At 41.0% G+C, this 102,173-nt stretch overlaps 1 protein-coding gene across 2 annotated transcripts; it reads left to right on the top strand.

The window, feature by feature from the left end:
* The first annotated feature begins 15,960 nt into the window (after window positions 1–15,960).
* SHLD1 (shieldin complex subunit 1) lies at window positions 15,961–87,732 on the top strand. 2 transcript variants are annotated; one of them, XM_087716882.1, is made up of 3 exons: window positions 15,961–16,071; window positions 45,511–45,669; window positions 86,174–87,732. In XM_087716882.1, exons 2-3 carry the CDS (start codon window positions 45,513–45,515, stop codon window positions 86,680–86,682), a joined length of 666 nt encoding a protein of 221 aa, XP_087573008.1. In that variant the 5' UTR covers window positions 15,961–16,071; window positions 45,511–45,512; the 3' UTR covers window positions 86,683–87,732. The 2 variants fall into 2 exon arrangements, with proteins under 2 accessions (XP_087573008.1, XP_013911941.2); XM_014056466.2 differs by lacking the exon at window positions 15,961–16,071 and adding an exon at window positions 24,702–24,802.
* The last annotated feature ends 14,441 nt before the right edge of the window (window positions 87,733–102,173 follow it).

The following is a 102,173-nucleotide window of genomic DNA, read 5'->3' as shown; positions in this document are numbered from 1 at the left end:
CCCCACACGCATGCACACATGGTTTTCTTTGAGCCTGGGGAGGGTGAAAACGCCCCCCCTTCCCCCAGGCCCTCTGGAGACCGGAAACAGCATGTTCCCCGACTTCCAGTGCGCCTGTTTTTCGCCCTCCCCAGGCTCCAGAGGCTTTCCTGAATCCTGGAAAGGGCAAAAACAGCCACCCCACGCCCTCCGCAAGGCCAAAAATTAGCTGGCCAGCGTGCACATGCATGCCCTCAGATATGCCTCCATGTGCCACCTATGGCATGCGTGTTGCAGGTTCGCCATCATGGATTTAGTGGATCAGAAACACACAAATATTTGAAGCTGGCAATATTAATGAAGGATAAAAGGAGTGGGATCTTAAAATAGCTCTGAAATCCCAGTGTAAAAGTTAGAGCACCAGTATAATAGACATCACCTTTGACATGAGCTGGGCTATCTGACTTTATAAGATTTCTGTATTGTTTTACAAAGCCATCATAAAACGGAAAGCTAGTGTACTGCAAAACAGAGTACCACTCTTCAGGGTAGTATTTATTTCTAAGAAGACCTTTTGGCCCCCAAATCAACTCTTTAGGTTTTTGTAGGAAATAAAAATGATGGGTGGCCAAAGCTTAGTGGTTTCTTGCGTTCTCTGTGTAACTTAGCCCAGAGAAAGGAATAAATATGGAGAATCTCATAAGCTAGACAAGATGAAGTAAACTGGTGCTTTATTCCCCTATCCCTGAATAGCATTAATTTTGTGAATGGGTATATTTCCCTAAACCAAACCAAACCAAACCAAACTAAACCAGCTAAAAAGTACTCACAACATAAGTTCTACATACGAAATTCCTTCACTAAATCTAAAAAAGAATATGGAACTCTTAACATTATTGAATTGAATTGAATTGAATTTATTATATTTCTATGCTGCCCTATTCCCAGAAGGGACTCAGGGCGGCTCACAAACCAAGTCAGGGTGGGGAGGGAATACAAATAGGAAAAAAAAAGACATAGACAAAACAATACCACAATTTAAAAACAATCAACAGCCACACCATTCGAGCGGGGGCAAGAACTCATCAGCCCCAGGCCTGTCGGAACAGCCAGGTTTTAAGGGCTTTGCGGAAAGCCTGGAGGGTGGTGAGGGTCCGAATCTCCATGGGGAGCTCGTTCCAGAGGGCCGGAGCAGCCACAGAGAAGGCTCTCCTCCGGGTGGTCGCCAGTCGGCATTGGCCGGCTGATGGAATTCGGAGGAGGCCTAATCTGTGGGATCTAATCGGTTTGTTGGAGGTAATTGGCAGCAGGCGGTCTCTCAAGTACCCAGGTCCAATACCATGAAGGGCTTTATAAGTGACGACTAGCACCTTGAAGTGTATCCGAAGACCAATAGGCAGCCAGTGCAGCTCGCGGAGGATAGGTGTAACGTGGGTGTACCGAGGTGCACCCACGATCGCTCGCGCGGCTGCATTCTGGACAAGCTGAAGTCTCCGAATGCTCTTCAAGGGCTGCCCCTTATTGACAGCCATAAACCCCTTGGGCACCAAAAATAAAATAAAATCAACGGTCTTAAATCATCTTTGGAATCTTTGCTGTTATTTTTATCCTAAACCATCGTTCTTTAGCATTTTATTAGAATTGATCAGCATTTGATGAAACTGATTTTAATTCAGGAAGATTTGTCCTATAGTCGATTTATAAGATTCCACAAGCTGCTTCTTTTAACAAGGTTTTTTACTTGCTTTTTTCTCACCCACTTGTGCTCACATAAGCGGGTGGCTACTATCACACATTAAGCCAAAACCTAAGAACTATGGCTGAGTAAACCTATAATTGAACCTCTGCGTCACAAAATCTTTAGATTTTTTTTTCCTTTGGGTGGGTATAAGTAGGAATATGAATCATGAAATCAAGAGTTCTTACTGAAAGTACTAACAACCAGACCCTAATTATCACATTTTGGATACACTATGTACAGATTAGCTCTCTTGTGAAGTTTATGATAGACATAGTCCCTGGTTTACAGCCATTTGTTTAGAGACCATTTGAAATTACAATTGCAATGAAAAAAGTGACTTATAGGCCCTTGCACCTTCAACTGTTGCAGCATCCCCATGGCCACATGATCAAAATTTGGCTACTTGGCAACCAGCACGTATTTCTGATGGTTATGGCATCCCAGGCAATGGTGGGGTTCAATTTTTTTTACTACTGGTATGCATGGCTTGGTGGGTGTGGCAGGGGAAGGGTACGGTAAAATCTCCATTCTCTCCCCACTCCAGGGGAAGGTTACTGCAAAATCCCCATTCCCTCCCGATCAGCTGGGACTCGGGAGGCAGAGAATAGATGGAGGCAGGGCAAGTCAGAGGGGGTATTTACCGTTTCTCTGAACTACTCAACGTTTCCGCTACCGATTCTCCAAAACTGGTCAGAACCTGCTGAATACCACCTCTGATCCCAGGGTCACATGATTGCCATTTGTCATCTTTCTGGCTTCCAATAAGAAGTCAATGGAGAAAATTGGATTTGCTTAATGATTGTGTGATTCACTTAACAATTATGGCAAAGAAAAGTCATAACATCAGGAACGTTGATTAGCAATGTCTGGTCCAAAGTCTGGTCCTAAGTTATGAATTATCTGTACTAGGAGAGAGAAAACAACAGCCAGCAGTAAGATGAATGAAGTCAATTATAGAAAGGATGGCTTCACTGTTGGAAGATCTAAAGGGGCAGATTGAGGACAGACCTTAGAGAAGGTCTATTTATATTATAACTAAGTCAACAGTGACTTGGTGGGACATAATCGTAAAATAGGAGTAGTTGTGGTTTGCATGAGTGCAAAAAGATGCAGTCAAATCCAGGGCAAAGAAAGGAACACGAATACATGAGGCATTTCCAAGATCAGAAGTGTTGTCTGCTGGCAGTTCTTGAAATATTGTTGGCAGAGGAACTTCTCTGCTCTGACGCAAATGTTATGCTTTAGGCAGTTTTTGGCTTGGCTTGCATAAACTGCCAATGACCTTGCTCCAACTTGGATTTGGCAAGTGTCTTTGCTGAATTACAGCTAGCAATTTGAAAGAGTCTGTTTGCTTCTACAAGATGTACACCTCTTGTTTGTTTAACCTGGCACTGCCTATCTTTTTCAATTTGGTCAGGGTGAGAGAGAGATTAATCAACTCAGAATATATTTTGCCTAGTTCTGGGCAGAGAAACGTTACTGCATACACACATCTTAAGCTAGTTTTAATCAAAATGTGTAAACTAAATTTGTAGTTTTGAAAAAAAATCTCAACCCTTCCAGGTCAGCGAACACTCGTGCCGCTGTAAATCCACATTTACAGAGGCACATCAGGCCATCCAAAAGCTCTTGTCAAGACTATATTTAAGATGGAATACTATGGGATATTCTGCTGTGATGGGAGGAAACTAGGTAGAAAAAATGCATTGCTTGGAAAAGGGATAAAGAATGGGATTCAGTAGGGAAATAGCTCACTTTTAGGAGAGCATATCTCATATGATTAACAGGAAATGCAATGCCATATTACAACTCTATAATTAATACAGGTGATTTATTTGGAGTTTATGTAAACCTGGAGCGGTTTTCATTTCTGATTAGTGTTAAATGCTTTCTAGTAGAACAAGAGAGGCAATAAACAGTAAGCAGATGTTTAATAAACATCATAGTAAACTCTGTGTCCTCCAAAACTATTAAAAAAGAGAGTAAAGGTAATCTTTATTGTTCATTTTTTGATTGAAAAAAAAAGCTCCCTTGGGAAAAACAATTGGGCAATTTGGCATGTGTAAAACATTTTCTTCTGCTAATAAGCGTCAGTGTAAATTTAAGTCATTCTGGATTTTAAATCTGGCAATTTCTCAAGTTAGAACTGGACACAAATAATACTACTGTTAAGATTTTTTGTTAGCCATGTATAATAACATTAAGAAATGGGATTACACAAATCTTCCATGGAATAAAGATGAAGAAAATGTAACCCTTTGACCCTTTATTGAAGACAATGACCTTATTGTCATGCTGGATAGTTTTAACTAATCAAAATTCCAGTTGACTTAAACGCTAGTACGTTTTTACAATGTGTATGTTGGCACCATTCATATATGTTGCGATAAAATTCCCAGAATTACCAGGCAGTAAGGCTATCATATTTTTGGAGCCCAACACACTGGGCAGGTGCCAAGTTGAAGTGACTTTTGAATTTAATTTACTGTTTCACCTAGGAACAGTTTGCAAAATTGTGTCTAAAGCCAGTAGCACAGATTGACCAATGGAAATTATATGCTACTTGAAAGATGGAAGCACACATTCAGTTTTGGATTCATGTTGAAAAACCTTTAGTTGTAGGCAAGGTTGTGGCTATTGAGATGTTGCTAAATCCTAACTTTGAAGTAGACTAGGGGCAGTGCTGAAGGTTAAAGGGAGTTATATCTCCATAAACATATGCATTGCTCCCATTCTCAAGATGTTCAGGGTCTAAAAACCTGGTTTTGCTCCCAGGTCTGGGAGTAGGATGGTTGCTTAGCCTCTCTCTGTTTTGTGTTTGTATGTGTGTGTACAAATAATCCTTGACTTACAACCATTTGTTTAGCAACTGTTTGAAATTCCAATGGCATTGAAAAAGTGACTTATGACCAGTTCTTGCATTTAAGCCCTTTACAGTAGTCCTGTGGTCTCTGATCAAAATTTGGGATGACTTGCAGCATCTTGGGATCATGTGTCCATCCTTTGAGACCTTCCCTTGTAACCAGCAAAATTTGGGGAGCCAGATTCACTTAACTACTGTATGAATCATTTAACTGCAGCAGAAAAGGTAGCCCAACCCACTTAACAACTACTTTGTTTGGCAAAGGAAATTCTGGGCCCAGTTGTTGTCATAAGTCAAGGACTTACCTGTATGAATTGAGTTTTTGACTTTCAGAACTTATGGCATGCGCGCCAGAGGTGGGCACACAGAGCCCTCTCTGCTGGCATGTGCGCAGTTGTCCCAGGTCAGCTCTGCGTGGTGTTTGTGAGCTTCTGTTTCCCTGCAAACGACGACGAAACAGAAACTCATGAAAGGAAAAGATCTTACCTCTTGCCACACTGCTGGTGTTGGGATGCCCCGACTCCCACTGGCCAGCTGGTCTTCAGGTCTCTGCTACGCATGTGTGTGCATGTCCACAGATGTCAGTACATGTGCATATCCATACATGTGCGCATGCACCTTTCGTTTTGGGCATGTCTGGATGTGCAGTTTGGGAATTCGGTATCTAAAAGGTTTACCATCACTGTTCTATACCATCTTTATAAAAGGTATTTTCAATAGATTCATGAGATCTTTTTTTCTCAATCTTTTGCAAAGAATTCCAATTGCCCATTCTTGGTATGATTCATGGCTACACGTTACACCCACAGTGTCACAGTTGTGCCTTGCTTGTGTGTAAGTCTTCATGCTGCTGTACTTGATTTTGTCTTAATTTGGTTCTGTCTGGTACAACTGGTTTTACCTGAAAGCTTAAAGTGTTTTCAGAAGCTATCTTCCTGATCAATTACTTCAGTGGGCTGATGAACAATTGCAAAAATTCCATAGTCTTGTTGACTGTAGAATCACAAATCCGAGATTAGAACAATCATTTAGGTAGAAAAAGACTATAGGATTGAAGATCATTCATAAAACAACAGCAACTTAATGGTTAGTTCTTAACATTCATTCTGTGCCACGTCAGCTGAAAATTAAAATGGAAATCCATTCAGGACATAATCACATGTTTTTCCCTTACTAATAACACAGTTCTTGACTAATCTCCCAGACCTGTGTGTGTGAGAGAAGAAAGGGAGAAACTAAATTCAGCTTGCTTTTTAAGAAAAGAAGGAAAAAAGTAAACCTAGCTTCCATAGCAGAAGAAAAGAAAGTAACAGAAGTTAATATCTCAGTCATTTTTCCATTTGGCAGTTTAGTTTATAGTTCCTTGAGTTCTATGGTATTGTAAGATGATATTAGTAATAACAAAACAGCAAAATTTGAAGCATCAGACCTTCCCTCTGTATTGTGGGTCTTTGCATATCCTTCATAGGATAGTTTGCAGCAGCTCCTAAAGAGCCTCAATCAGCAGATAAGAGAGGCAGATGAGTGGGAAGAGAAGCTGTTGCACTGGCCTTTGTCAACATTAAATCAAAAAGAGCCTCTTGATGTGGATGAAGAAGGAGAGTGTAAAAGTTGGCTTTAAACTCAACATTAAGAAAACCAAGACCATGGCATCTGGCACTCTCAATTCCTGGCAAACAGATGGGGAAGAAATGAAGGTAGTGACAGATTTTACTTTCCTAGGCTCCAAGATCATCACAGATGGGGATTGCAGCCAAGAATTAAAAGATGCTTGCCTCTGGGGAAGAAAGCTATGGCAAATCTAGACAGTATACTAAAAAGCAGAGACATCACCCTGCTAACAAAAGTGCTCATAGTCAAGGCTATGGTTTTCCCAGTTGTAATGTATGGCTGTGAAATTTGGACCATAAGATAGGCTTAGCACCAAAGAATTGAGACCTTTGAACTATGGTGCTGGAGAAGACTCCTGTGAGTCCCTTGGACTGCAAGGCAATCAAACCAGCCAGTCCTAGAGATCAACTCTGACTGCTCTTTAGAAGGCCAGATCCTGAAGATGAAACTCAAATACTTTGGCCACCTAATGAGAAGGAAGGACTCACTGGAGAAGAGCCTAATGGTAGGAAAGATTGAGGGCAAAAGAAGAAAGGGCGACAGAGAATGAGGTGGCTGGATGAAGTCACTGAAGCAACAGGCGTGAGCTTAAATGGACTCTAGAGGATGGTAGAGGACAGGAAGGCCTGGAGGAACGTTGTCCATGGGGTTGCGATGGGTTGGATACGACTTTGCAACTAACAACAACAAAAAATCAAAATCATTGCTATCACTATAAATTAGTACACAGTATATAGCCTATGGAGGCTAGGCTTATATTTTGTTGCCTTTAAAAAAAAAAAAAGCAAGCTAGATTAAAAATCCCTACAGTTCCTCCCTTCTTTATCTCTACTGCCAGAGAACAGCAGTCCTAGGCTGTTTATAGAGCTCAATATCAGGTATACGTGTGATCTGCAGGTGAAATTTCGGTAAAGGGTTCTTTAAAAAGAAATAATCATGCTAGAGGCAACTGATACAATTAATGGCAAAGAGTACACCTTGCTGTGTTGCACACATTAAACCCTTCTATTACAGACTGTTTCGTTAGAACAGCAAGTATTGTTCTGTTTCAAATTGCCCTAAAGAGCTATGAGAAAAACTAACAATCCAGTCCATACATAATACAATAATCTTCTACATCATTAAAGGAAACAAACTGGCTGTTTTTCTTATTACAGAGAATCAGTTGCATAACTAATCCTGGGAGTGGCAGCTGCCCTCAAAAACTTATGTGACAATGTATGTGTAGCAAGGGCAAACAACTAATTCCATCATCATTGCTGATTATCTCCTTTTTTCATGGTACCCATAACAGTTGTGTAAATATATCTTCTCCTTGGCACTCCGGTCTTATTGAATATTAGGATTAGGATTAGGATTTATTTCATTTATATGCCGCCCTTTTCCCCGAAGGGGACTCAGGGCGGCTCACAATTCGGTCAGGGAAGGCGGTACAGACAGGGGATAAAAAGACGAACATAACAAGACACAATTTAAAACACACAACAACCATACCATTCGAGGAGGGGGGCAAAAGCTCTTTAGCCCCAGGCCTGTCGGAACAGCCAGGTTTTAAGGGCTTTGCGGAAGGCCTGGAGGGTGGTGAGGGTTCGAATCTCCACGGGGAGCTCGTTCCAGAGGGTCGGAGCAGCCACAGAGAAGGCCCTCCTTCATCTTTGGTTCATCTTTGGATCTGGCAGAAACGGAGAGATAGATAATAATTGTGTGGGTTTGCATTTAGCAGTCAATGAAAACACAAAATGTGCAAAACAGCTCAAAATATAGTTTTAAGCTTGAAACACTTGTGATTAGTTAGTCTTCTGAATAGAGATATTCCAAGTTTCCAATATCTGGGTTTCAAGTTCAGAATAGTTACTGAATGGTTGAAAGAAACCGCCTATTTTGACTCAAAAAAAGTATTTTGATCACAAAGGGTTCTTTCAAATTGAATATGTTTTACACACTAGTGTATGGAATTCTGTGTTCCAGATCAGAACCACCTGGAAAACAGCAGAAGTCTGTTTTTCTTGTCTGTGACAAGAAAGTTACCTCTTGTTTTTCCCTACTCCCAGCTCTAGAAATCTTCACAAGGGAGCAAAAAGGATCCCTTCCTTTTATTTTGATGCAGGTGAGAAATTTTAGGGTGACTTTTAAATATAAACTATTCTGCTTGTCCTGGGGATTGTGTTGATATAATTGATACCGAGGTGGCGCAGTGGTTAAATGCAGCACTGCAGGCTACTTCAGCTGACTGCAGTTCTGCAGTTCGGCTGTTCAAATCTCACCGGCTCAGGGTTGACTCAGCCTTCCATCCTTCCGAGGTGGGTAAAATGAGGACCCGGATTGTTGTTGGGGGCAATATGCTGACTCTGTAAACCGCTTAGAGAGGGCTGAAAGCCCTATGAAGTGGTATATAAGTCTAACTGCTATTGCTACTGGATTATTAACTTGTTCATTGGCTACTTACCGTTCATGCACTAGTAATACTGTGAAGTGTTACAACAATTGTGTCTGAGTTTCATTGTGAATCAACATGTGATTTGTTGAAACATTAATATGCAAATAAATGGATTACATTTATGAAGGGAAGGAAGGTAGTCTGAGTCATAAAAATATAATAGGGTGGATTCAAAGATCCCAGGCTTTGCTTGGTGCAAAGGAAAGCCCACAACCATGAAAACACTGTTTTTTAGTCACGCCCCTGCTCAGCGGGGCCATTTTCCAATTTTGGCCATATTTGGAGTAAATTTCAACTCTCAATAATACCCAGCTACATGGTATTAGCTTTTGCAGACATTTCTGAGAGGACTGCCATAATTTGGGATGTTCCAATTCCGCCCAATTTTATAAAACTATAGAACAAGGGAAAAAAACTCCTGTTTGAATGTTGTACTTTAGTAATTTTTCTCCATGGCTGCATAAAGGGATCCTTTTCAATGAGAAGAGTTAGTTTTCCCATGGCTGCCCTAGACAGATATTGCATATACTTCAAATCCAGCAGTTTCTGGACTTGACTCATTGTGAAATATCTAGGGAGTTTTCTTAGCAACAATATGAAAGTAGATGTCACAGTCGTTAAAGCAGATTGTCTCCCCCCCCACCACTTTATTTTCAGGGTACCCTGTTATAACAATAGCAATAGCGCTTAGACTTATATGCTGCTTCACGGGTTTATAGAGTCAGCATATTCCCCTCAACAATCTGGGTCACCTCATTTTACCAACCTTGAAAGGATGGAAGGCTGAGTCAACCTTGAGCCGGTCAGGATGGAATTTCCGGCTGTGGGCAGAGTTAGACTGCAATAGTGCATTTTAACCACGGCTCTTAATGTAAGAGCCATTGACTAAGCATAATATTTTGACTGTATTCTCATGGTTATTTAATTTATGTCTGGGTACAGTGCCACTGTTATTAATTTAATCTTTGCTTGCAAAGTTCTTACAGTACAAACTTTGCATAGGATACTATAAATGGTTTTTAGCAAACAAATTACTGGGATAATTTTGAAGGATTTCCAAATGAAGACGAGCCTATTTTAATCTGAAATGATTTGTGCACAAAGTACACCCTTTGTCCAACAGTTTTAGCTGAGTATGGAGGGATGCCTTGCAAATGGGAGCATTGCCTGCCCTGATTCAGCATTCTTAGAACCTTTCAATTCACAATTATATATCCAGAACAACTCGGATTAGTGGCTTTATTATGATGCATAAAACTGGAGGTTTCGTGATCCATCCTTTTTGCTTTATCCATTAAAATATGTTGGTGATCTACATATCCAAGAGCACACATATTAACAGTCTTCATAACACTGTATGTTTGTGACACTGTGACAGGATGAGGTATCTCCTCATTCTTCAAGACCTGCATGGTCAGCCATTCCAGTCCATGTACCTCTAGTGGTTTCACTGGATATCCTTTAGCACAGTGTTTCTCAACCTTAGCAACTTGAAGATGTCTGGACTTCAACTCTCAGAATTCCCCAGCCAGCGAATGCTGGCTGGGGAATTCTGGGAGTTGAAGTCCGGACATCTTCAAGTTGCCAAGGTTGAGAAACACTGCTTTAGCAGCTAAGGATATAAATCACAGATCTCATCAAATGCTGCAAATTTTTAAATAACTTTTCTGTTATTTAGAAAAAAATAACTTTTTAAAAATAACTTTATGAAATTTTTTATAACCAAAAGAACTAACGGGATTTCAAATGTTAGGCAGGTCATTTTCAGTCGGGTTTTACATACTCCATCTTTACAGATACACAAAACACGCTATGGCTCAGGATATCGGAATGTTTTCTGCAATAACTCCAAGACATTTAACAGAATGAACCTTGGTAAATGGGTCATTGAAGTGCATTATGATTCAAATCAAGTATAAAGGATTCATAGTTGAGAAAGTAACTTCATTTACATACTGTATCAGTGCCCACAAGATCAGTTTTCAAGTCTGAGGAAATATTATTTTCCACTGCATGGCTACAGATCTTCAGAGAATCCTAGTGCTCATTTTAATCTAAAAGTGATAATAGTCACTCTTGTGGAGGTCTATGACACCCCATCCTATTTAATAACTAAATATAAGTGACAAACATTATTCAGGAAAAAAGGCCTTGGACACTGTTGAAATAGTTAGGCAGTAGCTTGATACTATATAAGGAAAATATACCTTCATGGTATTGGATCTGGGTACTTGAGAGACCGCTTGCTGCCAATTACCTCCCACAGACCCATTAGATCTCACAGGGTTGGCCTCCTCCGAGTGCCATCTACCAGCCAATGCCACCTGGCTATTACCCGGGGGAGGGCCTTCTCTGTGGCAGCTCCGGCACTGTTCCCTCTAAGGTGCGCGGCCGCGCGGCCGCGCACATGGCAAGAAACCCCCGCGCAGAGGTTTTTAACTCCCGCGCAGAGGTTTCTTTCAAAGCAAACGTGGGGGAGTCCTTTGCAGGCGGCTAGAACTGGCCGCCCGCAAAGGACCTTCCCAAACTTGTTTCAGCGGCAGCTCTCAGCCTGGCGGCAGCGTCACTCAGACTGTGGAAGGAGGGGGAGGAGGAGGGAACTAAAGAGAGCTTTTACCGAGTCTGCGCCCCACAGCCAGGACTGTCCTTGCGCCCCTCAAGCCGCGTTTCTTCCCCGCAAAGCCCTTCGGGCAACCCGAGAGTTCCGCTTGACGCCAGAAGGGCTTTGCAGGAAGAAACGCGGCGTTTCTTCCTGCAAAGCCCTTCTGGCGCCAAAAGGAACTCTCGGGTTGCCCGAAGGGCTTTGCGGGGAAGAAACGCGGCTTGAGGGGCGCAAGGACAGTCCTGGCTGTGGGGCGCAGACTCGGTAAAAGCCTCTCTTTGGTTCCCTCCTCCTCCTCCTCCTCCTCCTCCTCCTTCTTTCTGGAGCCCCTTCCTCAAAGATTTGGTACCAAAGCAATGGCGGTGAGGAAGTTGTGTCTTTTGGATTTTGCACTGTTGTCTTTTCAATGGTTCTCAGACTGGTTGAACCTTTAGCAGCTGGGGTGATATTCTTTACTGTTAAGGTTACAATTGGATGTGTTGGACAAATCTTAAAAGATGAAACTTTTATTAAAACGTTTGACTTAACTAAAAACGTCTTCCTTTTTCTTCTTCTTAAATATGATTTATTTATTTATTTTTACTTCAGAAGTTTGATGACCATTGTACAAACTAATCCAACCTAAATGTAGAGGAGGAGGAGAAGGGGGGGGGATTTAAAAAGAGCAGAGGAAAAAGAAAAGAAAGCATGAAGAAAACATAAAGAAAGGGATGGGAGGGAGGGAAGGAAGGAAGGCACTTTATGTTGAAACAGAAAATATTATATAAGGAAGAAAATGGAAATAACTTAGGAAGGAAGGAAGGAAGGAAGGAATTGCACTTAATATTGAAGGAAAAGAGAATGAAGGAAAAAGTATTGGAAGGATTGAAAGAAGGAAGGAGGAACAAAGAATTACACTTAATATTGAAATGGAAAAGAAAATATAATGAATGAAAGAAGAAGTATAGGAAGGGAAGGAAGGAAGAAAGAAAGAAACAAAGACTGTTGAAACAGAAAAGATAATATAAGGAAGAAAATGGAAAGACGTATAGGAAGGAAGGAAGGAAAAAAGGAAGACAATGTTGAAATGGAAAAGAATATAAGGAAGAAAATGGAAAAAAGTATAGGAAGAAAGGAAGAAATGTACTTAATATTGAAACAGACAAGGGAATGAAGGAAAAAATATTGGAAGGATTGAAAGAAGGAAGAAAGAATGGAAGGAACAAAGACAATGTTGAAATGGAAAAGAATATAAGGGAAAAAATGGAAAAATGTTAGGAAGGAAGAATTACACTTAATATTGAAACAATTGAATATAATGAAGGAAAAGGAAACAGGAATAAGGGAGGGCTGAAGAATTCTGGGAACTGAAGTCCACCCCTCGTAAAGTGACCAAGGCTGGGAAAAGAATCCGCACTAGGGACAATGCAAGCTATGCTTCACCCCGTCAGTCCATCTTAGCGTGCAAGAAAGACATCAGACAACGCCATAGTTGCTATGGTAGCATTTGGCTATGCGCAGCGATGCTCTCCTGGTCTTTATGGGTGGGAGGGGGGCAGTTGAGCTATGATGCTAATCCCCTCGTGGGAACACAGAGGGTGGGAGAAGAGAACCAAAGAACTTCAAACTCCAAGGTTCTGGAGTGGAGAATAAGGGGATCAACTTTGTCTAAATGATATTGACATATAAAGAACGGTTGTAGGAACTGGGTATGTCCAGTTTGATGAAAAGAAGGACTAGGGGAGACATGATAGCAGTCTTCCAATATCTCAGGGCCCAGGGTTGCTCCAAAGAAGAGGGAGTCAAACTATTCTCCAAGGCACCTGAAGGCTGGACAAGAAGCAATGGATGGAAACTAATCAAGGAGAGAAGCAACCTAGAACTAAGGATAAATTTCCTGACAGTGAGAACAATTAACCAATGGACCAACTTGCCTCCAGAAGTTGGGAATGCTCCAACACTGGAAGTTTTAAAGAAGATTTTGGATAACCGTTTGTCTTAAGTAGTGTAGGGTTTCCTGCCTAGGCAGGGGGTTGGACTAGAAGACCTCCAAGGTCCCTTCCAATTCTATTTCTATTGTATTCTCTATATTCTATTCTTTCTCTGTTCTATTCTAATCTCTTCTGAACTAAATGTTTATCTAGAACTCAAATAAATAGCTGCTTTTTGGTTTTATTTTTTTTAATATTTATCAGTCTCTCTTTTATTCCATACTTCTGGTTGAAAGACTATTCTATGTCATGCTAAACAAATGCATATTCTAGTGGCGGCGGGAGCTCGTTGGCATCTTCAGCAGCAGCCCTGCCTCCTGTGAAAAAACCGAAGATGGAGCAGATCCACGCAGATGACGTTGCTGCAACATGACTGGAGGAGGAATTCTGGGAGTTGAAGTCCACAAGGCTTAAAGCTGTCAGGTTTGAAGACCCCTGGGTTTTTTTTCCTAAAGGGTTAGGGGTGCGAGGGTCTTGTAACTTGACAGCTTTAAGACTTGCACGCTTCAATGCCAGAGTTTCTGAGCCAACATTTTGGTTGCTAAGCAGGACCGTTGTTAAGTGATACTGATATTATATAACACTTTTAATTAAGTGGGTACCTTGAATAAACATAACTTTGAGTTTCAAATAATACTGATTTCGTTGTTGTCTTAGGTGACATCTGTGAAAAAAATTAAGGTGCTCAGGCATGAAAATGTGCCGCTCAAACACTATACTTTTCCGCTCACACTGAAAAAAAATTAGAGGGAACATTGAGCTCCGGCCCTCTGGAATGAACTCCCCGCAGGGATTCGGACCCTCACCTCTCTCCAGGCCTTCCGAAAAGCCGTCAAAACCTGGCTTTGCCGGCAGGCCTGAGGGTGATGAGTTCCCTCCCCTCTCGACATGTATGGTTGTGCAACTGTTGTTTACTTTTATTATTTGTATTTTGTTTTTTTATGTTCCCCTTTTTCCCCCTTGAATTGTTCGCCGCCCTGAGTCCTCCCGGAGAAGGGCGGCATACAAATAATAAAATTCTATTCTATTCTATTCTATTCTAAAATAGGTTTTTCTGGCGAGTGAACTGTATAGCTGCCAGGAGACCTCTGTTTCTCTGGAATCAGCTTATTCATTGACAAGCCTCAGTCATTCAGCTGACTTTAGGACAGAAGAATGAGTTGTGTTATTTGATAATAAATATACTTGGCTAATAAACACCTAGTGTCCCAAATGATACCCCACCCAGATGCCCAGTTACATAATTTGATTTCCACAATTCTTTATTATCTTAAAAGGGTCAGTCTTGTTTCAATTACCTTTGCTGGAATATAAACAACCATCCAAGTTCATTCAACCATTTGGGCAAAGCATGTTTTGAACACACACATCTGTAAAAATATAACAGCTGTTTCAAAGATTGCAACCAACCAGTGAGATTGTATTGTGACTGCCACCTAGCCTTTAAGCTAGCATGCAGACTATTTATTTTACACAACATAGAGGCTGCTTTCAATAAAGATCTACATTTCTAAAAGGAAACAATATATAACAAACCAAAAAAAGTCACCCATTGTATTCCAAGGCCTGGGAAAATAACCAGGTTTTCAGTGATTTTATTAACATCATCGGGCTGGGAAACCTACAGATCTCTGTGAGGGTGTTATTCCAGATGGCAGGCCCTGCACTACAGTTCCTTCCTAAGTTGTGATAAACACCACTGTTTGAGAAGAGCAACTAAGATGATCAAAGGCCTGGAGACTAAACCATATGAAGAATAAGTGCAGGTTTGGTTTCTGGCTTGTCTAAAAAAAAAAAAAAGAATAATTCGGGTTGACAAGATAGTATTTCAGTATTTGAGGGGCTGCCACAAAAAATAGAGGGTCAAAATATTCTCCAAAGCACCGGAGGGCAGCACAAGAAATAATAGTTGGAAACTGATAAAAAAGAGAAAAAAACTGGAATTAAGGAGAAACTTCCTAAGGATAATTAACCACTGGAACAAGTTTGCATTCAGAAATCGTGGGTGCTTCATCACTGGAGGTTTTTAAAAAGAGACTGTGAAGTCCCTTGTCTGAGATTCCCCCTTCCCTTGTCTATTGTGAGCCGCCCGGAGTCCTTTGGGAGTGGGCGGCATACAAGACAAATAAATATACAAGACAAATAAATAGATTGTATAGGTTCTCCTGCTTGAGCAGGGGGCTCGATTAGAAGACTTCCAAGGTCACTTTCAGCTCTATTATATTCATTCATTTGTTTGATCAAAAGAACTTTGAATGCACCCAGTCTCTCTGGTTTTACAGGCCAGGTAGAAGTTGTCAGGAGATACCGGTAGGTGTTCCTTCTAATAGCCAGGTCTTATGACACAAGGACTTTATAGATGATATAACCTGTACTTTGAATTGTATCTGGAAGCCTACTGGTATCATCTGGACATACCTCTGCATGGCCATTACTTCTGCTGCTGCCACATTCTAGGCTCATTCAGGGTGGTCTTCAAGATCAGCCCAATGTAGGACACATTGCAAGAGTCCAATTGTGACATCTTTAAGGCACGAGTGACCACCAAGAGATGCAATTGGCAGATCAGATGAATTTGTTCAAAGGTCCTCTTTGCCACAGTTGCCACTTGTTCTTCAAATAGGGGCTATGAATCCAAGGAGACTATTAGGTTGCACAGCATTCTCAAATGAGATAGTACTATCTTATTAGATATTAGACATGGAAAGACCACAGGAAGGGAAGAACCAAATATTCACAACTTCTTGGTCTTATCAGGATTGTCCAAGTCGGTCCCTATCCAACTAGATATACAGAAGTTCCAGAATCCAGATACTGGACAAGACTTTCAAGCCCAGGTCAATTACAATGATCCCAAACTGGTTTCAGGTAATGATTGTTTTCTTTATTTACAATTTGATTACATTGTTGTATGCCATCTAGAATCACTTTCTGTGAGATGGGCAACATTTGATTAATAAATAAACCAGCAGGTGATCTTTTACAGTGGTTTCATGTAGCTATTAAACAAAAAGGGCAAGGATATTAAGCTCTACATCACCCCATAAGGAGCCACAGATCTCTTCCCCATCAACACTGACTGGAATCAACCACCAAGAAAAAACTACTAACACAACATTTCTGCCAACTCCCAGTGCTTGTAGTTGATCCAGAAAGCTATTGTGATTAATATTATCAAAAGCCCACTTGAGAGATCAAGGCAGTTCTTCTCCTGTTACACTGATCTAGCTTATTTTATTTATTTTTATTATATTTTTTGTTTCAAGACTGTTTCTATTTATTTGGCCTTACTCATGTTTCACTTTGATCTACTTCCTGCTTGTTCACCCTAAAATTACTGCCCCAGTTTTCAATACAAATAATGGTTGATGTTGTTTAGATTTTGTAATCAGGGTAGAAGCTCTGTTTACAGCAAAGGGCATTTAGAATTCAGATTTCACACATTTTCACAATATGTGCCTGAAACAGGAAGCACTTGAGCAGATTACTGTAAATGTTTAAAGTGTTGTAGTCTCACAGTGCCAGCTCAAACAGACAGGAAGATAATTATGGCTGATTCCTGGAGATCTGTTTATTTAGCCATGATTGTTACTCTGTGATTAACTGCTTCATTCAAAGTTAAACTTTGATTAGAAATATTATTTAATATATAAGTGAAAGCAAAGTGGGAAGAACCAAGGACAACTGAAATATTTATTTTTGGCACAACAAGGTTAAATTTCACACTGGCAGGAATTTATAGCATTAAGAGCTTTGTGCCAAGCTGTCATTCAATCTAAATTCTTTTCTAGGATAGTTGGAAAAGGAAAACAGGGCAGCAAAAGATGACAAACATGACTTGTAGTACAATGGCAAATGCCTTATTTGTATGGATTGATTTTCAACTTGCCTCAAATAGCCTTGAATAAGCAATTCATTCAACACAAAATAAACAATACGGCCCTTTATATTTTACTACAATGAACTCCTACATAATGCCATTGTCTCAGAGGTCTACTTAATTTACTCTTGTTAGATATTTTGGAATACCACTACTCCTGTAGAAGGTGGCATAGTGGCTCAGCAGTTAAGAAGCTGGGCTTGTTGGATGGAAAGCTGGTAGTTCAGGTTTGAGACCCAAGCACCACGCAACAGGGTGAGCATCCGTTACTTGCCCCAGCTCCTACCAACCTAACAGTTCAAAAGCATATAAATGCAAGTAGATTAACAGGTACTACTTGTGGGAAAGTAACAGCATTCCATGATATCATGCAACAACTAACGGAGTAAAATCTGCAGGGACACCTTTACTTTTACTGCTTCTGTAGAGGTTCGCCACTAAAACAAGCTAATTTCAAAACAGGAAGAAGTACTGAAGGTACTTCAGCATATATTTTATATTGCTGCAGTGAACATAACATATCATTTTAATAATCCCAGAACAACTTGCATAGCAATATTTTAAAAACTTTTCAGGAGAGGGAGACCAAATTATGCTATACAAGTTATTTACTTTGTTCAACTATTTTAATTAAGAGATATAATGATTCATTTGTAAGGTTTGGGCCTGCTAGCTATCATATGCAACTAAAATACCTGAAGCCACTTATATCAATTCTCTACAGCATTTCCCACTGACTCATCACTGATACATTATAGCACATGCTAGCCCAATAATAACAATTAGTTTCTGGTTACTTTCAGACCAGCACCACCCTGTGGCTTTATCTGAGGTTCAAGGTCCACTATCATCAAGTGACTTCAAACTTCAAAAAAGTCCTTTTACCCACAGGAAGATAGCCAATCATACACAGCGAGCCGGTACACATTAAAATAACTGCGAAAAGGGATACAGTCAATGTGTAGAACATAAATCATTCTTATTTAGCTAAGAGGCATCTGCTAGTGCTAAGTTCTCGACTTATGACCAGCCACAAGTCCTCGACTTATGACTGACAGCCGGCAACAGCCTAGCCACACCTGATTGGTTAAGACGTGGCTGGCTGAGCGGGGGCTGCCAGAGGCTCTCCCATTGGCCGCCCTGCTTGACAGCTCCCGTATAAATAGCTATCAAGCAGGGCAAGGTCCTGATTCCTATCTGTACCTAGTTATCTGTTGGTGTTTTACAATAAATAGCTGTTCACTCACCTCAGCCGCCTCACGTCTCACTGAGCCTCTACACTGGCGACGAGGATGGGATGCTGAAGGTGCCTGCCTGAATAGCGCTAGAAAAGAGAACAAACAAGGGAGCGAAGGTTTTTTTTCCTGTCTCTGAAGAGAATGGCGATTACCTTACGCTTGGTCATGGCTTTGCTTCCACCTTTGCTCTGTTTGGTACCGCCGGCGAGTCTTGGGCCGGGTTCCTGGAGCATTTTGAATGTTTTTTAATCGCCAACAACAACCACAACCTGCCTGCGGACCGCAAGTGCAGTTTCTTTTTGAGCTCCTGTGGTCCAGAAATGTTCAATACGGCCAGGGCTATCGCTTCACCTCAGGCCGTATATGAGCTCAGCTGGGACACCCTCATATCGAAGCTTAGAAATCATTACGTTCCCACACCATCGAGGATCGCCTGCCGCTACACGTTCTGTCAGTGTGTCCAGAAAGAGTCCGAGACTGTAAGCCAGTTTTTACAGTCTCTCCGGACGGCGGCGATCCAGTGCGACTCGCTTGTGGAGCAGTTTGTGTGCGTGGTGCGAGACCTCCGTTTGAAGCGGAGACTGTTGGCAAGGGTAGAGATAACATTGCAGCAGGCGGTGGAGGAGGCGAGAGCCGCTGAACTATCAGAGCAGTCCACGGCTGAGATGCATTCACATCCAGCTGCTGCCTCCACCGCTCCACAGAACCTGCCTTATTGATAAGCTCATGCCCCTCGACGAGCTCGAAGAGGACCAAGTGGACCATTCGAGAACAGTGCCCAGATGCCTACTGCCACAGCAACCTAGTCGCTGAGCCACCACTGCTTGCCTGGGTTGCAGGGGCAACCACGCTCGCTCCCCATGCCTCTTCAAGGCAGCCGTTTGCCGTAGGTGCAACAAGAAGGGTCACCTGGCTCAGGTCTGCTGGGCTACATTGCCGCTTCCCCCGCAACCAGATGCCCAGCCAGTTTTATGGCCAGCAGGCGCAGCCGCGCCTACAGCAGCCCCAATGCCAGCAGCGGAGGAAAAACGACTGTTTTGCTGTCGACCGGGCCCTTCTGAACACCCTTGCAGAGTCGGTCAGCAAGGCGACGGCTGACTCTAAGAAAATTGTTGTGTCCCTGCTGCTGGAGGGATCGCCCTGCACCATGGAGGTTGACTCTGGCTCCTCCCGCTCCCTCCTGTCTTAGGCCACCTTTTCACAGCTGTGTCCCAACGTCACCCGTGACCAGTTGTCACCACCAGACACTACCCTGAAGGACTACCAGGGGACTCAAATTCCCACCCTGGGCTGTCATGCTGTGAAGGTAGATTATGGGGGGGGGGGTGTTCCACGGCAGCCTTCCTGTTCTAGTCATGAAGAAGCTGCTACCTGCCCTATTGGGGCTTGATTGGTTCCCCTCGCTGGGCCTGTCACTTGTGGGGGTGCATCAGACCGTGGCGGTCTCCCCTAGCATTGAAGACGTCATTGCGGAGTTCGCTGACGTCTTCGATGGTAATCTTGGGGAATACAAGGGGACCCCTATCTCCCTGAATTTAGACCCCCAGGTTGCCCCAATTAGGCTGAAGGCTCGCAGGGTACCCTTTGCCTTGAGGCCGAAGGTTGATGTGGAACTGGACAAATTGTTGGCGCAGGGCGTCCTGGAGACAACTCCAAATGGGGGACCCCCCATAGCGACGTCGCTCTACAGCTAACAATGAGCCTTAAAGGCACAATATCCTTCTGCCACAGACTTTTGTAATGGCCAAGGGGAAATAGGGAAAGTCCTGAGAAGATGGGAAGTTATAGGCTGGTTGAACCTATAGGCTCTTGCCATACTACAGTCATATTACATTATCCGCAGCATATCCAATTTGCTCACCTATCTTCCTCTGATTTTCAAACATCTTCCTTTCCTCTCTGATGTCCTTCTGAGGTAGAAAAAAAGGGGTTGGGAAGATTGGGAGGAGCAGGTTGGTGGGTGTCTCACGGATGAAGTTAAGTAAGGGAAGAAAGGCATTCAGGACACATGGGCGATAGAGGATCTAGGGACACCATATTTACCCTCCTTGTTTTATAAGACCTCTCTGGATTTGTTTTACCTGAAAACCGGAATATCTAAATCTATTTTGGAATAAACTTATATCAATTTGGATCACCTCTGATAAAGACATTTTTAAAAACTAATCTGATTTACCTCAAAATGCTACTTGGCAGATTATTCCAGCCATTTATTATTTGAACCACATTCTCCAACTGTTGGAGATTTTAGTGCAATTAACTAATTAATTCTAAACCATTAATCCCTTTTAACAGAAAGTTGAAGAAACTCATTATTTACTTGGCCTTTTCATAATGAACTAGGGCACCCTGTCCTGGTCAGCCAGTGGAGCTGTAGTTAAATAATGTGAAATTAGAAATCAGATTCCCATACTATTAAAATGAGTTTAACCCAGTAGGCCCCAAAAATGTACACCACAGAGAAGTCAGTTGAAAAAGTAATTAAAATGGCTTGGACATGTCCTATTAGAGCAAAAATTGGGGCCAAAATCAATGGGACTATAAACATGATTCTGTGTGTACTAGAGAGGCATGTGATGTTGATTTTATCACTACTATTTGGAATCTATTAGAGGGATTTTTCAAGTATTGTGTTTCATAAGAGAATTTATCAGGAGAACTCCTCCCCTAACCCCATTTACTAATGGAGTGTTAATATGTTATCTTTATCAACATACAAACTCATCTTTTGAGAAAGAAAAAAGACTTCTCAAACAAAATAGTAAACATCAAGAATTGTCAATTTTGAAATTACATACTTAATGTAGTTTTTTCTTCTTTTTTCCTACCTCTCAGTTTGACATAAATTACACAAAACATCAAACCTAATTTTTATTCCTCTACAGGGGAACCAGATGCCAAAAGGAAACCTACAAATGAAACAGACAAGCATACTGTTGTGTCTCCTATAATGAGCACAGGGAGATTTATCACTTCTTGAAATGAAGTCAATTTGGCTTTAATAATTTTAGGCAATAAATAAATGCCCAATCATATCCTGCCTTCTTAAGATAATTTAAAGCAAAGCAATAGTAATTCTACTTGCATGAAAATGTTTGTGTGACATTGAATTGAAAAAAAAAGATGATATATTGTTATATATGCTAAATATTAATATTCCTTGCTTGGTTTTAGACCTTTATATAAAGTCAATATTTATGTTAAAATAGTTCATAACCATTTTTTTTTATTCTTCAGAGCAGAACAATATTCAAAATTTCATTGGTTTATTCATCATTGCTGAATTTTATTTCCCTGTAGTGCATAATCTTGGTGATATTGTATAGTTTAGTTACCGTTGCTTCCACTGAGTATCTACAAAAACGCCTTAAAGATACAAGAAAGCCAAGTTACCTTGATCCAGGGGTGAGATACTACTGGTTCAGACCAGTTCGCCTGAACTGGTAGTAAAAAATGCTACGATAAGAAATTGCACGGAACAGCTAATTGTTGCACAGCTGATCGTCGGAACTATTGGTTTGCCTGAACCAATAGCATTTACTACCGGTTTGGGTGAACATGTGCACGCGAAGCAAACCAGTAGCAAACTTCAGAGCATTTCACGCCTGCCTTGATCTTTTAACTACTTTGTATATGATAGGATGTGGGAAGAGAGATGCATTAGTCTACAGCACCTTTTGGGCACCAGGGACCGGTTCTGTGGAGCGATTTTTCCATGGACTAAAGGGGCCACGGTGTGCTGCCTGCACCCTGTAGATGGGACTTTGCTTGTTTATTTGGCCCAGTTTCTGGCATGCCATGGACTAGTGCCGGTTCACAGACAGGGGTTTGGAGACTCTGGTCTGCAATAACCAAAAGACATAAGGAGTCTGATAGCACCTTTTCAGAATACCACATTTTGTTAAAAGACTTTTCAAAGAAAATTCATCAGTCTAAAAATGTGTTACCAAACTCCACCACCTTAATGTTATACATGTAAAGTAACTTTTTGACAAACAGCAGAGGAAATTTCTCTCTTTCCCTCTCTCTCTGTAATGGTTTGGCTATATGTTTCCTCTAATTATACTTAATATTTCTTCTAATTATACTTAATAATAGACTGAAGACACTGGATCAAAGAGGCTATTCCTCTTTAATTTTACAGTATTTGTGTAAACTTCCTAGAGCAGGGTTGTCAAACTTGATGTCATTGAGGGCCACATTAGGGTTGTGTTTGACCTGGGGGTGTGTGAATGGGCCAGGGGGCGTGGCCAGCTCTACATCACTTCTGTTGGGGGCACCTGTGGTGACCCGAGCACTCTGCCAGAGAAAACGAGCTCTGTTTTCACTGGCAGAGGGTTGCAGGAGGCTGTGGCAGCTAAAAACGGAGTTTGGGAACCCATTTTGATGGCAGAAGCACCGTGGGCCAGTCCTTTGCTGTTTCCAGGGAGGCCCCATGGCCAGATCTAAGTACCCCGCGGGCCAGATCCAGCCCCTTGAGTTTGACACCCCTGTCCTAGAGATACCAGATTTCCCTTTGTAGGATCATAGTACTAAAATAGTAGATTGTGGTTTTAATACATGACTTTTTTGGGGGGTCCTATGGGAAAAAATGGCAGGTTCATACTCTTCATGAAGTACTAAATGAACACCAAACCAAAACCTCATCTTTTAAAATGGGCATTCTACATATATTTGCTTCAAAGTGCCATCTGTCTTACTGTATCTTTGATTCCATATGGGATTTTAAAACCTTAGCAAAGTATTAAACAAATAGAAGCCAATATTGTGGATTTTCTCACCTGAATTGTTTTATAAAAGACTCAGGGTTCCTCCATATTTACTAACACTTCTCCTATGCACATTTTAGCTTCAGTCAGTGCATTCATCTATGTAAAATAAAATTGATGAAATTATAAAAAATAATGAGAGTGATTCCAAATACAGAAGACATAAATTACAGAAAAGAGGGGAACAAAGGGATATGGTAAGAGAAACATGTTTTTTATATTGGTGTTGGAAGAAATGTCCTTCTGGGTTCGGCTCCAAGTGGGGAAAAAGACACTGGAGACATGGAGGCTCCTTGGAAAGATAGTTTAATGGTGGACAGGACCACGTGGCTTGAGCCCTGAACAGAAAAGTTGATCACATGCTTCAATGTTGGGGAGAAGAAGAGAAGGAAGGGCTGAGATGCTGCAAGTCCTTGGTTTTATGCCCTTTCTGGCCTTTGATCTTGAGCTTGTAACCTGATTGGTTGTCAGACTCCCATGGGGCCATGCAGGGGGCAACACTCTAGGCTGTGTTTTGAATCCAGGTTCGGTTGAGTTCTCAGATGCCATGTGGTAAGTGGGTGAAGGCTAGTCATGCCTTAATCCCAACCCCCTGGAGCTGAAGGGTAGAATCTTTATTATGTAAAGGGACTGGCTTGGGCAATGGCCCATTGACAAAGGGGGATGAGCAGGAAGCTGCAGGGATTTATTCTGTCTTTAAAACAGGTTTCTTCCTTTTCACATCCAGGGAAATATTCTGCCTTTTCAATATTTCCTAGGATATTTCATTTTTCTGGGAGAGGGCTGGTTGATAACTTTCTACATTGGTATGTATTGAGAATATTTCAGTGTACTGCTGTAGTATTACAAAGAGATTGTATCACATGGCACAAGTCACTTGGCAGAATATAAACAGAAATATGTATTCAAGCAAGAAAGAATAAGCATGCCAGAAGAGCCCAAAGTCCCTGCTTATTTCTTCAAGCTGGCGTGCATTATCAGCACAGTGATCATATTTTCTTGGGGGTGGAAATAAAAGCCATACCTGAAAAAAGACAAATCTGAAAGAGGTTCATAAGGATTTTTTTAAAAAAATGTTTATGTTTGTAACTACAGTACAAAGAGAAATTCAAGAACCAAAACCAATACAAAAATACGTATTTTATTTATTTATTTAGTTTGTTACTCATGTACAAGATAACAGGAATAAGAGTAAACATGAATATATGTATTGTCATTCTAGCTTCCTCCCTTCCTTTTTGCCCACAACCAAGATGTCCGGAATAGGGTCTCTCCCCCCCCCATTTCCTCTATTTCCACCTTCAGAAATAAAGACCATTTCCTCCAGTTTCCTAAATACCTCAAGGAGGCATTATTACACACGTTTTAGTTGTTCTACATTTTAAAGCAGCATCTCGACCTTCTACACACCCCTCCTGCGACTGTTACATTTTTTTGGCTCGGCTTGGGGACTTACAAAAGGAATGGGGAGGGAGGATTTCATACAATGCTTACTGATACCAGAAGTAGGGGGAGGAGGGAAAGCACCTGGGTTCCCACAGACCCGAGTTTCTGTCTTGTTCTCACGTGCTTGTGGACTTGTGGCACTTCCGGTAAGCCAGACTTGCTTACAAGCGGAAGCGGCGCCTGGCTTTGAAATTGCTTGATGTGTCCCCCGTTTGTACGTGGTGCTGCGAATTCGCTTCGAGGCGGGGGCTGGAGGAGAAAGCGTGGTAGGGCTCCTCTAGCAGATGCTGGGAAAATGCCGTGAGCCGGTTTTTTTTGGGGGGGGGGGATATTTGCAAAAACCTCTCCATATTAATCCACTTTTGCATCCTTAAACGGCCGCCGTCCTTTTTGCCCTGTAATTCTTACCCATCCCAAGTGCCCCTTTAAAAAAAAAAAAAGCAATTCAGATTAGGAATGATGGAAATTGCAGGGATCGGGAAAACCTGGCGAAGATTAGCCCTAATTGAGTCTTAACGGGCTGGCCTGAAATAACTGCAGTTTCTTGCTCAGCTGTAGGGGAAGAAAGGCTGCACTGATCTTAGATTGCTCCCTGAGAGACATTTAGATAATTCATATTGATTTTAGATTGCCGGGTGTGGGAATGTGAAGTTGTTCTGCCTGGTTTCCTCAATATGCTAGGTCAGTGTTTTTGCCCCCCAACTTTTTTCACTCTAGAACCCTTCCCGCTTTAAAAAATTATGGAAGATACAAATACTGTGGGTTATGTTTATCAATACAGATAGTCCTTACAACAGTTTGTTTAGTGACCGTTTGGAGTTACAACGGCACTGAAAGAAATGACTTATGATCATTTTTCACACTTATGACCGTTGCAGCATCTCCATGGTCAAGTGATCAAAATTCAGACCTGATTTATATATGGATGGTTGCAGTAACCCCAGCTGACGTGATCCTCTTTTGCAACCTTCTGACAAGCAAAATCAATGGGGAAACCAGATTCACTTAACAACCGTATTACTAATTTAACAACTGCAGTGATTCACTTAAGAAATGTGGCAAGAAAAGTCACAAAATGGGGCAAAACTCACTTAACAACATAAATTTTGGGCTCAATTGTGGTCATAAGTTGAAAACTACCTGTACTTATGTTAACATTTAAAATGAATGCTTGCGTTGCTGCTACTGCTTCTCATGATTGTTTGATGGGATTTTAATATAGGTAGTCATTTAACAGGCTATCAGAATTGAGCCCAAAAATTTTGTTGCTATGGAAGACAGTTATTAAGTGAGTCATGTCTCATTTTACTACCTTTTTTGTCACACCTGTTAAGTGAATCACTGCAGTTGTTAAATGAATCATGCTGTCATTAAGGGGATCTGGCTTCCCCACGTTGACTTGGCTTGTCAGAAGCCAGCTGGGAAGGTTACAAATGGTGATTACATGACCATGGGACAGTGCAACTGTCATAAATACAGCCAGTTGCCAAGTGCCTGAATTTTGATCACATGATCATGAGGATGTGGCAATGGTGTGTGTAAACCAGTCATACGTCACTTTTTTCAATTATGTAACTGAACAGTCAATAAAATAGTTGTAAATCAAGAACTACTTATGTCATTAGTTTTCAGCATAGGCTGGCAAATAATTCTGATTTTGGAGACTTCTAGGAAAAGATCCTAGGACCATATTAAGCCAAATGGTTTGGTTTTGACATAACAATTTGCAGGAGCTTTCTAAAGCATGAATTGAGGTAGATGGGTGAATCTTGCTGATTATGGCTTATAGTATTTCATTGGCCATAATTTAATCATCCATGGTTAAATGTGATACATGAATATAGGTTTCTTTTCCTCCTGCAGCTTTGTAAAGCGTCTTAATTCTATAGTGTTCTAATTTATTTGTTAGGTGTTTATGCTCACTTTTGTTTGCGTTGTTTTTCTGGAGTCTGATTCCTTGAGTAATGTGTAAGCTGTCTCTAGTCACCGTGAGTTGGGCAGCCATATACGTTTTCTTGATAACGAAAACATTAGTGGTGGCCCACAGTACACATTATTCTAATGGGAGCAATTTGTTCTGTTTTGATTAGCCTTTCCTGAGGCTTTCTTGATGTGCCATATTTTAGTGAACATAATCAGGAAGTGTACTATAGTACATGGAAAATTTTAAGGGACTGGATATGCTTAGCCTGAGAAAGAAATCATGAAAGGCAATATGATAGCCAAACACATGATGGATTGATTGCAGATGAACTATGGAACAAATCTATTCCCTATTCCTGCTTTAGAATTATGACAGCCTTTCAGGGTTGAACTGCAACTAATATCATGCTTCATCATCGGCCACGAAGGCTAATGCTGAAGGGAATTCATGTTACTCAACTGTTCTAGAGCTTCAGGTCTAATTATCCAACTCAAATTACAAGATTAGGATTTCTATTAATTTAGAGAACCATTTTGGTGTAGTGGTTAAGGCAAAAAAATGAGAGGCCATGGGTTCTAGTCAAAGCCAGCTGAGCGATCTTGGGACACACTTTCTATCTTGGTCCTAGGAAAGAGACTGTGGAAAATCATTTCTGGAAAACCCTGCCAAGGAATTGCAGGTATTCATTCAGGAATTGCAGGAGCTGAGGTAGCACAGTGGTTAGAGTGCAGTCCTGCAGGCTACTTCTGCTGACTGCAATTTGGCAGATTGAATATCACCAGGCTCAAGGTTGACTCAGCCTTCCATCCTTCTGAGGTGGGTAAAATGAGGACCCAGATTGTTGGGGAAAATATGCTGACTCTGTAAACTGCTTTGAGAGGTCTGTAAAGCACTGTGAAGTGGTACCTAAGTCTTAAGTGTGATTGCGATTCATGCAGGCTGTCGCCCAGGAATCAACATTGACTCGAAAGCACAAAAAGTTTTTTTTTTTTTTAACTTCTGAAATTTTACAGAGAGATGCTGTAATGATTATCACATTTGGGAAACTGTGATGATCCTTTACATAGCAATAGAAATAACACTTAGACTTATATACCACTCTATAGTGCTTTACAGCCTTCTCTGAGCAGTTTACAGAGTCAGCCTATTGCCCCCAACAATCTGGGTCCTCATTTTACCAACCATGGAAGGATGGAAGACTGACTTAACCTCGAGTCCCATCAGGACTGAACTCCTGACTGTGTGTACAGTTTGCATGCAATATTGCATTCTAACCACTATGTCACCAGAGCGTCACATTGTGAATGCAGTTACCAATATCTGACTATTCTGGAGAAATGATGGTCCTAGCCCAAAAACAGCCTTGGATTAACCAATAAGTAAAACAAGCACCTGCTTAGGATACCAAGACAAGGGAATACCAAAGAATGTTTTCCCCTAGCTATCATGCCCCTTATTTTTTGACTGCTGTTTTGACTTTAATCTTTTTTTTTTTGTAATTATCCTTATCTGCCATGTTCAACTTTAATCTGTAATGTTAAAAACATTGGCATAGTAAGTGACTAAATTTTAAAAGTTTGGTTGGAAGATGTCATCTGATATCATATTTGTTTCATGGCATGAGACACCATTTTGGCCTGTATTTAGGACATCAATTGGCCATAATCTAGCCTTGCCTAAAATAATATTTATTAGCTTATGCATGCGTTCGTTCAAATATTTAGGTACTTATTAAGACCACGAGGAGCTTCCAAGAATTGGATTATATTTGTCTTAACACCTTTATCTTTAGCAGTGGAAAGAATAATGGCAACAAAATTGTCAACGTTTAAAACGCCAAATCAAACTCCATCTCAGTTATAAAAACCAGGCCTGAAGCTCACAATGAACTTATTCATCGGCTGCACTAAGCAAAATTTGAATTTTCTTAGCTTGATGGAGTTCTCTTACCCCATTTTTTTAAATTTAGAAGGAAGTTCAACAGAGTATGCATTTTTTATGACCAGACCAAATTAGATTCTGAGAAATGAATGCATCAGTGGTATTGTCTGCCCGGTTTCCTGAATGTAATTCTCTGAAAAAATAATTACAGTATTTTGACTGGCAATTGATAAGAACCCTTAAGCTTAACCCTATCTTCTTGAGCTACTTTTCTATCAAAATTGCTTTGGGGAAATACTGTTTTCTTTTGTGGAGAAACTCGTGTGGCTTCTTCTCATTTTTAGATTTAATTTTAATTTAAGTCCAGTACAGTGGATCTCATTGTGGAATGGTTTTAATAGCGATGGTCAAGTTGTGTAATAATATATGGGAATGACCTTGAGAAGAGCCACAGACTAGGCAATTGTTGCATAAGAAGCAGCTGAACCCACAGAAAGAGGTGTGTGTGTGTGTGTGTGTGTGTGTGTGTGTATCAAATGTCTCAGAAAGGATCATCTCTAGTTTCTTGGGCTGTAAAGCTGAGGAAGGAGAAATGTACTTTCAACTTTGTAAGACTTAGTTAATGTCACTTTACAATAGAGAGCGAACGAGAGCTAGTAGTTCTCCTGTGTGCTGCTCCGGGAATCCAATCATGGGTTAACTTAGCCTTCTAGCCTTGAGACTGAGTATGCAAATATCAAAGTTACGCCTCCTCTGACTGGACTTCCGCTTCCTCCCCAGTCCTTATTACTCAGTCAAGCCTACGAGACTTATTTTCAACGCTCTCTTGATTAATTGCTAATATTTCTAGGTTAAGGATGAAATTACTTGGTTTTTCACTGTGGATTTCTTGCTGGATTGGAGGTAAAGCGGCAGATTGCTGTCAGCAGATTCCTCCCTCGCTGTTTCCCTTAAAGGGATATCGGATCGCTGCAGCTGGAGTGGGGCTTCTCCGCCTGCCCTCCCTTATCATCAGCGCGCAAGGAAGCTGAGTCTCCCAGCGCTGCCACCCCTGCCGGATAGCACCCGCCCGCGGGCGCGGTCAGATCCGAGGCTTTGGCTTGTCGGAGCGGGTCTTCCCCCCCTTCCCCGCCTCCCTCCTTTGTGCCCTCGCTGGAGCGGCTGCCGGAGGATTACAAGGATCGGCTGTTTGGGAATTTCCCTTGCGGTTCCTTTGAATTTCGCGCCTTTGAAGCCGGTGACCTTATTTGGAAGCGCTTTTCACGCATGCGCTCTAACGCCTGGGATGAGAAGGCAAATTTTGTTCGCGCGCTTGAGTCTGCGCACTGCTTCCGCCCCTCCCTTTTCCCTCACTCGAGTTTGCTGACTCAGGGAGGAGGTCGCTTCTCTTAGTCTCTGCTTCCACGTGGCGTTCTTGGCGAAGTGCTTTCAATTGCATTCCTTTGTCTCGCTGATTGAGCTCTTTCAAACTCATATCATGGCTGATCAATTGCAAGGTACTGTCCGGCCAGTTTCTGAGCCCCGTTCCCCTGGCGAGGGAGGGGCCAGCCCTGGGCCCAACAGGGCCGCGACCAGGGCCTCTACTAGTAGGCCTCGAGCCTCATCTACTGTTCGGGATAAGTCGCACAAGCGCAAGGACAAGGCCAAAGTTCCCCCCAAGGCATCTGGGGCTCCCATTTCTTCCCCTCCGGTTTTGGTTCAGCAGCCTGTGTCTCCGGTGAGGGTTGTTGAGCAGGGTTGGTCTCCTGATATTCAGCTTCCCCAGGGCCCTATTCCCGAGGTAGGGGCTTTCGGGCCTCGTTCTCCCCCAATTATTTCGGAGGCTAGTGGGGCTTCTCTTCGTTCACCTCCACGCGCTGGGCCCTCTGCCACGTTCACCCCCACAGCTGCAGGCCTCAGGCCTCTGGAGGGCCAGGATTTGGGCCTTTCTGCTGAATTCTACAGCATGATCTCAGAGGCTATTTCCAGAGGGGTGGATGCGGAATTAGCACGTAGATCCCAGGTCTCCAGGCCTACTCTGGCCTACTCAGGCCTGGCTCCCCAAGCAGTACAAGGGGATTCTTCCATTCTGCAAACTGATCCTCCTTCCCCTTTACACTCTGTGTTTAGCGCACAATCTCCCTTAGTGGAAGAAGGTGAAATCCAGGATAGGGAACTCTCTGGTGACGAGGGCCTTCCTGTGGACCAGCCTCCGCCCCCTGGGCTTTTCAGGCACACTCTTTTCAAATCCCTGCTATATAAGGCCAAGACTACCACCCACATGGGGGAGGCAATTTCTGCAGAAAGTGCTGCTGTGGGCCTGGATGCCACCGAGCGGCTCTTTGCTGAGCAGGTGGCTCTGCAGGATTTTATCCCATCTCCCAAGCTTTTTCTTGATTTAATCCAAAAGCAGTGGGATGAGCCGACCGCGGTTAAGCCCCCTGGGTCTGGTGATAGGAAGCTTTTCACATCTTCCCCAGAGTTGGAGGCCCTCCTGCAGTTTCCCACAGTGGATGCTCCCATAGCGGCTCTTGCTTCACCGGCGTTAATTCCTTCTGAAATTTCGGAAGGATTGAAGGCCGAGGACCGCAAGGCCGAATCGGTCCTTCGCAAGACTCATCAGGCAGCAGCGTGGGCCTTGCGATCAGCCACTGCAGCTTCCTTCTTTAATAGGACTTCTTTAGTTTGGCTGAGACAGCTACAGGAAAGGCTGGATCCGGAGGAACTGCGCCTCCATCAGGATGTCACCAAACTGATAGCGGCCCTAGAGTTTTCTGCTGATGCCACTCTTAGCGCGGCAAAGTTTGCTTCCCGAGCCGTGGCTTCCAATGTGGCCTCTCGCCGTTTGCTCTGGCTCCGCCACTGGCAAGCTGATATCAAATCCAAGTGGCGTCTAGCATCCACGCCCTTTAAGGGCGGGGCCTTGTTTGGTTCAGTGCTGGATCCAATTCTTATTGAGACTCGGGACAGACGTAGGGTGCTTCCCTCCACAAGTGCCCGTGTGGCCAGAAGGCCACAGCCTTATGGTAGACGGCAGCCCTTTCGGTCTGGGGACTCGGGGTTTACCTCTGCCCCCTATGTCCCCAACTATACCAGGGGGTTCTCCCAGGCACAGGACCGTGGCCAGGACCGAGCCGGGGCCAGAGACAGGGGGCGCCAGCAGAGTCAGGCGCAGAGTAGACGGTCATTCCGAGGAGCGGGCAACCGATCCTTTCGCAGATACCGCTGACTCGCAGGAGGTAGGGCCCATAGGAGGACGTCTCTTGGCCTTCGCCCACCGGTGGGCGGAGCTCACGTCAGACGCCTGGGCCCTTCAAGTAGTGAGTTTGGGTCTCACGCTAGAATTTCTATCCATCCCCCCGAGGAGGTTCATCAGGTGCCCTGTGCCCAGGTGCCCGTCAAAGCGGCACCTTATGGACACCGAGATATCTCATCTTCTCACCATCAGGGCCATAGAACAAGTTCCCAAAGGGCAGGGAGGCCTAGGGTTTTATTCCATCTTGTTCCTAGTACCAAAGAACTCCGGGGGATGGAGGGCAATCCTAGATTTGAAACAGCTCAATCAGTATATCAAATACCAAAAATTCAAAATGCACTCTCTAAAGAGCATATTGGCTTCCATCCGCCAAGGCGACATGATGACTTCCATAGACATCAAAGAAGCGTACCTCCATGTGCCCATTCATCCGGCACATCGGAAGTTCCTGCGGTTTCACTTCAACGGCCGTCATTATCAATACCGGGCCTTGCCATTCGGCCTTTCCTCGGCCCCGCGCACGTTCACCAAGCTTCTGGCAGTATTGGCAGCCTCCCTTCGCTCAATTCCAATACGCATCAATTGTTATTTGGACGACGTGTTGGTGCTGTCGTCCTCTCGAGATCAGGCCCTCCGAGACCTACAGGTCACGATGGACGCATTGCGGGACCATGGCTTTGTCCTCAATCTGCCCAAGAGCCACCTGCGCCCAACCACGTCCCTCCTTCATCTGGGAACCACCATCAACTCGATGTCGTGCGAGGTTTTCCTGTCTCCGGAAAGAAGGCAGAGCATATACCGCCTAGCGCAGCATGCGCTATCCCATCGGCGAGTACCGCTGCTGTCGCTTTCCAAGCTGCTAGGGAAGATGATCTCCTGCATCAGCGTGGTGCCCTGGGCCAGGTTCCATGCGCGTCCTCTCCAGTGGTTCCTGCTGCCCTTCCAAAGAGCGCATACCAGTCATTCCCACATCAAGGTGCAGCTCCCGGGCAAGGCCAGGCGGTCCCTGCATTGGTGGATGTCGTCCAGGCTCCTCAGGGGATGTCCATTCAAGGAGCCGGACCGAGTTCAAGTTACAACGGACGCCAGCTTATTCGGATGGGGGGCCCATGCCCTGGACAAGGTGGCCCAAGGTCGATGGTCGGATCAGGAGCTGGCGAACAGCATAAACTGGCTGGAGTTGCGGGCCATCCGTCTGGCTCTCCTGGAATTTCGGGACATTGTATCTCATCACCATGTGTTAATCCTGACCGACAATGTGGCCTCCAAGGCTCACATCAACCGCCAAGGGGGAACGCAGTCCAGAGCTCTGATGCTGGAAGCGGAAAGGTTGTTCCATTGGGCGGAGCCCAGGCTCTCATCGATTCGGGCGGAGCACATCTCGGGCGAAGCCAACACTCAGGCGGACTGGCTGAGCAGAGCGACTGTGGATCAGGGGGAATGGCAGCTCCACCCCATTCTCTTCCAGGAGCTCTCTCGCCGCTTCGGCCTGCCCGAGGTGGATCTGTTCGCTCACCCGCACAACGCACAACTTCCCCGGTTTTACTCCCGATACCAGGCTCCGGGGGCGGAGGGGGTAGACGCTCTACGCAGCCGTTGGCCGGCCGGCCTTCTCTATGCCTTTCCTCCTCTCCCGATCCTTCCGTCGGTCATTCAGAAGATCTTGACAGAACAGGCGGAGGTGCTGCTGGTCGCTCCAATGTGGCCCAGACGTCCCTGGTACGCAGACCTCGTCCATCTGTCCGTTTCGCGTCCTTGGAGGATCCCGGACGACAAGATTCAGCTCCACCAAGGGACCCTCCGGCACCCGGGCCCTCAGCTGTTGCAGTTAGCCGTGTGGCACGTGAGCGGGAGATGCTAGCGGCCCTCCACTATTCAGAAGAAGTCATCTCTACAATTCAAGCGGCCCGTCGCCCGTCGACTACCCGTATTTACGAAGCTACCTGGCAGGCCTTCTGCCGCTGGTGCCGACGCACCGGGGTCGATCCCATCAAGGCCTCGGTGCCCCAGGTTCTGGATTTCTTGCAGTCCGGCCTCAACAAAGGGTTGGCACCAAACACACTTCGCCGGCAGGTCACAGCCTTGTCGACGGTGGTCGGGGGTGGCCAAGGCCGCTCCTTATCCCAGCACTTGCGAGTTCGAACCTTCCTTAAGGGTGCTTCCAACTTACGACCGCCGACGGTACATCGTTATCCCACGTGGGATTTGACCTTGGTTCTCAGGGCCCTTACAGCTGCCCCCTTTGAGCCCCTACATTCCATCAGCCTCCGCTTGCTGACACTCAAGACGGCCTTCCTGGTGGCCATAACATCGGCCAGGAGGGTGTCGGAGCTAGCAGCCCTTTCGGTTCGTGCAGATCTTTGCATCTTCCACCCGAACAAGGTAGTGCTTCGTTTGGATCCGACCTTTCTTCCAAAGATAAACTCGTTGTTTCACAGAACTCAAGAACTTGTCCTGCCGGACTTTTGTCCTCACCCGTCTCATCCGCGGGAACGTCAGTGGCACCATCTGGATGTGCGCAGGGCTCTTCGTCGCTATGTGAAGCGCACAGCGTCGTTCCGAAGATCGGAGGCCCTGTTCGTCTCCTTCCAGCCATCTTCAATGGGACAGAAGGTGTCCTCCCACACCATCGGCCGATGGTTGAAAGCTTGCATTGCGTTGGCGTATGACACCCACTCCAGACCGGTTCCAAGGCGAATCACTCCTCATTCCACCAGGAGTGCGGCCACCACAGCGGCCTGGGCGACGCAAGCGTCTGTGGAAGAGATTTGCAGGGCGGCCACTTGGGCATCTCCATCGCCTTTTATTCGCCACTACAAGATTGATGTCTTCGCCTCGGCCGAGGCGTCCTTTGGGCGGAGAGTGTTGCAAAGGGTCCTTCCGTCTGCGGAGGAGCCTGACCAGCCTAGCTCCCGCCCTGGGAGTTCATTGCTTTGATATATCCCATGATTGGATTCCCGGAGCAGCACACAGGAGAATGACCGTTGTCTTACCTGAACGGTCCTTCTATGGGTGCTGCGAAGGGAATCCAAACCCGCCCGCAGCTTCGGCTGGTCAGGGCTCCATTTTGACTGTGACTTGTTACTGACTGAACTTGACTCCGTAGTGCCGGATGACTTGCGGCTTGTTGAGGATTGACATAATGCTTCTTCGGTGGACTTCGTAATAAGAACTGGGGAGGAAGCGGAAGTCCAGTCAGAGGAGGCGTAACTTTGATATTTGCATACTCAGTCTCAAGGCTAGAAGGCTAAGTTAACCCATGATTGGATTCCCTTCGCAGCACCCATAGAAGGACCGTTCAGGTAAGACAACGGTCATTCTGGATGAAAAAGATTAATATTTCCATGCCTGTTATCAATATTTGTACTCATCTAGGGTTCAATATATGTGTGAACAAGACTGTATAGTACAAGGTCTCTTGAATGCCTAGAAGAGACTTTGGCTGAATTCAACCTTCATAGCCTATTTTAAAAAGTGCCTATTTTAAAAAGCCTCCAATTACTTTCAAGTAATTAAATAATTATCTTTTTTCCTTCCGTAGGAAGTGGTTATAAATTATATGGAAGTCAGATACATAGGATTTATAATCATTAAAGCTTGACTGAAAACTGTCATAAAAAAACCCAGAACTTTTTTTTCTAATATGAGTGATTCCTGCTTATAACATGTTCATAGCTATTAGCAGTGTCGAAGGTTTTAGAACTGATGTGGAAGCATTATTGTCTTCATTTTAATATACTTTTATTACTTGTTTCTTTTATCTCACCATGGAACGCAGGATATTGATTAAGGGGGGGGGGGAAATCTAGCTCTATCTTCTCATATCTTCCTATCTAGCCAAACTGATGAGCTGCTGTTATTGAACTGTGAGTTTTGGCTAGTTAGGCATATTATCTGTTATGGGGTTGGGCTTTTAAAATTGTGTTCTGCAGAACCCCAACATTCAATGAGAACTTAATGGGGTTCCGTGGGAAGGTAAAAATAACAAGAATTCACTTATGCAGCCAGTGGTTCTGGTACTTTTTATTTGTCGCCGGTTTTTTTTTTACTATCAGGTTTCATAGTCTAAAATGTTTTATACAGTATTATACAGGATAGTTCATTAATGTGATGAATAAACTCTCAGTTTTTGTATTGCTGCTGTGAGCCTGCTTCTTTCGAGCTGTAGCTGAAACAGTGGATCATTCTTTTCTTTGTAGGGGCTGTGGCAATGCATCTCTGTTTCTTTTAGAAAATAAGGATCATTTAAAAAAATTACCAATGCACTTATCTTTACTTGATAAACAGTACATTTGTTTTCATGGTTGTATTTTTGATGGATTTGTTTCTGTCGTATTTTGATGGGAGATTTGCAAATGCTTCAGAAAGGACAGTTGTGTTCATTCTCTTTATTTTGTTCTAATGAAGGTGACCACGTTTCTTAGAAGGGGTGTTTGTGTGACAGCTGTTAAAGCATGCAGCTAATATGTTTCTCCTTGGCTGTTGCCCAGAGAGATTGTTGAAATGTCAGAGTGATCTTTGCAATGTCAGACGAGGGGCCCTTTTAGATCATCAAATCTCACTTAGGCTTCTGCCAGCTCATCTGCTTGCTAACCCCAGATAAATATTTGGGCTAAGTTTTTTAAAAAATTGTTGCTTGTTTTGCTTCTTCTATTCCTGTTCCATTTACTTTAATGGCTAGAAATAATTGAAAGTGCAAATGGACAGGATGTAAACTAGTCTGTAGCTTATTGCATTTATTTACAAATGCTTTCAGCATTCAAACCTTGTAATGCATTTAAATTAAAAATGACAAACTAGGTAAGTACTGAAGCCGAAGGCTTAAAAATTGTTAAAATCTAGGATTCCTGATATTCCTTTGAGTCTCATTCTTGTGATAAGCTCACATTCTTTTTGGCCTGAATGAGCACAATTTATCAGTTGTTTTTCTCAGCACTATTGTGTCTCATTGAAAAATGAGACCTGGATCCCTTTTTGGAAGTTAATTTGCCATAACATAAAGAGTATTTTTCTTCATCCAGAAAGAACAATTTGGTTTTTCCTCTTCCAGGCTCTTTCATATGGAAGTTCAAGGATCTTAACCTTGCTTTTGCTATGTAGATCTGGTAACCAGATATGTAATATGAAAACAGATAATATGAAGCTAATTACTGAGTATCATGCAAAGAAGGGTAAGTCAGCAGCCTTCCATAAAAAGAGTAGGAAACAAATCAATGTCATAAAAGTTGTAAAAAAATGTAATTGGTGACAGAATAGATTTTGAGTACAATATTGGAATTGCTTATCACATTAACACATAATTTCAAGTTAAAAGTGCATTGAAATGTAAAGTCTCCTATATAAAGTTATATATAAAGATTTTCAAATATGTTCAGCGTTCAATTAATAAATTCAGTTCAGCTTTTGTTTTACCAAACAGCTTCAGATCATCTATGTACAAAATTTTCAGTCCTTTCTTTGCAAGTTTGTATCCATAGTTCATCTTCTTCAAAATGATTGTCAGTGGTAGCATTGAAAGTATAAAAAGTAGGGGTGAAAGGGAATCGCCCTGGAAAATGCCTCATTTAATTTCAGCTTCACCCAGTACTTCTTCATTAGCTATAAGCTTCATTTTCCAGAGGTTCATTGAAGTTTCCATGAATTTTTGTATGTTGCTGCTGATGCCAAAGATTTTCAGGCATTTTTTGATCCAGCTATGGGGAACTGAATCAAATGCTTTCTTATAGTCTATCCAAGCCATGAACAGGATGGTTCGTCTTTTCTTTGAATTCTTTAGGATTAGTCTGTCAATCAGCAGTTGGTCCTTTGTTCCTCTTGAATTTTTGCAGCATCCTTTCTGTTCTACAGGAAGCAAGTTATTTCTTTCCAAGTACCCATAAATTTGGTTTGCAATGATACCAGTAAGAAGTTTGTATGTTGTTGGCAAACAGGTGATTGGCCTATAGTTTTCAGGATCCTTTCCTTTTTCTTTATCTTTTTGAATCAAAAATGTCCTTCCAGTTGTCATCCATTCATCATTTTCAGGTGTTTTTAAGGTCTGATTCATTTGGGCTGGCAATCTTTTGTGCACGCTTTTAACCAGAAGCCATGTAACCCATCTGGTCCAGGTGCACTCCAGTTCTTCATTTTTCTTGACTGTCTTTGTACCATTTCTTTTGTTATTTTCACATCTTCCATTTTATGCACTTTAATAGAATCCTCAATCTGTTTGATCCATTTTGCATTTCTGTTGTGGTTCTTGTTGTTTTCCCACAAATTCTTCCAGAATTTCAGAGCTTTCTCTTTATCAGACTTTTCATTTGTTGTTACTCCATCTCCATTTTCTAAGTTCTTATAAAACTTGAACATTAAAAAATGCATCACAAATGCCACTGACTGGTGCTAATGGTTGAAACAGGTTGCTGCCAGCGTTCTAGGTAACAACCAAGTACCTTCTAAAATATTTATTGCAGGAAGCTGCAATTTGTTGGTGTATCTTATAAAATTCTTGGACATGGTACCAAGTGCCCCGATGACAATGGGTATCACTATTACATGTTTCATCCATAATTGGGTAGTTTCGATGGCCAGGTCATGGTATTTCATGATTTTTTCCTCCTCCTCCTCCTCCTCCTCTTCTGTTATTGTTGTTGTTTTGCATGTATCTTCTCTAAGCAGTAGGCGAGGGAGTGCTATTATTTGATGAAGAATGGTAGTTTTTTAAGGGGAAAGAAAGATTGGCTGGAGTGTTTTTAAGAATAGGCCACTTTGGACCAAACATGTTCATTGGTGATAGAATACTGACCATAAAAGTAAAGTAGAAAACCAGAACTATGCACAGTCCATAGAGGAAGACTAGAATGAAAAATCTACAATGTTGAAAAGGAAGAGTTCCACATATTGTGCTGAGGACCCATATACTGTATTCCTGCTTATCCAAACAAGTGAGTAATTCATTTCATTTCATTTTCATTTTCATTTATTTGTATGCCGCCCTTTTCCCTAAAGGGACTTAGGGCAGCTCACAACTCAAAGGGAGGGAGAAACAAACAAAGTTACAAAAAAACATAAAACCATACATAGTTTAAAAAAGCACAACAATCATACCATTCGAAGTGGGGCAGCGAGTCTTTAGCCCCAGGCCTGTTGGAACAGCCAAGTTTTAAGGGCTATGCGGAAGGCCTGGAGGGTGGTGAGGGTACGTAATACATGAGAAGAACACATCCTAAACTGTTAGCAATAGATCTGTATTCCTGGAAAAAGAACAGCGTTCATTTGATGAGACCATCTGTTGATTGCTGTAAAGGTTTGACCTGCATTTTTAGGACAGCCATTAAAATATCTCTCTGGTAAGAGTCATGGTGACTTGCTGCATGAAATCCTTTGCCCACAAATGACGATCATTGCTGCTCCGACTAGGTTTTAGTGCTAGGAAATTTAATAAAATAAAGATTAATAAAATAAAAATAAACACTTTCTTCCAAGGATTTGTTGCTTCTCCTTATACAATCTTTTCAACCTTCCGTCTTAAACACTTCCATGGGATTTTTTTTAAAGATTAGCTTAAATTTAGCTAGGTGCAATCAAGCTTTATTTCTAATGCACTTTTAATGGGTTACGTTTAAAGATGCTCTGGGATTTTTTTTGAAATTTATTCATAGAATAGCCTCTGTTGGAAAGTTCAGTTGCAACGTCCTGATTAGCCTTAAAGAAGATTGTCTCTGGGTCTTTATTTATTTATTTATTTATTTATTTAATTAATTAGTTTGTATGCTGCCTATTCTCTAGAGACTCAGGGCGGCTTACAAGTAAAAAAGGGAAGGGGAAGACATACAAAAAGAAAACAACATTAAAAGGTCCACAACATTCACACTTAGGATGGGGCTGGACAAAGTCAACAGCCCCAGGCCTGCCAGAACAGCCAGGTCTTGCTCGCTTTGCGGAAGGCCGGAAGGGTAGTAAGGGTCCGGATCTCAACGGGGAGATCGTTCCATAGGGCTGGAGCAGCTACAGAGAAGGCCCTCCCCTGGGGAGTTGCCAGCCAACATTGACCGGCAGATGGAATCCGGAGGAGGCCTAGTCTGTGCGATCTTATAGGCTTCTGGGAGATAATTGGCAGGAGGCGGTCTCTCAGTAGCCAGGTCCGATACCATGCAGGTCTTTGGGGGAATGCCACTCCATTAGGCTGGAGCATGAGCTAAAAAACAGAGTTTTGATTCCTTCTCCCCTAATTTCACTTTTGTGGGATCCTTACCCATCCGGCTGAGGACAAACACACTGGATTGGTTGGTTCTACCTGAGGGAGGTAATCCTGCAGTACCCACGTACTAAGCCCTAAAACGCTTTATAGATTAATCATTGCACCTTGTAGTCATAAATTTATTGGAAGCCACCACAAGACTTGTGTTTTATGATAAAGAAGGTATTCTTCCCGCCCTCCCAAACCCCACCAGAGGGTTACTATTTTTCATACTTATTTTAGAAAAAAAATACATGGAACAAATTACGATGAAGAGCCGAGGTGGTGCAGTGGTTAGAGTGCAGTACTGCAGGCTACTTCAGCTGACTGCTAGCTGCAGTTCGGCAGTTCAAATCTCACTGGCTTAAGGTTGACTCAGCCTTCGATCCTTCCAAGATGGGTAAAATGAAGAGCCAGATTGTTGTGGGCAATAGGCTGACTCTGTAAACCTCTTAGAGAGGGCTGTGAAAACACTATGAAGCGGTATATAAGTGCTATTGCTATTATGAATTAGAGTAGCAATTAGAGTAAGCTTTCTAGGAAGACCAACTTAGAAAATTACATTAATCACAAAAGAGCCATTGCAAAAAGTTTGTTTCATTCTTATTAGAATTAAACATCTGTATTATATTTATAACTAAGAATTAGTGTCTAAATATATTATATTCTTGTCTTGTGCTGTGTCTTTTTGTTCATAAGTCTGAGATCGGGAACTATCAGTGATTTATCTTCGTAGTCCACTGGTTGGCTGGTTTCTTGTTAATAGGCTGACTTCTCTCCCTCTTGGAAACAAAAATCTAATGTTATTAAATGCATTTTCCATGATTCCATATTTAAATTGTATATAGATCTCGTGGAATGTTTTGCCCATCTTAAGAAGCTGATACAGTAATGAAAGATATTTAAATGACAAATCATAGTCAGAATTGGTTCAAGCCATTAGGGAGCCTGGGTGAAAAATATTTTCCCCCTCCCCATTTTATGTAGAAAGAGCTAAACAGGCATGTACTGAAATAAAATATGGGGATAGGATGGGGTCTCACCTGCTGCATCTCAGATGCAGAACAAATCAGAGGAATAAAGCAGGTATTGTGGAATAGGTAGATCTATTGTTCAGTTTTTGATTTTTCCTCCACTTAGGGCTGGGCATGCCATGACTTCGTGGCAGAAAACTAGCTTTGGTTGTATTCAGTCCTAGGATACAATCTTTAGTCTTTTTAATTAAAAAGAACTTGGTGTATATATATATATATATATATATATATATATATATATATATATATATATATATATATATATATATATATATATATATATATATATATATATATATATATATATATATATATATATATATATATATATATATATATATATATATATATATATATATATATATATATATATATATATTCATTTTACTCACTAACTGTAGGGTGGAGATGGCTGAATATGTTTCCAGCCTGAGTGTCTGTTTTGATACTTAAAGGGTTGTAATTTTCCTAGTTGAACATAAAACATATGCTTGAACGGGATCAGGGAATCATTGCTTTCAGCTTTTCAAGAATGAATATGTGAGTGATATATTCCAAACATGAAAATCATTGCCTTTGTGGTTTGTTTGTTTGCTTGTTTGTTTTTTGTAGACTGCCTTTATTATTTTTATAAATAATTCAAGGGGGGAAACCCACACAGTATTCTTTCCTTCTCCTATTTTCCCAAAGCAACCATCTTGTGAGGTGAGTTGGGCTCAGAGAGAGTGACTGGCCCAAAGTCACCTAGCTTTCGTGGCTAAGATGGGATTTGAACTCAGGGTCTTCCAATTCCTGGCCTAGTGTCTTAACCATTAGACCAGCTACAAATGTGCTATGATTTTAGGTTTTAGGACACAAGGATTCAGTGTTAAATGAACCAGTGGTTGTGATTGGGAAATTAGATTGGGATAGCAAGACCAGATTTTCAAGATATTATCCTTAAAAAAATGTTTTGTAAGTCTTTGTACCAGTGGTGGGTTTCAAAAATTGTTTGAACCTACTCTGTGGGTGTGGCCTCCTTTGTGGGAGTGGCTTGTCGCCCATGTGACCAGATGGGAGTGGCTTGCCGCCCATGTGACCGGATATGAAGATGCTGACGACACTTGTCAGAACCACCTTAAATTACCTCACACACAGAACTGGCATGCATAAGAATAGGATGTAAACTTGTTTTTTAAAAGGCATCTTTGGTTTAAAACAACTTTAACACATGCAATGTTCTGATTGCACCACAAACGCAGTAGTCATCCTTACCTTTCACAGAGGCACTGAGTTCAATGTTCCCTCTAATTTTTTTTCAGTGTGAGCGGAAAAGTATAGTGTTTGAGCGGCACATTTTCATGCCTGAGCACCTGAATTTTTTTCACAGATGTCACCTAAGACAACAACGAAATCAGTATTATTTGAAACTCAAAGTTATGTTTATTCAAGGTACCCGCTTAATTAAAAGTGTTATATAATATCAGTATCACTTAACAACGGTCCTGCTTAGCAACCAAAATGTTGGCTCAGAAACTCTGGCATTGAAGCGTGCAAGTCTTAAAGCTGTCAAGTTACAAGACCCTCGCACCCCTAACCCTTTAGGAAAAAAACCCCAGGGGTCTTCAAACCTGACAGCTTTAAGCCTTGTGGACTTCAACTCCCAGAATTCCTCCTCCAGTCATGTTGCAGCAACGTCATCTGCGTGGATCTGCTCCATCTTCGGTTTTTTCACAGGAGGCAGGGCTGCTGCTGAAGATGCCAACGAGCTCCCGCCGCCACTAGAATATGCATTTGTTTAGCATGACATAGAATAGTCTTTCAACCAGAAGTATGGAATAAAAGAGAGACTGATAAATATTAAAAAAAATAAAACCAAAAAGCAGCTATTATTTGAGTTCTAGATAAACATTTAGTTCAGAAGAGATTAGAATAGAACAGAGAAAGAATAGAATATAGAGAATACAATAGAAATAGAATTGGAAGGGACCTTGGAGGTCTTCTAGTCCAACCCCCTGCCTAGGCAGGAAACCCTACACTACTTAAGACAAACGGTTATCCAAAATCTTCTTTAAAACTTCCAGTGTTGGAGCATTCCCAACTTCTGGAGGCAAGTTGGTCCATTGGTTAATTGTTCTCACTGTCAGGAAATTTATCCTTAGTTCTAGGTTGCTTCTCTCCTTGATTAGTTTCCATCCATTGCTTCTTGTCCAGCCTTCAGGTGCCTTGGAGAATAGTTTGACTCCCTCTTCTTTGGAGCAACCCTGGGCCCTGAGATATTGGAAGACTGCTATCATGTCTCCCCTAGTCCTTCTTTTCATCAAACTGGACATACCCAGTTCCTACAACCGTTCTTTATATGTCAATATCATTTAGACAAAGTTGATCCCCTTATTCTCCACTCCAGAACCTTGGAGTTTGAAGTTCTTTGGTTCTCTTCTCCCACCCTCTGTGTTCCCACGAGGGGATTAGCATCATAGCTCAACTGCCCCCCTCCCACCCATAAAGACCAGGAGAGCATCGCTGCGCATAGCCAAATGCTACCATAGCAACTATGGCGTTGTCTGATGTCTTTCTTGCACGCTAAGATGGACTGACGGGGTGAAGCATAGCTTGCATTGTCCCTACTAGTGTGGATTCTTTTCCCAGCCTTGGTCACTTTACGAGGGGTGGACTTCAGTTCCCAGAATTCTTCAGCCAGGGAAATTCTGGGAGCTGAAGTCCTCCGTCTCTCCCTTATTCCTGTTTCCTTTTCCTTCATTATATTCAATTGTTTCAATATTAAGTGTAATTCTTCCTTCCTAACATTTTTCCACTTTTTCCCTTATATTCTTTTCCATTTCAACATTGTCTTTGTTCCTTCCATTCTTTCTTCCTTCTTTCAATCCTTCCAATATTTTTTCCTTCATTCCCTTGTCTGTTTCAATATTAAGTACATTTCTTCCTTTCTTCCTATACTTTTTTCCATTTTCTTCCTTATATTCTTTTCCATTTCAACATTGTCTTCCTTTTTTCCTTCCTTCCTTCCTATACGTCTTTCCATTTTCTTCCTTATATTATCTTTTCTGTTTCAACAGTCTTTGTTTCTTTCTTTCTTCCTTCCTTCCCTTCCTATACTTCTTCTTTCATTCATTATATTTTCTTTTCCATTTCAATATTAAGTGTAATTCTTTGTTCCTCCTTCCTTCTTTCAATCCTTCCAATACTTTTTCCTTCATTCTCTTTTCCTTCAATATTAAGTGCAATTCCTTCCTTCCTTCCTTCCTTCCTAAGTTATTTCCATTTTCTTCCTTATATAATATTTTCTGTTTCAACATAAAGTGCCTTCCTTCCTTCCCTCCCTCCCATCCCTTTCTTTATGTTTTCTTCATGCTTTCTTTTTTTTCCTCTGCTCTTTTTAAATCCCCCCCCTTCTTCTCCTCCTCTACATTTAGGTTGGATTAGTTTGTACAATGGTCATCAAACTTCTGAAGTAAAAATAAATAAATAAATCATATTTAAGAAGAAGAAGAAAAAGGAAGACGTTTTTAGTTAAGTCAAACGTTTTAATAAAAGTTTCATCTTTTAAGATTTGTCCAACACATCCAATTGTAACCTTAACAGTACAGAATATCACCCCAGCTGCTAAAGGTTCAACCAGTCTGAGAACCATTGAAAAGACAACAGTGCAAAATCCAAAAGACACAACTTCCTCACCGCCATTGCTTTGGTACCAAATCTTTGAGGAAGGGGCTCCAGAAAGAAGGAGGAGGAGGAGGAGGAGGAGGAGGAGGAGGAGGAGGGAACCAAAGAGAGCTTTTACCGAGTCTGCGCCCCACAGCCAGGACCGTCCTGGCGCCTCAAGCCGCGTTTCTTCCCCGCAAAGCCCTTCGGGCAACCCGAGAGTTCCTTTTGGCGCCAGAAGGGCTTTGCAGGAAGAAACGCCGCGTTTCTTCCTGCAAAGCCCTTCTGGCGTCAAGCGGAACTCTCGGGTTGCCCGAAGGGCTTTGCGGGGAAGAAACGCGGCTTGAGGGGCGCAAGGACAGTCCTGGCTGTGGGGCGCAGACTCGGTAAAAGCTCTCTTTAGTTCCCTCCTCCTCCCCCTCCTTCCACAGTTTGAGTGACGCTGCCGCCAGGCTGAGAGCTGCCGCTGAAACAAGTTTGGGAAGGTCCTTTGCGGGCGGCCAGTTCTAGCCGCCTGCAAAGGACTCCCCCACGTTTGCTTTGAAAGAAACGTCTGCGCGGGAGTTAGAAACCTCTGCGCGGGGGTTTCTTGCCATGTGCGCGGCCGCGCGGCCGCGCACCTTAGAGGGAACAGTGACTGAGTTTTATAAATATGAGCTTGATAGTGTAGGATAATCATATCCAAGGACAAATGGTGGGTTTCAAAAAAATTTGGAACCTCTTCTGTAGGTGTGGCCTGCTTTCCGGGTCCACTGGTGGGACCTCTTCTAACCGGTTCGGTAGATTTGATGAACCGGTTCTACCGAATAGGTGCGAACTGGTAGGAACCCACCTCTGCTTTGTACCCATGGTTTGATAATAGATATTGAACTTACAGTTACCGATTTGTTAAATATCTGCAATTTTTTTGTTTGTTGAAGCGTTTTCAGTGTGATTTGTTTTAATCTGTGATGTTAGTGCATTCAAGCACTTTGATACCAAACCCGGAAAATGAGATAGACTTTTCAAAATAAAACGAAACTCTTTGGTCTTTGCTTCAGTGATGGAACGGAATGAATGTCAAAGAGCCTCAAGTTCCGAATCTGAGGGAAGCAGCCTGCTGGACTTGCCTGATGACATAACTCCAGAAAGCTTTCTATTGAAGCCGAACCCTGGGGAAGATAAAGCATTTGATTTAACGCTACCAGCAGTTGATGCAGGTAAAAGCTTGTTGCTATTCTTGCACTCACTTAAAGGTGACCCAGGCAAAAGAAGCGGCTTGTGCCTACAAGTCTAGGGGGAAAAATTCCAATTAAAAGTAGGAACTCATGGGCATATGTCGCTATCCGCCTCATTAAGCATTGATCTCACGGTAGTTTTTAGTTCAGGCTTCAGCATTAGCAGCATTGTCCAGAATGATGTTGTCTTTCACAAACTCCCACGCTGGCTTGAGAGCAACCTCGTTGTCGCTGTCTTTCAGCAGGCTGTTTTTACCTGTGTAATTCTATCATTTCAGTATTTCTCAGAAGGGGCTGTTTTGTCTGTGTGCTCTGGGTAACTAATATTACTTGCAGTTTAAAAATGAGTTTTAGAACATAATAACATTTGGAAATAAGCGGAAGCATAACAAACAAATGACCATATGCTCTCTCAACTATTGGCTTGCTAAAAACAATCGTGCTTTTTTGAAGTGCGGGGGGAAGTAGAATATTGATACTGGTTGGGTTCCCACATCACATAACACATTAAAAAAAAAAGGAAGATTTCAACAGCTTGCTGTATAAAAAGGGGAAATGTGCTTGATTCCGCAATACTCAGGCATATTAGTCTCTGTCCTTGTTCACATCTGTCAATTCCTTTTTTTAAAAGGAAAGTTGAACAACAGCAATCTGTTGTCAACACTTCTGAATAAACAAAATCTAGAGCCAACAATGGCTGGGGTTCACACAGCACACAAAAGCAAAGGCATATTTTTTCCGTGACTTAATATATCGTGTAAACCCAGCTGCGGTAGTTTGTAAATCAAGGGGCTATGTTTCAGAGTATTCATTATTTGTGATTTATTCACTAAACTTTGGCTAAATAAACAAGACCTTAGTCAACCTATAGTCGCCTTTCTCCAATCTGTTGGCCTTTTGGAATGGTGGAGTTAATGTCCAACACACCCTCCAAAATGAAAGAAAAGTGAGACAACAATAGTATATTGGTGGGGCAGATTTTAAAGTCGCATTGCATCGCATTGCATCATGCAGTGTTAGTTTACAATTTTAAAAAAGTGTCAAAATTGTTTGTCGACTTCATGTTTATCTAGGCAGAGTAAATGACATAATTGCCTTCTGTCTCTTAAACTCCTAATATAGGGTTTGTGGGTTGGGTTTATTACTGTGTATTAGACCTCAATAAGTCGTAAGTTAAGATTATTATGGTAGGTTTTGTATAAAACCAACATAGCATCATAACTTTCTTCAAAATTGTTCTAGAAGTTAAACGTATGGTATCAAAAGAAAATTGTTTTCTTTCTCTGTGCTCTATTGTTGACTCTTATAAATGATTCAGGCCTCTCTTGCCCCGGGAGTACAGAATTCTACACTTTCTTTATATGCGATTTTTATATTATGAATTGCTGTATCCGATGACATTGTATTGTTAATATAATTTCATGTATTATGTAATTCCTTCACAAAGGGTTTTCTTCATAGGAGTTAAGATGCTGCACTTTGTATCTTGCACTATTTAACATTAATAATCCTGTTTCCCTTCTTTAATTTGTATAATGTCTTTAAATCTTCCTATTGAACAGGTTTTTCCTGAAGCTGAGTTAGTTCTGAAATGTTATACGTAAGAAGAAATTTGTGACATTACTGCTCAGATCTCCAGTTGCAGATTATGCATTCTAAATTCTGATTCCTTGCTCCACCATTAGGAACTAACAGAACATAATAACAGAGTTGGAAAGGACCTTAGAGGTCTTCTAGTCCAACCCCCTGCTCAAGCAGGAGACCCTATATAATTCCAGACAAGTGTCCGTCCAATCTCTTCTTAAAAGCCTCCAGGGATGGAGCATCTACAACAGGGGTGTCAAACTCATATCGTCACGTGACGTATCGTGACTTTCCCCCCTCCTTTGCTAAACCAGGCATGGGCATGGCCAGTGTGTGACGCATCTCGGCCACAAGTTTGATAGCCCTGATTTATAATTTCTGAAGCTGTTTGGTTGATTAATTGTTCCCACTGTTAGAAAATTTCTCCTTAACTCTTAGGTTGCTTCTATCTTTGCTTAGTTAAGAGGGAAGTTAGAGTATTGTCTCTACCAGCACTTCTATTACAGCTTTAACTGGCGTTAAAAGAATATGTTTGTCAATATTTGTTTCCATAGTTCTCTTGGAAAAGAAATAATGGGTGGATTACAGCAAATGATTGCATTGCTTATTATTAGTGCTTTCTTTTCTATTATAAATGTGCAAACATCTAATAATTTTGTCTAAATATGCCAGAAATGCTTTATTTTCTGGCAAAAAAATTACTGCGGCAGAGTTCCAGAGGAAGAAATAGTGGACTAAAAATCACTCTGTAAAAAGAAAAGCTGACAACCATGGAAAAGAGCTAGTGACTGGCTCTTCATGACAGCTCTCCCAGATAAATCAGACATGAAACGTGACTAGGATTAATTTTATTATATTATAAGCTACATTAACAGAATCTTGTAAGTCTGAAAGTGCAGGTGGCCTTTTAATGTTTGAACCATTCGGACATGTAATTCCTAAGTTTCTTTCCCTGACCTTTAAGCCATTGGTTGCTTCTGCCTGTTGTCTGATTCTTTCTCGGCAGCAACTTTTCCTCTCATTCCCCAAGGTCATCCATAAATTCCATTACACTTCAGACTCTCTCTGGACAGGGAGGGGATGGAAGATTGCCTGTATGCATGCCAAAGAGTTATTGCTCCCATGGAGACAACAAGACAGCAATTTCCGATAGGTTTTGAGCATTGGAGACCATGGGAATAGGCATCTTGCTCACAACCACAGTCAACATCTTTTAAAGGACGCTATGTTCACAAACCGTGGCACGACAAAACCGCGCTCGACTAAAGCGCGCCCGATAAATCGCGTCGCTGACGTCATCAACAGGGCGACAACAGCGAGCGCGGAGAAAGAAGGGCGCTTTAAATAGCGCTTTAAAAGCAAGCCGATTCAAGTTAAGGTAAGGGTTAGGTTTAGGGTTAGCTTTAGGGTTAGCTTTAGGGTTAGGTTAAGGGTTAGGGTTAGGTTTAGAGTTAGGTTAAGGGTTAGGGTTAGGTTTAGGGTTAGGTTAAGGGTTAGGTTTAGGATTAGGTTTAGGGGGGTTAGGCTTAGGTTTAGAGGTTAATTTTAGGTTTAGCGTTTACAGCGTGCTTCTGTCTCCGCGCTGTTGTCGCCCTGTGATGACGTCAGCTACGCGGTTTCGTCGAGCGCGCTTTAGTCGAACACGGTTTTGTGGTGGAACCTTCACAAACTTCATTTTTTAATCATGTTCAGAAATTTCTCATTTTGAAAACATCAAGTGAGTTTTCCTTCAATCCTTCATGAAAAAGCAATTAATCATAAGTTTAACAGTTTAAAAAATGAAATGGTAGATAAGGTAAATAAGACTTTGATCCTAGTAAGTTATAAACAGTTTAAGCATTTGGAATAGGATTTTAGAATTAATTATGAAGAAACCTTCCTGTGGGAAATAGATTCATTTGGACTTTAGTATGGCAAAATAAAAATCAGAATTTAAAAAGTTGGACACTAGATGGAACTAAAGATTTTAGTTAAAGGAGAAACTATTCAAGCCTGATTAACAGTTTCGGTAATCTGCTGGGGCGTATGAAATGACCCAAAATATTATAACGCTGAAAATACTGAAGGACACTTTTGAAAAACAGAATAAAAAACGGGTATCAATAATGTCAGTAACAATGTTTTTCTTGGTCTTTTGAAAAACAGAATCAGAATGTCAGTAAATAATGTTTTCTTGGTCATCTTCCATATGGATTATTGCAATACACTCTACATGGGCGATCTTTGAAAATATCCACAAGCTGCAACTGATGTTGCATGCGGCAACACAAGCAATTTTAAGCACCCTTAGAGTTGTGCATGCAACACCTCTGCTACATGAGCAGCATTGGAAGCCAGTTTGCTTCTGGGTCCAATTCAAGGTGTTTATAATCATCTTTAAAGCCGTTGATGCATGGGACCAGGTTATTTAAGGGAACTGTCTTCTCCTAATCACAACATCCTGTCTAACACAGGCAGGAGAGATATGTTGCATGCATTGAAGAATCTTGACTGATGGGATCTAGGAAGAGAACCTTCTCTGTTGTTTCCCATGCTACCTGGAACATCTTACCCCTAGAAATGAGGTGGGCTCCCAGTCTTCTGGCCTTCAAAATGATGTTCTGTCAATTTTCATTGGGGTCAGGGAGTGCTATGCATACCTGAGTTGGTTGGCATTGAAGGCGTTTTCTCTACCTTTTAAATTTTTTAACTCTTTAATTTTTAAAATTCTGCTTTTAACTTTATTGTTATTTATATTTCTAAAGTATGGGATGTTTGTAGTATTGTAAACCTCCCAGAATAGTTTAGGTGAGGTATGCAGGACATGTGATGAGTGAATAAATATTATTTTCTTCTTCATCATCACATTCTTACTTTTCTTCTATTTTCTGTTTTTTCTTCTCTGTATATTCCACATTTTCTTTTAGTTTGTTTTAGATTTTACTATTGTAATAATTTTTTTAATAAAAATTATAAACATAAAAAATAAATTTATTGTGGCAAGGCAGTTAGTCCTCAGGTAAGGGCAGTTTGCAACACCTTGAAATAATTCAGAAAAATTACTTCAGAGCATATGGGGTGCTATGAGATCCTGCTTCTGTAACATGGTCTGAAGCACCTTTAGACAGCTTCATGATGCATTGGGACCAACATTATCCTCTCTGTCCTCTTATTGGCTGGGTTTGGGCATTCACATAACCTCCATCAGCCTTGCCAAGTAGATCACACATGACCAGATAAATTGATACACAGCCAGATAAGCTAATTTTACTTTATTGTAAAGCTGCATTAACAGAACCCTACAATTCTGAAAGGACAATTCTCCCATTGTCTCCTTTACAGCCCAAGAAACTAGGGAGGGTCTCTACTGAGCCTCTTATCCAGTGGTGGGATCCTACTGGTTTAACAACTGGTTTGGTGATTGCGTGCTTTGCATGTGTGCACAGTTTGGAGAAAATTTACCTTCAGCATTACTGCTGGGGAGGAAAACAGCTGAGGTGCAACAAACTGCTTTGCTGCGCAACTCAGCTGAGAAGATATAGGTAAGTAAAACGCAGGGGCGGGCGGGCCCACTTGATCGTCAGAGCAAACCGGTTCACTCCCAGCTGATTATTGGAGCTACCAGTTCTCCCGAACCAGTCCCGTAGAATCTCACCTCTGCTTTTGTCCCATCCATTGTTTACCTGTGGGCTATGCTCACTCTTATTTGACTGTTCCCTAGACAACATCTTTTTTCATCCCATCTTCCAATGACTTTTCCCACATATCTTTACATCCGTACCTCCCACCCACCTTGCCAAGCCCAAATAAGAACATCCTGTGAAGAGGGCCACCGACTCTCAGGAGTTTTTAGAATATTTCACTCAGAAACATTGTTTTTGTGGGAGCATAATTTTGGGGGCATTAAAATAATTAGATTCTTTCTGTTTTGCTTAGTGCATTTGTGGCGAGCTGATTCTGCTGTTTGGGTTGAAGGCTTGTTTAGCAGCTCACCTGCCGCTAATTGTGATGGCAAATTGAAAAAGCAGGCACATGAAGTTCTGTATGGCAAAAATGGTGGTAGATTGGTTGAAGAGGAAGAGTTTCCATGCAAGAAACTTGCAAACTGATTCTCTTTGGAAATATGGTGATCAATGGATGTGAATACAGTATTCAACAGTAAATTCTATCACCAAGCAATTTTTGGGTCTGCAGGACAGGTCAGTGTTGCTCAGAATAGCTAATGCCGACAAGAGGAATCCTTCAGGAATATGAGCAAGTCTCTGTGTGTGATTAATGTGTATAAACTGTGGCAGTTTTGGTGCTTTCCTAATTCCATTATTGGTTTCAACCTAACGTGTTCATGTACTCTACAAACATGATAAAGTGGGAAAGCAACATTAGCTAAATCTCAGCTGTATTATTGCAATATTACTGGAGCAGATAAATGGTTATTATGGGTATCTTCTTGGATTTCTACTCTATCAGTTTGTTTTAATAAATTAATGAGGCCATTGTGTGATTATATTCTAATCTATAAGCAAGAAGAAAAGTTCAATGCTATGGATTGTTTAAAGGTCCAGCTGTTAGAAGCAATCAGACTGAAAGATAATTAGCTATCATTGTTCTCCAAGAAGCATTCATAACATTGCTTTGGTTTGGAATAGATCTTTCTTTCCTGTTTTGGAAACCAGCAAATCCATAGAGATAAACTCTTGTTTCTTTTTGGTATGTGTAATAGGCCGTGTTCACAAGACAAGCTGAATTAAGAAGCTTGGTTAATGGGTTTACATTTGTTCTCATTTACCGCTAACTCTCTGGTCATGTGTTAAATTTGTGACAACTGTTGCTTTATGTACAGAATTTATTTTTTGCTTAATGTATCAGACAGACATACGCCATTTATTCTTTTCACACCACATCTTAAGTCAAGATTTGCATAATCATAACCTATTGAATAAATAACTGAATTCACCCATCACGTTAAACCATGGTTTGCAAACCATATTGACTGAGCTTACATGGCATACTCATCCAAACTGGCAGTGTAACAAGTCAACTACCACTAAATGGTTATATTCTTACTAAATTAATTACAACCTGTATGGTTGTATAAGGATTTTATATTGCTTTCCACTTGAGTGATTTGGATTAGACAGGTTATCATAAATTTTGGTGTACCTCAATTTTTATTATCGTTAAAATATTTATTGATTTTTTAAAATATTTCCAAATCATCCAAATCTTCAGCCTGTTTAAAGAAACATTTGTTTTCATGAATATTAATCTTATCCATGTTTATTCAGGAGAAGGTTCATGAACCTTCTCCTGAATAATGTACGTCCTATTGCCTTCAGTGGGATTAATTAACTAAGAAGGGCAGCCATACACAACTGTCATCTTTTCTAAGTAATTATGTTATTTGTTATAATTCAGTCCATCAAATTTGCTTCATATGAAATAGATGAAAACTTGCTAGCTTCTGCAGGCAGGAAGCATATGAAAGGAAGTATCATGGGAAGAAACCATTTTAATCAGCCATATTGTAAAAATGATCAAATGTAAAGAAGCTTCCACTAGGGGGACGCCAAAGAATTGTTTATACCGCACAATATTTTGATGTATAGATTCCAGCGTAAGAAGCAGGAGTATTAGCCTTTGCAAGAAGAATCTGCTATATATTTTTGCAGCATTCCGAAATCTCTCACAATTTTCAACATACTGCCTTCCAGGTATGATGCTGTTTAGATTTGATAGTTTAATATTTTTAAGATTAAAATTTTTTGTTGGAAACTCTGACTTTCCCAGATTAAACATTAAATCTGCCTATGATACTATTTTTATACATTGCATATATCTTGATTACCATATGCACAAATGGTAAGCATATAATATTTTCCCCTCTCTCTCCCCTCCCTCCCACCACCTTCTCTCTCTCTCTCTCTCTTTCTCTCTCTCTCTCTCTCTCTCTCTCTGTGTGTGTCTCTCTCTCTCCCTCCCTCCCTCTCTCTCCCCCCCCTCTCTCTCTCACACACACACACACCTTCCCAAAATAAACAAAGAGTGACTTCATCAAGGAAGCCTGGGTTTTGCTGAAGATAAAAGGCAGTTTCTACCATGGGGAAAAAACAGTGTTTGATAACCATTAAGTACAGTGGTTGAAGTTTGAAAACCATGGTTGTGCAGAGTCAGACTGAGCTCCCTGCTCAACAATGAAGCTCACTAAGAGGTTTAAAATAGTCATGACAGGTAGTCCTCAACAGCAACAACAACTTTCAATCCATCATCTCTTGCCTGCTTCAGATTTTGGTTGCTATGCTTTTTTTTTTTTTGCCTTGCCTCCCATATTCCTCTCTTGGATCTTTATCTTTATTAAATCTGCCTATGACACTATTTATACATTGCATATATCTTGTTCCATTTCCTTGACTATCCATGGTATTTTCATAAATCTTCTCCTTACCAAACGTCAAGTTTCAACACTCTTTCTACTTTCTGCTTCTTTAAAATCCACATTTTGCTTTGGTAGTGTGTCATGGGGAAAACCATTGCCTTCATGATCCTAATGCAACCAATTTTGATGTATTTAAGTACAATGACAATAAAGATTATAATCTTTATAGGTGTAGACATACATGAATAACTTTTCTAATTGTCATCATGGCAATTCTACCAAATACTAATCTGTGGAACATATCTTGACTGCCAATTCCTTCACTGTTGATTGTTGATTCTAAAAAGGCAGAAGCTGTCTACCATTTCAGTATTTTCATAGTTAGCTTTAAGGCAGTAGTGAAATTCAAAAATATTTACTACTGGTTCTGTGAGTGTGGCTTGGTGGGTGTGCCAGGGGAAGTATATTGCAAAATCTCCATTCCCACCTCACTCTGGGGCCAGCGGGCTGGTGGTATTTGCCGGTTCTATGAACTACTCAAAATTTCAGAACCTGCTGAATTTCACCCCTATTTTAAGGCTGATTGATGTACCTGTTGTCTTTATTGGCCACCTTTATTATTGATCCTTTTTTCCCACTCTGCTCCTTGGTTTTCATTAACAGTCACCAGATCAGTGTCATCTATGTAGTACATGTTTTTGATGATTCTTCCTCCAGTTTAAAACTACACCTATCTTCTTTCAATGCAGCTATTCCCAGTGTATTTTCAATATAAAGTCTGGATAGGAAAGCATTCAGCCTTGTCCCACTCCTTTGTTAGTCTGCTCACCGTGTTCCATTAGGGCTGCGGCTTCTTGTACTGTATATAGTATGAGGCAGCAAGAGTCCGTTTTTCCTAAGTATATTCCGTAATAGTCAACAGAGTTGACGGGTTTCCTGTAATCAATTAAGCACATAGTGACTTTCTTTGGCTTTCTATATTATCAGTCTTGCATCAGCAATAACGTCATGTGTTGCTTGGCCTTTTTAAAAGCCAGCTAGAACAGGGGTCCCCAATTCGTGATCTGTGGACTAGCACCAGTCCGCAGCATGCCAAAAACCGGTCCACACAAACAAGCGAAGCCCCATCCGCAGGCTGGCAACACACCGCGGAACTATCAGAGGACTGGAAAAGAGCTGATGTGGTTCCCATCTTCAAAAAAAGGAAAAAATATAGATCCAGGAAACTACAAACCTATCGGATTTATTCTTGGACATTCTTGCAATTCTCGATGGGGATAAATGCCACCTGTAAAACATCTTATACAAGTTCTCTTTATATGCAATTGACATTGTCATTTTATAGTTTTGAGTCCACAGTTTTTGCCATTTCTCTAGTTCAATCCTGTGCCCAAAGTTTTTCCTCCAAGCTAACATAGTTTCTTCGACTTGTTCCTCATAGAGTGTCACCTCTAGTAAGTAGCCATAGAGTTTTTTTAATTACCTTTTCATCGGTACCTGTTAAGATTTTATCTAATTCAGTCATTTTATCGTAAAAACCCTCCTTTTTTAGATCTTCATTATACCTAGAATGTATTTGCACATATGAATACCAATTAACTTCAGTACCTTCCTGTTTCAAGTCTTGTATAGATTTGAGTTCATCCTCTGTATTTAATAGTTCAGCATACCTAACTGTTTGTTCCTTTTTGTATGTTATTGAATATGAAAAGGCTTCAATAGTTGATATCCAGACTGGAATTTTTAAATAATGTAGCCTTTTAACCTTCTCCCAGTTTAATAACAAAGCCTCTCTTATATGGTGCCTTCTAAAATTACCATGTGCTTTAGTTCCCTTATACCATAAAAAGTCATGCCATCCCAACAGCAAGTCGTGTCCCTCTAGATTCAAGAGCCTACTATTTCTTAACATTATCCATTCCTTGATCCACGTCAGACTAGCTGCCTGATAGTATAGCTCCCAGTCAGGTAATCCAAACCCTCCTCTTGATTTAGCATCTTGCAGAACTTTGCGTTTTATTCTTGCTTTTTCCCCCTGCCATATGAATTTCAACACCAATTTATTTAAGTCTTCAAAATAATCTTTCCCCAACCTAATTGGGATTGTCTGGAACAGGTCCACACAAACAAGCGAAGCCTCATCCGCAGGATGGCAACACACCGCGGAACTGCCAGAGGACTGGAAAAGAGCTGATGTGGTTCCCATCTTCAAAAAAGGGGGAAAAAAATAGATCCAGGAAACTACAGTCCTATCAGCCTGACCTCAATACCAGGAAAGATTCTGGAAAAGATAATCAAGCAACATATTAGCGAACACCTAGAAGCAAACAAAGTAATAGCCAAAAGCCAACATGGGTTTGTCAAAAACAGATCATGACAGATAAATCTTATTGCATTCTTTGATAATGTGACAAAATTTAGTGGACCAGAGGAATGCCGTTGATATAGTTTACTTGGACTTCAGTAAGGCATTTGATAAGGTAGACCATAACCTACTACTAGATAAAGTAGAAGAATGTGGGTTAGACAGCATCATCACCAGATGGATTTGTAACTGGCTGACCAACTGCACTCAACGTGTAGTCCTCAATGGAACTGCATCTACATGGAGGAAAGTATGCAGTGGAGTACCCCAAGGCTCTGTTTTGGGCCCAGTACTCTCCAGCATCTTCATCAATGATTTGGTTGAGGGAATAAATGGGGAACTCATCAAATTTGCAGATGACACCAAGCTGGCAGGAATAGCCAACACTCCAGAAGACAGGCTTAAGATACAGAAGGATCTTGACAAACTTGAACATTGGACACTATCTAATAAAATAAAATTCAATGGTGAAAAGAGTAAGGTTCTACATTTAGGCAACAAAAATGAAATGCACATGTACAGTATAGGTGGTACCTTGCTCAACAGTAGTATCTGTGAAAGGGTTCTTGGGGTCCTTGTGGACAACCATTTAAATATGAGCCAGAAGTGTGCCACAGCTGCCAAAAAAAGCCAACACGGTTCTAGGCTGCATAAAGAGAGGGATAGAATCAAGATCACGTGAAGTGTTAATACCACTTTATAATGCCTTGGTAATGCCACACTTGGAATACTGCATTCAGTTTTGGTCACCACGATGTAGAAAAGATGTGGAGACTCTAGAAAGAGTGCAGAGAAGAGCAACAAAGATGATTAGGGGACTGGAGACTAAAACATATGAAGAACGGTTGCAGGAACCCGGTATGTCTACTTTAATGAAAAGAAGGACTAGGGGAGACATGATAGCAATGTTCCAATATCTCAGGGGTTGCCACAAAGAAGGAGTCAAACTATTTTCCAAGGCACCTGAGGGTAGAACAAGAAGCAATGGGTGGAAACTAATCAAGGAGAGAAGGAACTTAGAACTGAGAATAAATTTCCTGACAGTTAGAACAATTAATCAGTGGAACAGTTTGCCTCCACAAGTTGTGAATGCCCCAACACTGGAAGTCTTTAAGAAGATGTTGGATAGCCATTTGTCTGAAATGGTATAGGGTTTCCTGCCTAGGAAGGGGTTTGGACTAGAAGACCTCCAAGGTCCCTTCCAACTCTGCTATTTTATTGTATTGTATTGTATAACACCACCACCACCTCTGATCCATAGAAAAATCTCTTTCCATGGAACTAGTCCTTAGTGTCCAAAAGATTGGAGGCCACTGAGCTAGAACATCTGGCATTTCTCTTTCCATGGAGGCTTCTAATCTGAGTTGATTACCCTAAGTATTCTGCTTGCTAGAAAGTAAGGATATTATCTGATAATTTAAACAATCTGTTAAATTTCCTTTGGTGTTGGTATAGAGATTCACTTCTTATATATGTTGGCTGCTGTGTCATTCTCCAGATTTGCTGCCATAGTTTGGTTAGACTACCTTTACAGATTTTCCTATTACATGCCATATTCCATAACAAATATCCCATTAATTCCTGTAGCCTTTCAATTTGGCAATAGTCCCGGTACAGATATAATTTCATATTCTAGTGCTAGAGGTTCTTGTAAGTAAAGAGTAATTTCTAAGATATCTTTGATGCTGACATCTGTACTTGATGTTCTGCATATGCGCAACAATATGTTCTCTTATTAAGTTTCACTGCTTTTTTATTTCATTTTCTTTGCTTAATTTCAATTCCATCATAATGATTGAGTTCTATTCTGTAGAACTGACCATGCAGAAAGGAAGAGAACAGCTGAAAAACTGTGACTAATCTGCTATATAGTGATTGCTTCGTTTTTGCCCATAGAGCACTTCTGGATAATACCATGATTAAATTATTTTGAAAAGTCCGTAACTCTTAATAAGATTGTGTACCCCCACCTTTATCCCAGCATAAATCATTCAACAGTATAGCCTTTCTCAATTAGTGCTTTCAAATATGTTGGGATTTAACTCCTCCAGCACTGCCAACTACTAGGGAAGGCTATGTTATGATGTCCAAAACTATTCTGATTGCAACCCGTGCGTTAACTCAAGGGTGTCAAACTTGATTTCATTGAGGGGTGCATCAGGGTTATGTTTGATCTCGGGGGGCTGAAGTGGAGGGACCAGGGTGGAGGGACCAGCTCAATGTCATTCATGTCGGGGTTGTTGGTGGTGGCTCGACCAGCGAAAATGGGCTCCCAATCTCTGTTTTCGGCTGCCATGGTCTCCTGCAACCCTCTGCCAGTGAAAAACTTACAGGAGGCCATGGCATCCAATAGCGGAGCTTGGGAGCCCGTTTTCACTGGCAGAAGCACCGCAGGCTGTTTCCCGGGGTGGCCCCACAGGCCAAATCTAAGTGCCCGGCGGGCCAAATCCGGCTCCTAGGCCTTGAGTTTGATACCCCTGTGCTAACTGAACTCCCCCATTTTATATTATTATCCATGTACCTGGTACAAAAATTGGAGCTTAGGAAAATAGCCTATTCGTCCCAGATCTTTGAGAATTTTCTTTTGATAACTTTTGCAACCCAAAGACAAAACAATTTACATGTATGCTAGTTTAAGAAATATTAGGGGCCTTAGGTAACCAATCTGGACTAGAATTTCAAAGAACTTTTTACAGTTAAGCTTAGAAAATGTTCTTGTAGGAGAAGAAATTCATTTATATTCATGTAGATTTTTTCTTTACTGATAAGTGATATCCTTCCTTCAAGACTGAACTTTCTATATTGCCTTAAGCAAAAAATGGAAATACATTGAGCTGTGAAGCGAAACAGGAAATTAAATTTTAATCTGTAAAACTGAAATGCCTTTTTTTAAGATAGAAAACAACCTATATTTTATGTAACATTTTCCATAGCAAAATCAAAACGTATCAAGTAGAAGATATTGTAGGGGATATATTGCAGTTGATGTCTTTGACAAGCAATAACTGATTATTCTATAGAGAATCGAAAGAGAAGATTTAATTAAAATAAATGTTTATTTTTGTAATTGAAAAATGATAAAATTCTTTAAAAAAAGAAAGAAGATTTAATTTTTATTCAAGCTGAAAACATATTATCTTTTGCTATGTATAAGATTACTGAAACTCAGTTATTTTAATTAAAAAGCCTGCTTCTTCCGCCCGCCCCCTTTATAGGTAGTCCTTGACTTACAACAGTTCGTTTAGTGGCTATTCAAAGTTACAACAGCACTGAAAAAAGTGACCAATGATCATTTTTCACACTTACGACCTTTGTAGGATCTCCATGACCGTATGATCAAAATTCTATCTATCTATCTATCTATCTATCTATCTATCTATCTATCTATCTATCTATCTATCTATCTATCTATCATCATCTATCTAATATAGCCATCTGTCTTACCAAAGCAGCCTTGTTTATACAACAAATCTAAAACAGTGAATAAATGCACATCTTTTATCATAATTATAAAACCGTTAAAAGTTTATAAAAACTGGAACACACAAGGAAAGAACAGACAATGTTCTTGCCGGTTCATACTTATGAATATTGCTGTGTCCCACAGTCATCTGATCACCTTTGCAACCTTTGAACAAGCAAAGTCAGTGGGGAAGCCAGATTCACTTAACAACCGTGTTACTAACTTATCAACTGCAGTGATTCACTTAACAACTGTGGCAGGAAAGGTCTTAAAATGGGGCAGAACTCACTTAAGAAATCTTTAACAACAGACATTTTCATTTAACAACAGAAATTTTGGGCTCAATTGTGGTCGTAAGTTGAGGACTACCTATACTTGAAGAACTACTTCTTCTTCTTTTTTTTTTTTCCCATTCCACCAGATCCAGCAAGAGAGGGCATGTTACAGGTTCCAACAGTTAATAACTTTTGGTGGCATGCAACTAGCAGGCCTTTTCTGCAGTGGTGCCCTTACTGGGAAATCTCCCTCCTTGAGATGAAGTTGTCTGCATCACTTCTGAATTCTGAATTCCTGAAAGTCTTTTAAGACCAGGCTATGCCAGCAAGCCTGGGGACTCCAGGGAATGGGTAAACTTGTGAGGTGGCTCCATTATTATTAATATCTTTTTGTCTGTTCTTTCCTTGTGTGTTCCAGTTTTTATAAACTTTTACCGGTTTTATAATTATGATAAAAGATGTGCATTTATTCACTGTTTTAGATTTGTTGTATAAACAAGGTTGCTTTGGTAAGACAGATGACTATATTAGATAGATAGATAGATAGATAGATAGATAGATAGATAGATAGATAGATAGATAGATAGATAGATAGATAGATATAGATAGACAGACAGATAGATAGATAGATATCCTTGTTTAGTTTCCTTTTTTATTTTGAAAGTGCATTTTTTGACCTCCAAATTGCTAAAATAACTTTAAAAGAGTAGTTGCAATATTAACATATACATCAGGCTTTCTGAATAGCTCACATTCCAGAACAGACTGAGAAGTCCAGATGGAGGCTATCATGAATGAAATAAAGGCTAGTGGCAAGTGGTTTGTTATAGCAATAGCAGTTAGACTTATATACCGCTTCATAGGGCTTTCAGCCCTCTCTAAGCGGTTTACAGAGTCAGCATATGGCCCCCAACAATCTGGGTCCTCATTTTACCCACCTCGGAAGGATGGAAGGCTGAGTCAACCCTGAGCCGGTGAGATTTGAACAGCCGAACTGCAGCTAACAGTCAGCTGAAGTAGCCTGCAGTCCTGCACTCTAACCACTGCGCCACCTCGGCTTTATTGTCTAGTGATCATTTTATAGGAAGCTTGGGGCAAGATATTAAGGTAGTATTATTCTGGAAGAGTATTTTCATTATTTTTCTTTTCTTTTCCTCTGTCTTTTCCATTTTCCCTCTATTCAATCATGTCCAGTTCTCGTAAAGACATAAACAAAAACCTTGCCATTTTCTTGACAAGTTCCCCCCCCCTTCCCCTTTTTCTAGGGCTGAGAGAAAGTGGCTGGTCAAAGATCACCCAGCTGGCTTTGTGCCTAAAGTAGGACTAGAACTCACAGTCTCCTGGCTTCTAGGCCAGCAAGTTAACCACTACACCAAACGGGTTCTCTCATGTCGAATTCTGTAGCCTTCTAAAATCATCTTTGTGGCTAAGGCAGGACCAGAGCTCACAGTCTCTCAATTTCTATCCTGATAGTTTAACCACTACACAAAACTGGTTCTCGTTTTGCATAAAATCGTTTTTAAAAAAATAGTTACTTGGACTACAGAGCGTATATATAACTCCCAACTTGCATCATCCACCGATTATATGTATACATACAGAATCCCTAGCCAGATGTTTTATAGGACCAGATGCATCTGCAGTGATTCCCTGACTGATGGGTTTGATACTCTCAATTGGCAGTGTTTGTCATTTTGCATAGCACAGTTCAGCTTGCAATTCTTCCAAATGATGTAGTCCTTTGGTAGTGCGGGGGGGGGGGGTATCGTTGCTGAAGCCCATCTCATGTGAATGCTCGTTTAAGACCCTGGGGTTTTAGAGTGTCTCTCATCTACTTGCTATCTATGCATTTTTCGTCCATTTCTCTTTCTGATATTCTGTTACCCTCCTCGTGTGATCACCAGGTTAGTTTGTTTGTTTGTAGAATTTATATGGCTGCCCATTCACTTTCAGTGACTTTTGGCAACTTACAAAAAAATAAAAATAAAATTTACAAAGAGTAAAAACAATAATCCCTTAGCTCCCCAGAGACTTGTTGATCTCTGTTTCCATCTGCTAACAATCTTTGGCTATCCTTTTGCGGCAAACTGATTGGAGTCATTCTAGAATAGGATAGACTATACATGGAACAGGGCAATAGATAAATGAAAACCTGTGATTAATTCTGATGATGACTCAGCCTCCAGAGAGCATTTGCAACATTAAATAAGACTGGAATCTTTAGCAGTGTGCCTTTGGATGTATCCATCCAATCAATAGGTTTGAAAAACCAAGAAGTCAAGAGATTCTTCAGTGCTTGAATGCTAAAAGTGCATTGTCATTCTGTACCTCTAAATATGCAGCTGAAAGCTCAGAAGCTAGAAAAGTGGAAAACTGAATATACTGTTGATTTGTTTCCTTGCGTATTTGTGTTGCTTCAATGTCTTTTTTCCTCCAAGGAATTGAAAATGTCAAATTCTTTTCCCTATTTTGCACCCACAACAATTCAGCAGAACAGCTTAATGTGAGAGATAACGATAGCACTTAGACTTATATACCGCTTCATAGTGCTTTACATCCCTCTCTAAGTGGTTTACAGACTGAGCATATTGCCCCAACAATCTGGCTCCTCATTTTACTGACCTCGGAAGGATGGAATGCTGAGTCAACCTTGAGCCGGTGAGAATTGAACTGCTGGCAGTGAGCTGAATTAGCCTGCAATACTGCATTCTAGCCACTGCGTCACCACAGTTCCTTGATACCTTTGGCCCACAGTTTTAGAGACTTTCTGCATGGCTTGGTTAAATTCCTCTCTTGAGCCAACAGAAAATTATACTTCTGATTCCTTTCCTGATTCTGGTGCTTCTGTTCTGAGTTCCAGTCAAATGGTGGAATCAGGATTTAGGGTCTGCAGAACATAATAAACAAAACCAGTGGTTATATCTCTGGCTTGGCTGCCCTCGCCTCTTTCTTAATGTTGTCTGCTAGCAGGAAGCCATCCACTATCACAATGTTGAGTGACAGTTTTGACAGATGGGTAGACTTACAGATTTAGCTATCCCTTGGAATGAAGCAACTAATCCACAGAGAAGGGTTCTCTACTGTGTATCGCTCTGCCACAGCTGTCCTGTGCCTCAAGTAAGTTGCCAGACAGTTGATAATCCCCTTGACTATGAAGTTCCCTTACTCTGCCATTCAGCAGTTTAGGGCCCTGGAGAGTTGCAGGTATCATGCAGTTCGTAGCTGTGTCTTACTCTGCCCTACACCCAAAAGAAGAAAACAGAGGAGAATGGCCTGGACTTTCAGCGTAGGAAACATCCCAGCATCAGCCCAAATTGACTAGCCAGGGACAGGTTTATGCCACCATCTGTGGGCCACCTGACTGTGTTGTTAACAACCTTGACTGAAAAGCAGAGAAGATTATCCTTGCCATTAAGCTGCCACTACTTGCTGTTTACTGTTTTAAAAGTTTCAAACATAACTGAAACTTGTTTCTATCAAGGAGACAGGATGTCAATGATGTCATGAGGGCACAGTAGAATGAAGAGGCTGCCAAGGCATGTTCCTGCTGTGACAGCTGTGACAGACGGGGAAAGGTCTCTCGTAACTTTTATGTCTATTGAGCTTAATATACCTGAGAGACCGCCTCCTGCCGATTACCTCTCTCAGACCAATTAGATCGCACAGGTTGGGTTATGCCAATGTCGGCTGGCGACTCCCCGGGGGAGAGCCTTCTCTGTTGCAGCTCCGGCCCTCTGGAACGAGCTCCCTGTTGAGATCCGGATCCTTACTACCCTCCCGGCCTTCCGCAAAGCCACCAAGTCCTGACTGTTCCAGCAGGCTGGGGAGAGCTGAGAAGCATCTACCTCCACAGAAATTGTGAATGTTGGTTTTGTTTTTAATATGTTGTCTTTGTCTCGTTCCCCCCTCTTCCTTGTCTTTTGTGAGCCACCCGGAGTCCTCCGGGAGTGGGCGGCATACAAGACAAACAAACAAACAAATAAATAAATAAATAAATAAACAAATAAATAAATAAATAAATATTCCTCTAGTCATAAACACTCCAAGCTATACTGTTTTATAGTTGGTCAATATTTCAAGCTCTTGATAGATATTACTGCATTGTCTAATCATTAAAATAATCCTGTAAGGGTGATATTAATTAGTTTCACTTTATTGCACATTAGGGAGAAAAAAAGGGGGGGGTTGTGAAGAATTCATAGCCAAGGTGAGACTTAGACTGGGACTATGATTGAGTCTCTTAATTATACTTGTTACTGTTAATCATGAATGATCCTACTAAGCAAAATTATTCATATTTTCTTTGTTTTCTTGTAATACTTTTATCTATTCCTTTGTGATGGCTGGGGTCTACTGAAACTTTTAATTGCTGTTTTATGTAGGGTCCTTATTTTAAAAACAACAGCATTAGTCCTCCATCTCTGAGTGGGCGAAAAAAGGCTTCAGTTAAATGTCAACAACCTTGGAAAGGAAAAGAGGCAGAGAATTAATATCCCTGGAAACGTTTGCTCTTTATAAAATCGGAGGGTTTCTTCCCTTGCTTCATCTGATGGTTAAAAAGTGATGGTTATTCATTAAGTTGACCTGATGGAAGAACATCCTTTGATATTGGATTTCTGTTTTTCAATATAGAATCCTCAAAGCAGATTATTTTTTTAGCTGATCTGCTGAGATTTTGCAATTTACTTTCTGGCAATTAACATTTGAGCAAAGACTGCTTTTGTAACTCAGGCTAGACTTCTATTTAACTTTTTCCAGAAAGCTACTGTAATTTATCTTCAGGATAAGTTAGCACAAAACATATTTGTTATCAAAGAACTCACTCCCAGGAATAAGCAACAAAAGATCTCTCCAATGCTTGAGGTCAAGGTTAACAGAATTTGTGGCTGTGACTGAGTAAGATTAAATCATGTAAGTTTAAAAACCTTTCCAGTTTTTTACATCACCAACAGAGAAAGTTGTCAGCTCCTTTTAAAACATTTTGACGTGTCCATTAGACCCAGGAAAGTATTTCTGATGAATTAGGTTCATTCTTGAATAAGTATATTTCATACATTTTGGTGACTGAACCCATTGATTCCTTTCACAGATTTTAATATAGGTGATGCGAACTTTAACTGCACTTTTAATATCATATAACATTAAATTATTAGTTTGCATTTAGCACAATCTCTCTTAAAAAGGTAAAAATTGTGAGCATCAGATACACTGCTAGACCAGCAACCTGTAACCATTTGGGCACTGTGGACCGGTTCCATGAAGAGAGATTTTTCCATGGACCAGAAGGGTCATGGTTTCACATGCTGTTTGCATCCCATGGATGGGGCTTCGCTTGTTTGCATGGACCAGTTTTTGGGATGCTGCGGACTGGTGCCGGTCCATGGACTGGGGATTGCGGACCCCTGTTCTAGACCATATTATTTAGTTGTATAGTTTACAGTTGTTTACTAATGTACTATATTTTGCAGTGATACATGTATCTGTATATTGAAGACAAGTCAAACTCAGAAGACAATAACAACAACAACAATAACAACAAAGGTTATTATTATAGAGTTTCATGATAATAATAATAATAATAATAATAATAATAATAATAATAATAATAATTTTTGATCACATACTCAGCTGCTGTAAAAAAATTGCACAGACTGATTATAAATTGCGGCACAATTCAGTAGCGCAAATGATCCATTGGAATTTGTGCAAAAATTTTAATATTAAAACAGCAACAAACTGGTGGGAACATCAGCCTGAAAAAGTCACCGAAAATCAGATGGTCAAGATCTTGTGGGATTTCCGTATACAAATGGACAAAATACTGGCGCATAATACACCAGACATCACACTGGTTGAGAAAAATAAGGTCACAATCATAGACATCGCAATACCAGGTGATAGCAGGGTCGTCGAGAAGGAACATGAAAAAATCGCAAAATACCAGGACTTAAAAATCGAAATTCAGCGACTATGGCACAAACCAGCAGTGGTAATTCCAGTGGTAATTGGCACACTGGGTGCTATACCAAAAGCACTGGAATTACATTTAAAACAGTTAAAAATTGACAAAATCACCATCAGTCAAATGCAAAAAGCCGCACTACTTGGATCTGCACGCATATTATGAAAATACATTACGACGTCCTAGGCCCCTGGGTGGGGCCCGACTAGTAACCAACACCAAATCCGGCGAAACAACTGGCCGCTGTGATACAATTGTATAATAATAATAATAATAATAATAATAATAATAATAATAATAATAATAATAGCAGCCTTTATTATCATTGTACACCATGTATACAACTAAATTGGTTTAGCCTCTACTGGTGCAATCCATAACAGAAATTCAAGACAAAATGAAATAGTATAGACAATAATCCTTATACAAGTATTTGGAAGAGGAAAAAAATATTTACATTTTTTTTAAGGTGCCATTAAAAATCAATTTATTTAAAGTATTAATCCCTGGTTTAGCACAAGCTTTCCAATAAAATATCTCCACTATTTTGAGGTTTGGGTAACATCACTTCTAATGTGATTTGGAATCAAATTGTAACTGCTTATCTATTTTTAGGCAAGCAGACCTTGCACCTCTCAAAAGATTAAACAAAAGTCCTAGTTTACTGTATTTGAGTCCTAACACATGCTAGGATTTCAAAATAGTTACCTAGTTGCTTTCCAAACATACCCAGGGGAAAAATCGTAAGTCTCATTCCAGAAAAATATAGGTATTAAGATAAAAGCTCATTGACATAGCTGAAAATCTGGTAAGAAAGCCAACATCCTCCTAAATTTACCACAGTTTGTTTAAAGATGTTCTAGGGACTTAATCCTACCATAAAAATAACTCATTTGTCTATCCAATAGCAATTAACATAGGAATCTCTCTTAGGATATACAGTAATACTTTGAATGTATGTTTGAATGTTTATTTCATTTGTATGCCGCCCTTTTCCCCCGAAGGGGGACTCAGGGCAGCTCACAACTCAAACCAGGGAAGGGGATACAGACAAATTAACAACAACACAAAAACAATACACAATTTAAAAACACGCAACAATCATACCATTCGAGATAGGGGCAACGATTCTTTAGCCCCAGACCTGTCGGAACAGCCAGGTTTTAAGGGCTTTGCGGAAGGCCTGGAGGGTGGTGAGGGTGCGAATCTCCATGGGGAGTTCGTTCCAGAGGGTCGGAGCAGCCACAGAGAAGGCTCTCCTCCGGGTAGTCGCCAGTCGACACTAGCCGGCGGATGGAATTGGGAGGAGGCCTAGTCTGTGGGATCTAATCGGTCTGGTGGAGGTAATTGGCAGCAGGCGGTCTCTCAAGTACCCAGGTCCAATACCATGAAAGGCTTTATAAGTGACGACTAGCGCCTTGAAGCATATCCGGAGACCAATAGGCAGCCAGTGCAGCTCGTGGAGGATAGGTGAACCGAGGTGCACTCACGATCGCTCGCGCGGCTGCATTCTGGACAAGCTGAAGTCGCCGAATGCTCTTCAAGGGCTGCCCCATGTAGAGCACATTGCAGTAGTCCAGTCTAGAGGTCACAAGGGCGCGAGTGACTGTTGTGAGGGCCTCCCGGTTCAGGTAGGGATGCAACTGGTGCACCAGGCGAACCTGGGCAAATGCCCCCCTGGTCACAGCTGACAAGTGGTGTTCAAAATGTAGTAAAGGAAGCTTGGGATGATAGAACTCTCAGTCAAAAGGATTGTATCTAAATTTATTGTAAGTTGATTACTACAGTATTGTGTACATGTGGACACATCTATAATGAAAACCATTTATAATGCATAGTTTCACTAGATAAAATGAGCATTTTATTTCATTTTATAATCTGAATCTCAGACTTGTAATCTCATGGTAATGAGATCAGGATCGGCAACAATGATTTGAATATTAGTGGCATTTTTAGAGCAGTGAGTGTTATGGCTTGTACCTTATGGATATCTGTAAGTCTAGTTCTTTATCGAAGAGTACTAACGGCCCATTCTTTAGTATACAATCAGATTTACGGAAGTGCGGGTAGGGGATGCTACAGTCAGATACTGAATTATGCCAAGTATGAAAACCAAAACTCTCTTTACTCCAATGCAACAAAGTTTGTATGTCTCAGTCAAAAGAATATATTTGAATTTAGAAACATAACTTAACAACTTCCTAAACTCAAGTAGCATCTTAGCTTGCCAGCCATTCTGAAGTCTCATTCTCTAGCAAGACCTTGAGGAAAGGAGGGGGTAGGAACAAGATGCTTTACTTAGAAATTAGTGGCTCTAGAGATCAAAACAGATGATCTTGATGCAGACTCTGTTGCCTGGGTAAAGAGGATGATGCATTTGTTTTTAGTCCAAAAGAGCCAGATAAGATTCAGAAGCAACTCAGGTGGACACCTGCCTAGTTCGCTGAACTGTAAGAAAGAGGAGAAGATACAGCATAATCAGACTTGGAGGTTTCCCTTATTAAAGCTAGTCTCAATAAAAGTTCCTTTAGCCTTGTGGTGGAGTTGATTTTTTGGTCTAGTCTACCTAATGGGACTAGGCAGGGAAGAACTTTAATGGCTACCTGTTTTTCGGCTTATTGAAAGCCTTAACAGAGAAGTTACCTCAGTCTGAAGGCTGCATTACTTCAAAGCTGTTGTTCAGTCTGAAATATATCTTTGAGAGTTAGAAACATGTTAATGGCCTCTAGGAGTTCTCAGAACATTATACTGTGGAGACAAGAATATCAATCAAGCAATGCAGGAAAGAAATGAATTGGGCCTGTTCTTAGTTCTCCTGAGACTCTGCCATATATTGTCTACATACAAAGAAAAGGAATGTTGTTGTGTATCAGCAAGAAGTGTCTAAGCTTATTGCGAATCACATTTGTTACAACAAGAATGCAGAATGGACTTTTACGTTAGCCTCCAGCAATTTCACTTGTGTATGTACATGTGTGTCTCAGAGCCACATCATGTGACAAACATGTTTCTAAGTCTCACTCACAGCTTCCTTTGATGATGTGTGGACCAAGCAAATTTAAGTAAGAAGCTTGTTGTTTTTGTCCCCTGCAAACAGTTTATAACTGCATCTTCCAGAGGTTTAACACTTCCCTTCTGGATCCCTCAGTGCTGTCTATTGAAATACTTTGCAAAGGAGGTGTCTGCATGCTGGTGTAACATTTACATATTAGGACTGTTGGGATTGGTCTATACATATTATAGCTTTGGGTTCAGAAGGAGCTAAGACTTATGACAAATGTCAAAAATAACAACAACAAAAAAGCTTTTTAGAAAGGTTGGTCCTCTAGTGGGAAAAGATGACAAGCAGGTGATGGGCAGCAGGGAGAAAGCAGAACTGCTTAATTCCTTCTTCTGCTTCTTTTGCATCTATCTTTACACAAAAAGAATAAAAATCTAACCTTCAGAAGGAGCACCTTTGGGAGACAGAAAAGAAATGCAGGTCAAAAATAGATAAGAAATCAACAGAGGGATAGTGTCAAGATTGAGGGAAGTGATAGAACTGCATTTGGATTACTGCATCCCGTACTGGTCATCACAATACCAAAAATCCTGAGGCCCTAGAAAGAGTGCAGAGAAGAGCAGAAAATTGATAGGAGGTTTAGAGCAGGGGCTGGCAACCGTGGCTCTGGAGCCGCATGTGGCTCTTTCATCCCTCTGCTGTGGCTCCCTGTTGCTGGTTGGCTCCACAATTGTTAGGGCTTTTGGTTAGGACATGTACAGGAAAAAGGATGCCGTGCTAGGAGGAGATGCTATAGTGAGGAAACTGGACTTCCGGGCAGCTCCATAATCAAACAGGGGGCTTCCGGTTAGGACCTTTGTGGCTCTTTGAGTGTTTAAGGTTGTCAAACCCTAGTCTAGAGGCTAAATCCTATGAACAGCTAAAGAAACTTTGCTTAACGAAGAGAAGTCTTGAGGAGAGATATAGCTATCTTCCAATAGGACTCCCACAGGGGAGAGGGCATTGATTTATTCTCCATAGCATTTGAAAGGAGGACAAGAAGCAATGGGTAGAAACTGGTCAGAGGGAGATCAGACCTGGAAATATGAAGGACTTTCCTGGCAGAATTATTAAGCTTACCTCCTGGAGCTGTGGTGCTCCATTTGCTGGAGGTTTTCAAGAAAAGATTGGACAACCATTTACCTGAGATAGTTTGAGGACTCCTGCCTTGGGCATGGGGTTGGATTAGGAGACCTCCAAGGTCCCTTCCAACTCTGTTCAGCAGGCCTAGAGAAGACTAATTGCTGTTTGGGCAGTATGCAGCCCTCCCGAGCTCTGTTTTCATTGGCAAAAGCACTGTGGGCCAGTCCTTTGCTATTTCCAGGGCAGCCCATGGGCCAGACCTAAGCACCTCATGGGCCAGATCTGGCCCACAGACCTTGAGTTTGACACCTCTGACATAGAAGATTCTATAATTCAAAATTTCAGTTCTGCAGAATTCTTCCTTAATCAGGACATGGGAATGGAACAGAACAGAAATGTTAACCTCTTCAGAAAGCTTAATTTGTTTTCCTGTTAATTTGTTATTGGCAAAAGCACCTGGGAAATGTTTAATTCTTACTCTACCACTAACATCCTACTGGTTGTCTGGAAGGCCAAGACAATGTGGTGCTAAAGATAGCAAAAAAAATTGAAAGACATTTTGAATAAATCTAAGTAATTTTTTTATAAACGAATGCATCCATTTAGCAGAAGGCAACTAGAACGATATTTCTCCTCTTTAGCTGCCCAGATGTTAGTTGAGCCCAAGTTGTATAATTGGCTTAGATTAATTTTTTATGAACTATGGTGCTGGAGAAGACTCCTATGAGTCCCTTGGATTGCAAGGCGATCAAACCGGTCAGTCCTAGAGCAGAACCCTGACTGCTCTTTAGAAGGCCAGATCCTGAAAATGAAACTCAAATACTTTGGCCACCTAATGAGAAGGAAGGACTCACTGGAGAAGAGCCTAATGCTGGGAACGATGGAGAACAAAAGAAGAAAAGTATGACAGAGAATGAGGTGGCTGGATGGAGTCGCTGAAGCAGTCCACGTGAGCCTAAATGGACTCCGTGGGATGGTAGAGGTCAGGAAGGTCTGGAGGTCTGTCCACGGGGCAGCAGTGGGTCGGATATGACTTTGCAACTTACAACAACAAGAAACAAACAACATTTTTTTATTAGGAGCCTTAGTTGCATTATATTGTTAAAGTGTGTTTAATTATTACGGGGTTTGTGGGTTATAAATACAATAGTAAAAATATTGTTATACTAGTAATAATATCTGACATACACACACACACACGGCCTGTGAATAAACCAGAACACAGGCTTGGCTGTTTGCCACTATTTAATTACTGAGATAACGAATCCTTTGGCTGAGGGCCCAGACAACTCACATTCAATAGAATAGCTTGGCAGCAACCCAGATAGTTCAAATGAAGCAACGCAGATAATCCAAACGAACAGACACGGCTAGAATACAGACAGATTTTCTTCACTACTAATTTGAACTGTTGTTTCCTGCAAATGTCCCTTCCCAACGCCCAGCTTATAAACTCTCTTGGGAGGGGCCAATCCACAACCACCTGTGCTTAATTATCTTCTGTGAGTCTGCCTACGGAGTTGCTTCTTCTGTTTCTCAGCCCTTCTCAATCTAGCATCAGGGACAAACTGCCTTTGATCCTCCCCACTGCTCCATGCCTCAAGCGCCTCCTGGTGGCCAACCAGCCTCTCTGGTCCCTGCTCTGAGTCTGAACCCTGCACAGGATCCTCCACATCTTCCATGGCTGACTCATATGGTTCCTTGCTATCCGAGTCCATCAGCAGCCCAACCGGATCCTGCTGGGCCACAACAATTAGTTAAGCATAATATTATTATATTATTCTAAAGTGCTTTGCTACCGAATGCTGACTCACAAAGGATTCCCGAAAGACTCTTCTGGGTTGATCAATCGGGCTATTACCAGGTTGGATGCCATTTTGAATTTCTTCCAAGAAAGCAAGCATGTGTCTCTGAAAGTAAAATGGTTTCACCTTAATCTCAAAGGCATTGGTTACTAATGAAGCAAGTTTAATTTACATAACAGCATTCAACGCAGCATTATTACAACTCATCTTTTCACAAGGCTATAAACAAAGTCCCTGGAAATTGCTACAAAAACAGGTTAGGAGCAGATGTTTCCATTAATACAGAAAGAACTTTTCCATAAGGAGAATATGCCTAAAACTTTGCTTTGCTAACACACCTGGCAAACTAATGAACACTATTATTGTACATTTTTAAAAAAAATCAAGCCTTAGCTTTCATAAAAAGTGCAAAGTTCCATTGAAAGGACTGTACATTCTTTGAAGTCTACTGTCAAAAGCCGTTAATAGAACTAAATATAGGCCTTCAAGCAGCCATCACGTATGAATGGAGCCATTTCTCGTTTTGTAGAACAGCTAAAGATACCAGCGCCCACATGCTCAACTAAAAGCAGCTTTGTATCTGAAAACCTGAGCTGTAGATGGAAATAAATTTCTAAAGTCTGCTCTGCTTTTTTCCCTTCAGCGCACCCATTGACTTCTGTCCCTGCTCCAAAGAGCAAATCAAAAGAAAGCAGTATGAATCTCCTTAAAACAAGGAGAGAGAAGTATTTTTTTACTTTGTGTTGTGTTACTGGGATGAGCCGAGGTGGCGCAGTGGTTAAATGCAGCACTGCAGGCTACTTCAGCTGACTGCAGTTCTGCAGTTCGGCTGTTCAAATCTCGCCGGCTCAGGGTTGACTCAACCTTCCATCCTTCCGAGGTGGGTAAAATGAGGACCCGGATTGTTGTTGGGGGCAATATGCTGACTCTGTAAACCGCTTAGAGAGGGCTGAAAGTCCTATGAAGCAGTATATAAGTCTAACTGCTATTGCTATGTTGTTATGTGTTTTTAGTAACCATATTTTAATGTGGTGACATGAGTTGCCACGTTAATCATCTAAATTATTGAAGCTCTGAGCTAGTGTTTCTCCATGAGATGCTTACATTAATCACAGAAACACGCTGGTCTTGTTTATTCACCCTTTTGTTCCTCTCTGCCCTAGACAGGTGCCTGATTCTAATCCTGCTATGTCTAGCAGGATGTAAGAGTATTACAGAGGATCTAGCATCAAGGAGGCTTCCTATGAGAAATGGCACCCTGTAATTGTACTCCAAGACAAAATAGTTCACACGGACTTTGGTTATTTTCTCGCCAAGCTGATGGCCTCTTTTATTGGATTTCTTTCATTTTGGAACCATAATCTCCTCATCGGTACTACTTATTGCTCTGTGTCCAAACTGTTGAACAAACGGAAATGAAACTGTTTTGGATAGAGAGCTTTTATTAAGAAAAAAGTATATAAACATTCAGAAAAACTACTGAGGTCCAACTGTATACAACACCCGCTGCCCTCTTTTATGAATTGAAAAGACACATATATGTGGCAAGTTAATTACATTTAGTTTTCTGCCTGAGCCCAGCTTGTCTCAGGATCTAGAATTTTTAATAACTAGACCATTGTGCAGATAGTTTTTAATAAAGTGCAGACAGATTAAATTTCAGGCTATCTTACAATGCTGTTCACCTAAAGGTCCATGTGCTGGAAACTAATTACCGCTCAAGCAGAAACTGATAGTAGCCTTGCTTTGCATCCAGGCAAAAACAATACATAGCTCCCCGTATTTGTAGGTGTTCTTTTAAAAAAAAAATACAAAAGACCTGATTTTAAAAAGATAATCTAATATGCCTTGATGTTTATCGTAGCCTAAAGTGTGTTTTGTTGGGCTTCTTGGTCTTACTAATAAGATTTACCTGCCTCTATAATGTGATTTCTTTCAATTATCTTCTTTATAGCTCTGGGCTGTTTATGCTAGAAAACATAGTAGTTTGCTCTTTTTGGTGGGTTAGAGAGAGAAGCTGTTTTTTTTTTCTTTGTTCAGTTTTCTTTCACCCTGATAGAGAGAGGCTGCCTAGTGGTTTTATTTTTTTTTAAGAGCAAGAATATCCTGCATGTTTTCATCTCAAGAATTCATGTGAAGGTAGCAGAACACAGTTCTGGTTCTCTACCTGGAATCTTTGCATAGTCTCCAGCAAGACATAGACTTTGTGAACTTTTCTGTCTCTTGATACTTATTGGTTTGTCTGGCTTCATATATTAGTGTTGTGACTCAGCAGAAACCTCCTGTGAGTTGTTTCGGGATGCACGCAGGAGAAGGGCTGAACGACTCACAGGAGAGGATAATAAGCAGCTGTGGTTCATTAGGATCTCCTTCTGCAGATAAAAATGACTGATGATGTCACGCCCTGGTGGCAGAAGTCAATGTTCCATTCCGTTCCGTTTCTGTTCTAGTCAACGTTCCCCGGTCGTGTTCATGATTCAGAGAAACCAACTTGGAGAAGTGGTTTGCATTTGCTGCTTAACTTTTTGCCAGAGAATTTATCTGTGTTTATTTTGGGCTCGCAGCCAGCAAGAGCCGGGACTGATAAAAATATTCCTTTGAACATTCTGTCTGACTGTAGTTTTTGAACGGGCAAGGTGGGGGTCAGAACATATTACTAACCATGTTTCCCTGAAAATAAGACCAGGTCTTACATTAATTTTTGCTCCAAAAGGCGCATTAGGGCTTATTTTCCAGCTAGGCCTTATTTTGGGGAAAATACGGTACTAAATGCGTCTGGCTGACAATCCTAACTGGGGCTTATTTTGGGGATAGGGTTTATATTACAAACATCCTAAAAACCATACTAGGGCTTATTTTCCAGTTGGGTCTTATTTTCGAGGAAACATGGTAACCCACTCAGGTTTCTCAGACGCTTCAGAAAAATAAAACTAAATCAACTCTTGATATTAAAGTCAACAGTGAATACAATGAAAAGCATATTTGAAAAGGTGTCTTTAGGATCTTTTTTTTAAAAAGCCCCTAACTCAGCAGGAGTTGTGGCCACCTGGGGGGGCGGGGAGTCTGTGGAGAGTGTTTCTAGCTGAGTCACAACAAGGCAGGACTGTGACAACTGTTAGTGAATGTCTCCAGATCTATTTTGAATATTTCAGATTTTAAATGCTAATTTAAGATGCATCCAAGTGTGATTAACATAAGATATGAAGACAAACACTGGCTTTAAAAGGGGATTAGAAGAGGCTAGAGCTGCAAGCACTTGTTCCCATAGCCAAGTGGGGCCTCCTCCTTTTGGATGAAAGAAATCTTTTTAATCGAGAACGAACAATGAGAGAAGGCTGTTAGCTTTACATTTTGCTTTTAAGTATCGTGGAGACATCAGGCTGGCTCATAATCGCGATCTAGGTCGCTTATTCAATGGGGCTTCTCTCATTGTGCCAGATATTGTCAATGCCATCTGTAAAAGCCTTCCTTCCTTTATCCACATTATAATCAGGGTCTTGGCAAGGGATTGCTTTATGCAAAGCATGAATCAGTGATGCTAAAGCTTTATTGTCTCATAGGCCACTGCATCACAGTTTCATTAGAAAGTTGGCCTTGTGTTACTAAAATTAGCCAGATCGTAAAAATGATCTTTCATTTCTCCTTGCTTTAAGGAGACCCATACTGCTTTCTTTTGATTTGCTCTTTGGAGCAGGGCCAGAAGTCAAAAGGTGCGCTGAAGGAAAAAAAGCAGAGCAGACTTTAGAAACTTGTTTCCATCTACAGCTCAGGTTTTCAGACACAAACCTATTTTCAGGTGAGCATGTGGGCTCTGATACCTTTAGCCAGTGGTGGGATTCAGCCAATTCGCACCTATTCGGGAGAACCGGTTCTTAACTTTCTAAGAGGTTCAAGAGAACCGGTTGTTGGAAGAAATCTTCTTTTGGTTTTTTTCCGCTTTACAGGGCTAATTCTGTAAGGAAGGCAGGAAGGAAACATTCTGGTGTTGTTTCTAGCTTAATCTTTATTGCCCTGCTTACAGAAACTGCCTCTCCGGTTAACCCTTATTACATTGTAACAGCTAAGGCAAAGTGCCCATCGACCTGAGTAATGTTGAGTTGGCCACTCCCACATGGTCACATGACCACTAAGCCCCACCTACCCACCTGGTCATTAGGACAGAGAACCGGTTGTTAAATTATTTGAATCCCACCACTGCCTTTAGCTGATCTACAAAACGAGAAATGGCTCCATTCATACGTGATGGCTGCTTGAAGGCCCATATGTAGTTCTATTAACGGCTTTTGACAGTAGAGTTCAAAGAATGCACAGTCCTTTCAATGGAACTTTGCACTTTTCATGAAAGCTGAGGCTTGATTTTTTAAAAAAAAATGTACAATAATAGTGTTCATTAGTTTGCCAGGTGTGTTAGCAAAGCAAAGTTCTAGGCATATTCTCCTTATGGAAAAGTTCTTTCTGTATTAATGGAAACATCTGTTCCTAACCTGTTTTTGTAGCAATTTCCAGGGACTTTGTTTATAGCCTTGTGAAAAGATGAGTTGTAATAATGCTGCGTTGAATGCTGTTGTGTAAATGAAACTTGTTTCATTAGTAACCAATGCCTTTGAGATTACGTTGAAACCACATGCTTGCTTTCTTGGAAGAAATTCAAAATGGCATCCAACCTGGTGATTGCCCGACTGATCAACCCAGAAGAGTCTTTCAAGAACCCTTCTTGAAGTCAGCATTCGGTAGCAAAGCACTTTCGTGTGGAGTCAAATGGTTTCCAAATACCGGCCAGATAGTCCTTGACTGAATGCAGTTCATTTAATGACAATACAAAGTTGCAATGGCACTGAAAAGAGTTTCAACCTTTGAAGAATCTCCTTGATCATGTGATCAAAATCCAGATGCTTGGCAACTGGTTCATACTTACGACTGTTAATTTTCCCCAAGGTCATGTGATCTCCTTTTGACAATCCTTCTGACAAGCAAAGTCAGTGGGGAAGCCAGATTCACTTAACAAGCAGGTTACTAACTTATCAACTGCAATTATTCACTTAACAAGTGTGGCAAAAAATATTGTAAAATGGGGTACAATTCACTTAACAAATGCCTCACTTTACAACAGAAATTTTGGACTCCGTTGTGATCGCAAGTCAGGAACTATCTTTATAGTATTTCAATCAGTTACAATATTCAAGCCTTCAGATATGTAAAATTGAGTTTTCCTATGAATTATCATTTGCCTGAGACATTGAAGCTTTCCTTCCTTCCTTCCTTCCTTCCTTCCTTCCTTCCTTCCATCCATCCATCCATCCATCCATCCATCCATCCATCCATCCATCCATTTTGTGATGGAATTCTCTGAGCCTGGAAAGGAAAATAGACTTTTGTAAAACATTGCAGAATGAAAATAGATGAATATTTTTCTGGTATCAAATAAACAATTAGAGCCCTCTCCGTTAGAACTAAGATCAAACATAATAAGTAGGTCCTACCTTAATATTCTCACTGATTTAAATAAGGGACAGGGGTATGGGTATATACATTTAGTTCCTCCGATTCTGTAACTTAAGTTTTTTGCCCTTACAGTAAATCAACCTATTTTCTGTCACTGAAAATCCTGCTTTCTTGGTTACAAACTTCTGTAAAGAGCACACATATAATTTTTCTAATTGCTTTTCATTTATGCTTTATATTTCACAAGCTGCCATTGGTGACTGTTTCTATTTTATTCATTCATTCATTTATCAAATTTTGAAACTGCCCATCTCCCTCACAGATGAACTGGGCAACATAAAGACAGTGTATAATTTTTTTTCAAAAGGCAAGGATGATTAAAATTCAAAGTTAATTAAAAGGTGGAGGGAAGGCTTTCAGGATGCTTTTTGAAGAGAGATTAAAAGATCCTACAATAAATATGAAAGAGATTTGCATGCCAAGGTCCACCTTTGTGTTGGTCATCCTCTTCTTCTCTTTCCTTCTACTTTTCCCAGCATTAGATAAAGCTGGATCTTTGCATAATGCATCCAGAATTGGCTAAATTGAGCCTGGTCATTTGTATCTCAAGTGAGAACTGTTAGTAAGGTGAGAATAGGTTAATTTATTTATATATTCAATGTGTATCTGTTGCAATCAAAAGTTCCTTAGTGATTCATCTTAGTCTAAGAATAACAATCCTTCCTAAAGGCAGGATCCACATTTTTTTTTTTGCTTTTATTTGTTGATTAGTCTCATTGTAGACCTACAGTCATGCTTTTTATAGCCCTGACTTCTTACTGCCTTAACTTGTCAGTCATATAGTCTGGCTTACTGCTACAGCCCTGACTTTTAAACAAGCTACTTAGACCATGGCTAGAAAATGCTCTCCCTGCACCACAATATTAAATGTGCGGGATCAGAATTAAAATAAGGAAATATCTGTCCGAAAATGCTCTGTGTATATTATTGAGACAAGATACGGTGATGATCATGACTTTCGACGGATACAGAGTGAGATTAGCAGGTTGGCTGACCATCCTGATCTCTATAAATCCTGATGGCTGATGTGTTCTCTTCTGAATCATAGCATAACTATCAGATACAGGGAAATTTTAGTGAAGAAAGGCTGTTGCCCTTCCTTTCCATTTATTTATTTATTTATTTATTTATTTATTTATTTATTTATTTATTTATCTGTCTGTCTGTCTTGTATGCCACCCACTCCCGGAGGACTCCGGGCAGCTCACAAAAGACAAGGGAAAGGGGGGAACGAGACAAAGACAACATAATTAAAAACAAAACCAACATTCACAATTTCCGTGGAGGTAGATGCTTCTCAGCTCCCCCCAGCCTGCTGGAACAGCCAGGACTTGGTGGCTTTGCGGAAGGCCGGGAGGGTAGTAAGGGTCCGGATCTCAACAGGGAGCTCGTTCCAGAGGGCCGGAGCTACAACAAAGAAAGCCCTCCCCCGGGGAGTCGCCAGCCGACATTGGCTGGCAGATGGAATCCGGAGGAGACCCAACCTGTGCGATCTAATTGGTCTGAGAGAGGTAATCGGCAGGAGGCGGTCTCTCATGCTTTTGATTACAGGTGGGTCCTCGAATTATGACCGCAGCTGGGACCGGAATTTCTGTTGCTAAGCAAGGCAGATGTTAAGTTAGTCACGCTTGATTTTATAACCTGTTGGCCACAGTTATTAAGGAAATCACTGCATTCGTTACATGAATCATGTGATGGTTAAGCAAATCCACCTTTCTCCTCCTTGACTTTGCTTGTCAGAAGCCAGCTGGGAAGATTGCAAATGGCAATTACATGATCCCATGACGCTTCAAACGTTGTAAATACATTCTTTGGCCATGCACCCAAATTTTGATCACATCACCATGGGAATGCTGTGACGTTTATAAGTACAAGAACTTGTGGAAAGTCACTTTTTCAATGCTGCTGTAACTTTAACAGTGGCTGAACAAATGGTTGTAAGTCAAGAAGACTGTCAGAGTATGTTCATAGATTGGAATAGACATGGCAACAGGTCAGCCAATGGGGACTGTTTGGAAACTGGAACATAGTATTTTCTTTGCATGGGGCTATAAGAGACAGTTTGGAGTCTGGGTGTGGTTTAGACTTGCTGAACTGTGTATTAAGGTTGGTTTGATCTCTACCTTTTCAGCCTCTGTACAATGTTAGCCTCTGCATCTCTCTACTCTGTGATGACTTGCTTCTATGAATATTGCTTCTGTGTTCCTGATATTGTATGCTGAATTCTGCTGTATGGTATTGTATATAAAAAAGTTTCTTATATATATATAATTGAATCCTGCTGAAGTTCATTTACTTGTGTGCTTGCTGGATGTGCTGCTAGAACAACAACAAAAAAACAAACTCTTGACAAAAACTATGTGTGTTCCAAATGTATCTAGATGACCACTGCAAGATGCTGAACTACTGTAGATAGACCCTTAGTCTGTTTTTCTCCATTAACCATTGCCCTCCATATGTGTGGTTTACAAACAAACCTAACTAGGATGAGCCAAAATGCATTAAATTAGGGAAGTTATCTGTAGAACACCTTCTGGTTAAGGAAAACTAATTTAGGATAACAGTGCTCAGCTATGCAGACACAATGTTTTGCCTTGATTGACATGTTTTAACATTTTACTATGTATTTGTGATCCTTGATTGTCATATTGTCAGCTGTTTTCAAAGAGCTCTCTGAACCCCATTGTTTACATATGACATGATATTTTGGGAAGGGGGCTGCCCATTCATTTAATTTAGAAATATAATTTGGGAACTCCTTACAATACCTGGATTGTTTGGCCACCTCACTACTCACTCTTGGTTCCAGATAATTTATAAAGGTTGTACTGATCCCTGGATCATCTCACTCCATGTTTTTTCCAGGGGAAAATCTTTTTTTCCCCAAAAAAATCATTATGGAACAAGCTTTTAAATAGTGTGTGATACATCTTTTTTCCTACTGCACCACATATCAGGAAAATCTGGCTGAAAATAATTGAGGGTTGTGGTGGAGAGGAGAGAGAGATTCAATTTTGCCTTTTCTTTCAGCCTTTATATGTTGATTTATGACTATTAGTCATCTTGGCTATATGATATTTGCTATAATGTCAGAAGCTTTATGCTTCTGAATATCTGTTGCTGGGAAACATGAACAGTAGAAGTTATACAATTGTGTCATGCTGTAGCCTTTTCAGAGGCAGGGGTGCTGGACCAATGAGATCTTTGCTATAATTAATTTAATTCTTCTTTTATGTTTACAGAGTTGTGCCCATAAACATAGCCTCCACCTCCAAAGATATAGGCTCTATCTTATTATGGCCCAGCCTTCCTAAAGACTGGCAAAGTGCACATGCAGGAGATCAAAGCCTGCAATTAATAGGAGAAAGTTCAAAGCATGAGGAGGTTCATGCTATGATGTCCTTTTAATAGCCACATTGTGAGTTGACTCAGCTCCCAGGCTGTTTGTTATTTAATAGCCGTGGCTAGGCCACAGGGCTTCCTTTGAACAGGCTTTCAAGTTGATATGAAATGCTGGCCTACTTGTCACGTTCCAATAAATTATACAAGATTTGGCTTGAAAAAGAACTACAAGATGGCTCTGCAAAAGGCAGCCTCAATTCTCAGGAGCTTTACCCAGCTTCACCCGCCACTCACACAGAACCATCTCCTCTCCTCTCCTCCCTTGTCCACAAAGCCGGAAAGATTGGAAAACGCTGTTGTGGGACATAATTTGGATGAGGGTTTCAAAGAAAATTTTCGTTTTATCTACTTCAGATTGAGATTTGTTTTCTCTTCCCAATTATGAATGATGTCCCTCAATGAACCCTCAGTTCATTGGGGGAAAAAACAAGGGCTATGATGATTACTTCCTTTTGCTTTGAATTAAAAGTACAGTACTATCACTTATAACTCTCCTCTGATACTTGAAATGGAAAGCTTGGAGGATTTGGAAGACAATGTTTATTAATAGAGCCACAGGATGTACTGAGTGCTTGTCTTGACGTGGGAGAGATGAAGGTGACAATGGAAGAGCTGGTGTTTTTGTTTTCTTAGGACTGGGAGCAGTGTTTCTTGTGTTTTAAAGCTAAATGCAGCTGGTTTCAGGCCGTACACTAGTTTTTTTAGTGTGTTTCCTGGTTCAAAAAACTCACACCATTTCCAATTTTCAGGCATCCATAATTAGAAGAGGCCCCGGAGGTTGCAAGAACTAGGTTTGGTGGATATTTATGGCATGGAAGCTTCTTCTAATATAGCTAAAAAGCTGACTTGAGGGCTGTTAAAGAGCAGATAACTATTTAGCAACAACTGATATTTGAAACTACTTATTAGACCTGGGAGATGGATTGTAAACACCTGAAAAGCAATCTTTACAGTCTGAAAGAAATACTCAACAGTCATATCTTAGAGTCAGGGTCAATAATAATTAGTACTTTTTTTTCTAATGGCTTCTTTAAATTGCTCTTGCTGATATGTTTAAGGTGATTCTGGAGTCAGTTCCCTACTTCTATTTTTTATTTGTTTGCAGACCTGTATGAAAAATCAGAATAGGCAACATAAAATGTGTGCACTTGTCTGTAGTAAAAGGAATTCCTACATTTTTATTTATTTATTTTTGTTAAAAGAAAACAAAAGCTCAGACTGAAAATAAATAAGGAAAAGGTCAAGCAGAGGGGACAATTGGAGAACTTTTTCAAAACCAGTCTGATCTGGTTTTGAAATCTGACAATGAGAAAAGGTAGAGAATTTGTGATTCTCAAAATTTGATAGACAACTTGGTGCAAACTGCCATTTCAGGACTTTTTATCCTTTTATTCAAACAGCCAGGCCTAAAATCAAGCACACAATTTATTTTTGCTCTTCTCAGTGATCTTCTAAGATTTGCCTGGGAAAATTTACACTGCTTTTAGCAGTGTAAATACTGCCAGATCCAATTCAGGCTTATCAGCCCCCATTGTTCTTTATTAAAATCACAAATTTTCAAAGGCCAGAACTGCCTAGGTTCTGCTTAATTGTCAGATATTTTTTCCCTCTCTTAGTTCCCCTCCTTTGATTCCTCCAATATGTAGGACTCCATCATTAATGCCAACCCAGCATTTCCAGCCGCTTCATCTATCTACAATGGGAAAACTTCTTGTGGGAAACAATTCTCAGATTCTCCTCAGAAGTAATTCAATTTATCAGTGAGATTGGCGCCATAGAAATTTAATAAATAAATAAAAACTAGCTCACAGCATTTGTTTGGGCATCTACAGGGACGCTGAACAGCAAGGAGCAAACCATGGCTGAATGTAGACTGTCACATACAGGTATGACTCAACTTACAACAGTTCATTTAATGACTGTTCACAGTTACAACAGCACTGAAAGAAGCAACTTATGACCATTTTTCACATGACCTTTGTACCATCCCTGTGATCAAAATTTAGATACTTGGCAACTGACTCATATTTATGACAGGTGCAATGTCCTGGGGTCATGTGATCCCCATTTGCGACCTTCTGGCAAGCAAAAGTCAATTTGGGGAAGCCAGATCCACTTAACAACCGTGTCACTAAGTTAAGAATTGTAGTGATTCAATTAGTAACTATGGTAAGGAAAGTTGTAAAATGGGACAAAATTCACTTCACAAATGCTAGCAACAGAACTTTTGAGCCCAATTATGGTCAAGGACCACTACTTGTATAGGCTCTGTCTTTGTTCCAAATCCTTAAACCTTGTATAAAATTCCACTTTGATTTTGTGCGTCGCTTCCAGTCCTACTCAAGCCATACGTACATAAGACAATTTGAGAAGAATGGATTTGCCACATCCTTGCCAGTTCTTGTTTTCCAAAATAAGTACTCTTTTCTCTTGAGTTTCCAGCATCGTGGCATGACAAAACCGCGGTCCACTAAAGCGCGCCTGATTAAAGTGTGTCACTGATGTCATCAGCAGCGTGACAACAGCGACCGCGGAGAAAAAAGGGCGCTTTAAAAAGCGCTTTGAAAGCAAGCCGATTCATGTTAAGGTAAGGGTTAGGTTTAGGGTTAGGTTAAGGGTTAGGGTTAGGTTTAGGGTTAGGTTAAGCGTTAGGGTTAGGTTTAGCGTTAGGTTAAGGGTTAGCGTTAGGTTTAGCGTTAGGTTAAGGGTTAGGTTTAGGATTAGGTTAAGGGTTAGGTTTAGGGTTAGGTTTAGGGTTAAGTTTCGGGGGGTTAGGGTTAGGTTTAGGGGTTAATTTTAGCTTTAGCGCTCACAGCGTGCTTTTCTCGTCACACTGTGATGACGTCAGGTACGCAGTTTCGTCGAGCGCGCTTTAGTTGAACGCGGTTTTGTGGTGGAACCTTCCAGCATATATGTGAAACTGAGTTTCGTTGCTCTTTGTTTTGTACTTACCAATTATGAATCTGTACCACCCAAGATTATAAAGCACAACAAAAAAGTGATTGCAAGTGATCTTTGCTTGTTCACCTCTGACCAGCTTAATAGGCTCTTCTAAACTTTTAACTGTGTACCCAATGGGCTCTGATACATTTTCCAGTATGTATCAGACCAGGGTTTCTCAACCTTGACTCAGTAAGATAGATAGACTTCATGGCTAGTTAAAGAATTTTGGTACTTGAAGTCCACCCATCTTAAAATTATTAAGTTTGAGAAACACCAGTATTTTTATATAGGGTTTATTTTGCCAAAGTTATTATACCCATTGTGCACACCTTTCCTTTAAAAAAAAAAACCTGTAATTCATAGGTCTTTAGAGTGTTGAGTGCCTATCCCATCCCATCTCCCTTGCTCTCTGGAGTATATTGGCCTACATTGTACTATCTACAGAAGAAAGATGGGGAAGGAGAGATGGGCTAATCTTTCATACCATGGAACCTTAAAGCTGTCTGTCTCACTGCTCCCTAACAAACATCTGTAAGGAGGGGGGAAATCAATGGAAGATATTTATTAGACGAACTGAAGATGAACCGATGCAAAACAAAAATGTCTTTATCGGGCAAGATGATTAAAAACCAGGAGGAGGAGGAGAAGGAAAAAAAAAACATTAGAGCCATGTCTGTACCATATTCCTTTCTTGGATGGGAGAAGAGGGAGGCTCCAGACATGTAAATCACTTTAAAACTTAGGTTAATTAAGCAGCAGGAAAGTAATTGGCAGAGAAAGCAACAGAGGGTGTATTGGCAGTGAGCCACTTACTGGTGCTAGGATGACTGTTCTCTATCCTGGCATCCATATTCCCTTTCTGTAAGAAAAATAGCAACGGAGAGATAAGTGCAATTTTGAAAAACACAACAAAGTCATAGAGTAATTGTTAAATAACAGTTTTCCCTTTTACTGTATTAATGAACATTGCAGTTTTCTTTAGGCAAACTTCTTTATTTGCGGCGAAAATTAGACTTAGCTAAATGTAACATATAATTTGAATGCTGTTGCTGCCTATAAACTGGCATAATTGGTTTAGTGAAGGTGCTAGTTTACTAATAGTGCAGTCAACCTGAATGTGGTTATTATATCTGCAATCAAATAGCTCACCAATGGTTCTCTTCTTTGCAAAGTGTATAATTTTATAAAACATAAAAGTGTTCTAACTACTGGCAGTGTTTCTACATTACACTGCTATTGAGTTTTATTAAGTGAATCATCTGCATTTTGAGAGGGCAAAAATGACTATTTCTAAGCCTTTTATTTCCCCAGGGAAGCTCATAACTTTTCAGCTACAGCGTTCAAGTAATAAAGGACTCCTAGCAAATCCAGAGTAAAATTTCATTTTGCAGTGGGTGATTTGATGACAGAAAAGTGTTTAAGCCAGATGTGCAAGACCCTCACAGAGAAAGAATGTCTCTAAATGTTGTTGAGAGCCTAGAAGGACTGTTGGTCTCTGGTGGCATAATAAACATTGGTCATAGACTAGGATCGCATATGAAATTATTGTTTATATACCACCTTTATTATTTTTACCAATAACTCAAGGCGAACATGTCCAACACATCTTCCTCATCCTATTTTCCTCACAACCTCAACCCTGTGATATAGGTTAGATTGAGAGAGAGAGAGCAACTGGCCCAAGGTCATCACCCAACTGGCTTTCGTGGCTAAGGTGGGACTTGAACTCACAATCTCCCACCTTCTGGCCTGGTGCCTTAGCCACTACACTAAACTGACTCTCAATTAATAAATTGCATGGGCATTTGGTCTATCTTGTTTATCTTTACTTATTTTATTGTCACTGTACATATATACACAGTAAACCCATACAACGAAATTCACATAACACCCAGAGACCAGGCCCACCCCACATGACAATCCCCAAACACCCCACCACCACCAAAAATTCCCTGCCATTAAACTACCCAAGCATCCACACAACAGACCAAGTAATGCTGTCCATCAGCTCATTGATGGTGGCCCTTTAGTTCATTGTTGAGTGCAATTAGAGCTCTGTGATAAAAACTATTCAGAAGACATTTGGTCCGAGTTTTAATTGTTCTGTATCTTCTGCCGGAAGGCAACAGTTGGTCTCTCTTGTTGCCTGCAAGACAAATGTAAAATGCTATGCCCTAACCCTAACCTTTCAATGCACTGTTTTATCTTTATTTTATGTGACTTCATAAACACCTGTAATGGAGGGTGAATCTGGAGATAACACCATTCCACAATGACCCTCAAGAATTATGTGGCACGCATTGCTATCTCTGTGCTTCTCCTTCCTTCAAAGTAGACTGGTTGGGTACCTTCTGGGTCTGTGAAGCAGCATTTTATTTTCTACCGGTACATATGGGACATGTAGTTTCCTGTGGACTCAGGCCTTCAAATTGGCCAATTAGGAATTTTTTTCTATCCATCTTTATGACAATGGTAAGCTCAGAGGTGTCCAAATTTTACACATGAAGCGTATGAATGCTCTCTTGCCCACTGAGTGGATGGCTTGTTCCCACTTGGTCCAAAGGGAATATTAAACTGGAGTTCTGCTTCAAAAATTATCATTATCTGGGTGGTTATGGGTTAGAATATGGACCATGCGCAAGCATAATATCCTGGTTATTGGATCGCATTCCCTACTCAGCTTTTTCTATTTGATTTTTCTTATTTCCAGGTTATTTCCTGACAGAACCCAACAATCAGTATCTCCCAAGGCCGGATGCCAAAGGCACCGTCACTCAGTGGCCTTACCTCTATGAAAGGGGAGAGTCTGCCAGCTGCGAGAACACAGAACACCTTCAACGGAGTGAAATTGAGGTTTCTGAGCAAAGGAGAGAAGGGGAATCCACCCTTAGAAAATCTCTGGATGAATTCTACAGGACTTTGTGCCAGAAGAAACCCTCTGGAGGGAGTCCAAGATATGAATCAACTTCACAGTGTCTGTCCCTTAAGACTGCAGATCTTGCAGGCAAGGAGGGAATGAAGTTTATAGTGAAGAATCTCCAAATCGCTCAACTGGTTTTGAACAGAGAGGAGAATAAAATCTTTCCCCAGCCTCCCGGCAACCACTTCTGCCTTTTGACTCCCGTCAGTGCCGATGCTAATTCAGAGAAAGGAAAAGCAATCCCTGGACTCTCGGACGATGTCTTTCGATTTATCTTAAAACAGAATGCACTGAAATGATGCCGGGCCTGAGCGTATTTCTAAAATCCAAGAATTGATAAGATTTCTTTAGCTAGGGAATGAATTGTTAATAACAACTTGATAGAACCAAGAATATAAAGAAGGCGCATGATTGAATTGTGCATAAAGGCACATAAAGCAATTGCTCTTAATTATTCCTTATGTCAGTGATTGGAGAGTACATTTTCTGTACACAAAAAAAAAGCTTGAGACTCAGGCTTGATTATGTCCAATATTAATAATTCCTTTTCTTCTAACAATAGAATTGGATTTGAAAATGTTCTGTTTGAAAACTAGCAGGCTTTCAGGTTAAAATATAAAGCTAGAAATAATTGCTTCTACTTCTAAATGAATTCATGAGAGGAGATAAGCTTTGCAAAGAATAGCCTTGTTGTAATGGAGAAACCAGCAATATATGGTATAAACTGTTGACACGGTTCCTTATGATCCTAAATGTAATCCTCCGTATTATCCTATGTTGCTTTGACTAATAGGAGTCAAAATTCACATCTATAAGGTGACAGGTTGCTCTCCTTGCGCTAATAGATTAACCTGCTAACCTCCCCATCTTGGAACACTTCATGTTTTGTAATTTTATTGTAATTACTTTTGTAATGTAATTTTATTGTTTTATATTTTTTTAAAAAAATTCAATCTTAACTTATTTTGTTTCTAATGCTTAACTTTATTGATTAAACTGTACACTTCTCAAAGCTCCTTGCTAAAGGTGAGGGAGATGGGCAGTTAAGAACTGTGAAATATAAATAAATAAACCTAATTCATGTTTTGGAATGTATGCATAGAAAGAGATTTCTCCCCCTGGGCAAATAATTGATCTTGCTATTTTAAAATATGCTGCTTGAATACCGAGTTCCACATTTCAAGCATGCATCAGCTAACATGATATGAATTGAAAATATTATATTCCCTTCGCCTTTACATACATAGCAGACAGTGTAAATATGCTGATGAAACCACACGATGTAAGATCCAGGGAATGGCCCATGGAAAGATGCTCCTAGGTATTTGTATGTATAAGAACTTGTTGAATCTGATGCATTCAAGAACACCTCATTAAAAGGAAGCCAGTGATGGCTAACCTTTTTCTAAAGGCGTACCAAAATTGTGTGTGCACGCGCTATTGTGCGCACAGGTATGCCCCACCTACCTGCACATGCGTGCGGGATACCCCATGTGTGGGGGTTCACCCTCCTCAGGCTCCAGAGGCTTTCCTGAAGCCTGGGGAAGGCAAAAACGGCCTCCCCCACCCCCCGTGAGGCCCTCCAGAAGGCGGAAACAGATTGTTTCCGAACTTCGGGTTGGAAGTTTCCCTCCCCCCCCCACCCCCCAGACTCTGAAAGCTTTTCTGAAGCCTAGGGAAGGCGAAAACGGCTTCGCCCAGCCCTCTGGAAGGCCGAAAATCAGTTGGCTGCTGCATGCATGCGTGCTGGAGCTGAAGGCTACTGTGCCACCAAATATGACTCCACGTGCCGCCTTTGGCACAAGTACCATAGGTTCGCCATCTCAGACTTCCATTGATATAGTTCCACTGAATGGCCTACACTAGGCTTTTGGCCCCTCATTATTCCATAACTTTATTGATAAAATTAGGTCTAAATTAGAACCTGTGACAGCCTATTATGAGGGCAAAAAGGAAAGGTGTTTTTTTTTTTTTAGTGAAGTATCTTGAGGCTATTTACCTGAACAATTTTAACCCAATAGATTTCTATCAATATAACATGCCTTTGAAAGTTATTTTGGCTGTTGGGTTTCAGTGTAATTCTGTTTGTTTTGGGAACTTAGCTTTAAAGAGAGAGTGGTGTTCTGTTCACCGGCTCATACAAAGAATTTATTTGATGTTTACAGTGACAGTTCATTTTTCTTAGGGCTATCATACCTCAGCTTTGTGAATACAGGCAACTTCTAGGAGGGAGACTTTTTGGTATATATGAGGAGGGGGCAGGGGTGGGTTGCTAATCCCGTTCCAACCGAACCGGTTGGAATGGGGCCGGCGGCATCCTCGTGCACGCGGGCAGTTCACGCATGCGTCTTAGCGCCTGCGCGATGCTCCAGCTACTCGCGGAGACTCGTGCAGGCGCTGTATGTGCCATCCAACTGCTCGCGGAGAATCGCGCAGGTGCTGTATGTGCCATGCACCTGCGTGGAAGCGCAGAAGCCTTTAAAGACCGGTAAGGAGCGCGGGCGGGCGGGTGGGCCCTTCACCGTTCCCTGAAGTTACTTACTTCCGGGTTCGCCGACCAACCAGTTCGCGGGGACCGCCGTGAACCGGTTGAAACCCACCCCTGGAAGGGGGGTATTTATTTGCTGGCATCTAGTGGTGTTCTGCTTCTTGCAGTCCAGATATGGTAACTCAAATCAATCCTTCAAGGAGTTTTGACCTAGTTGCCAGATGCCTACATCATTTTTTTCAGTATCATTGTAACTTTGAATGGTCACTAAACAAATTGTTGTGAGTTGAGGTCTACCAGGGGTGAAGTGTTACCAGTTTGGACCAGTTCACTCTAACCGGTAGTAAAAATGCTACTGGTTTGCCCGAACCGGTAGTAATAAAAAAATGTTACTGGTTCTGGTGAACTGGTTTTCCGACTATCAGCTGTGATGCACGATTTATATTAGCTAGAAAGCAAGATTTCCTGCTTTCTAGCTAATCTAAATCATGTGGCATAATGAATTCCCCCCCCCCTCGGTTCTCTACTTACCTTTGCAGCAGTGGTGGGTTTCAAAAAATTTTGGAACCTCTTCTGTAGGTGTGGCCTACTTTCCGGGTCCACTGGTGGAAGCTCTTCTAACCGGTTCGGTAGATTTGACGAACCGGTTCTACCGAACTGGTGCGAACTGGTAGGAACTCACCTCTGCTTTGCAGGTATGCTCGGTAGCAGGCTCCACCCAGCTGCCCAGCTGTCATCACATCCGTTTTTGACGCTCTGCACATGCGCACGCTCACATTGCTACTGAACCGATAGCAAAAGTAAGTGGATTTCACCCCTGGGTCTACCTGTAGTGTATCTATAGCATCCTTATAATCATATGTGAGTAAGCTATGAAAGGTACACACAGCCAGGTGAACCTTTATTGCCAAATTCCAAAGAAAACAATTATTAGGTATATTATCAGTTAGACATGCTGAACTTTCTGGAGCATTTATTTCAGCACCAATTTAATATTGTTCAGTTACTTTCAATTCTCTGTGACTCAATAGATTTAATTTTTTCCAGAATTGCCAGTAACTGCTTCTTTGAATTTTTGTAAGCTTATTATAGCAGAGATGTCTCTGGCCTTCTTTGTCTTCTATATGGCCTCTTTTTCCATTGCCTTTGTATTTCCAAGCATCAGAACCTTCTCTAGAGTGTGTTGTAGCATTGTTTAATAACTGTGCTTAAAAAAAACAGCCAAGATCTTTTCTGCTAGATGGGCAGAATGCAATTCAAAGTGCGGGTGCTTACCTTTCAAAACCCCTTACAATTTAGGGCTTGAGTCAAGGATAACACACAATGACAATTGTGTCCACCAGAAATCTCTTAACTAGGTTATCCTTGTCATGCTTAATAGGTGATGACCGAGAAGAAGCCCTCCTTAGTAGTGAGAATCTGCTGGAGATTTGGATACCGTTCCAATTTCACAGTTCTGAATTCTTGGAAGTCCTCAGCAGTCCAGCCCTTCCCCTATTCTCCAACACTCTGCTGCTTTGTGTAGTAGAACTGAGGTCTTACACTCATTGGGCTCACTTCTTTTGCATTATTATTAGAGAATGGAATACTTTTCCAAATTGGTTTCAATTGTGTTGCAAAAAAAAATTAACATCAACTTTTTTAAAAAAAACAAAACTCCATCAATCTCATGGTATAAATGGCCCTCTGACTCTTTATAAATATAGAGAGAAGTTATGTCAAATCAAATTTATTCAAGATACATAAATCAATAAAACTATTTGTGAAATAAGTTTAAAATAGATATAGAAATATTATTTGTACAGTTATGTTTCAGATAATATCCAGAACAGGAAATACAAAATTGCTTCTTATGCTCAAATTTGCTTATTTTAAGAGTGCATTATATTATGCTGGAGATGATGCAATTTGTCACATATGATGGTGTTGTCCTTTTGGTCTCAAACAGAGGACCAAATTCCATTTTCCATTCAGGAATGTACTGTATCAAATTATTTATTACACTAGTAATAACTGAGCCAATCATTGGAAATCATGAGACTTCTCCAAGGAGTTCATACTCGAAAGTATTGGATGGTATCCTGCCAAAATAATATATGCAACGACACAATCAAAAATAAAATCTATCCATTGGGATTCTTTTGAAGAAAACAAAAACCTGTTTTAAAAATCATATAACAAAGCAATACATTACATTTTTATTAGTTCTTCAAATATCTTTTTAGAGATCTAATAAAAAAATAGGGACCTCACATATGGTTTTATGAAGGTAAAATATGTGATATGTCTTTTTTCAGGAGTTCTCGGCCCGTTTTCCATCATAGACAAGTTAATTACAAAAGTTGATTTAAATTCTGCTGAAGTTTTAAATTCTGTTGAAGATTTAAAGTGAGTTGATTTAAATTCTGCTGAAGTTTTAAGGCAGTGATGGCTAACCTTTTTTGGATCGCGTGCCAAAAGCGGGGGGAGCACAGGGGGGTTGTGTGCAGGCGTGCCCACACCCGTAATGCTATGCATGCGACCCCCCGCCCTTCCTCCCGCTTTTGGCCCATGCTGGACCTATTTTCCGCCCTCCCCAGGCTCCCCCCGGGAATAGGGCGGCATATAAATACAATAAACCTTCAAACCTTCCAGAGCTTTCTAGGAGCCTGAGGAGGGTGAAAACAGCCTCCCACACCTCCCCAGGAGGTTCTCCGTAGGCTTCAGGAGGCTCCCTGAAGGCTCCGGAGGACAAAAAACGTCCCTATGGATAAACCGGAAGCCACCATTCCCAAACTTCCAGGTTGCCCATACAGTTGTTTTTTGCCCTCTGGAACCTTCAGGAGGCTTCCCTGAAGACTCCGGAGTGTGAAAAATGGCCCAATGCACAAACCGGAAGTCCGTTCCCAAACCTACGAATTTGCGCATTGGGTGGTTTTTTGCACTCCAGAGCCTTCAGGGAAGCCTCCGAAGGGTGGAAAAAGGCCAAAAAAGAAGGTCGATCAGTTGGCCAACTCGCGCATGCGTGCTGGAGCTGACAGGGCAACGCCTCGCTTGCTCTAACAAATGGCTCTGCATGCCACCTAGGTTCTCCATCGCGGTTCTAAGGTATTCTGTCTCCTAAATTCTTCTACTATCAAATTACCCCTAATCTAGTGGCAGGGCTTCCTTCCTGCACTTAAACTGAAGTTTGAGGAAGAATTTATTTGTTCCTTGTGGTTCCATCCCGTGATTAGATATTCCTGGAGTCACTTTGAAAGTTTAGAAAACAAGCACACCTCTTGGAAATTTTATACCTATGAATCATCCCTGTAAAAATGTGTTCCTTTTGCTATCAGTGACAAAGCAAAAAGCACTGTCTTAAACTAGAAGAATACAAGAAAACGAAATTAAAATTCTTGCCGTGCAATCCTGGACTTGTTTATTTGTGGGTTAGCACACTGTATTTTAGGTGCATTGTGGATTTTACAACTCATTCACCAGGAAGGCCCATCCAATGTGACTTGAAATATTCAACCTGTCCATGTTGAGGTATATCTCTCTGAATGAAATGGGACACAGCTTTCCCCAACTGGGGGCAAGAGTACAGCTCGTCAAATTACAGCTCACCAAATTCCCAACCAATGGTTGTGGAAGGCTGTTTTAAAGTTTCTAAAGACTGTCCTCTGTCTCTCCTCAAATATCCAACAGATAGTACCAAAAATATTGGTACTCATCCACTTTTAACCCAAAGACCCTGATTTGCTGAGAAATCAGTTGAAACTGATACAATTAAATAGTCACTATTTGTTATAGCAATAGCAGTTAGACTTATGTACCGCTTCATAGGGCTTTCAGCCCTCTCTAAGCAGTTTACAGAGTCAGCATATTGCCCCCAACAACAATCTGGGTTCTATTTGTTATAAGGTAACAGTGTTCTGTGCACCTTCGGTGTTTAGTTATGCCGGCCACATGACCACAGAGACATCTTTGGACAGCACTGGCTCTTCGGCTTTGAAACAGAGATGAGCACCGCCCCCTAGAGTCGGGAACCACTAGCACATACGTGCATGGGGAACCTTTACCTTTATTCTTTACAGTCCATAGATCAGACACTTTGCTTTTGGAGTATGTAAAGTAATAAATGAAACTGGCATGGATATAATTATTGGTACCCTTAACCTAATATTTCATAACATACACTTTTGAGGCAATAATTGCAACCAAGTGCTTTCTGTAGCTCTGAATTACTATACTTCTCAAATGGCTTTTTTTTTTCCTTTTTCAACAAGTCTATTCAATTTTATTGGATTGGATGGGTTTCTTCTCCCAATGGTAAGTTTCAGTTCTTCCCATAAAAGTTGTATTGGGACCAGTGGTGGGATTCAAATTTTTTACTACCAGTTATGTGGGCATGGCTTAGTGGGCATGGCATGGCTTGGTGGGTGTGACAAGGGAAGGCTACTGAAAAATCCCCATTCCCTCCTGATCAGCTGGGACTCGGGAGAATAGATGGGGACGAGGCCAGTCAGAGGTGGTATTTACTGGTTCTCCAAACTACTCAAAATTTCTGCTACCATCTTTCCAGAACTGGTCAGAAGCTGCTGAATACCACCTCTGATTGGGACTCATAGCAGGCCACTTCAGAACAGTCCAATGTTTGCTCCTCAAGCATTCTTGATCATTTAGATGTATGTTTTGGGATATTATCCATCTGGAGGACTCCTGACCTGCAACTAAGAGAGAGCATTTGCTGCCATTGTGTCCTGAATAAATTTAAAGCACCCTGTCGTTCTCTCCCACTCAGCCTTATTTGGAGCTACTTTGAAACTTTAATAGAATTTGTATGCCGCCCACTCTCTAGGGACTCTGGGCGGCTCAAAACAATAAAAGCATTTAAAAACATTTAAAATTACAAAATTTAAAAACAACACAACATCCATTTCATCAAATGGGGCTGGAAAAGTCAACGGCCCCAAGCCTGCCGGAACAGCCAGGTCTTGGTCGCTTTACGGAAGGCCGGGAGAGTAGTGAGGGTCCGGATCTCAGCAGGTAGCTCGTTCCACAAGGCCGGTGCAGCTACAGAGAAGGCCCTCCCTCGACGAGCCGCCAACCGGCATTGTCCAGTCGACGGCACCCGGAGGAGGCCCAACCTGTGCGATCTTATTGGTCTACAGAAAACACTTGAAGCAAACTGTCTACTGTATGGACTAGGGATTAAAGAACGGTGGATACTATTTATATGTATCGATTTCAATTGATTTCATCCAAATTGGAATTCTTTGGAGAAAAAGTGGGAGGGCGGAACCAATACTTTTGGCTGTGTCCATAAATCATCTCCAATGCTGCAGAAAGAATTTATTTCCATGCCTTTATTTGAACTATTTATATGGCTGCCCATCTCAAGGCGGGGATCCTGTGTGGGGAAAAGAGTTAAAAATAAAGCAAACGAGGGACTGCGGTTTCTATTCTTCTTGCCAGTGTGTGTTCTAATGAAAAGGACTGTCATCTCCCTTTCTATTTATGCTTTCACAGTTTTCAGCGTTTTATAACGCAGGAACACGCTGCGGCATATGGCTTCTGAAGGGTGCATAGAACCTTGCAGATTGTGTAAATGCATCCCTTTTGTTAAGTGTGACACCTTTTGTTGGCTACATTAAAAATAGACCTTTCATTAGATTGTAACAGACTTGCTATTTTCATAATTGGTTTCTGTGTTCATTGATGATGGTGGATACCAAACCTTGACAAAAATGATTGGTTCTGAACATCTCTGGGGCTTCTTGGTCATCCAGGTCAGGGTTGTCCCTAAGGTGCTTTAAAAAAAAAAAGATAACTGGACTTTCTGCTTTTTCTTTAAGATATTTCACTTCTCATCCAAGAAGCTTCTTCAGTTCTAACTAATTGGTAGGGAATGGAGGGGATTTATATCCTCTTCAAACAGCCAGTGGGTGAAACTCTGAGGATCCTTGAACAATCTAGGGGTTAATCTATGTCCTTAGGGTCCCTGAATCAGAATACAAACAAGCGTGGAATGTATTGGGACTGCTGAAAGATCTGCATTGTAAACAGGAGGTAAGTGGTGTTGTACCCTTTCCTCCTCTGTTGAGAGCGGGCTGTTCAATTTGAACATAGATGACCTGTTTGACTCCTCTTTCAAATGGGTGGTCCTCTCTGTCCAGGATGTAAACCTTGCTGTCTTCAGAGGAGTGGCCTTTTTCTTTCAGGTGCACATGGAGTGCTGAATTCTGACTGCCAAATCATGGACTACCAGTCAATTAGAACCGAAAGAACTTCTTGGATGAGCAGTAAAACGTTTTCAAAGAAAAAAGTCCAGCTGGAAAAAGCACCTTTGAGACAAAAGCCCACTTTTGGGGAAAGCACTTTTGGAACAACCATGACCTGGATGATTGAGACTCTCCATAGAACCAGTGGTGAAATATCAAAATTTTACCGGTTCTGTGGGCGTGGCTTGGTGGGGGGGTGTCATGTGACTGGGTGGGTGTGGCCAATTTAAAAAAACTTTTTAAAGCATTTTTTAACTACTGGTTCGGTAAAAATGCTTTAAAAAGTAAATCATCTGTGTGACAATCAGCCATCGGAACTTTTTTAAAAACTTTTTTTTAGCATTTTTTAACTACTGGTTCGGGCGAACTAATAGCATTTTTACTACAGGCTCAAGTGAACTAGCCGAAACCAGTAGCATTTCAACCCTGCCATAGACACCTAGAGGAGTTTGCTATTAGGGCAGCAGATTTGGAATTATGCCATCTCTTTTTGTTCTCCCAAATTTGTAGGTGTCCAGTCTGGGGTAGGCATGAAGTACACATCTGCCCTTAATTTCATTTGTATTATAAGCACTTCATTCACTTTCTTTAAGTTCAAGTAAATGCAACAGATCTAAGAAGCCTAAAATCTGTTCATCTCTGGTTTAGGAAATTGACAGAATAGGCACTATTCTCAGCAGTGATGTGCGGTGACCTTCATGGCCGGCGAGGCAAACGCGAAAGCCCTGCCGAAGTTCCTGCCGCAGCAGGGTTTTAAAGCCCTGGCGCTGGGACTTTAAAGCCCTGCCTCTGGGGCCCTGCCGCTGGGGCCTGAGCGGCCATGATTCCCCCCTCCCCAGCCAGCCAGCCCACCCAGCCCATTCCTCCCCCTGCCACCACTGTGTCCAACAGGCCAGACATAAACGCGAGATGCCTGGCCTGTTGGACACAGCGGCAAGAACGTCCCTGCCACTGCCGCACTCCGCCGCCTCTCCCCCCCTACTCCGACCCCATCGCTGTGAAGAAATACATGCACACACACAGACACACACACACACAAATTCCTCACAATAAAACATTACAAATTAAATTACAATAATTTGGAAACCCCCCCTCCCTCCGTCCGATCCACATACCTTTTCCAGCTGTGGATTTCAACTCTTGTCCGCCCACCATGATGAAAATGTAAAAAATTAAATAAAAAAGCAACTTACTTAGGCAAGGCATGATTGGCTGCTGCCAGATCAAGAGGTGAGAGAACTATGGGCCTCCTTTGCATAAGGAATTTTTCGCCTTTTAACCCTTGCTTAACTCTGAGCAAGGGTTAAAAGGCGAAAAATTCCTTATGCAAAGGAGGCCCATAGTTCTCTCACCTCTCCCTACAGTTAGCACTAAATAGACCCAGAGTCACTGTGACTCTGGAGTCTGGCAGCAACTACCTTAGCCTTTTTAATTATTTTAAAAATTCTTTTCTTTTCCTCATGACACTGGTGAGGCCCCGCCTCCCCTGCCTCCCCTGACTGCACGTCCCTGATTCTCAGTTACCTAAGATAAGGAGTGTTTATGATAATCTGCTCGGGGCTTTCTAATATCCTTTTGCAGCTAAGGATCAATGATAAACCTTAATGGGTTTTGCCACAAGAATGAAGCTTATTAAAGTTGAATTATTTAGACAAGCTGCAGTAGTTTAGCTGATTTGCAAACTGTAGCACAATGGGTTATTGAAGACTTCTAAATGTTTGTCTAAATGACATTCAGCAGACTGTCTTTTCTTTTGCTTTTATATTCCCTATAGGGAGAACAAGCCCATCAGAGATCAAAGAGTGCTTGTCATACTCTGAAATATGAAAAGCTCTGATAGCTCAACTTGCAGTTAATAGCGAGCAATTTCCTTAACTATTTCTCCACTTCTCACAACTCCCATTTCTAGGTGGTCAAGTAGGCATAGCTTCACAGTTCCTGTGCAGAAACAATTTTATCAGGGAACCCTCACTTTCAAAGGGGAGCGGTAGACATCGTATAGTACCTGGAGGTTTGAATATAGGTGTAATTCAGCCCCTAACTCTGCATTGCACAGTCACATCTTCTCCCACATAAAAAAAATGGGACGAGCCCCCCCTCCCTCACCCAGAATATGAAAATTGCTACTAAGTTGGGGTTTTTAATATGAAAAAAGGGGAGAATAATTATTGTGGGAATCACATGTTATTAACTTAATTTATATTCAGCTACATGAAATATTTTTTGAATCCTGCTCTGTCTTTGCTCAGCCTTCTATTTTGGGACAGCACAACTCCCAATGACCCAGTCAGAAAAGGATTGAGCACTGTGACTAGAATGACTATTGGTATATCCCAAAGATGCTTTTCCAAAAGGCAACTGGACTTCTTTCTTTTCCTCTTAAGAAAGCCCAATTGCCTTTTGAAAAAGCACCTTTGGGACAACCATGACTTGGATGGTTGAGAATCTCCATAGACCAGGGATTTCCAATCCCTGGTCCATGGACCTGCACCAGTCTGCGCCATGCCAGAAACAGAGTCTCATAAACAAGTAAAGTGTGTCTCCTAGGTATACTACCAGAGGACTATGATAAAGGGGCCACATGCTTAGTTTTACACATACTGACTGCTGCAAGGATCATATATGCTAAATATTGGGGAAATGTGAATACCCCACCAGAGGAGGCTGTAATTAGAAAAGTTTTTGACTGTGCCAAAATGGTTAGATTAACTTTTAAAATTAAGGATCAAAAAGATACAGAATATTATATGATTTAGAATAAATGAATGGATAGAAGCAAGCGGTAAGAATGAGAGAAAAGTAAGATCATAAATGTTAGCACTGAAAATAAAAAGGTAAATAATCACAATTACAATAATCAACCAAAATGTAAATAGTTTAATGTAAGACAAAACCTGCTAAAAGCTTTTTGGTTATATTATTACTATTGTTACTATATCATTATTATTGTTATTAGCGTGCATGTCAATGTTTAACACAATTCTTCTCTTCTTTTTTGGTCTTTTTATTTGTAGATAGATAGATAGATAGATAGATAGATAGATAGATAGATAGATAGATAGATAGATAGATAGATAGATAGATAGATAGATAGATAGATGAGAGAGAGATATGTTGGATAGATAGATAGATAGATAGATAGATAGATAGATAGATAGATAGATAGATAGATATAGATAGATAGATAGATAGATAGATAGATAGATAGATAGATAGAGATACGTGTATATATGTTGTATTTGTGCTGATAAATAAATAAAGGGAGACTAGTATAGATCTATTTCAAGCTCTTTAGCTCTCATCAGCTAGCCATACCCTTACTGGGAACTATAGATAGATAGATAGATAGATAGATAGATAGATAGATAGATAGATAGATAGATAGATAGATAGATAGATAGATAGATAGATAGATAGAGATAGATAGATAGATAGATAGATAGATGATAGATAGAGAGATAGATAGAGAGATAGAGATAGAGATATAGATAGATATAGATATAGAGATAGAGAGATAGAGATAGAGATAGAGATAGATAGATAGATAGATAGATGATAGATAGATAGATAGATAGATAGATAGATAGATAGATAGATAGATAGATAGATAGATAGACAGACATAGACATAGACATAGACATAGACATAGACATAGACATAGACATAGACATAGACATAGACATAGACATAGACATAGACATAGACATAGACATAGACATAGATATAAAACAAGTAAAGCCCCATCCATGTGATGCAGACAGCACACAAAACCATGCCCCCTCCGGTCTGTAGGAAGATCTCTCTCCACAAAAACCGTTCCCTGGTGCTTAAAAGGGGACCACTGCCATAGCTGATTATTGATCTGCTCAGCAGACACAATCTAATATTAAGTTTTCCTCTGTGTTGTGACCCACCGTGCTTGGCTGCTATCTAGCTGGCTTCCCTGGGACTGCCTCTTTCTCCTTGGTGGTTTTTTTTTTTTTTTTTTACAGAAGCAATGGCTGAATAATACCAAGGGGATTAAGGAGAGCCGCTCTGTGTTCCTTTTTCAAAGGCAGTTCTTTTGTAGAAAGCCTTCTAGCTTTCATCTGTGTTAACCGGAAAAATCAATGTGGTGAATAGCCTTCTGCTCAACAGAAGAGCTCTTGGAGAGAAACATTGGTAAAAGAAGCTGCCAGGTATGCAAAGAAATATTGGGTTAATCATTTTAATGTTTATTTACTCAGCTCCGAACAGCAGGAATCGCTGGACTTGTTTTAAACATAAAAGGTAGATTTATGGTTCTGAAATTAGTCTCTGTGATCCTAAGTCCCCTGGTATAATAAATCGGCCACTTGGCTGCTGGGTACAAAAAAGTGGAACATTTTTAATACTGTACCTTAAGGATGAGGGGAGAAAAGGCTTAGCAAAAAACTAACGTACCAACAAAAAGATGCCATCCTATTTAACCTGCTGGATCGTAAGACTATAACATAGCCATCTGACTATGCCCAAGATCTGGTTTCTAGGAAGATTGCCACGGCCCCTTCATTATAAACCAGCCAGCTGAAATGCTGTTGGCCTGGGTCTTATTATCCCTAGGAAACACTGCATAACTACTGGATGAGAGTTGCATGGAATCTGATGCCAGTTTGGTGGGTCCAAAGACGTCTTTGTGGTCATGTGGCTGGCATGATTAAACGCCGAAGGCACACAGAAAGCTGTTACCTTCCCATCAAAGGCTGTTCCTATTTTTCTACTACATTTTTACGTGCTTTCGAACTGCTAGGTTGGCAGAAGCTAGAACAAGTAATGGGAGCTCACTCCGTTACGTGGTGCTGGGGATTTGAACCGCCAAACTGCCAACATTTCTGATTGACAAGCTCAGCGTCTTAGCCACCGCGTCCCTATCAGTTAATGTATACAAATCACTTAATAATGTTAAAAGTTTGCAATCTTGTGGGGCTGAATTACTAGCTGTCCAGAGCCACCTACAGCTTGTGGGCCATGGGTTAGACACACCTGTTTTAGATTATCTCTGAGCCTCTATTAAACTGAAATGGTAATTTATCATCCTGTTCAAACTCACCCGCCTGTTCCCTTTGAATGGCAAATTATGATAATTTTTGATCTGCTTTGAAAAACAGATAAGCTGATCTATCATTTTGTGAATTGCAAATGAGAAGAATTTGCATTGATTGATTCCAGAAGTGACAGTTCCAGATGTGAGGCAGGCACTTTGGATCAGATCAGGCTGTTGACAAACTATAATAAAACTAAATTAGTTTTGTTTTAAGGCATGGCAAGAACAGCCACTTTTAGAACTCATTAGGTGATATTGCACAGGAACAGTGAATTATCTCACATTTCTATGTGTGAGGTTTTTGTTTTTGGTGCAGGGTTTTTTTGAGTCACACATCAGCTTAATTACAAGAGAGATGTTACAGTCATTCCCTGAAGCAAAACAAACTCAACTGAGGACTGTAATGAAAATACATGAGAAATAGCAGTTTTTTTCCTCAGAGACACACGCTGAGAATGGAATACAAAAATATTACTCTTAGTTCAATGTTAGGTTGCACAAGAGATAGTTGCTATGGGTAAATTATAAAATATCTCCCAGCTTAATATTCTGACAACTTTCTTTTCTACCTGAGTGTGTTCAGAGATAAGATACAAACACAAAGAGCTAATTAAACCATTAGCTCTGTGCATTAAAGTGACTTTATCCATTTATTTAATTTACATCTTATCCTTCTGCAAAATAGAGCTCCAGTTAGTACTGTCATACTCTGCTTACTGATGAAATCTCTCTCTCTCTCTCTCTCTCTCTCTCTCTCTCTCACACACACACACACACACACACACACACACACACACACACACACACACACACACACCCCTTCCCAAAATAAACAAAGAGTGACAGTTCATCAAGGAAGGTTTTGCTGAAGATAAAAGGCAGTTTCTACCAGGGGGAAAACAATGTTTGAGAACCATTAAGTACATTGATTGAAGTGTGAGAACTATGGCAGTGCAGAGTCAGACTGAGCTCCCTGGTTTAAAATAGTCATGACAGGTAGTCCTCAACAACAACAACAACAACAACAACTTTCAATCCATCATCTCTTGCCCACTTCAGATTTTGGTTGCTATGCTTTTTTTTTTGCCTTGCCTCCCATATTCCTCTCTTGGATCTTTATCTCTGTCTGCATCTGCTTCTTGGCTATTCAATCTGAATATTTCTTCCATCTCTACCCTCTTCCACTGCCTAGCTTCCAAGATATCTGCCCAAACCCCTATCTCCCTTTCAAAGGTAACTTCCTGTATCTCCAATTATCTTTTCAACTCTCTTGAGATATTTTCCCCCTGGTTTAATTCATCAATGACTGATATTTTTATTATTACTTTCTCCTCTTTATCTTCTTCTTTTGTTCGCTGGTTCTTCGGTTCAATCTTTTCCTCCATTTCATCTATTAGCTCCTCCCTTTTCCCTACTCATCCCTCCTGTAGTAGTTTCTATTTTTTCTGTAATCTCCTTAAATCCTTTCTCCATGATATCCTTTGTGTTTTGGAAAATCAACACCATCTGTTTGAGGTTCCACCAATTCATCCTTGTTAAGCATCTTATTTTGTTTTTAAAAATCCAACTTTTGTCCAGTAATCCAAGAACCATTTATTCAAGTCTAAGTTTTCCCTTCAAGAAGTACACTAATCATAGTTCAAAGCTTCTTGGGTGAGAAGCGAAACATCTGCAAAGAAAAAAACAAAAAGTCCAGTTGCCTCTGGGGGAAAAAAGCACATTTGGGATAATCATGATCTGGATGAATTGAAAATCTCCCTAAACATTATGCTTATATCCATCCTGTTACGGAAGTCACATTTCTCCCTTCCTGACAGCCATTCTCACGATTCCACATGATTGACTTTTTTTAGGTCTTTAGGACCAAATGGGGGACCTCTGGCTTAGATGTAACGGAGGAGGAAAGTCCCTGAAATGGATATAAACCGGAAAGTCTGGAGCTTTGTGTTCCTACTGAAGGGATTCTCATCTGATTCCCTTCTCCTGACTCTTGAG

The sequence above is a fragment of the Thamnophis sirtalis genome, unplaced genomic scaffold (assembly GCF_051295495.1).
Source record: "Thamnophis sirtalis isolate CommonGarterSnake01/CBP01778 unplaced genomic scaffold, rThaSir2_p1.2 scaffold_5, whole genome shotgun sequence".
Taxonomy (NCBI): domain Eukaryota; kingdom Metazoa; phylum Chordata; class Lepidosauria; order Squamata; family Natricidae; genus Thamnophis; species Thamnophis sirtalis.
Note: the sequence above shows the minus strand (reverse complement) of the source record. Positions and strands in the feature narration are given on the sequence as shown.

Bases quoted from the DNA above. Each gene is read 5' to 3' on its own strand.
- SHLD1 (XM_014056466.2), top strand. From the start codon at position 24,736: ATGTGTCCCCCGTTTGTACGTGGTGCTGCGAATTCGCTTCGAGGCGGG. The intron at 24,803-45,510 runs GTAGGGCTCCTC...TCTTTGCTTCAG, and splicing joins GGGCTGGAGGAGAAAGCGTG to TGATGGAACGGAATGAATGT. The intron at 45,670-86,173 runs GTAAAAGCTTGT...TCTTATTTCCAG, and splicing joins GCTACCAGCAGTTGATGCAG to GTTATTTCCTGACAGAACCC.